This window comes from Ostrea edulis, chromosome 8, assembly GCF_947568905.1.
Source record: "Ostrea edulis chromosome 8, xbOstEdul1.1, whole genome shotgun sequence".
In the NCBI taxonomy this organism is placed as follows: domain Eukaryota; kingdom Metazoa; phylum Mollusca; class Bivalvia; order Ostreida; family Ostreidae; genus Ostrea; species Ostrea edulis.
In genome coordinates this window covers 23,521,133-23,665,311 of record NC_079171.1, presented here as the reverse complement: position 1 = coordinate 23,665,311, position 144,179 = coordinate 23,521,133, and the positions used below count along the sequence as shown (strand labels likewise).

Genomic DNA, 144,179 nt, shown 5'->3' with positions numbered 1-144,179 from the left:
TTTTCTCCATCTTCACAATATGCCAAAAATGTGGAAATGGTTATATTATGTAGTCAGTGTGAAAAACCAAGAGTACTCTATTGTAAAACTGTTGTCAGAGGTACTTCAAGAACACAGTTACAGAGATCTTTGAATGATTTAGAATATTCATGTGGGTCAAGTTTTATTGATGTTGAATGTGAGGACTCTCATATCTTGAAAAAAGTTTTTGTCAGAAAAAATTTGAAGTGCAGTTATACTATTGAAATTCCATATTTTTCTGCAGGATTTGAACCTATTTGTTATTATTGTGGTGATGATGATGGTCTTCAGGCATCTGATGATGATTATCCATTATGTTTGAAATGTAAAAATGAAGGAAAGAAAGTTGTAAAGAGGCGTACACGTACAAAATAAATTGTAAAATCAAACTGGTATACATTTTGTGAAATTAAAAGATTAAATATTGTTTTGTTTACTCATATTTTTTTTAGCATTAACGGTGTAAAAATATAGAACAATTGTTATCAATCAAAAGAACGTGAAATGAATATTTTTAAAGAATAAAAAATAAAATCCACCCACCCGCCCCATTTTTTTTGCAAATCAGGATGAGAATCTAAATATTAATTTTATGTGGCCTAAGAAACAAAATTTGTAAACAAACAGGGGGTCCCCGTTTCCGGGCACATTTTCCAAGTAATTACAGCGTTACCTAAGGAATTTTGACGAGCGGCAGGTCGGGGAGATGTCATACTACAAGTCTCTTCAACTCAAAACCCATCTCATCTCTTTTATTTGACACAATCTTGCGTGCATTGATCGGACAGGGCTTCATCTCTTCCACTGGCAGCCAAAAAGGAGGTCACAGAGTACGAATTTGTTGTACGCGCCGTGTGATTGGTTCGCAAAGACATTGCTTAGTCTCGGGATCATCCGAAGGGTCTCGGGATTATTCGCGGACGAATCACACGACACGTTATAAATTCGAACTCTGTGACCTCCTTTTTGGCTGCCAGTGGAAGAGATGAAGGGGGGGGGGTGGGGGGGGGGGGGGGGGGGTCATTGACCCAAACATAAATACATGGTATACTGTACAACGATATTTGACTATTTCATTCCTTCAGAGAGTTTACTTTAATGGTTACGTTTCCAGTACTATTGCCATTGTGAAACATGCTAAAGTCTGGGTTTTGTAGCTTTATTCCATTGCTGATTTTTATTTATTTTTTCGGATTTACCAAACTCGCCCGTTTTCAACATTTCATGTAATTTGTAAGAGTTGTAGAACTTTGTTTACGTGGCGTCATCCTATGAACGGGAATGTTTACAGATCTGATGCTGCTATTTCTTTGCTTAAGGAATGTTACCTTATACTGAAGTAAGTTTTTTTTTTTTTTTTTACCGTTTCCCATCTGTTTAGCATCTATAAGTCCTTGAAATACGTCGGAAGATAATGGTTCTACTTTTCTCGTTTTATTGCCAAGTCCTCGGGATTTTAGATTTCAGAAATCGTTTTAAAACAGTTTTAGAACTACATCAAAATTGCTGTAAATTAACATTTTATCTCCATTAGGACCGGGGATTTCTGAAAATGCTTCAGTATCACCCTCCATAATCCTCCTACTATTTTCTGTCACCTAGAACGTTGATTGTTTTGAAATGAAGTTAAACACGTGTGTTATTGTTCTAAATAAACAAGTGTTACTTGGGTTACCCCCCTTTGCTTAGATACTCGCTACAATTTAGCGCTGTTTTCAAAAACGTTTTTATTTAATTTTTCTGCTTAAATTAAATTTTGTCGTGGAAGAAAGTATTATATATGAAAAAAATGGTGTCTAACATCATTTTTTCATGTAGTTATGTTAGATTTCAAAAGATTAAAGAAGAAATGGCCATTTGAAATTTGAGGGCGAGACAGCCCCTTGACAACGGGCCGAGACAGAGATATCTCGGCCCTTAGGGCGAGACAGCCCTACCTACTTGCAGCTGTCTCACCCTAGCCAAGATAGGTGTATCAGGGCTGATACACTACTAGGTATATGATATAGACTGGGAATTCATACATTTCAGAGAAATTATTGCCACCAAAAAAAAAAAATTATGAAAAAAAAGGGGGGGGGGGTAGTAATATCCATACTTCAGGTGCCTGTGGTATAAACAGCTTCATAAAGGTGGAATTTAAATGCACGTGTGCATGTCTTTTTTTTTTTTTTTTTTTTTTTTTTTAAATTCTACAATGGCATATGCACACATTATATATTCTTGTAAGTGAATTCATCCTTCACTTAAAAAGTTAAAAAGAAAAAAGATGCAGGAAAAGAAAACACAAATACTAAATCTGTACTAGGCCTTATAGTAGTTTTTTTTTTTGGTTAGGGAGAAACGTCAGAATTAAAAAAAAAATTGGATAGGGCTACATTATTGCAGCTAGGCCTTATAGTAGAGGTCTGCTATGTGAACAACAATCACTGAGCGTAGCGAACGACTTCTGTGGTTTCACTCGCTACACTAGCTTGCGAAGCTCAGTGATTGTTGTTTACATTGTAGACCTTTGGGCCTTACAGATAAAACTGCTGACTCCTGTGGTGCACGTAAGCTTATTAACCTCAGACAAAACAGTTGCTTTAAACAGGTCCAGTCCAAAAACTATTTCTGCCTACATAGATTATTTAATAGCCACCTAGGTATTTAAACCTACTTAAAGTAGCTACTTCTACCTACTTTTACCTGTTTTTCAAAATATAAATAAGTAATGATTAATGCGGATCTTTTAAACACATTCTTCTCAAGAAGTACAACTGTTTAGAATTGATATTAAAACCTTATTTGCTGTAAATTCAAGTTTGTTCGAATGAAAGGTGAAGATAACGATCACTGATCAATCTCGTAAACACGGATCCTTTAAAAATATAGAGGATTCAAAACAGCTAATGTTGCCGGGATTGTTTTTAAGTGATACCTTAAATATAGAGTTCTGGTTTCGCAACACAAGCCCTGTCAGCTAAAACACGTGTATATTCCGTTACACTACAACCCCAATATCATAGGAGAAAGTATCCCCGGAGAATTGACACTGTACAGAGTTTGATCACAACGGGCGTTGGCACGAGAAAGGAATCTTCACTGCTACGGCCCTGAACAGGCGTAGGTCGAAATATGTTGTGCCGTTACCTTATTACATGTATGACGTTTCAGTATGGATGAAACATTCTCAAGTGAGACGTTAAACAAGATACAATCAATCAACTGACTCAGATTTATGATTGTGTGGATATATTCCCTTTTGATTCTTGGATCTTGAAGTTGAAAAAAAAAAACACCGTAAAATGTAGAAGGAAGAGGTTAAAATGTTCTAAAGGTATCATTTTATGTTGATATGAAATAATTATACTCCACGCAACGAAGTTGGTGAGGGTATTATAAATGATGTTTTTGACCCGTCCGTCAGTCCCTTGTCAGCGCAACTCCTTCGAGACCGCTCAACAGAATTTTGTGAAACTGTGTAGTTGATAAGGACATACTGTGTAGATGTGCGTTGTTTTGAGAAATTCTAATTCAATAAGTTTTCTGGGAGTTATGTCCCCTTTTAACATAGAATTTCGAGCCCATATGTCCTGCTCTTGTCAGCACAACTCCTCTGAGACCGCTCAACAGAATTTTGTGAAACTATGTAGTTAATAAGGGCATACTGTATAGATGTACATATTCCTAGGAAATTATTTTTTCTGAGAGTTATGCCCCTTTTGAATTTAGAATTTCGAGCCTGTTCTTGTCCTGCTTTTGCACTAATGGATAACGGTACCATTCATTATATGAGGCATTGCCAAGCAAAGTTGGATCGCGAGGTTTGATTGTGAGCTTGTTCACTTTTTCTTTCATTGAATATACATCATTGGTGAGCACGTGAGACAAGAAACATCAATGATAATAGCATGGACCTAAGGTCAAGTATAAGTCGGTTATTGATATCGAAGAACAATTTCTGGCCGACGAGTAATGCCCCTTTACACCTGCAGTTGCTATATTTAACACGAACTCTTCATGGGATGAGCATATAGAAGTAGTAGGGAATTAAAGTTGATTGGTGTGTTGCGATTGTTTTACGACATGTCGAAATTTTTTTACTCATATTAAGACGTCACCAGTTGTAGGTGAAACACCACAAATTTAGACCTATGTTTGGCACGTAGAGTTGTAACAGTGAGGGTTCTTTAACATATCAACGCCTTTCGCGACATAGTACCTCCGTTGTTAAGGTCATATCTTAAGACCCGTGCCATGCATTTGGCTTACGAGCAACACTACCTATGTTTTTGTCTTGGGTTTGAATGGTACAAGCGGGGCTGGAACTCACGACCTCTAGCTTACGAATTAAAAGCTGGTTCATTTAATTACATTCGTTTTACATTACTTAATTACATTATTAATTTTACAGAATTGCAGCACCGCTATTTTGGTAAAATCGATACCCAAGAGTCCTTGTCTATTGCAGAATCGACTTTCATCACACTACGTTCCACGTAGACAGACTGAGCCATAGAAGTGAATGGGAAAATGTAATTGTTCACGTGACCAATTTGTGGCGTGAGCCGCTTGTCCTTGATAAGCGAGGTGGGGATGAATTTGGTTAGCATGACTATAAAGCGAAACACAATTTTTAATATTTGAAACATTTTATTGCAATTATCACCTAGCTATCCCTTTAGTTTCCCCATCCCAGGTTTAGAAGGCAGTGGCAGGAAGACGTTGTATCCTCTACTAACCGGAAGAGGCGGGACGCCTCCTACACTTCCGGTAGATCCAATCATACTATCAATGGCGGAAGCCGCCGTGGCAGCGGTTAAAGATGCTTGCGTAGGATCTATTACCCCAGGAAAGAGATACGGGTTGTTTAGGTTAACGTTGTCAAAGTTTTGCCCCTTTTGTAGGTTATTGAGGATGTACGCCCCTCCAAGCCCGAGCGCCAACGCTGTTAGTAAATTCGTGTTGGTACTGCTGCTAGTGGTTGAAGCCGCACCTGTGTAATTATGTATCAAAACATTTAAATCGTGGATAAATGTTTTATTCAGGTTTAATGACTGTAAGCTGAGAAAAAAAGGCGTTGCACGTCTCATGTTAATTTCCCTAAAGGTGTTGCATGAAAGATCGAAAAGATTAAGTTATTCAAATATATGATAAAACCAATTGGAACATATGTCTTGATTCAATAATTTTTGAAAATAAGTTTAAAAGACGTGTATTGACAAAATTAGTCAAAATATTTCGAGTTTTAATCAAGTAATAAGCGATAAATTTAACATGAACATGTTCTTCGAGTTTTCCTCTAAAAAACTGTCGCTTTGAAATTTTGTTTCACAGGGGCATTTTTTTGTAGATATATTTACATATTCTATGTCGATGCAATGCGCTTTCTGCTGAGTGCCCATCATCGATTTCGTACTAATTTAATATATCAGTTATCAACCTTTTTACATAACGTAGTCCGGTTTGTCTTGTAAAACTCTTGCAACTTCAATAGGAAAGTTCCCACGTGCTATTTGACTAAAGATTGTACAGTTTAGTTGGGATGTAATTCGTAAACATTGCTCTTTTACCGTGAAATAGCAAACATTATGTGCAGATTGCGACTTTCTTTGTATTTTGATATTCGTGGGATCGAGGTTCCTACAAAATTCCCGAGAATTGAGCTCCCACGAAACTCTGTAATTCTACAGTAACGTGAAATCTGTGTAAGCAAAAAATTCAAATTCTGTGATACTGGAAACTTTTCTGCTCTCTCTCTCTCTCTCTCTCTCTCTCTCTCTCTCTCTCTCTCTCTGTGTGTGTGTGTGTGTGTGTGTGTGTGTGTGTGTGTGTGTGTTCAAAACTTACTCTTGCAAAAAGGTCCCTCATAGGCATCAAAACAGGCACAGGCAGCTTTGGAAGTGGCGCTGTCTACACAGAACCCATTATAAGGTCCCCCACAGAGGTCGTTTTTGGCAGCTTGTGTGGCGCCAGGACTGCAGTCTGAAATTGAGGTCATGAATCAGTCGACCCTACTCTACATACCTGTAGTGATGATGAAATATTATAACTCGTTATGGAGAATGCTTCTAGAGTTTTCGTTCAGTGAATATCAGTGTCGTGTACCTAACGTTAAGATAAGTTTTGATGAGAGAATAATGTATTTTTAAATCGATATGTCAAGGACATGGAAGTTGAGGCGACTGGAACTTAAAACTAACTGGATATTTCAATGAGGAATTAAATTTTTTAAATGGCTATGCTAAATTTACTATTTAATCGGAATATTAGCCTAGTCTATTTGTTCTTCGTGATCTGAAGTAATTAAACTTTTCTGTTTTAAACAGAAAATACATGTAGTACATTAACACATTCATTTAAAAAATACGGACTCTTCAAATTGCTTTGTAAATTAATTTCAGCCAGTTTGAAAACATAATACAAAGAGATTACAACAGAAAGACATATTTAGCGTTACAGGAAAATAAAACATCAAATATAAGCACTTATCTCTCAAGCTTCTCAACGGAACATACAGGCCATTAAAAAAGTAATATACTTAAATTGTGAACTTTTCATATGCACATTGGGGGGTGGGGGGTGGGGGGTGGGGGTGGGGTTATAATGGTACTAAACAAGAACTAAGATGGATTTTGCATTTTCATTACCGTTTTTACTGTGCTGTACTTGCTGTACATAATTATGTAGTTGCTTCCCATTTTTGCACGAATTACGGCCCTAGACATGTAATGGACAAAACTTTCACAGAACTTTTGGTTTTAGAATTGAGCACCGGATTCGCTGTCCAGGGCGTCTTCCACTGTCTTCTGATTTATAAGTTGTTGACATGTTTTGAGTAAGGTCCGGTCTTCTTTGTTTTATTTGGGTTTGAATCAGGATTGGCGCCGGATAACGGATGTGTAGAAACCGTGTTTTTATAGGTGAAAAATAGTTCAGCGGGAGTAGTACTCAATTCCAAAAACTTTCAAGAAATATCGATTCATATCAAACCTAGTGACCTGGAGGCTATTTTTCGTGCACCCCCCCCCCCCCCTTTAATAATGGAAAAGAAAATAGCAATCATGCCTGTGAACACTTTACTTTTATTTTTTAAAATTCATCGGTTTTTTTGGGTTTTTTGCATCATTTCTGTTGGACTTCCCAGTCTTTAAAATAGATGTACTATATTTATCAAGATTCATACGCGCATTGTTCATAACTGCGGCGCATTTATTAGGAAATGACTATCATTGGAAATATGCCTGTCACTGTGGTAAAAAGCGTATTAGAAGAAACTCACCCCCTCCTCCTTTTTCTAATGCAGCGAATACAACACCCACACCTAAAAGTTTTTAAAAAAAATATCAAATTTAAAAAATAAATGTACAATTCTATGTAGATGCAAGGACAATTGGATGTATTTTAAAAAGGACATACATTTTTAAAAAGACAGAAAATGTCTGTTTGTTTAAAATATTTTAAAGAATTAAAATGAGCCCAATTGACCCAATCAAGTCATTTTCTGCATATAATTATAATCTTTAAATTACATCCCCTGAATTTTTGCTTCGAGAACCAAAAAATCAATCTGCTATATCCACTGGCTCCTAGTGTAAATTTCATTTCAAAGTTGATAAATTTCATTCACTTATCTTTTTGTATGATGTTAAAGAGAAATAAGATGATTTGGGGTTAGAGGAAAAAATCACCAAATGAGCTTTACTACCTCTTTGACTGAAAGTTTCAAAATCAGTATTATTTCGTGGAATACTTAAGATTATAGTTTTGCTGACACGTGATTTTGTAGAAACCTTTCCGGTTCTCATTCTCTGTGACTTCTTCTAATACTCCCATGCATCTACACTTTTATTCTTTAATCGTAGGCGATGTTAATCGACAATCAGTAATACTTACTCGAAACAAGTAACAAGAGGGCTACGGTCCTACCCGTGCAACAACTAGCGGCTAACAGTGTCTTCATCTGTAAGTAGAAGTCGTTATTGATAAATCATGAAAGTGGTGAATGAAATCGACAATGTTTGTTTTTTACCCAAACAATCCCAAGAGTTGTTCGAGTTCAATTAAGACAAAATCTAAACTCCAAAATTTGAATGCTTGAAACGAGATTATATTGACCCCCAGTAAGAAACACAAGTTTTAACTAAATGTAACTGATAATCAATTAAATTTCGCTAATTAGCAGATAATTATTTTTCAATTCATATAGTTATAAAAGGAAACTTGCAAGTTAACCATCGGTTAAATTTAACTAACTTGAAAGGAGTTCAGCCAGTTAAAACATACATTCTTAGAGTTATAGTTTACAGAAATGTTCGTCTCATTAAAAACAAGGAAATAAGAAAACCTTCACACTAGATTATAATCCAGTAAACAGAATAGACATTGAAAGCTTCGGAGAAGGATTGGCTGGGTATATATGGGTCTGAGCTTGGTCATCTAAGGGTCACCTAAGGTGACGAACTGTTTCCTATCGAAATCGCCATTGGTCAAACAAGAATTAGGTGCATTTTGGAGGTCACTGCATAAAAAAAAACCCAGGGAAAGCAACGCTGTTTCCATGTACATTTGTATTTAGCCATTAATTCATTGTAAGCTGACTCCTACAATGTAACACAAATAGCTATATTGCTTATGTTACTATTCCCTATTTAAAATCCGTCGGAAACTCGGAATTTAAAGAAATAAATTTTTGAAAGTATTTTTTGCATTTTTAGCATATGTACTAATTCCCATCAGTGTTTCTCAGATAGCACGGAATTTTCCAGAATTTTTGGTTCATATTTTGAAATGTGTACAAGTTTATTTGTGAACTTCTATGACACATTCAGCGACTTGTATCCGAATGACAAACGCTCGTGTACATACATGTATGTATCTAAAGAACCATGCATTGCTTTCGATTACGTTCTGTTCGAGGAAAACCATAGCATGTGGCAGTACTTACTTATGATGTCGATGATATTAAACTCGTGTAGAGATTTTACTCAAATTTTGACTGCTCAAATAAAAGAAAACTCAAACCTTTAGTCTAAACATCAAAGTTCTAAGAGAATGTAATGAAAGAAGAAATCATGATTCGTCATAATTCTTCCTTCGTGCAGGTAAATTAAAGAAATGGAATATTTGTAGCTGAAACCATCGCTTATAGTCGACAGAATATTTCAATATAGTCAAATTTCATATTGAAAGGAAAAGTCTGGATAATGGGTTATGCACAACCATTTCAAATACGTCTTAATAGTTTTTATATGATATCCTATATGAATTAAAAACATAAAAATAGAGCGCATAGAAGCGATCAGTCAGAATTATATGGTCTTGTACATGAACAAAGAAATAAAAAATAAAAGGTAAACTATAAATAAAATCCCTACAAATGACAGACAGACCGAATGACACCGTCAAATTACGTGTAACTACATTTTTTTTCAGCGATGAAGTTTTTCAAGAGAGGTTGCCGTCTGTACTGTTTATTTTGTTTGCCGAGGAATCAACAGAGAAATTCATCTGAAGTACAAATCATCGAACAAGGAGATAGTTCAAGGAGTAACAGAGATATGCCCCTCATCACGAGTGGGTTTGTAAATATGATCTTGGTTAAAATTGTCAAAACCAATCACCCATGTTATCTGCATACTTTAAAAGGAATGCATTTATCAATTGAACATTGTTCCTTGAAAAAGCTCATCTCAAAATCATTAACATATAAAAACAATTGATGAATAAAATGGGTGATAACGTTTCGCCTTGTATTAAACCTGTGTCATAACAAAAATAGTCACTCTAAAATCCACAACTTTCAAAATTATCATACATTGCCTGATATTGATTAACTTCCCTTGTATATCTTCATTGAATATTTTATACCACAACTGAGATATATCACTTGATTAATAAACTTTCTGAAAGTCTATAAAACAACAATACAACCTCTTTTTACTACAAAGGGTGTTGCCACAAGGGAATTTAAAACAAATATTGCATCTGCAGTAGAAAGCCCAGCCATAAAATCAAACTGAGCGTTGATTAATGCACTAATGTTCCCATTCTACAATTCTATTACAATCTTCATATAATTTATGAATTCTGTACTGGCAACGACATATTATTCACGTGTATTGTTATATGTATAAATTGTATCTGTATGTCTACTCACCCTCTACTGTCTTATTTGTATACATTTGTAAATATTTTGTATTTATAACCGATGAGCTGCATAGCTTAAGGAAATAAAGAATCTGAATCTATTATCTAATATACATGTACTTGTTTACATGTAAAAAAAAAAAAATAATAAGCAGAATCAAATAGGAGGTAACTACTAACTTGTATCTTTAATGAAATTTGACTACAAAAAAGTCAGCGAATGAGACCACAGTGTTGTTAGACAATCTAATTATAACCAGACCCTAAGATACGCACACTATGGCTACAATAGCAAAGTATACGGCGCGGATCTTAGAATTCAGACTTTGTTAGAGTTCGCTTGTTAATCACAAACTTAAAAGTGTGACGTCACAGTAAAGCAATTTCATCAATGTATTCAGACTTGGGCTAATTGAAGTGCAATTATTACAAATCCATTTCATTTGTAAAAAAAAAATAAAAATTATATATATAAAAACGTAAGCTAAATGTCACTGTTTGAAATAAGTACAGATGATATACAATGGGACAGCTGGACCTGATGATTTTATAAGTTTTCTCCGTTATGCTAAAGGACAAGGTATGGGCATTCATCAGAAATATGATTAGAGTAAATTTCACATAACTAGACATATAGAAAAAAATCCTCTATGAGTACGCGATGACTTAAAAACTATATCACATTGGAGATATGCACGACCGTCACAGATCATCCTATGGTGTGGGGATACTTTAGTAGTGTCTTTCCACGAGGGTATATACACAAACAGGAAGACAGCTGTACGATATACGAAAGAGGGATACAGTATCCCATATACATGTAGTCCCTGTATCCATACAAAACAAACCACAGAGTGCCCCCACTCCCACCCACCCCCCCCCCCCCCCCATTCCCCTGGCGTGCTTTCCTTCTTCTTTATTTGTAAATCCTAAATATATGCATGTACATCATACAAGTACCTTGTCTGTATAGGCTTTGTAAGCGATAACGTAATAATTGTTATAATACACAAAATGCAGCGATTTGAAATGATGGATGGGCCCATCGATCATAAAAAGCTAAAACTAAGTCATTATTGGTTCATGATTTGAGACGTCATAGGTTGTCAATCATCCGCTGTAACGAGCCATCCATCTTCCGATTCGTGATCTGTTCAGTTTCAGAATGACAGAATGTTATCTTATCGATATATCAATTATGTCCGAGTGGTCAAAGTAAATTTGTAAATTTTGTGAAATTCAATTTCGCTTCCTATGCATTTTTCAGTTCCATATGAGAGAGAGAGAGAGAGAGAGAGAGAGAGAGAGAGAGGAAAGAAAATATCTGCTTTACTACATATGTTTAGGATTTTTTTTTAAATCGCGGTAACAATCTGTAAAGTTTTAAGAATATCTTTGGAGTAAATGCATATATATACTTATATGCAATATGTCTATACTTATATGCAGTCTGTCTATATTAAGTGTGTCCCTTCTTACATTATATAATTACATTGTGTCTGTATTTATACCATGAATCGTAATATTCACTGCATTTTCCTATGTAGTTGAATTGTCCCGTCCTGGCTGCGGAGAGCAAGTATGATGCAAACTTAAAATACCCTAAATCAACATGCTTTTTATGCCCCCGAGATCGACGATTGGGGGGCATATTGTTTTTGCTTTGTCTGTCATTCTGTAATTCTGTCTGAAACTTTAACCTTGCTAATTACGTTTGATCAGTAAGTGCTAGAGCTTTGATATTTCACATGAGTATTCCTTGTGACAAGACCTTTCCGTGGGTACCACAATTGTTAACCTGGTGATGTTGACCTTGGAGTTTGACCTACTTTTAAAAAGATTAACATTGGTCATAACTTCTAAATGGTAAATATTAGAGCTTTCATATTGCACATGAGCATTTCTTGTGACAAGATCATTCTACTGGTACCAAGATATTTGTCCTTGTGACCTTGGCCATCTTCGGAATTGGCCATTATCGGGGGTATTTGTGTTTCACAAACACATCTTGATAAATATTTAATTGTTGACATCATGTACTCCTTTAAATGCGGATTTGATGCATTTATTTCTATGTTTGATTTTCAATTCAAAGAGATGTCAACCTTGGCTTATCCTTCACGCTCCACCAGACTGCGGTCAGTTTGATCTTCAAACTTAAGTTATGAGAAAACCATGCAAAAATGAAAAAAAAATTTTTTACTCATGCCACATTAAGAAATAGGGATATTCTGAACATATTTTAAAGGAGTATTATCACTAGCATCTATGAAGGAAGTATCATAAGTTGATCCCCCCCCCCCCTATTCCTGAAATCCCCAATCTATATTTTTAGCCCTCTGTCAAAAGATAATTTTAATCGAAAATTAGCACTTTTATGGACTCCCGAAATAACAGGTGGATTCTTGTTACATGCAAATATGGAATCCTGGGACCAATATTTTTTCACCGATTCCGTTGATAAAGCACTCGTAAAATTATCCGACATTGAAATGTAGCGTTACTTTTGAAGAAAAAAAATGGGGGGGGGTGTATTGGGGGGGGGGGGGGTATTGATTGTATCATGTTTAACGTCTCTCTCCAGAATTTTTCATTCATATAGAGACGTCATCAAGACCGGTGAAGGGCTTCAAATATAAACCTTTGCTCGGCGCTTGGGGGGTCGGGGTGGCAAAAACAAAACAAAGCAAACTTAACTGAATCGCATTTGTCTGAAAATTCTTGATATGCTTAAAAAAGTAGTTTTGGATTTTGATAGATTGGCCCCCGGGGGTGGAGGGTGGGGGGCTTTATCTATCCTTCAGTACATGAGTTCAACACATCGGTTCAATCTTGTATTTCAACTGTCATTCACTATTACTACAATAAAAAGTCACCAGTCAATATTTCGCTTGTACAGAAAATAACGAACGTTGCCTTTAATGTCTATATAATTCTGGCGTAAACTGATAAACAGCCAGATTACATCTTCATGCTTGTTTGGCGCTGTATCGGGAGCTGACATCCCACACAGAAAACACGTTAAACGCATTGAACTATGAAAATACATATGCATGTACATATGCATGAAACAATCAAGATTTAAGCTTCTTATATAAACCACAGAATTCTTTTAGTTATCCGATCTGTTGAGGAAAAACTATGATTTTGTTGATTCTGTTAATTTCTGCGGTAAGTTGCTTTTATCAAACAAATTTCATCTTTATCCATGAAATACAAGATTAATATTTCAGAAAATAAACAGTACATTTGGATTAAAGATGAAAAAAAAGTTAATGAAAATAATTACGAAAATACAATGAATAGCGATAATTACAATCATGTAATTTTTCTTTCCAATTATAAGGTAACAGGTGTAGTTCACGGGGGTTACGGGACTTACCCATCAGGTACAGTGTATTACGAATAATTCAAAAACATATGTAAATATATTCTACTTCATACATCAGACACGCGCCTCGATGTTAAAGCGCCGTCTTGTCCTTGTAGGTGGGCGGTGCTCAGCAGCCCCAGATCCGGGTCCCTGTAGGGGTTCCTGCTCCAGGTGGTACTTCGATCCCTCGGAATATAAATGCAGGAAGTTTACGTACGGGTGTTGTGGAGGCAACAGGAATAATTACCGGAGTCAGGAGAGCTGTCTCGATACATGCAATGATGGTCTGGTTTAGAATAGAATAAAATAAAAATAGAATAGATGAATAGATTAGGTACTGTAAGTGGTTATAATTTCGCGGTGCTAAACGTTCGCGGTTTTTCATATTGGTCTAATTGCCGTGGTTTTATTTTATTTTTTATTTTTAATTTATTTATTTTTTATTTTCGCGAAATTCAATTACAAATTGATTACTGGTAACTGTTAAAAACGTATTGTGTCACACTTACAAAATGATTACGGTTATTTTAATTTCGCGGGAAAATCCCCGACCGCAAACATAGCGAAATTAAAACCACCGCAATCATTTTCCCATTTACAGTAGTCTGGACTGGACCAAATGAAGCACGATAGGTTGTCTCAGTCTCGGTATTAACAATAGCCACTATTTCCTAAATACTTTGGGGTGTAACTAACTGATATACAGTGTATACTAAAGTGTTATTCATGGAGTATTTTAGAATGTAACCAATTGCTTTTTATATATAAGTTTAGGGTATAGGTAACTGATATGTATTCAATATTTTAGAATGCTAGTTGTGGAGTATTTCAAGGTGTAACCACTGATACATGTATCGATTCAATACTTTAGGATGCCCTGACGGTACTAACCCGGACTCAGTGCGCTGCATTGTGGGAGCTTGTACAATCCAAACCTGTCCAAACTTTCCCAGAGCGACATGCATGTAAGCGAATCTCCTGGTTAATTTTTAGTGCCGTATTTCCTACAGCCCCCCTTACCTTACCACATACAATTACATTTTGTATGAGCAATATTTTCATGTTCCACCTGACGTGTTGATAACCTTACCTATGTCGTCGTTTAGATCTATACATGTATATTTCTATATCTTTAACTGTTCTTTTTTATTAAATTCCTTTATGTTTCAGGACCCAGTTGCACGGAGATTAATCAACTGTAACTGACGGTTAACTAATCATTAACTCCCACAACTGTCAGTTAAATTTTACTTATCTTCGTGTAACCGGGTCCTGGTTTCTGGTCCCTGTAGGGCCGTCAAATAAAATCCTTTTGACACTCATTTCTATCGTGTGTGGGTTTTTTTTTAGTTCCAGGTGCAATTCCTGTTTCTCACAGTTCGTATACAGGGGCTGGGATGTGGCAGAGAAATGTCACAGGAAGTGACGCTGCAGTAACCCGTATGATACAGTACAAAATAAAAAAAAAAAACCAATAATATGTATATGTGATTGTCTTAGTTATTTTTTCTATAACAAGAGAAGCCCACAGCCAATGTCGAAATTTCATACTTTTTCTAAGATAAAGATTTGTTTTCTCTTTTGGAGAAATACAAGGGTTGATCCAAAAGTTCGTGGAATTTCTCTGTAACTTTTTTTTTTATTTTTCAATAAATATAATTCAAGATTATACGTGATGAAATTTAACCTGATTTCAATTTATGTTCGAAATGTTTTCGATGAATTCCGGACAATACCACTTCGACGGTTGCAATAGAAATGAATGTTGTGAAAGAACGGGCCGACTTTATATCTATTCATAGCATTCTGAACATATCCTGTGGCTAGGAGAAAACAAATGCGCGGAATATAGTGTGAAACCAAAATGACGTCATAGTGTCACTTGCTGGAACTGTAAAAGACACTTTTGAGTATCATCAATTTCCTTGATTATTTAAATAGTTCATTTGTGATCCATTGTTGACCATAGCATCATTAGGAAGCTTAAAAAATGATTAGTTATTTAGTTGTGAAAATCGTTGGAACATTTCGACTCAGACCACAGACACTTGTTTCTGTAAATAACGTAAGACCTCTGTATACTAATACATGTAATAACAGATTATTAGTATACAGAGGTCGTACGTTATTCATAGACGCATAAATTGATGACAGGCAGGACAAAAATGTAATCAGCAACTCATATGGCACAATATTTTTAAGGAGGAAAGTACTTCGGTGGATGGTGATTAAATGTCTGGTTAACCAGAGATGGGGGGGGGGGGGGGGGGGGGGGGGCGTCCTTTCCTTGTTGAATGATTGGGGACATTAGTGAACTTAGACCGCCGGTGCAAGGAAATTGCTTCAGAAATTGGGAGGCGACATGAAACGTACGGTAGAACGCACTTTGATATTTGAAGGTTTGAAGGTGAAGAAAATGGGTGCCTTAACTCCTTTTGTGTCTTTACTGGGCAGAGACGGAGAAGGGCGTCCAGTTATAACTTATAAGTGAGTTTTAAGGACAAAGTACAGAATGTGACGCGAAGTTTTCGATATTAGTATGATGAAGTATAAACACAATATTTGACGCTTTCGAAAAATTATATACTGGTATTAAAGGATCACTAGTCTATTCAATGCAGGGGGAAACGGAGCATAATTTATAATATAAAAAAACGTGACGTGTAGGGTAGATGCGCGCAGGCGAGCGAGAAAATCATGGGATATGAGGGGTTCGTTTACAGTACGTGGTAGCACTGAATAAAGATTTTAATTATGCTAATTATGAAATTTAACTCCCCTTCCATTGTTCTGAGTGGTTCTCTCTACCCTGTCTTCTGTCCGACTACCTTTTATCGCTGAATGTGTCCCACCAACAGCCTGCAGGTTGTCCACGCTTTCATGTCGCCACGTCAGACTACGACCTCACGTGAACATGAACATTGTAAAATGTATGGAGTGTTCACTATCCGACTTAGAGAATAAATGATTACATTGGAAAGCCTGATGACTTTTTAATCCGATCGAGTTCAATTGCATAATTTTCATAAAGTGTGTCAATTCTATAGTTCGATATAAAGCACATGTTTTCTATAGAAGTATTTGAATAAAACGACATATATAGCTTTAACGCATAGTCACTTCATTAGGTTCAATATTGTTAACCAAAAAAAGCGAGGATTCTGACAGAAATGAAAGTACAATGTAAATATACATGTATATAATTTTTGAAAATACATCCGAGTATATGAACTGCAGTGCTTCACGCCGGCATACGAGTGAGGCTTTAATGAAGTACACCGGGAGAAGTGTTGCAGTTCATATACCGTCATGTATTTTCAAGAACGAAATTATCTGTTAATTGCCCCTATGCAATCACTATTGTAAATCAGTAGACAATTGCTTTGGGTGATATTTTCTAGATTATATCTTTTAAAGGTTTTTTCTTCTTTTTCAGTTTGATGCTTTAGACAAGTGCTTTTGTGAAAACATTCAATGTGTGGCTTCAAACATCGATAGGAAACGAAAGTGTTTTGTCAATCCTATCTACAAGTAAATACACACCTGTAGTTTTAAACTGATGACAGGGCCTTCACCTCGTCCATTGCATTATCGATTTGAGCAATGGAGTTAATCAGCAAGGTCTGTCTTCTGTACAATTTAGATTGTCTTTACATCAAAACCTTTAAGAGGAAACAGTTCTATTTATACCTAAATATTGCTGGAAGCGGGAAAAGTCTTGAACTATTTTAATTAACTCTGCCAATGCATCTGGGGTCCATTTTTCTAAAATAAAAATCAAAACAAAAAAGTTTTAACCATAAAAAAAGAAGAAAAGAAACATTTTACAATTGATTTTTATAATATGCTGCAATTTCGCAGTTATAAATCTAGTCTAAATTTATAACGAAATCTATAAAATAAGCATCTTTAACTGTAAAATTTGCTTTTTATATTTCAGATAGTACCGATAAATAGAAACGTTTTGATGAATTAATTTTGAAAAATCGACCTAGTCGTAAGACCTACAGGTATAGGACTTGTAACGACCTCTATCATCTTACTTCTTACTGCAAACCCAATATCATATCATCAAGACTGAATTTTTATAGTTTATCTTACACTTATTGCACGCTGATCTGGACCACATTTTCAGAGGGGGGGGGGGGGGGGGGGGTCCCATAGTGTTTGTTATCAATGAGTAGGGTACTAGTGTAACATCTCTTAAAAATCAAAACTTTCACATTTTAGAAATGTAATCATATCTTTAAAAAAATAATTAAAATCGTCAAAATGTGTGTTTTTACAAATTTCAAATTTGTCCGGGGCAGCGTTCCCCGAGATCCGACCTTGTTTGTCATCTGTTTTTAACTTTCTTGCAGGTTGTCCTTATTGTTCATATCTTCTGCGAGTTGGTGATATCAACAACACGTAAGCACAACATATCATACATGAAACTACACCGACAGGTATACACACAACGTTCTCTTACAATGCACGTCAACACCATAGAAATAGAATCCACATCAGTCTAAACACACAACGTTCTCTTACAATGCACGTTAACACAATCAAAATAAATCCACATCAGTGTTGTTTCAATCTTTCTTTCCCGCTGTATATCTTCAGTTTCAATACTAATCCGCAGGATATCGGTAAATGTACGAACTTTCACATAGATTCATCCCAAATAAGGCAAAACGTTTTTCTTCACCGGACTCATTCGTTTTAAAATTTGATGTGATACATAAATGTATATTGTACCAGGTGTAGAACTAAATTCAAATTCAAATTCAAATTCAGTTTTCTTAAACATGTGTAATTCGATTAAAAGCACGTTCAATTTAAAAAGGCTATGTTAGGGGGAAATTGTTCAAAAAATTATTTTCTTTTATCTTTCACATTGTTGTTTTCGGGTGGGGTGGGGTGCCTTTTATTCATTGGATGGGCTCATAAAATCTTATCTTATGATACCAGCCAGAATAAAGTAATAGATTTGAAAGGGTTTCAATTATAATTCAAGTCTTTTTCAGTATGTTATCTTATTCATTTTTTTTTTATTAATTTGTGAAACAACATACTGTCAAAATCTAGGGGAGGGATGACAAAGCCGGGAAAAAAAAAGATGGTTCCAACAGGCGCTTGCTTAATATTTCTATTAAAACTTACTATGCAAAATATTAAGCAAGCGCCCGTTGGTACAAAATACACCGTGTAAAAATACATAATAATGCATTAGTATGAGGTATCAATATGAAATGGTGGATTCTGAGGATGACTTCCTGTTCTCTCTGTAATTTCTGCATCCCTTGTTCATAATAGCCTTTTGATTTTGCAAAGTGTTGACCTCCTCATAACATTATTGCATAATATATTTTCCGTGTTCCGTTCCGTCTTCCGTTCCATTTTCCGTTCCGCGTTTTAGCAGCACCCCAGCCATCATGGTAAGATTTGCTTTGGCGGTCTTCCGTTTTAGGGAGAATTCCTTAAGTATTCAAACTAATAAAAATATTGGAAAGAGATATCTCTTTCTCTTTGAGAGATATCTCTTTTTCAACGATTAAAGAGATATCTCTTATACTTTGAGATATATCTCTCTAGGAATTCTTAGAGAGATATCTCTTTAAGTGAAAGATATATCTCTTTAAGTGAAAGAGATACCTCTCTAAGTATAAGAAATATCTCTCTAAGTGAAAGAAATATCTCTCTAAGTGAAAGAGATATCTCTTAAAGTGAAAGAGATATCTCTCTAAGTCTAAGAGATATCTCTTACAGTAAAAGAGATATATTTTAAGTGTAAGAGATATCTCTAAAAGTAAAAGAGATATCTCTCTAAGTGAAAGAGATATCTCTCTAAGTGAAAGATATATCTCTTATTTAGAGATATATCACTTAAGATTAAGAGATATCTCTCATTTTAAAGAGATATCTCTTTAAAATAAGAGATATCTCTTTGATTTAAAGAGATATCTTATTTTCGAATAAATAGTAAAAGGGCTTGTCATAGCACACGAGTATATCATAAAGCTTTAATGAAGTACGCCAGGAGAAGTGTTGCAGTTCATATACCGTCATGTATTTTCAAGAACGAAATTATCTATTAATTGCCCCCATCCAATCATTATTGTAAATCAGTAGACAATTGCTTTGGGTGATATTTTCTAGATTATATCTCTTAAAGTTTTTTTTCTTCTTTATCAGCTTGATGCTTTAGACAAGTGCTTTTGTGAAAACATTCAATGTGTGGCTTCAAACATCGATAGGAAATGAAAGTGTTTTGTCAATCCTATCTACAAGTAAATACACACCTGTCGTTTTAAACTGATGACAGGGCCTTCACCTCGTCCATTGCATTATCGATTTGAGCAATGGAGTTAGTCAGCAAGGTTTGTCTTCTGTACAATTTAGATTGTCTTTACATCAAAACCTTTAAGAGGAAACAGTTCTATTTATACCTAAATATTGCTGGAAGCGGGAAAAGTCTTGAACTATTATAATTAACTCTGCCAATGCAACTGGGATCCATTTTTCTAAAATAAAAATCAAAACAAAAAAGTTTTAACCATAAAAAAGAAGAAAAGAAACATTTTACAATTCATTTTTATAATATGCTGCAATTTTGCGGTTATAAATCTAGTCTAAATTTATAACGAAATCTATAAAATAAGCATCTTTGACTGTAAAATTTGCTTTTTACATTTCAGATAGTACTGATAAATAGAAACTTTTTGATGAATTAATTTTGAAAAATCGACCTAGTCGTAAGACCTACAGGTATAGGACTTGTAACGACCTCTATCATCTTACTTCTTACTGCAAACCCAATATCATATCATCAAGACTGAATTTTTATAGTTTATCTTACACTTATTGCACGCTGATCTGGACCACATTTTCAGGGGGGGAGGGGGGGGGGGGGTCCCATAGTGTTTGTTATCAATGAGTAGGGTACTAGTGTAAAATCTCTTAAAAATCAAAACTTTCACATTTTACAAATGTAATCATATCTTTAAAACATAATTAAAATCGTCAAAATGTGTGTTTTTACAAATTTCAAATTTGTCCGGGGCAGCGTTCCCCGAGATCCGACCTTGTTTGTCATCTGTTTTTAACTTTTTTGCAGGTTTTCCTAACTGTTCATATCTTCTGCGAGTTGGTGATATCAACAACACGTAAGCACAGCACATCACACCTGAAACTACACCGACCGGTATACACACAGTGTTCTCTTACAATGCACGTCAACACCATAGAAATAGAATCCACATCAGTCTAAACATACAACGTTCTCTAATAATGCACGTCAACATTACACGTAAATCTACATCTATACATAGAATGTTCTCTTACAGCACGTCAACACTACACGTAAATCTACATCTATACATAGAATGTTCTCTTACAGCACGTAAACACTACACGTAAATCTACATCTATACATACAATGTTCTCTTACAGCACGTAAACACTACACGTAAATCTACATCTATACATACAATGTTCTCTAATAATGCACGTCAACACTACACGTAAATATACATCTATATACATACAATGTTCTCTTACAGCACGTCAACACTACACGTAAATCTACATCTATACATAGAATGTTCTCTTACAGCACGTCAACACTACACGTAAATCTACATCTATACATACAATGTTCTCTTACAGCACGTCAACACTACACGTAAATCTACATCTATACATAGAATGTTCTCTTACAGCACGTAAACACTACACGTAAATCTACATCTATACATACAATGTTCTCTAATAATGCACGTCAATACTACACATAAAACTATATCTACACATACATGTACAACGTTATCTAACAATGCACGTCAACACTACACGTAAATCTACATCTATACATACAATGTTCTCTAATAATGCACGTCAATACTACACATAAAACTATATTTATACATACATGTACAACGTTATCTAACAATGCACGTCAACACTACACGTAAATCTACATCTATACATACAATGTTCTCTAATAATGCACGTCAACACTACACGTAAATATACATCTATATACATACAATGTTCTCTTACAGCACGTCAACACTACACGTAAATCTACATACATGTCGTTATATGCGTTCAAAACTACAAGATAAATCTACATTTATGCATGTTCTCTTACAATGCAAATCAACACTACACGTAAATCTACATTTATACATACAACGTTCTCGTATATAATGCACGTCAACACTACACGTACATGTAAGTATACATCTTTATATACATGACTCTCTTATAATGCACGTCAACGCTACACGTAAATCTACATCTATACATACAACGTTCCGTTATAATGCACGTCAACACTACACGTAAATCTTATAATGCACGTAAAAGTTAACCCTGTATGCTTTACATGTATATAAATTTAGATTAAAAGTAAGAAGTAAAGAAAGGGATATAACGGATAGAATATACAAAATTAAAAGTATGACAAACACGAACCCTAGACATAGAGGTGGGATCAGGTGATAAGGAGGAGTAAGGACCTCTTATAAGGTGTCACACTCGCCGTAAGCCCTATAGCTTGATCAGGTAAACGGAGTTATCCGTAGTCAAAATAATATGTAAGAAACAACCAAACAATTAGTAAATGTAAGAAACACACCAGACAGCATTCAACCTATTTGCAAGTTGTATTGGTAAATAAATCAATGTAACGACTATGAATTTGCGAAATGCTAAATTGAAATGAATCTAGACTGTTGAAATCCCTGTAACATCAACTTCTTTGTCACTAAAAGGAGATAATGGAATATTGCTACATCAATATTGGAAGCTGCCGATGGAGAAACTGAAGTCATAAAGTTGAGTAATTATCTACATTCAATAATTTGTGGATTGTGCATGTGCTTATCCAGTATTTCTCCAACAGAAAATTCATTTCGAATCTACCTGAGTATTTGTTGTTATCCATGTCATTTACAATGTAGTCATTGTTTATTGTATTGATCTACCTAATTTTTTTTTGCTATTAAGTTGTCAATGTTGTCATACGGACATGCCTGATAATCATTCTTTCTGCACCTAATTAGTTGTACATCTATATCTGAAAAGTGAAGATAACGGACAGTGATCAATGTCATAAATTCCATAAGCAATATAAAATAGATAGCTGGGCAAACACGGACCCCTGGACACACCAGAGGTGGGATCAGGTGCCTAGGAGGAGTAAGCATCCCCTGTCGACAGGTCACACCCGCCGTGAGCCCTATATCTTGATCAGGTAAACGGAGTTATCCGTAATCAAAAACAGTGTGCCATGAATGGCCTAACAATAGGTATGTTGTATATAGAGTTGGAATAAAAAAGTCGGTCCCAATATAACATTCAGTCCATGTACAAGATAAATGTACAAAGTTCCTTAAATCTCCTCGTGTACAAAGTTCCTTAAATCTCCTCGTGTACAAAGTTCCTTAAATCTCCTTGTGTACAAAGTTCCTTAAATCTCCTCGTGTACAAAGTTCCTTAAATCTCATCCCCGTGTTAATACATACATCGTCTATTGCATCTGGCCCAGTGTTCGAATACTACACAAGGTCATAATCACAGCCGGGCGGGAGAGCATATCAGAGGCAAGTGATGCACACACAGAGCGCGAACATATACTAGTATACCCTCCATATAGCACTATAGTGAAATTCACGTATGTCGCATAAAATGGTTTAGGAACCAACCACTGTCAGGCAAATATAAGTTTAGAGGTTCGATGAAAGTTACAGACTATGCTTTCAAGTTATATTTTATCCCTTTCTATGACATTAAGCCTTTGTTCAATTACAGTATTTGATCATTAAACTTTAAAGCTTCAGTATGCCATCTTCCCAAAGACACCGGACCGTGTGATGGCATATGCCCCCGCTGGTTCTTCACTTCTCACACGAGAACGTGTGCAGAATTTTACTATGGATGCTGTGGCGGAAATGCGAACAACTTTAAAACAGAACAGGAGTGCCTGAATGCCTGCAATAACGGTACGCTCACTTTGTACTTAACAATACAGTAAATTCAATCAAAACAATACATCTTTCATCTTCTCATTATTTTATAGTGAAAAAACTATATCTTAATTCTCATCAGTTTACAAGATAACTTTATTGATTTTGCTTCACGAACAATCTTCAGCTTGGTTGGTTTGTTGCATATTGTTTAACGTCCTGCTCGAGATTTTTAGGTCACATGGGTATTGCATTCGGTTGTCGTCCGTCGTCGTGCGTCGTCCGTCGTGCGTTAACAATTGAACATTTTTAAACTTCTTGATAATTACCAGTCCAATTCTTTTCAAATTTGGTTTGAAGTATTTTTGAGACAAGGGGGCATAAATTGTAAATTGCAGGTCTCCTGCATTCCTGGGGCCTTAGGGGTGGGACAAAAACTGCCCAAAATTGACCAATATTCAAAAATCGTCATCTCAAGAACCGCACACATGTAAGAAAAACTAAATGCATGGTGATGGAGAGCAAGAAGGCCTCTACCTCTACCAAAATTGCAAATTTCATGGTATCCGGGGTAGGGGTTCTTAGCCCAGGGCGGGGCCAAACTTGGTATATAGTGTTTCTGTGTAAAACACTTAATTAAATAAAATCTTCTTTAGTGCTGTTGATACTAAATTGAAACTAAATGGATATAGCAGGTAGTCTTTTACCAAAATTGTAAATTTGTTGATACCCAGGGTCAGGGTTTTGACCCCAGGGTGGGGCCAAACTTAGTATACAGTATTTATGTGTAAGTTTGCTGATACAGTATAAAATCTAAATGTATACTTAGGAATAGCAGAAAAGGATGTACAAAATATGGTGAATTTCAATCAAAACCTAGGGTTATGACTTTAGGTTGAGTCCAAATTAGTCATATCTTTTGATGTTTTAATATTAATACACCTTTTATTTAAAGTTTTTCATCAGTGTATGCACTTTTGAAGGTAGTGAAGTTTTACGAACATATTTTGTTTTATACTGTTGCTGAACATTAGAATTTAGCTCAGATATCCAGAACAGTATTCAGGTGACCGATGAGGCCTGTGGACCTCTTGTTCACTCATATGGAGGCGTCACCATTGCCGATGGAGGCCTGAAAAAATTAGGCCTATGTTAAGCGCTTGTAGTCTTTGACCATGAGGGAATCTTTAATGTGCCACACCTGCTGTGACAAGGGGTGTTAGTTTTTGCGACAAGCAATAGGTACATAGTACCTATTCCAGCTCGTATCTCCACGGGAGCGATCTTTAGGAGGTCGATATATCTACATGTATATTGAGAATGAACCCTCTAAGTGTTATCAGTTTACCTTTATCATAATTGTATTTGGTTAGGCTGTCCTAATGGTCAACACAACTTGTTCTGCAAAGCACCAGCGTGTCAGGTGACATCGTGCCAGAATTATCCCACAGCAAATTGCACGTAAGTCTGTTTATTCGTTCGTATGTTTATTTGGATCGGTAAAGTTGACAAAGTACTAGTAACCAGCTACTAGTAACTGGCTACTTGAAAAGAGAAAAGTTGGCTACTAGTAGCCAGCTACTTGAACCAGTAAAAGTTAATTACTAGTAGCCAGCTACTAAAAGTAAGAAAAGTTAGCTACTCGTAGCCAGTTACTATGAAATGCATGAAGATCTGAATTCAATCCGTATCATTTTCAAAGTAAACACTCAGTTGAAAAAGTTTATTCGTATTTTGCATTGCAACGTTATGTAATTAGGGATAATTGAGCATGAAATTTCATTCGACTCCTCGTCCTCTTTAGAAATAAATCTGATAGATAGTAATGTTCAAACTCATTAACCTTTATCTGGTAGCTGACTATCAGGAATTATAACTTTTATATTTTGTGGTAACTGGCTACGAGTGGCTAACTTTCCAGTCTTACTTTTAGTAGCTGGCTATCAGTAATTATAACTTTTACATTTTGTAGTAGCTGGCTACGAGTAGCTAACTTTTCTTACTTTTAGTAGCTGGCTACTAGTAGTTACTTTCCCTGATTGAAGTAGCTGGCTACTAGAAGCCAACGTTTTCTTTTTGAGTAGCCAGTTACTAGTAGCTGGTTACTAGTAGCCAACTTTACCGATCTTGTTTATTTCCCAATCATTTTCACTCATACAAATCGTGGTTTACTGCATGCAGATAAAAGAGCGGTTATACACTAAACAGTATGTGGACTAGATGCGTATTGGGATATACTATAGTAATAGCGTATGATACAATTTATTCCGTTTAATTAATACTTCTCACAGTTTCTTCTACCACGTACATCGTTGATTCATTTCACACGTGCACAATGTACGTGAAGTACCTAGTCTTTGAATGATCGAATTGATGAAATTCCAATATTTACCCATGATTTGTCTGAATTATACCTTTGCTGTTTTATGGTTTTCATTTATCGATAAAGCCATTGTGACGTGCAGACATGACTTAGGGCTGAAACGATTCACCGAAATATCGATACTGTTCAATATTAACGCTCGATTCAATGTTCGATTCATTTCCTCTATTTTCGATTTGATTGAATATTGTTTAATGTCCCTCTCAAGAATATTTCACTCATATGGAGACGTCACCACTGCCGGTGAAGGGCTGCAAAATTTAGGCCCATGCTCGGAGCTTATGGCCATTGAGGGATCTTTATCGTGCCACACCTGCTGTGACACGGGACCCCGGTTTTTGCGGTCTCATCCGAAGGACCGCCCCATTTAGTCGCCTCTTACGACAAGCAAAGGGGCAATGAGGACCTCCCCACGGGATTTTCGATTTGATACGTTTATTACAAACGTGTTCAGTAAAATGCATCAGCTTTGACCTGTACTTAAAGATTATCTAACATACCTCCATGAGGGACAAAATAAGAGTTCAGTAACGTTCAGATTGTTGTTTGCCTTGAGTCTGACGAAAACGACAATGAACTTGATCGGTTTCAACTACAGAGTGCAGAGCCAACATGCATCTTACCGTTTGGCAGTTTGGAAACATTTTGTTTTTAAAATTATGATTGTAAATGTTAGTAATTAATTTTTCTTCAATGTTATCATTGGTTTCTTCTGTACATTGTATCGTATTGAATCGTTGCATAAGCATTGCAATATGTATCGTATCGTGGAGGGGGGCGTATCGTTTCAGCCCCAAGACATGTGACCTTCGATCTCGAGACTCTTGCTTTCATGGTACGTGTATAAATAATGAAAAAAAAAGTTGTAAGAATATATGAAATATAGTACTTAGTTGTTTGTATTACAGGAGATATGAAAACAATGGAAGCCTTGGTTGATTTCTCTTTACTCCATTTATCATAGCTTTATCACATACATACATGTCGGGGTGATGTTACATGTCTACAATACGATTCTACATATGTAGTTTGTTCAAACAATCCTAAATACGCCCATCTCGTCTGTACCCGTCCACAGTCAATTCATATCATGTTCACATCGGATTGAGTCACTCGAAACCCGTCCGTAGTCTAATTAAACCCGTTCTTGGTTCGTTCTACTTCGTTTTCAATACTTACAAACTCGTCTTTACTAGTTCGCAACTCGTTTTAACTAGTTTTTAACGCGATGACCCCGATCAGAGACAGTTTATCTCGTTCTCATCTTGTTCTCAGGTGTATTTTCAAGAACGTGCTCGTGCAGTGAGTGTGTAATCCCGTCTTCTCTCGCGGGCTATAAAATCCCAGCGTCTTTTTTTGTTGTTGTTGACATTTTTCATTCTTGTTCAAGACTTGGAACTGCGTACTCCTATATTCCATCATGCCTCCATGAGAAAAAAAAACTACCCGTGCGAAATGAGCAACACGAAGATCGACAGGAGCTGCTGCGGCTCTTCTGGAAACCAACAAGATCAGGTTTCAACCAGTTCATCCATCAGGCTCATGGTTTCCTCCTTCTCCCCTCTTGCTCTACCATCTCATGCCCTGCCTCTGACAAAACTTTCATAGTTCTAATGAAAGTTAGGGGTCACAAAGAAATGTGCTTTGTGAGTTTTTCGAGCCAAATAATGAATCTCCATTGTCCCAACATCATACAGACGGCTTGGATTTAATAATAACTAAGAACGATAGACACATCATAACTTTTAAAACTTAAAGGGAAGTTTTCGAACTATTTTAAAACGTGTTGCTAACTCACATTCCGAATTTGATTTGGAACTTGCTATATTTTTTTTTTTTTTTTTTGATTAGATTTCAAGGTGTGTGGACGTGTTTTTGGGGGCTCCTGATTTTGGGGGATTTATAAGTGTAAGGTCAAATTATCTTGCGACATACGTTTTGTGTATGTTAGCTCTTTATAATTGAAGCGATTATAGATACAAATGGGGAAATCTCGTCGTGAGAATCAGGATAAAAAACGCAAAAAAGAAAGTCAAAGTCTTAGCAGTTCGGACAATAGTGACAGTAGTACCTTGGCTGTGAGTAGTGTTCTCAGTGAAGTGAACGATGTGCTCTATGGAAGTTCAACGTTGGCAGCTACACCAATTATCGATACAAACAATCGAAAAAATATTACTTCTACACCGTTACCAACCGCAGCATCGCAGAATCAACAAAATGTCTCTCTGGTGCAATCGCAAACAAATGATACATGTCCACCATGGGCTAAGGAACTTGTCAACGCTTTCCGTACGTTGGAGTCCAAAGTAAACGGTGTGTACAAAAAACTCGAAAAACTTGAAAGTGTTGAAACTAAAGTAGCGAGCATCGGCACAACTATCTCAAATTTTGAATCGGAACTATCCAACATAAAATCCAGTATAAACTCAAGTCTTCAACAAACAAAGGACATGATTACAACTCTCGGTGAAAGGACAGATGGAGTAGAGTACCAATGCAACGAAATGGACGACCGAATAGCACACCTAGAGTCAGAAAATCGAGCACTGAAATGGGAAATCATTGACGTAAAAGCGCGCTCTATGAGGGACAATTTAATCTTCTCAAATATTCCTGAGAGAGTCGACGAAACCCCTAATGTGACTGAGAACATTTTACGAGAATTTCTAGAAAAAGAACTGAAAATGGATACGGCTGATGTGAGCAACATTAAGTTTGACAGAGTACATAGAATGACGGGACGTAACAAACCCCGAGCAATAGTGGCGAAGTTTAACAACTTTAAACAAAGGCAAGACGTCAAATTCAGATCCAGAGAACTGAAAGGTACAAACTTTTATATAAATGAACAATTTCCACCAGAAATCAACGAACAAAGACGACAACTAATTCACATTGCGAAGGAGAAACAACGACAAGGACACAGGACACGTTTAGTGTACAATAAACTGTACATTGATGGCGTTCCATACAAACCACCTACCAACCCACGGATCCAGGAACCGATGAGATAGGAAATTGCGGGGGTCGGACATTCATTGCGTATAGTCGCATGGAATGTAAACAGAAATTTAGAGCAAAAGATATGTGACAGTGATTTTTGCACAGTCATATCTGACTACGATGTAATATTTTTATCAGAATGCTGGATTCAACCTGGAACAGCTCTAAAGTGCGATTGGTTAAACGACGAATTTGAATACAAATGTTTTCCTAGACTGAAGGGTAAAGGCGGTGGCCTTGTGCTGTTATACAGAAAAACACTTCGTAAGTTTGTATCAATTGTTAAATGTGTTGAAGACACACTCATATGGTTAAGAGTAGAACAAAGAGATCATCCCGATATTTATATCTGTTTTGCGTATATACCTCATGATCATAACGTTTACTACACAAAGTATAATTGCGATTTATTTGATTGTATCTTAAATGATATGTCAATTTTTACACAGAACGGCACTGTTGTTGTTGCCGGTGACTTAAACAGTAGAGTTGGTAATTTACCTGATTATATTGTAGAAGACTCTCTTGCTATACCTATTCATGATATGCTGTCAAATGTTTTTGATTATAACACCGATTCGGTCATGCCACATCGAGTATCAGAAGATATGATGGTTAATAGGTTTGGCAGAAAGCTTTTAGAATTATGTAAATCTACTGGTTTAAGACTTTGTAATGGTAGAACACCAGGTGATGAAAATGGTCAGTTAACTTTTTACAATCACTTGGGTACAAGTGTTATAGATTACATTTTAGTAGAAGATGCGTACTTTAACAATGTCACTAAGCTTAACGTCTGTGAGTTTAACGAATGGTCAGATCACGCACCAGTAGAATTTACTTTGAAATGTATGAATGCTAGCTTTTCCAATAATAGTGATGTAATCACGAGTGGTCCAAATACGACACGGAAGTTCAGATGGGACGACGAGCACGTGGAACAAATGGAACGTGACCTCAATGACAAAGTCAGTGATCTGTATAATATTATCGACTTAATACAATCATCTACCCTAACACTGGATCGTGGTATTGAGCAGTTTAATTCTATATTAAATGATGTTTTTCAACCTTGTTCTAGAAATGTAAAATGTTGTAAAAAAAATTCACCAAATAAGAAAAGTTCTACCAACAAGGATAAACCTTGGTTTGACGAAAAATGTAAGCACTTGTACAACACTTATCGTCATTTTATGTACATCTTTAATTCTGAGCGTAGCCCGGAAAACAGATGTAATCTGGTTGAAGCTAAAGGTGAATATAAACGTTATGAACGACAGGTCAGACGTAAGTATTTAAGATCAGAGGGGAACCGACTTAGTCTGTTACGTAGGAATAATCCTAGGCAATTTTACAAAGCGTTTAAGAAGAATTCACGGTCTCCACCTACAGAGTTGTCTTTGAATAATTTTTTTGAGCATTTCAAGTCTGTCTGTAACAATGATGGAGATAACAATAATACAGATGTGGACCGAGCTCAAAGTTGCATTTTCGAGGAGCTAGATGTTCCAATATCATGTGATGAAGTTTGTAATGTATTAAAGAAAACGAAAGCTGCTAAATCACCGGGCATTGATAACTTGTTAAATGAATACTTTTGTAAATTTCGAGTTATTTTTACTCCATTGTTGTCACATCTATTCAATATTATCTTTAATCGTGGCACATTTCCAACATGTTGGTCTGAGGGAATTATTTTCCCATCTTTTAAGAAAGGAAATGCTAACGACACTAATAGCTATAGAGGCATAACTCTGGTGAGTTGTTTGGCAAAAATATTTACTTCTGTTTTAAATGATAGGTTGTTAAAATGGTGTTACGGGAATAATTCTGTGTCAGATGCTCAGTTTGGTTTCAAACCAGGTTTTGGCACTTCAGACGCTATATTTGCATTACAAAGTGTCATTAGTAGAACGTTATCACGCAAAAATAAGTTATTTTGCTGTTTTGTTGATTATGAAAAGGCTTTCGATAATGTCAACCGAAACAAGTTATTTTTTAAATTATCACGCTGTGGCATCACTGGTAAATTACTTACAATCATCAAATCACTATATAGTAACTTAAAATCCTGTGTTAGATTTCAATCCGAATTATCGAACTTCTTCTCATGTACAAACGGATTAATGCAAGGTGAGGGGTTGTCCCCCTTTTTGTTCTCTCTCTATGTGAATGATTTTGAGAATGCATTTATTAATAGCTTATGTGATGGAATTGACTTTAAAGATATATCACTGTTTTTGCTAATGTACGCTGATGATACTGTACTTTTTTCTGAATCAGCCACAGGATTACAAAACATGTTAAATACTTTATCAGTTTATTGTAACGAATGGGACCTAAAAGTTAACATTCAAAAAACAAAAGTTCTTGTCTTTCGTAACGGAGGGAAAATAAATGCCGCCAGCAAATGGTTTTACAATGGTAGCGAACTAGAAGTTGTTGACAGTTTTAATTATCTTGGTCTTACTTTAAATTTTAATGGTAAATTTTTAAAGTCTCAGTGTATTATCGCCGAGCAGGGTAGAAAATGTATGTACCATATTCTTCGAATTTGTGATAATCTGTCACTGAATATTGTAACAAAACTTCATGTATTTGATACTTATGTTTCAAGTGTTTTGAATTATGGTAGTGAAATTTGGGGTTTTAACCCAGGTAACGATGTTGAAAAGGTACATGTGGACTTTTGTAAGCGAATTTTACATGTAAAGAAGTGCACTCCAAATTATATGGTTTACGGGGAACTTGGTCGTGTGCCAATGTATAATTTACGTATGATAAAAATTATCAAATATTGGTTGAAAGTTATCAAAACCGACAATTGTATCCTTCAATCTATATATGATGACATGTTGATTTGCAATCACAAGAACTGTAATTGGCGCTGCCAAGTTAAGCATTTATTATTATCGAAAGGATTTGGTGATGTATGGTTTAACCACTATGTTAATAATGAAGTTTTATTTCTAGAATGTCTCAAACAGCGTTTAACTGACAACTTCATGCAGTCACGAGATGAATTTTTTGTTAATTCACCCAAATGTATTCTGTATAGACACCTTATTGATAATGTTACCATTCAATTTTACTTGACAAAATCTATTCCGGAAAATCTTATTAATCTTTTAGCAAAATTTAGATTGTCTGCTCACCAGCTTAGAATTGAACAAGGTAGATATAATGGCACAGCAAGACAAGATCGATTGTGTGAATTCTGTAATTTGAACGAAGTTGAGGACGAATATCATTTTATTTTAATATGTCCTTTGTACAAAAACCTCAGATCTGCATATATAAAAAAATATTATTGGTCGCATGCTTCTATGTTTAAACTGGTACAATTGATGTCAATTCATAATAGAAAACAAATCTGTAATCTGGGTAAATTTTTAAAAGGTGCTTTACTCTTACGATCTAGCCAAACTATCGTCTAATGTATATGCTGGTTTTTGTTGGTTTCTTTTTTATGTAAACTTGTCTTATAACTCTCTTCATGTATGTCCATCCTCTAATATTCACTCCACTTTTCATACTGTATACATCTTTTTTGTTTATACTTTGTAATTGAATATGTATTATGCTGATGAGCCGTAAGGCTTAAAGCCAATAAACAATACAATACAATACAATTTATTCCAGAGAAGTCTGCAATGGTTGTGTGGCAATTTTCACAGTACATGGGAAGGATGTGACGAACATGTGCAGTGCCTTAGGCTAGTGGTCCTCGAGATTTCTTTCCCAAATAAACAAAAATGAATCCATGAACCATGGTTGTTTATTTCTAATAATATTTCTTTTAAAGCATACATTTTTGTAGACTAATATAATCAAAACGTGCCGCTCAAGGACATTTTGAATCTATATAGCGTGCTTCTGTTTAAAAGAACGACAGGCGAATCTGGGCATAAAAATCGGTCGGACAGACAAAAGGATAGATCAACAATCTTATAATGCTGGGTTTACTTAAATCTAGATACACGACATATATCTCAATCGGCTCACAAAAATACAAAAAAAATGATAGAATTATATGCAAGCTTTCACAAGAGCAGTCCTGTCATTGTCAGAAAAAATGTACAGATATATACACGATAGACATATCGCATGCACCCGAACCACACATATACTATGCTTTAAAGAGGCATTAGCTGTGAACGTGATGATAGATATAGTTTTCTTAATACATATTAATGACTGATTGAAACATTGATTATGTACAAAAAGAAGAGAAACCAAATAAAACTACGTTAGAGAACCACTTTTAGTGTGATTTAAACAGTATCTTATTGTGAATAACATTAGGCAGCAGGCAGCGCCTATATACACCTTCTCCTTAATGTAAACTGTAAAGAAATATATAAGGAAGAATTACAATCGTGCAAGACAATAATTGTTTAATCACCGAAATCAAATATTAATGTGCCTGTTTTGAGGGCAAAAAGTGTTTGAAATCATTAGGCATATAAGAGGGGGCAATTTTCATTGAATTAATTTTTTGGTGACAAAATGACAGCTAACGCCTAAACACTATATACCAAGTTGGCCCCGCCCTGGGTTAGAACCCCACCCCGGGGATCATGAAATTTAAAATTTTGGTAGAGGCTTTCCTGCTCTACATCACCATGCATTTAGTTTGCCATATACATGTGCGGTTCATGAGAAGATTTTTGAAAATTGGTCAATTTTGAGCAGTTTTTCCCCACACCTACGGCCCCAGGGGTGCAGGAATCCTGAAATTTACAATTTATGTCCTTATTTTGAGGCGAAAATAGCTAATATCATCATTATGTCGTCGTTTTGTTATTTTGGGACGAAAAGTCGCTAAGTATCGTTTTATTGTCTTTTCGTCTCCATATAACATAAAGACGATAAATTGTAAAATGGCACAAATCAGCCACCATACCTAGCCCCTAGGCGTAGCCGCTACGATCTTGAACGCAGCCCAGTGCTATGACCCCAGTTTTTCGTTTTGGTTTCATAAATCTCGTTTAATGTAGAAATCGATAATTTACTTCCCCTAAACATGACAATACACATAACTGGGATGCGAATCTCTTTTACGTTGAAAAACAACGTACCACGGTAACGAATTTACGGGGCACCGTTTCAATATGGCAAACTGTAAACTACGACACCGTGACACGAGTGTGGGTCGGCGTCAACAAGCAGGTACGTGTTGGAAGTTTACATATTTATGGTAGGTATTAGTTTGATTTATTGCAAATTTAACAGCTCTACTCGTATTTTAAGGTTTACATAATGCAGATAGATCTTCCGTGCAGTGGAATACTGTGTCGTAAAGGACGTGTGTCTAGATCCTATAAGACAAACATGAACAAAACTGGGGGTAAATCTACTAGGATGTACAAGCTAGTAAATATATGTTCCTCAAGTTTAGACAGTCCGTGCTGTAGTACCACGGTCACTTGTTGATGATGTTAATCCGTGGTTTTATCTACAGGTATCGGCATTTAATCAATAAATCTATATAAAGATATACATCTATATGTACACAGATTTATAAAGAAACAAAAATATTATATATTGACAGAAGCCCCCCCCCCCCCCCCCCTCCCCCTCTATTTATATCTACGGGTGCTTGGAATACACATCTTACCTTGTGCATTCATATGTTATGACCCAGGCACCTGTGTTTATACCTGTTTATTGATTAAAGTTCAGATACCTTGGCTGTGTTTTATCACACCATTGAACCAATTTTATCACGAACCTTTCAGTTTCATATTCATATACTTTTCATTATTATTGATTTAAAACAGAGATGAAGTTAATGATTCTCATTCTCATCACATTGTACATAGTGATTTAATGTTAACCAGGTCCAACACAATCTCTAGGCCCTATATTTAGCTATAGCTTTATTTTTAGCTGTTTAAAATAGCCTGATTAAGCTACAGTACCTGGCCATATAAGTGAGTCATCATTCCAATTTTTGCTATATATTTCATTGAAAAAAGATTTTCTTAAGAGGGTGTCCATTATGATATCAGGCAGAGGTTGGCACATGCTATCTCTCTGATTTTCATGAAACTTTGTGCAAATATCAAAATATCAAATTTTCTATCATCATGATCATGTTTAGTTTGGGTTCGACATGGAAAAATAACTTTGAGATAATTTTGGTGCAAAAAGGTCACGGTTGATTGATTGATTGTTTTGCTGTTTTCCGCCACACTCAACAATTTTTCAGTTATAATATGGTGGTGCCCAGTTTTTTATTGGTGGAAGAGAGAACTCAGATACAATGCACCTGGGAAGAGACCACCGACCTTCGGAAAGTAAACTGGGAAACTTTCTCACTTAACGGCGCGAGCGGGATTCGAACCCGCGCCGACCAGAAGTGAGAAAAAATCACGAAATATTGGAAAAATGGGCTACGTTTGAGCAGCTCTAAATTGTCATAAAACTTAGAAATAGAGAAAAGCAATGTATTAAATATATGTTTGATATACACTATATGCAATAACTAAGAGAGTTTTTATGTGTATATTTATCCAATGAATGAATTTATCAATTGTTAAAGTTGCACATATTTCACATCAATATATTTTACAAGATAATGATCAAAATTTAAAATCTCATAAAACCCGATGCAATGCCTTGAAAGAAATTAATTATGTATATAACCACAAAGTTAAAGAGGTGTATTTCAAGTTACAAAAATAAATTCAGTGAGAAGAGCAAGGTTTGATGGTGAAAAGTTGAACCGAAATCTCTAAATTTTCAATAACTGCAAAAAGGTCTACTACTTCAATGAACATTGTTGATCTAGATATAAATAGAAATAAATATGAAGTAGATATAATTAAAAGACTAAAATTCATGAAAACCCTTGGCTACCTAAGTTTTATCACATTCATGAGGGAATGGATATCATTTAATTTCATAAAGATATGAAAAGTGAAATCATTAAAAATATAGAGATAAAACTGTAAACATGTTCACCCCCTATCTCTCCCCCCCCCCCCCCCCCCCGCTTGTTATTTATGCACCTCCCCCTCCCCATTCTATTTGCCTGTCATCATGCAATTTTATGCATTTTCTCTCTTCATCTGATGCAGCCTTAAAGGGACTGATCCACGATTTTCCCCAAAATTTTGTTTTTCATTTCTAATGATCAAAATCTATTGTCTAATGTGTTTAAAAGATTTCACATAAAAATTAAGCTTATACATCATCACAGAAGCTCATTCTAGAGAGTTTATTATTTGTTTTGTAAACAAAGATTGCGGTATGTTTATGAAATTATCAAAAGAATGTATATAGATCTATGTTTATTATATCTTTTACATTTCAAGCATTCTTTGGGTAAAATGTGTCATCTAAAAGTTAAAATTTGTGACCATGCAAATTTAAGATGCTTGATATTACAAAATTAACATTTCACTGGTTTGTTTGTATACATGAAAAGACTCGAGTCTTTGTTTACATAACATAGATCTAAGGCTAAAATATTGCTTTTTTTCTTGTGTTCAGAATTTCAAAATTTTTGCTGTCGACATTAAATCAGTTATATTTTTAATGTTCAACATCAAAAATTAAAAATATTTTTTTCAAAAATCGTGAACCAGTCCCTTTAAAGTATACTACATTGATTTTAAAGCTAGTTGTCAAAATATTAAAGCACAGGAGTATTGCAGTTTATTATAACCCACACAACGAAGTTGCAGAGAGTGTAATATTTTTTATCCATCCATCAAATCCGTCATTCTCCCTCTTGTCAGGTCAGGACAACTCCTCTGAGACCGCTCACCAAAATTTCGTGAAACTTTGCAGCTGATAAGAACACACTGTAGATGTGCATATTCCCAGGAAATTCTGATTCAATAACTTTTCTGGGAGTTATATTATGCCCCTTTTGAACTTAGAATTTTGATCCTGTCTGTCCTGTTCTTGCAGTAATGCATAGCATTACCATTCATGATGTGAGACATTGTCAAGCAATCAATGTTGAGCATAGGATATGTGAGCTTGCTCACTTTTGCTTTCTTTCATTAAATTATATATTATATGTTTGACCATTTTATGGGCTTTGTGATCTATAACGAGTAAAATGCCCCCTCCCCCCTTCCCCAACTATAGCTATTATTGAGTGTACTTAAGGTAGTGATTGCATGGGTCATTGAACATTAAAGAATCTATGAATTTTTTTGATTTTTACATATTTTATAGTTGACAGTATCTGTAGCTCATTATGAAAGTATCATATAGGGTTTTCACGGAAATTGTGACGCTACGGTTGTCATAGTAACCCCTCTTGTTGACTTTCCGTAATAAATGATACAGGTATTTCAGGTGATGTTTAAAAATGATACAAAAGGGGTAAGGGATACAAATTTTATATCAAATTGAAGTTAAAGCCTTAAATGATATATGATTTGTATTAATATGCCCATTTATTTTCATATGAAGTAGAAGCACTGCTTGGGCTGCTTATGAGCAATTTCGCAATTTTTAGAAGGCAATTTAATTATTCACCAAAGCAGACATATTTTAACCCCCTGAGGAATAAATGACCAATTAATTTTTATTTATTTTTAAATATGTTTTAACAGATGTTAGGAGGATTTTTTCCTGAAAGTATCAATATTGGTTTTCAGGTTTACTATATGGCACTATGATCACTATAGTTACCCCCCCCCCCCCCCCCTCCTTATGTAAATGCTGCAGGTGATAATTACAATAAATATGCATCTTACATGTATTTATTTCAACTCATATTAAAACTATGAAATTGTTTTGATGTTTATTAGTGAATTTATTCTACATAGAATGATAGTACTGTTGCTTTGGAGATGTTTTTATTACTTTCTATTTGAAATAACTTGTATATTCATTCTCTGTAAGCGTATGTTAAAAACACGGGAAATGTAACCCATCCGATGTAAACTGTGCATTGTGACGTCGATACCTGCAACGTCTTTATTTTTTCTCCTTTCAAACGAAGCGATTATCAAACAACAAAACTTTCTTACTTTTTATATTATAAGAAATAACTTAACTAATTGAGAAATTAACAGCAAGTGCTGCTTTTCAGAATACACACTTTTTGATTTCTCTTAAATTAACATCCACATTACATACATGTAGTAGCATTTTAGATTTATGTGCACTAACACAATATAGGCCTACATGTTATGAAATTCATAGCATTATATATTATGATATTAATAGGCTTAGTGGTTTGTGAATTAAATTTACGTGCTGTAAGACTGAAAATTAACAGGGGAAGGGGAGGGATGGGGGGGGGGGGGGGGGGGGGGGGGGGGGGGGTGGTTGGGTTGGGTTACATGTATCATAGAGACTTTGGGCCTTAATGACTATTTTTAAAAAAAAGATAATTAAAACATAAGGGATTTTTTTCATTTGTATTGTATTTTATTCGTATAGTTCTAAACATATTTTCACTTTACCCTGTGTCTGGTTATAACTGACAAGTCTTTGTTTCCATCGTCTGTCATTATTACTGATACATAAGCGCTTGACATATTCCGAAATTGGAAACAAAATAGTCTCTTTTTAGATACTACATGAATAAACCACGTGATGCCTTGCAATCACTATACCTTAAGTAGTCCAGTATTAGCATCATAGTTCAGATACTATATATCTAATCATTATGTATTGTAGTCTACTGCTAGTTATGTCAGTTTAATCCAGATTTAAAAAATCATTAACAACACCATACCCACTAATCAATTCATGCATGGATTTAGATAACTAGTATTTAGAGTTGGTCAGTATTTAAATGGCCAGATATAATTGAATTAGAAATAGTGATTGGACTTGTTAAATGAGCTGACTCTGTGGATATTTATAGTGTGATCTTATATCAAGGTGAAATGGTGTACACAGTGTATACATATATATAGATCAGGTGTATTTGCCAACTGGATTGTGTATATATGTGTCATTTCAACTAGCTGGATATTAAAGGCAAATATGAAATTACACTATTACTGATCTGATCTGTCTCGTACTAGTATTAGTTAATTATCATTGAATTTCTTTCTCTGCCCATGCCACTGTATATCATGTAAGATTGTGTTATCACAACTAAATGTAAATGATCTTTATCTGTTAGGTATTGGGTTCAGCTGTAGTTTATTCAATAGGTGTAATACCCCACCTAATTATATGTGACAAATGTATGAAATGGCAATATACATTACAAGTGTAAGTGATTTTTATGTATATATTGTACAAAAAAAAGTGTGAAATTTCATGTACAGTACAATGTCAATTTCCATTTTGTACCTTCAGTTTTGATTAGAACTTTTGATTACAGAAGCCTAGTGGTTAGGACGATACTTTTCATCTGTGAGGTCTAATGGTTCCATTCTGGGATCTGAACTCTGTCAAACCTAAAACTAATGGTTCCATTCTGGAATCTGAACTCTGTCAAACCTAAGACAGTTAACATAAGGTATAGTGTTATATTTATATTACAAATCGCATTTTCCTCTATGAACCAACCAATTTCAGCGCGCGACACAATCCGTTCACATCGACTATGAACGGATTATGAACTAGCTTAAAGCACGCGACTGAGAGAGCGTAATGATTTGAAAAAAAATAGAACATCTGTTACAAAGATCTCGCAGGTCACACCCTTGGATTAAGATTGTAAACTTACGTGGATTATCATCCCAATCTTGCTGTCTCCTACCTCCAAAATACAGTGCACCTTGCAATGTTGATAAAAGGCAGGACGAGGCGAAACGTGACGTCATGTCTATGTGTTGATGTACGTCACAATAACTACTGTGACAGAGGCTAGGAGTTCGTTTTATGCAACAAAATAGAAGCAATGTAAACAAACGGTGTTTTAGTACATAAATATAAATATAAGAAATGAACATCACTTTTGAGCTGTTCATGGTCAATATGAACGGATTTGGATTTGAGGCAAATTCTCTGAATCGCTAACGCGATTCACAGAATTTGCCTCAAATCCAAATCCGTTCATACTGACCATGAACAGCTCAAAAGTGATGTTCATTTCTTAAAATAGTCACAGGTCTTTATTGGATATGACCTGATAATTAAGGCCAAAATAAAATATGTGTGTTTCCTATTTCACTCCCCCAAAAATTAGGAACAGTAAGTAGGTAAAATCATTTTATTTTATTGAAATAATTCATTCTAAAACTTAGTTTTTGATACACTTTGAATACATGTCTATACACATTACAGTTACTTTTCAAACATTTTGAAGATCAATAGTAGTCGAAATGTAAATCTGAGAAACTAGAACGCGAAAAGAAAAAAAAATTCCAGTTTGAAATTGCAGATTTCTATATAGTCAATAAAATCTTTAGGGTTGGCGGCAAAACAGTAGGTAGTGTCGGAAAACTGGAAACACATAATTATATTTTATTTTTACCTAAATGAGGGGATGGAAGGGGGTTACCCTCCCACCTCCCACCCCTCGATCTTTGATTAGTGATAAATTGCATATGGGTACTGAAGTGTATTGCATGCTAGTTTACTCCCATATGCACTGCAATGGTTATAAGATATATAAATATAACAGGCTTTATGACGCAATATTGCAAATGTATTCTTCATTTTCTGTAAGCGGCCTCCTTGGCCGAGTGGTTAGAGCATCGCGCTCAAAATCACACGGCCCCTCATCTCTGTCGGCGCAGGTTCGAATCCCGCTCTCGCCGGTAAGTGAGAAAGTTTCCCAGTTTACTTTCGGAAGGGCGGTGATCTCTTCCCAGTTACATTGTATCTGGGTTCTCTCTTCCACCAATAAAAACTGGGCGCGCCAGATAACTGAAAAATTGTTGAGTGTGGTGGAAAACATCAATAAATCAATCAATAAATCAATCAGTCATTTTCTGTATTCAATTTGTAAATTGTTTCTTTTGTCTGTCAAAACATAATGGGAACAGCATCGAATGCGTATATCCGGTGCAATCAGTTTGATGCAGATTAGTGGTTAAAAAGGAGAAACGAAAGGAGATATAAAAAAAAGTATGGGAACCTCCCCACTAAACCTCTTTCTCCCCTCTCCCACTCCCCCTTCGTCTCCCACCCCTAACCTCACCCCTCCCTCTCCTTAATGGAGATCCTTTGTCACGGTAGGATTTGGCACAACGAAGAACCTTTACTGCTACAGACTGGAGCATTGCATACTTCAAGAAGCGTGTTAGTATGCTGGTGTGAATTTTAAAAGCGTAGCTGTTCATGCCCTTGTGTATTATCAAAAATCAAATTTATTTCTTGCACGAGTGAGGAATTTTGTATACAGAATCATGTTCTGGTTGAAATGACATTTGCATGGGTTTATAAGAATGAATTAGATTTAACACAACAGAGAAAACTTGCAGATCTGGAACGAAGAGAAAGAATATTTGCAATGATATCTGGATATTGAAAACTCTAGAATTTGATTGGTTTGGAGAAAAAACTGCCATTTTGATAGAAAGTCATCGGTAAAAAAAATTAAAACCTGTTTGCAAGATTCAAATCACTGTCTACAGATGGGTAGTCCTATATATTTACAGTGTATAATATTGTCTGACGTTTTCATACAAAGTGCTAGACCATTCATAGTGAATTTGATCGATCAGGTTGGAGGGTTCATAGCGGGAAATATGACCACTCAAACAGGGAATGCTTACTCCTAGGCACATAATCTCACTTCTAGTGTTTCCAAAAGTCTGCATGTTTGCACATAATCTCTAGTGTTTCCAAAAAGTCTGTGTTTCTCCTCTTCTTGATTTGATATTAATGATAGGATTTATGACTGTGATTGCTGTTTGTAATTTTCACCCATCTCATGCTGCCTGCATAATTAATTTCTGGTATAAATGACAATTGTAATCCTGTATTTCCTCTCAGAGAACATCACCATGGATGCAATGGCCTGATATAAAATCTGAGGAGCTGGAGGATCCAGTGCAATCAATGAAGACTGTGACTCAGGATATCTCTAGGTAAGCAGACTGTATTGATCAATTGTGAGGTAATATGAATAATTTAAGATAGGTTTTGTATTCATATTCTGCTATTAACAAAAACAAATATCAAACACATGGGCTTATTTTAATTAGATTTAGTACAGAATAGAAAAATAAGGAAGTACTGTGAATTTTAAAAGGGATGTATAGGCAGATTATCTAAAACTCCTCTGAAGAACCACAAATGTATAATTTTTATACCTGAACGAAGTTCTGGGGGGTACCGTATATAGAAATCACTCTGTCTGTCCGTCTGTCTGTGCAGATTCGTGTCCGGGCCATAACTTCTTTGTTCTTTGACTTAGGCATACCATATTTGGCACACAGGTAGATCACCATGAGACAATGTGTCGAATACCTTCATGACCTCTATATGACCTTTACCCTTGACCTCAAGGTCAAAATTAAAGGGTTTTTGCAATGGATTCGTGTCCGGGCCATAACTTCTTTGTTCTTTGACATAGGCATATCATATTTTACACATGAGTGTATCACCATGAGACGATGTGTCATGTACTTTCATGACCTCCATATGACCTTGACTTCAAGGTCAAAATTAAAGGTTTTTACAATGGATTTATGTCAGGGCCATGACTTCTTTGTTCTTTGACATAGGCATATCATATTTGACACATGAGTGTATCACCATGACATGATGTGTTGAGTACCTTCATGACCTCTATATGACCTTGAACTTTGACCTCAAGGTCAAAATTGAGGGTTTTGACAGTCATACCATAAGACATGGGTGTATCACCATGAGACTATGTGTCATGTACATTCATGACCTCTTTATGACCTTGACCTTTGATCTCAAGGTCAAAATTATACGTTTATGCCATGGATTTGTGTTCGGACTAAATCTTTCATTTTCTTCTACAAAGGCATACCATATTTTAACACTCAGGAAAGAGGTAATTTACACCTATTAACAACAGCCTTTGGGAGATTGGGGTAAGCGGGGGGTATTCTTAGTGAGCATTGCTCACAGTACATCTTGTTAGTATTGCTATTTTCATACTCTGTGCACAAGTTTGGTAGGTGTGCATTGTCTGTCTTTTTATCTTCTCATCTGCTGGTCCTTCTATTTAATGAATATCTGTATGTCTCAGTGCTTTGTGATGGAGAAATGCACAGTTTGTACTTGGCACAAAGGTTAAAAGACTTTGGTTTTGACGAGAAGTTCTTCTATGACCCCTAGAACAGAGGGATGATTAGAAAGGTATGCATGACTTAAACATCACTTATGACCTGACAGTAATTTGGTCAGGGTGAAGGTCATGAGTTAAATTGTAGAATATTTATGCCCCCTGTAACATTTTACAAGTTATTTAAGTAGAGTTTCCATCCACTGAAAATGTTTTGCTTTGATATCGAAAGACAAAACTGCAATTTGTTGAATTCATTATTGAAAGTTTTGCATGACCATCACATGTACTTCTGCACACTAGGAACTGAGAACCTGCAGTTATATATGTACTGAATATCGCGCCAGTTAAGCCAAGTAAAATTAATTAGTAGATTATCATTCAAACTTCACAAAAAAATGGGGCGGGTGGGAGGATTTTATTTTTTATTTTTTATTTTTCGCCATGGTATTCTTGACCTCGAAAATGCCTTCTATCATTGAGAAAAGGCTTTATAAATCATAATTACATGTGTATTTGGGTTTCTAAAAGGCAAAGTGAAACAAAGTAAGTTTACGATACCGGACCGGACATAAAAATATCCGGAAATCGTAATTTTGAAAAATAAAAAAAATCGGGGTGGGGCGATTTTCGAGGGGCTGGCGGGAATGATTATCTACTAACTAATTTTACTTGGCCTTAAGTGTAGTACTTGAGCTGCATATTGTTCTATATCCTTGTATTCATTAACAATGGATCCCAGATTAATGTAACTCTCACTAAGTTAATGTAACAGGAGGTGACTAACTGCTGCACCACAGAATGGGGTTCTAAAATACAGATAAGGATCATATGGCTATGTGTAGAGGATTAGAAGGTGATTCATGTACCGTAAGCACTGCGTCCTTCATGGTTAGTGGGGAGTTAGTACTGAAGAAGTGTTACGTAAAGTTGTACTAATATTTAAGATAATATGTTGAAGCGGGTGAGATTAATAGACATTTTACACTAAGTTAAACTGAGATTATAAAAATTCCAAACCCTCATTGTTTTCATTTTCATGTTTTACACTAGCTTTATTCGCCAATTACTTGTCAGGCCTTGTCAGTTGTCAGCATGCTAAAGATAATCATAATTTTGCAATTGTGTATCGTAATTTTTCGTTTAGATTCTGTAAACATACATGCATTGGTTTGATTAGAATTGTACTGCATTGTCTAGATACAGCAAATTAGCACGGCTAGAACTTTATGTTAGCTGTTTAGATACAGTAAAATACTCACATTAGCACTGCTAGAACTTTATGTCAGCTGTTTAGATACAGTAAAATACTCACATTAGCACTGCTACATGTAGGACTTTATGTCAACTGTTTAGATGCAGTAAAATACTTACATTAGCACGGCTAGAACTTTATGTTAGCTGTTTAGATACAGTAAAAGATTTACATTAGCACTGCTAATACTTTATGTCAATTGTTTAGATGCCGTAAAATACTTACATTAGCACTGCTAGAACTTTATGTCATTTGTATATATACAGTAAAATACTTACATTAGCACTGCCAGAAGTTTGTGTCAGCTGTTTAGATACAGTAAAATACTCACATCAGCACTGCTAGAACTTTATGTCAGCTGTTTAGATACAGTAAAATACTTACATTAGCACGGCTAGAACTTTATGTTAGCTGTTTAGATACAGTAAAATACTTACATTAGCACTGCTAGAACTTTATGTCAGCTGCTTAGATACAGTAAAATACTTACATTAGCACGGCTAGAACTTTATGTCAGCTTTTTAGACACAGTAAAATACTTACATTAGCACAGCTAGGACTTTATGTCAGCTGTTTAGGGACTGTAAACATACATGCATTGGTTTGATTGGAATCATATTGCAGATGTTTATAGTAACAGTAAGCATACTTATTTTAGCACAGTTAGAATTTTATGCTATAAACACGTTAATATTGACACACTCAGGATGATGTATTTTCTTGCAGTAGATTAGATATCATGAACTTACAGATTGTTTCACTGTAGATATTGTAATCTGTATCATATCAGCACTGTAGGTACTGTAAATTTTACTGTGTTTAGATACTGTAAATTGTACTGTGTTTAGATGCTGTAAATTTTACTGTGTTTAGAGTTTGTGAATTTCACTGTGTTTCGATACTGTAAGGTCTACCATGTTTAGATACTGTAATCATTACTGTGTTTAGGTGCTGTAAATTTTGTTGTATCTAAATACTGTAAATTTTGCTGTTAATTTTCCTGTGTTTTGATACTGTAAGTTTTACTTTGTTCACATACTAATATGAACTGCACTGTATGTGCTTAAATTCTGTAAATTCTACTATGTTTAAATACTGTAAAATTTACTTTGTTCAGATACTGTAAATTATACAATGTTTAGATACTGTAAATTTTTTACTGTGTCTAAATACTGTAAATTTACTGTGTCTGTATACTGTAAATTTGACGATTTAAATACTGTTGTTACTGTGTTTAGATACTGAAAATTTTACTGTGTTTAGATAATGTAAATGCCACCATGTTTAAATACTGTATATTTTACTGTGTTTACATTCTACTATGAACTGTATTGTAAGTGTTTTGATACTGTAAATTTGACTGTGTTTAGATACTGTAAATTTGACTGTGATTAGATACTGTAAATTTTGCTGTGTTGAGATTCTGTAAATTTTCCTCTGTTTAGATACTGTAAATTTTACTGTGGTTAGATACTGTAAATTTTGCTGTGGTTAGATACTGTGAATTCTGCTGTGTTTAGATTCTGCAAATTTTACCGTTTAGATACTACTTCATGTATGAATTGCAATATATGTGTTTGGTTACTGTAAATGATACAGTGTAATTTGGTGTCGTGTTTTTGACCTTGTGACCTTGGGAGTTTGACTCAAATTCCAAACTTTAAGTAAATTCTTAACCTTGCTCATACATGTAACTTATGCATGGTGAGATATAGGGCTTTCATGTTTCATATCTTTTCTTGTGACAAGACTTTTCCTTGTATAACAGTTTGAAGTTTTGGCCTTTTTAGCTCTTCTGAGCCGAAGGCTCAAAGAGCTAATCATATGGCCATGTCTGGCGTGCGGTGTGTGTCAACTTTTTGGAAAAAGGGCTATATCTCAAGATCCACTTGGCCAATTTTTGTCAAATTTGTCACAGGGTATCCTTGGCCCAAGGGCTTTCATTTGTACTGAAACTAGGGTTGTGACCCTTTAACAAGGGGAGATAATTAGGAAAATGCAAACAAAAGTAGTAATTGCTAAAAAATCTTCTTCTCAAGAACCACTGGGCAAACTATCACCAAACTTATGCATAAGGATGAGGATAGGTTGTAGATAAAAAAATTGTTCAAGGCATCATCCTGGGGCAAAGGGTGTGGTCAATGTCACTTCAAAGTTGACCTTAAATTTTGTTTTGTTAAAACTTTGATATTTTGCTTAGTATAAGGACTAGGATCATCAGATTTTGTCAGTTGATGCATCTTAGGACCTAATATCATGTTGTCTCAAAAATAGGTCATGGTGACCGACATCTTGAATTTCGCAGGTAATTATTACTAAATGGATTTTAATGCATATCTTGGACACTTTTGAGCCTATGATCATCAAAAGTTGTCAGTTGATGGATCATGGGACCTTGAACTGTGTCATTGAAAAGTATGTCACCATGACCTACTTTCTGAATTTTATGGCTAATCATTTATGAATACAGTTTAGGTTGTTATTTCAGATACTGGGAGGTTTAAAATCATCAAACCTTGTAAGTTGATGCGTCTAGAGGCCTCGAAACATATTTATATAAAAAATAGGTCACAGTGACCTACTTTTTGAATTTTGCAGACATTCAAATTTCACATTTTTAATTTTAGGTGCATATTTTGGACATTATGATAGCTAGGATCATTAAACTTTGTCAGTTGATGCATCTTGAGTCTTCATAGTTTGTTGACCAAAAAGTAGATCGCCGTGACCTAGTTTTGGAATTTGACGGCTATATTTTAATATTTCAGATTCTATTTGACTTACAATTATCAAACTTTGTCAGTTGATGCATGTTGAGTCTTCAGAGTGTGTTGACTAAAATGTAGCTCACAGTGACCTATTTTTGGATTTTGACGGCTATATTTGAATATTTCAGATACCATTTGACTTACAATCATCAAACTTTGTCAGTTGATGGGTCTTGAGTCTTCAGAGTGTGTCGACCAAAAAGTAAGTCACTGTGACCTACTTTTGGAATTTGACGTTTATATCTGAATATTTCAGATACTATTTGACTTCAATTATCAAACTTTGGCAGTTGATGCATCTTGAGTCTTTGGAGTGTGTCGACCAAAAAGTAGGTCACTGTGGCCTTCTTTTGGGATTTGACGGCTATATTTGAATACTATTTGACTTGTCAGTTGATTCATCTTGAGTCTTCAATGTGTCGACCAAAATTAGGTCACCGTGACCTACTTTTGGACAGTTACATTTAAATTTTCAGGTACTATTTGACTTAACATCATCAAACTTTGTTAATTGTTGAATCCTGGTTAGTGAGGATTTTTGCCTGTTCTACAATGTATCAGAAGAGCGATTCTAGGCCCATGGGCCTCTTGTTTATTGTTCTTTGTTATCTCTTGGTGCACAGTGTTTCATAATTTCATCTTGTTTAAGCTAAATGAGGTAGGTATTGAAAAATATATGATACCCGAATCATGTACAGAAAAGGTTGCATTGTAAATTTGAGGTTATTTATGAGGATTTTGATAAGATGGGTCTATATCCATTTGGTCTGTACAAAAATTTATTCCAGAGAAATGAAGGTCTGCAGTACATTGCTATACTTCAAACTGCATGATTGAACACAAATGTTACGAAATTTAAGATATGTTATGTAAATAGTAAATGACATTTCTGTTTCGTAAATCACAGGCTGTTTTTCTGTATTTGTAGAGAACGTGGAATATCATGGAGGTCACAAGTATATCCCCATATTGAGAAAAAACAGCAACCAGTTACCTTTAAACTCACTATGAATTTTGTAGAGGAATTGATAAAGAGTACGGTACAAAGCATGTGACCATTGAAGAAATGTCCCGAGAAGCTCTTAGTGGAGAATATGAAAATTGGAATTCAGAGGCTGATGATGAGCTTTAACAAAGTGAAAAAAGGTCACCCGAATATCTGCACGTAATTGTTGATTCTTTTAATATAGAAAGAACGCTAACCAGCTTTGCTTGTTATATGTAAGAAACAGTACTGTTTTCTACAAGATTAGGTAGTTCGTATGTAGCAGGGGCCAGGATTTTATGCTGCTTTTATCAATCAGTTGGACTTTGAGGAAATGGTCGAAACGAGGACAAAATACTGCTGGTCTGTGGTGCCAATATGGAGAAAATGTATGTTCGTCTTTCCCGTTTTCTCTCTCGTCTGTATGACGTATTATTTTTTTTCTAACTATTTGATGTCTACGAATGTTTATGACTCCAACGGAAGATTCCGAGGTATGGTTGCTACTGATGTCTATAGATATCAACCGTCAGGTACCGCCAAGTTTTCTACAGACCACGTGACTATTTCAAAAATTACCATGCTATTCAATAGCAGGGAAAGTACTGAGACGTTCCGAAACTCGCACATCATGATCTGCACCGGGAACGGGCGTTTGGGTAACAAAATGTTTGAGTTCGCTTCTCTCCTTGGGATCGCCAAGCGTCACAATTATAAACCGATGATATTACGCGGGAATTCTTTATTGCAAGTGTTTGACATTAACCAGGTGACCAACACACAACCAAAGAACATAAAGGGTGTTGGTGAGCGAGGAGCTGGGGTGTATGACAAGTCTTTAGAGAGCTTGAAACATGACATGAACTATTCGTTGGGAGGGTTCTACCAGAGTTGGAAATATTTCGATTTTATTAGAGACGAAGTGAGAAAATCGTTCAAATTCAGAGCCAGCCACTTTGACAAAGCTCGGCAAACGCAGATATCGCTGAATGTTGGTGACAAACTGACTGTGGGAGTGCACGTGCGTAGAGGCGACATGAACAGTAAGAGAGAACTGTCACGTGGCTATAATGTTGCCACTAAAGAATACTTTACCAAGGCCTTTCAATATTTCAGGGATAGATTCAAACATCTGATGTTTTTAGTTGTTAGTGACGATTTAACATGGTGTAAAAACAACATGAAAGGTGACGATGTGAAATATGTATCCACCGGAAGTGCGGGAAGCGATATGGCGTTCCTTGCGCAGTGTAACCATAGCATCGTTTCCACCGGAAGTTTTGGGTGGTGGGGTGCCTATCTTGCTGGTGGGGAAGTTGTCTATTACCGGAATTTCCCCTCCAACAACAGCTGGTTGTTAAAACAATACAACAGGACTGAATACTACCCCCCGCGGTGGGTCGGCATGGAGTGAGGTGGATTTCATTAACGTCCCCAATTTTCTTATTGATATGTATTGATATATTTTTTTCCATTGTTTTTGAATTATTATATTGAATACAATATTTATTTACTTGTGATTAACCTATACCAGTTTGTTCACTTTAACCAATTCCATACATTACCACCAAGAATACATTCCAGAACCAGTTACCTGTTTACAAATAACGGTAGTATATTTATGACACCTTTCTTATTATATACTTATGTAATTTTTATCTGTTTCTTGCATGGAAATTCTCTCTGAGTCTTCAGTTGTATTCATTCTTACACGGCCACCATCCCTGTTTGGTGATTGCAACACAGAATGGTATACATGTACTATTTTTACAGCTTCAATGTGGAAACTTTATTTATTATTGTAAATCTTAACCGGCTCATTTTATAAGTACATGTATGTGCATTTACAGCGTTTCCCCCAGATTCAAAACAAGAGGCTTCGCTAGTAAGATCCCATCGTGGAAATCCGAGTGTTATATTCGGTAACATGTTCAAAATATGTACAACCAAACTTTCAATACAGGACTGAACTATTAAGTATATATTGAACAAGTTGAATTTCAGTCACGCAAAAGCAATTTCCTCAGACCTACCCAGTTTCTTCTCTTTTTTATTATCACTGAGATTTGTTTCAGAATTTCATTATGGAAACGTGACATTGAAGAATAACCCCTTGATTTACTAGCATTTTAAAGCGAATATTTTATTACATGAGGCATATTTTCTGTGGAAAACTCATTGGTTACAGTTTCTCTTTCAAATTTGATTGTGCTGTTTTCCTTCTATGTTAAGTATACGTATGTAAGATATTGTAATGTGCCATCTGCCATGTGTTATTTCCTAATAACATTGCTTGTGTTAAAAATTATAATTCCGTTGTGTTTTTCCGTTGGACAACTTTCTTCCAGTGCATTTTGCAGGTGATATTTTCTTGGAAAGCATTCCATTTTAACATACTATGTTGCTGATCATCAATTTGTATAATGAAAATATTGGTTTCTTTTAATAAATAAATTTTTATTGATTTTATTTCCACTCATTAGTGTCTATTTTATGTTTTCGTCTGGAAACCATCGCGACATGTTGTAATTGCTTTGTCTGTCGATCTATTTGTCACAGCTACGAGTTTTGTAAGAGTGCTGTTTAATACATGTAATACGGATGTATATGTAATTGCTGTGATAAAATTTAGGAATTCATTTCAAAATTAAGGATTATCTCCCTCATACATAGATCTGATCCTTCGACAAATTTGGCTCCAGTCTTTGGCGCTCTGGTTTTCCTTTTAGCTCTTACAAGTTTATTGCTTTTTTCGGATTTCCAAAATTTCGGCTTGGGCATCGTTGAAGATACATTATTTGTCAAAATGCGCATCTGGTGCATCAAAATGGGTATCGTATAAGAGTTACATGTACGAGATCGGACTTGGTATGTATATACCTTGTGCGATTCATTTAATTATTATAATTCTACCACCAATGAAGATTCCAGTGCAGCCTGGGTCTTCATCATCTCATAGAATAAAGCTTTTTGACGAGGTTGGTTTTCATTTATTGGCATCATGAGATCATTTGACGCATTTCATAATCTATGATGCCATTGCAGGATATCTGCCTGCTCATGTAGGCATTAGGTACATGTAGTGGTTAAGGCGCTCGCTTCTTAACCGGCAGATCCAGGTTCGATTCTGCAACCCGGCGCCGTGCCAGGCAAATCCCGGTGTTCAAACATGATCTTGGAAATGGAGTTCCCGTGAAACGATAGACGTTGGCACGATAAAGGAGTTTCACTATTATGGGTCTGGACGCCATGTATAAGTCAAACTATGTGAGTATATGACATTTTACCTTCTGCTGGTGACATCTCTACATGGGTGAATAATTCTTGAATGAGCCGTAAAACTATACAAAACAAATGAAAGTCTTCTATATTGTAGAACTGTTAGGAAGGTTGTTATTTTCTATTTGTATGAGGATCTTTTAATGTAGATCATGATTGTTTAACGTTGTTTATTAACGGCAGTAAGTTCTAAAACTTCTGTATAGCAGGGAATTAACTCGCGGAGTTAATTTTCGCTATATTCGCTGAAACAAAATTTCCGCGAATTAAACATTCAGTGAATTAATCTTTCATATTGATACGAAATCGGGTTCGGGATATTAAAAGTTGTTAAACAGAGTGGGATTTGTTGCTAAATGAAAAAAAAATCGCGATTTTTTCCGATAGCGCTATTAACCTCCTATACAGGTATTGATTATACAGTCCCTCGTCATCTCAGATATTGACAGGGAGGCATCATTAAGATGTGGGAGGAAACCGGAATACACGAAGACAATAAACATTTATATGCGTGCGGACAAACACAATTCTCTCTGGCGACTGATCGAGCTCTGGTGGAAACACCCCATAAATAATTTTCGATATACTTGCATATATATGTTATCACGCATAGAGAATCGAAATTCAAAAAGTAATTTTGTTTGTGATGTATATCAAGTAAGACTTATAAATATATATTTTTGTCGTTTGAAAAAAATGTACATTAAGATTATTTACTTTCACATATTAAAGCTTTTTCACCGACTAGGCTTTACTTCAGTAAAATCATACCACCATTGTGAAATAGATTATGTTTTGAAAACATGCGCTTTCATACGCGTGCTGATTTGTTGGGGAAAATATCTCAAGTCCTGATACAAGCGGCAGCAAGGCATCCGTCCCATTTTCACTGCTACTCCGTCGACCCAAAAGGACCAAACTGAGACCGCTGTATGGGACGCAAAGAAGAAAGTTCCCTCTACCAAGCCTTGAGTCGCGTAGCGGCGAGCTATTCTTTGGCATCGCGTCCGTCCTGCGGATTCACATCTTCACTTCTACCCTAGCTCATATCCAACTGGATCTAGTTTGACTCATGACAGTGTATTTAATTGAATTTTTAAATAAAATCGATGCCATGCACATAAAATTCTTAGTAATATCAATTGAATGCAGAGATTGTTTTTGAAGGAATGTGAAAATATTCTAGATATCGTCCTAGCAGATTTGCAACTGGATACAGTTGGGAGAAGATGAGACTGCTGGTATCAAAACAGGTACTGCATGTCTTTCATCGAGTTTAAGATTTATTATCATGGTTAATAACGTTATGTATAATATATCAAATTTTTAGCCAAACGATAATGATGAGAGACATATGAAGACCATCGAAAGAATAATCTTAATCGCGCATGGATATAAGGAGGAGGGAGGGGTAGAACTCTGGTTAGATGAATATTTACTTCGATATATTGCATTTAGTTTTCTGCGGAAATAAATAATACGGCGATTCTTGTACTAATATTCTAACAGAATTCCGACGAAAATATTTAGATATTATCTTAATTGAATGAATGAATTCTATATTTGCTCTAAACAACGAACGAGTTACATGTAACATAATTTACATACGCACGTGGTACATTTTTGTGGGAATACTTCATGTAAATAAAACGAAAGATATATTTGAAGACTTCAAGAGAATAATTTGTATCGATACCTGCTACAAATTGTGTCTGTGCTGTTTTGTCTTTTTCGGTAGGCTTTTGATATATTGAAATATACAAATAAGTATCATCTCGTGCAGATGTGTTGGATACCATGGATATTGGTCTTGAACTTTATGTTTACACAACTTTTGTCGCTCTAATGGGTAAATTCTGCAAGCCGATGTTTCGTGTTCTTAGTTTGTGACGTTGAAATTCTTAAGAATAATTCTTATTCATGTACACTTCATAGATTCAGAATTAAAGTTTTTAAGAGGGTGCTGTATATACCCCCACATCCCTAGTTGGAAATCGTGGATGAGTCGAAGCTGAGGCCCTTGAGTTAACTTTAGAAATTCGACAAACAACAAAACCAAAAAATAGCAATCACGTTAGTTTATTACAAGTCAATTGGATCAGGAGACATAATGCGATCCGTGATTGTTCGTTGCCGTCCGTTAACCTTCAATCAATCTATCAATGCTTTATTCTCATAAATATACAGTCATACATTACAGAGAGGAGGTTGGAAAATACAGAATACTGCATATACAACATGTACAGGAATAAATATTTTTATACCACTATGTATAAAGTGGAGAAACATTTATTCGGCAAATGAACATTACTACGAGACCAAATTATAGCCTAATTAAATCATTAAAGCTACGTAAGGTTCAAATTTTCCTTTATAACAAGTAGAAATTTACATAAACTTTTAAGCAGTGCGAAATTTGTTGATGTAAATAGCTTGTGGAATTTTAAGATATTTGGATTCTTTGTTAGATTTTCAGTCAATAAAGCTCATCTGGCATTTGTTAAATTATGTTGTGTACACTCTAAAATGTAATGTATTCGTGTCCTACTTTGTTTTGATTACACGAATAACAGAATGAAATTGAGTTCTAGGAGTATTATTCCTACTTCCACACTCAATGGGTAGTTTAAAATTATTTACATTTAAATTTACATTTATATAAAATCAATGCATATTTTCCAGGCAGAATAGTGAGACAACTCTCGAATATCAGAGTATTTGCAAAATTCTGTAATTTAAACATTTGGGAGAAAGATAAATATTACTCCCCCACTCTTGAATAAATTGATCTATTAATATTCTTTTAACTTCCTGTTTCACCCAATTTGATTATATAGAAATTATATTGTCCATATATATGAGAGTCCACATTCATTTAATATATTTTTGATAAGTTTTAACCATTTCTTCTTTTTTAACTAAAGGACATATCTTAGCGTGTAATTTATCATTGTTACTAGAGAAATGAAGTTTCGCCCAAATCGGTATCATTTTTATCTTAACTATTACTTGAAGAGGGTATCTCCCAAGTTCCCCATATATCATTCTACCTTTGAACATCTCCGACACCGCACGGTAATTGTATTTTAAAAATTTTAATTTAATATAGAACATCTCTACGGGACAAATTGTTAATTCCATGGTCACTGAATTTTGAATAAGACGTTTAAAACACATTATAATCAAATATCATGGGTGTTTTGGATAAGACCTTAAGGTAGCTCACTACACTAAATATTATACTCTTTATGACAATACGTCCCAAGATGGCGATTTAAATGTGTTGTGAAATTATTTTTATCGATCGATTTCTTTGTCGATCATCGAAGTTCTATGGTTAAAGTTTTAGGCTGGTAAACTGCAGATGCCGAGTTCAAATCCGCCAGTCTTTTGTTCATATGTGTTAAAATAATTTTTTTTTGAAAATCATGTTGTTATCCAAATTTGCATATTTACTGCCTTTTTGGCATATATCCATATTATATATCATCCTATATTTTATGATTAAACCAACTAGTGCTGATTTTAGAAATTATTTCAGAGTGTTTGAGCCTCCTTTTGAAACCAGAGGTCCCGTGTCATGGTAGATGTGTGTTTAACTTGTGACAATAAACAACCTTCATTGTTACATAGCAAGACGATTTCTTTATCTTCAAATAACAGACTATTGGCGAAGAAGCAGTGGCTACCCAATAAGTATGTTTAACGGATTAGGCGTTTGTTAAATGGTCTATTAAACACCATATTCTGAACTCCATAACGTTTACAATGAAGGTTGTACATACAAAACGGGTAAATATATGAATACAGTGTATATACATGTTACATGTATCTATAAATTGCTACACAAAAACAACATCGAATTTGATCAATAAAGTACAAAATAACCAAGATAGGAATTTCTCGTTTCGTCGGTAAGCCTATGACCATGCGCGGTGAAAGTGATTTCTAATCAGAGATAGCTACATGTAAAGGTACTGAAGGAAAAACCGAAGAAATTGTAATGAAAAAAAAATTCAATGTTTTGTTGTTGGATATAGAATTTGATTTTTTATATGCTTCGCATTCGTGAAAATATATATATCTTTAAAAAATCCTGTCTCACTCGCGAAATAAATTTCACATCCAACAACACATTGAATAGCCTCCATTTATTTCACATTCTAGCAAAATGTAATCGTTCAATATGATAATGAGGTCTTACGTTATGTCAGTTATATTCAATTTACATTACAAGGGGATAAAGGTTCTTTGCCCCTTGGGAAAAAATGTAGATTATTTCTTTGATCCAGACCGTACTGTTGAAATCGGAAACTATAAACTATATGCAAAAATTAATTCATTGTTTGATATATATGAATTTGTCAGCTGAAGATTCTAAATGTTTTATTATTACATAATTTGCACAGGGAATTAGCTATAGCTGTTACAGTGTAGGCAGAGAACTGTACAATTTATTGCTCTAGTAGTGTATATTTATTTTTGCTACGTAGTTCTTTTCTGTAAGTATTTTGTCATTATAGTCTTTATTTTTATTATTATTATTATCATTATTGATTATCTCTTTTATATAACTAATTGTTTATCATTTGCCATTCACGTTTCTCTTTATGAAAATACATTGTTTCAGGTAATAGTTATAATATATGTACGATGTAGTGATACAATGTATAATACTCCAATAGCTCTCTTATTCCATAATGCTCCCCCACTTTAGCTGTGACATATTACCCCGATGATTTAGTACAATATCAAAGTTTGAATTATGCAATTGATGATGCCCCAAGATGTTCATTAATACCTAAACTTAGAGGCTAGGCATTTTATACTACTGCTTCTCAGTAGATTACTAGGAGCTGACATAGCTTTTGAAATCGGGTTTAACTGCTTTTGTTATATCTCTATTGATGTACATCGAATGACCGGTTTTTTAAAGCGTTTGTTTATGTTGAGCACAAGGTTGTCCATATTTCTTTTTTCTCTTTTCTATCCTGAAAGTCGTGTTTGTAGTTAAGAAAACTACATCCAAAAGGCAAGACTATAAAAAGTAGTACTAGTGATGAAATTCATGAACATATGATAGATATGATGTATTTAGAAGAGAACAATTCCCTATCAATTTTGTGGAGCCCGATCTGACATCCTTTCAGTGAATTAGCTATTCTTGTATTCAATTGTTTCAGATTTACACAACAAAACACAACCTGTTATGCTATTTGAAGAAATCTGAAGGAACGTTTTCAGGTTGGTTTAAGTTGTCATAAGCTGCACAAACCATCTGAAACAGGTTGTACAGAGCTAAAGCGTTCTTTGATGGTCTAGGAAAGGCATCGTCGTGGTAGTTTGACATAGGCAAAATGTATTTCTGGTCAATATTGAGTAACTTTGACAGTTCTTCACACTTTCTTTTCACGATACCATTTTGAAATACTCTTTCCACTTCATCAGTGACACCATCAATCTTATCCACAGCAGTGTATAGAATGAGGAAAGGAATTCCTAGTAAATAAAGCAGTATTATCGATTATGTAAATCACTTCAATCATGTTTCAATTTACAGGAAATTCACTTTAACAATACTAAGGTATATGCTATGAAGGCCACCTGTAGCTGAAAGACACTCACTATGAGCAGCTTGTTTCAATCATGCAGTTCACTTTTTCGTTATATTTTAACTTCTTATATAATGCGTGCAGTGGTCAGTGTTTTAAGCATTGCGTTTTCAACACTTGAATTTGCGTGATCATTTTGTTTGTTTTGTTAAGGGACTGCTGCCACATGTATGTTTAGTATATAGAAAACATGACCTCGTGCATTCGTACATTGGACAAACGAATCCGAATGTTTTTCATTAACCTCTACTTTTATGTCAAATCAGAAATACTAGATATATATATATATATATATATATATATATATATATATATATATATATAGCACAGAAATAGCAATTAACTCTTAAATGAACATAACTGGCCTGTCGTGAGTTCAACCCCTTGTAGGGGCGGAAGTAGGGTATCCCAATAAAGTTAACTTTTCTGTGTTTTATACATATGTAAACGCAAGTTTTACTTCACATGATTCATTGATGATTAGTTCATTGTTTGAGTTTCTCGATTATTTTATAATTTTGTTTGAATATAGTTAAAACAAAGGTTTCCTGATCCAAACAAGTAGTGTGTGCGCCCACCCCTTGCTCCAGTCACTACTCTTACTCTCGTCCCTTAAATGCTCGATTGGGCATACATCTGGCTTGTATGATGTCCATCAATATCTGCCATTTTGAACCGAAAAGTAATGAAAAATCCTAGCAACATTGGACCTCCAGTTATCCTGCTATGTATAACGTAAGTCTACGTTGATGAGTAAGAGGAAGGACGTATTGTCTTAAGTTCTGATCCGATATGTTACTACTGTAGGATTGCCATGGATAACCACAATATGTATTTACACGCCTTGATATATCGCTGCCCTTACTATAACAGACCCTCCCCAGAATATGTCGCTTTCTGTTACACAAGCGTTAGAATATCGCTCACCACGACGCCGATAGACATGCTGTCATCCATATGACGCGTAAAGCATAAAGCTAGTCATGCTAGCGAACAACACACGTCTCCAATGGGCCAAGCGAAACCGAGTATGTGTATGTGCAAGCAACCATTGTATTTGACATTGCTCTGTGTATATGGACGTCACGGTCTCGAATGAACCCCCCACAACCAATTCCTAACCGTTATTGGACTCATCGGTCGACTCAGCGTGCCGTCTTCGTCACCGTACGAAATCGGTTACTTAGGTGCGAGAGACATATGCCTCTATCGTGAAGTCGCAACGTAACGCGCTTGTGTCCGCTCCTTGGACGGTCACCGAATCTCACCGTGGGTCTGATATATTGTTGTATCATTGCTAGGCTACACGAGGATGCGAATGCCCCTGCATTATCAGAGCAATTACCCTACACAGGCAAATGTGCCTCACGTGAATTTCACGTGAAATGCTGTTCACGTGAAATTCACACGAACCTTTCACGTGAAATTCACGTAAATTTCATGTGAATTTCACGTGAAAAGTGATTCACGTGAAATTCACGTTAATATGTCCACATGAATTTCACGTGAATCCCTTTTCACGTGAAATTCACGTTAAAATATTCACATGAATTTCACGTGAACAGCAATTCACATGAAATTCACGTTAAATTGTTCACATGAATTTCACGTAAAAAGCATTATATCACTTTTCACATTAGTTCCTTGCGAAAATTTTAATGTGATTTGATTTTCGCAAGGAAATAATGTGAACGTTGATTCACGTGTATTTCACGTGAAAAGATTCACACGAATTTCATGTGAAATTTCTTCATGTGAAATTCACACGAACAATTTCACACGAATTTCACGTGAAAAGCTATTCACGTTAAAAATTTCACAAGAAAAGCGATTAAAGTGAAATATTCACACTTCTTAATATATTCAAGCGAAAAAATAAATAAAATTAAGGTAAAATATAAAACGATATGGAGATTAGGCAATTCAAAAGTTAGAGTACATTTATAAAATGTAGGCAAACGACCAATAAAGTAGATCCTGCTCACGCCTCCCTCTCCTCGTTTATTTGCGAAATTATTAACTTGCATTGTAGTTCTGTACGCAGTATGATTACATGTACTTTCCACACCTGATTTCTCTCATTTCCCATTATTTTTTCTCTTAAGAATTAAAATATAAATTAAATCTCCCATCATCATGGATATTAATGAAAGCATATTTTCCAACTACTTGAAGAATCACTATATTGATAAAGTTAGAATATGCAACTTCAAAACCACGAAATTTTCTAAACATGGAAAATTACTATTTTACAGTAAAATCAGAAAGAACTATGAATTAAAACTAATAAGACCATTTGAAATTTCCATTTTTGAGAGTAGTACGTTTTAAATAGCTAAGAATATTTGGCCACCCTTTAGAAATTGAAACTGGTGAATATTCAAAACCATGCATTCCAAAAGATTGTTGTTTTGGTCAGTTTTGTAAAACTACTGAAGATGAGTTAAATTTTTTATCTCGCTGCTTTATGATGTTAGTAACAGGCTACTTGTCGGGGTGCACTTGGGTTGTTTACATACATGTGATTTGAGGGTAGTATTGTGCAGGTGGGAAAAAATGCCATGATATTGTTTTCCGCTGTCGGTAGTTTGGCATCAATTTTAATTACCCCCCCCCCCCCTCCTTATTAGATACATCGAGAATAATTACCGGTGTGATACCTTGGAAGCTGGTGTATGCATAAAGTTAGACCTACTGGAAATTGCTGGTACACGCATGTAGAAATGAAAATTTTCTATCAGCCGTATAGCCGTATAGGCCATATTCACTATCCCGAATTTGTAGATCGTCAATCAAAAGGAAAACACAGATTTCTAGCACTCGGAAGAAAGTGAAAAACATAAACAATCCTTAACATTACTGTCCATGTATATTTAGATAACTTTTTAAAAATATCTATAAAGCTTTACACTACAGTCAGATTCCGGTAATATTTACAAGACTGACGTCACACTCGCGTAAGCCGTCTGACGTGTGCAAGACAGCGAATGTGAAAGTACATAGAAACTCTACAGGTAAGATGAGATTGAGCATTGTAATTATAAATGTTCAGTGTAAATTCAAGCCATTAGGCTTAATACATTTATGTGATCTAAAGTTCCTAATGCAACCGCTTATTTCAGACTGATGAGAATTACTTTAGACGGGGTACGTCAACGAATAGGCACGACAGCGAAAATACGGAAGTCACTTCGGGGACGTGTCGCAGAATCGCATAACTCTACACGGTTTGTTAATCTTTCCTTATTCATCAGAGAACATGGTAATCGTAGTTCAGAACATAATTTTTATAATTTAATTGATCTATATATTGATTAGGGGTGCTAATTAAGTAACGTTCTTTATTATATAGCTAATAAATAGTCTAATATAAAATCTGCGTAAAATCTAGAGAATGTTAGCGTTCAATATCCTGAGAATTTATTGAACGCTAACTTTGCATTGCGTAAAGTGTATGCGCCCGAAACATTCCGAGTATGAGCGTTCAATATTGACGTTACCGTAACGACGTAAACAAGCCGAAATGGCAGACGACGGTCCTCCGAATCCGACAGAGCAAAGCTCGTGCATTTTGACAGCCAACTCGTGCCAATATTCACCAATATAAGTTCAATAACCCTATAATATTACCTTCATAGAGGCATCATCGAGATCAGGCACGTTGAAAGGGGGGGGGGGGGGGTGATGTGTAACAATGTCCATCGATTGTTATATATATCGTAATGCCAATAAAATATATATATATATTGGTTGTTCCCCCCTTTAACTATAGTTTTAAATGAGAAGAATGTAAGCTTGAAAGCTCTATCAATGTCAATCGTTTCATTTTAATAGCTGCAGAACTGTAGCTCTCTGAAAAAATATTTTGACATAACAGAGATATGTATCTTGTATTATAATAATTCTATTCTATTCTGTATGATGATATATAAAAGGTTATGTTTCTTTCAAACACAAATTATTGATAATTTTGCAACTTTTTTTTTCTTCGTTTCTGCTACATCTACGTGCAATTTCATTCATAGTACAGTATGTGTACATAAGGCTTAATATGACTCCTTTTGTATATTGAACAGTCCTTCTAATGCATAAATATTTCTTTTTCAGAGATTAAAAGAAAGAAAAAAAGACAATGAAGACAACCATGTAAAAACAAATTCAATCAATTAAATTATCAGCAGATTGAAAGCAGATTTGTACTCCTTTTTGTGTTCATCTGAAACCGAGATTCAGAGTATCAAAATATCCATGTATGATTTAACGTTATAAAGTTTATGTGAAATTCACGTGAATTTTATGTGAAATTCATGTTAAAAATTTCACGTGAAATTCACGTGAATTTTATGTGAATTTCACGTGAAATTCATGTGAATTTCACGTGATTTTTTTTCGTGTGAATTCACATTTGATGCTCTTTTAACGTGAATTTCACATAGAAATTTTCACGTGAAATTCATGTGAATTTCACGTGAAATTCACGTTAGGCACATTTGTCTGTGTACCCATGCAGCGTTTCTCTCGTGGACATTTTTTCGCTAAGGATAGCAAATTTATGAATTAATGTTTTAATGAATATCAATGCATGGTGTTTAGCCTTTCTTTTTTATGTAATAAACATATACCTTGCTGATTTTGATGCGGATGTGTAAATGTGTTGTACAAAATGCAGCATATAAGTAACATCCCAAGAAATTGGTGCTTCGGAATACACTAAATGAGAGTCAGTATTTCTTAATCTTATTTTTTAAAACCAACCGCATTTGGCATTGTCGTACTTTTGAAAGAGTGTGTAAGGGACGTTGAATTTATTTTGTATTCATAGCATTATAAATGCACGTGAAAATGTCTTCCCATTAAAGTTATCTGACCTTTATACAGACACCATCGCGGCTCTGTTTACAAAAAAAGACATCATTCCGTGTCTTCTTTAAATTTTGATTAACTTCAAAGTTTTTAATACGAATGATATGTGTAGATTAGTGGTGATTATTTTAAGTAACAAAGTGCTTTAAACACATAAATAGCTATAAAGGATACATAAAAAAAATTACAACTTAGTTAAAGTATAATGGAAAAGAACAAAATTTTCTTGTGCATGTTCACTTGAAGAAATAGTAAACCCTTTGCTGTAAAGATTAACCTAACACCCAATGCTCCGTAAGCAATAAAAAAAAAACGTCAAGCGTTTCCCACGTCACAATGCTTTACGCGTGTTTCCTTTAAAATAGTCAGAAAGCCTGAAAATCTAGCGACCGATTTGATGCTTTGCATAAAAAAATCTTGTTTAGATAATTATAAATGCAACCAAGAGTATGTTTTCGTAAACTCTGTAAAGAGAATTTCCCACTTCTAATGCAATGCAATAGCAAAAATAAAATTGGTTTGAAAAGAAATATGCCAATATGTGAAAAACATGGAATATACAGCATTCGTGATTTTCATCCGTTACAGTCAAAGTATTTTAGGTCGCGATGCAATGGGCAGATGGTAACACAGTGTTGTTTGAGAAGATATATCGCTGCACGGGGCATGTAGTTTGCTTCCACCCATTGCAATGTGACGTCAAATGCTTTGACTTTAACTGATGGAAATAACGAATGCTGTAAAGTTGATTTCTTACCACTTCATGTTCTGCGGTCTTATCGATTGATCGGATAGACGTAATTTTAGTCTAGGCCTTGTATCAATCGATTGGACTTGTGAACTACGTATAGCATGCTGTTGACTTTGATATTACAAATTAAGTTGAAATCGTAAGACTAGTGCATTATTACCCGACTGCGCTAGCAATGAATAGTTACTTCAGATGATTATTTTAACGATTGTTTTCTAACTTAGTTCGTCCATCTCCAAATTTGATTGAAACTATACATTTTACCAGCCTTTGTTATGTAATATTTGCGCGCTTTTAAACAAAGAAATAACTTTGGAAAGCCTTAAAGTTTCTAATTCTTACACTTCCCAAAATATTCCCTGCTCGTAAATGTGGAGCTTGTACCAATGTGTAATGTGTGATTTGTAATAAAACTGAGTATTTCTTATCTATAACATTAACTGATCCATTTAGATCCTGCAGGTGAGTTTTAGTTACTTCTGTAAAACAGAGATTGCACGATCCAAAGAATTTACTCTCTTAGTTAATTTTGAATTTGAATTTTGCACTAGCTTTCCAAGTCCGTTCTAGGTGCGCTATGCTGCCGTGTAACGAACCCATATAATGGACTCAGCTGCAGGTCGTGCGTTTGGAGTACGTCGGTACCGTGTCTAACTTACCAAGCGGGTCAAGTAGCTCCTGAATATCAGCAACCTGTTGTTCACAGTTGATCGTTTTGTCACATCTTAACACAAAGACAACAACGTGCATCATGTCGTTTTTAGTGGGATTATCACGATAAATATCTTTGTCTTCTTTCATCTCCAATGCTGATTTAATCTATAAAAACAAAAACATATATCAAAATAGATGTAAGATAAAACTAACTCCCGAATAAATAGATGAATCAAATACCATTTACATAATCGTCGGATACCCACGGGTGATCTCCTCATATACTCATCACACGTGAGTTTCACCGAAATATCATCGTATGCAATTGATAAATGCGGTTCATTTGATTGGCTGCTGCACAGAGTCGCGATATTAACATATTTTACGACATTTCGGCGAGTTTGCCCACGGGTGATGAGTAAAAAACGAGATAACCCGTGGGTATCCGACGATGCATTTAAATGTACTTTCACTTATATTGTACGTTAGGTAACACTGTTTCGATATAGACCCTGAAGCGTACTACTACACCACTTGCACGGAACGGTATGAAACGGTTCTTGTACGGAACGGTGAGCGGTTTGAACAAGAAATAGTTTCAATATAATGGCAGTATTCTAGATGTTAAAAAAAGATTGAGAAAGAAACGATTCGTTTTAAAATGATTGTTCATGTACGACGTGGTCTATTTCAGTTTTACTTATTAGATTGATGTATTATGGACACGTTGGATTAAAAACAATTGAATTTTTTTTATTTCAGAAATAAAAGAAAAATAAGGAAAAATCGTACCATCACGGAATATTGATCGATTAAATTGTATTGATTCGTTGCTCTATTAAATTCATTGACACTGAATATGAAATGATCGCGTCTGTTTGCTATTTTTGTACATTCATTCTGAGTGTCGTTAAAATACATTTGCAATTTGTATATTCCAGGCCTCTTCCCAAAGACAGATGTTAAATAAACCTATAAATTTTATATGTATGTGTGTTGTGAACGGTATGCACGAAACGATAGGCATGACCTGAATGCTTCGATTTTTTCGGCATTATTTGTTTCATCCTGGGGTTAGTTTAAACATGGAATAGTTTAATGATTTATAATCACATTGGAATAAAAAGAAATGCTTATTTTTGTTACTTTGGATTTAAAGGGAAATGATGCATATACTGTATTGTCATGGAATATTCATTATTCAACTTTATTCATTGCTCTATTAAATTCAGTGAGAATGTCGCGTCTCTTACGCTATTTTTGTACATGCAATATGAGTGCAATTTGTATATTCCATGCTTCTTCTCAAAGACATGCTGAATAAACCTTTACATTTTGACAGACATGTATAACAACAGATACAATAATTTAAAAAAATGTCGTCAGGTATTAAAAACTGGAACATATTATCGGGTCGGTGATCGAGGGGGGGGGGGGGTGCATCTAGACAGCATATTAGCCAGTCGATAAGATCCTTTTACTTTGGATAAGAAGGGAAAATACAAAACAAAAAGAAACAATCAAAATATGACTGAAATATTGAAATCAAGCATATAAATGAATAAATAAAACAAATAATGACTAACTAAGGTATATTTCAACAGATATGCGAGCGGATCTAACATCCACTTTTAATCATATTCCTGCATTTGCCTCAATTTTAACCCTATAGAAAACTGCATTCATTTTTGAGCGGACCTAACATCCAATTTCAATTAGATTGTTGCATTTACCTCACCTTTAAACCTATAGAAAACTGCATTCATTTTAGAGAGACAAAAGATATAAACACCTCTTTTGTCATATTTCAATTGCCCCCGCCCATTTTCACACCTTCCTTATGAATGTCAATTTCAAATACCCGGATTAGCTCAAGCTCGTCACCTCTATTATGTTAAAAAAAACACTTTGGAATTTGCAGAGAATATACATTCAAGTTATACACAGGTCGGTCGGTCTTTCCATTATGCGAACATTTCCGATAAACAATTGTGATGAAAATATTTTTTTTATTTAAAGAGAGAAACTTGATCTTATAGGTGTAACAAATAAATTATTACTATATAGAAAGAAAAAAAACTACCGAAGGCAGATTAATACAAGTTTCTGCAATTGCTAGAAACTACCAAGGGTGATAAAATGGTATCGGAGTTTGCTCTGGCTGATGGTTTTATAATACATTTGTCCCCCCCCCCCCCCCCGTGATTATTTGCAGATATCCACTGTTGAAAATCTGCAGTTAGATATATTTTGAAATTATTGCTCAAATCCCCAACAATGTTTACCTGTCCTACATCCCATTCGAAAATTACTTGCACGGTCTGCACGTTTCTAAGAGCGTGGTTTGAACGATCTGCACGTTTCTATGGGCGTGGGTTTATCATGCACAGAACGATTCTTGCAGGACACGATTTGCACGGAACGCTGAATGGTTTGCACGGAAAGCTGAACGGTCTGTACGGAACGGTGAACTGTTTGCACAGAACGAAACGAAACGTTTTGGAGGTGTAGTAGCACGCTTCAGGGTCTGTATTTTGTAAAGCAATGTTGATGAAAGGTCTCCGAACAGGTTACGCAGTTGTGTTAAGTAGGATAAACAACCATAGACGTAGTGAAATCGAGAACAGTATTTCAGTGGAAATTTTTATATTCTACAACCTGAACGAACGATAAACGGGGAAATACGGTCGCTGTTTTCATTAACATTATTGTTGCATTAACGAACTTTCTGTTGTATTACATAGTTCCGACCCGTCAATCCAAGGCGTTTCAGCAGACAATCAGATCTATGTATAAAAACGCATCGAACAGTCGCCATTTTATCGAAACAAACTTGTATGAAGTCTGCTAAGGCACATGAAGTCGAACGAAACATGGCATTGCGATGTATTTCGGGAACTTGCAAAATTAAAAACCTCGGGGTGTCGTTCCGATGATGAAATGTGTATGTACGGAAACCCTGTTTATGCAAATGAGTCCACCGTGAAAAGTCACAATACGTGTAGATTAGGAGCGATATCAACATCGCAATATAATATGAATATTACTTTAGCATGTGTGTTATAAAAAGAAGAAATTAAAACTATTTCAATATCAAAGAAAATTAATTTAACTTATTTGACAGAAACTTTTACACGATTGTGTTTTATCGTTTGACAGCGGTGGTAAATAACGAAAAAATATTCTGACATTTCCAACCGCAAAAGGAATGTAGATATGTTCGTAATGACCTTCATCATGACGTATTTTTCATTGAGACGTCATGTAATGTGCCAGTGCGGTAAAGTACATTTTTACAGCACTGGTATTTATGGGGAAAGTCTTAACTCAGCCGCGTATAGGATGGTGTTAAAGCTCATTTTGTTCTCTACACCCAAGACAAACTTGGACAAGTGCCTCCATTGTATCAAAGAATGCGAGCCCCGTACGATCAGCGGCTCACGGTGGGTGTGACTGGTCGATTGTGAACGCTTACTCCTCCTAGACACCTGATCCCTCCTCTGGTATATTCAAGGGTCCGTGTTTGCCCAACTCTTAATATTATGTTACGTATAAATCACTGTTCGTTATATTCACCTTTTCATGTACCTACATGTAGGTTTGATATCCTGGTTTTCTCTCACTTCAAATTGATGTTCACATATACTAGGTACAGATTCAGAGGCTTGGTCTCGAGTAATTTCTAATAGAATATGAAACTCTCCAATTCATTCATTTCTGGATTGCCGTGTACGTTTAAAGATTCAGTAATTGCAAATTGTAACGTTGCATAGATAAGTATGTGTAACTCACTATTGATTTTGGCTTAGTATTCCCTTTAATGATAAATTTCATTTCTTCTAAACCTATGCCTCTGTGTTCAAGCATTCCTGGGCAATCAAATAGTCGTATCAAGAGAAGGTTGTTTTCTTTATCAAATGAGCAAATAGGACGTAGCTGAAATGATAAAAATTTGGGCAATGAAGTATATTCTAAGTGAATATTCATGACACAAAGGTAATTTAGATATTTGAGTGAACTTTTAGGCACAAATTAAAATCTAACATCAGATCCAAAGTTTGTTACACGATGTATATTTTCTACTAACCATTGTTCTTACAATCCTTTCTGAACTTCGACCAGTTTGTGCGACACCAATCTTAACCATCTTAGAATTTCCTACAACTGTTAAACATGTATTACAATAAGATGATTTCCCTGTCCCTGTTGGTCCCAACAAGAGTATATTAAAATACTTGACATCACGTGGTGGACAATGGCACTTCAATTTTCTCATATATGTTTTTGCAGCCTGATGAAATGGAATATTAAAAATAATAAATTATACTTATCAGAGGGCTATCTTTCTTTCAAAAGTATCATTTTTTGTTTCTAATTCAGGAAATTTTACCTCTGAAGTCAATGCGTTATCCTTTGCATCAATCTCACGCCATGTTGCACTCAGGTCCTCGTGGTGAATGTCCGGAGATTCCACTGATATATATATATATATATATATATATATATATATAAAGCACTATCATCCAAGAACACTCAACATTGAAAGTGGTGGATCTAATACTAGATACGAGGTCAAATAAATAAGGATATAACGTCTGCATATTAACATCATCGAGTGTCAATAGAAAAAGTTTGTTCTAATCGAGCGTCAAAACTGAACTGAAATAATCAGTCCTAGGCTGGATCAATCAAAACAAAAGAAACAAGTTAACTAATCAGTATTCTTAAGCGGTATGTTAACTCGTTCTAATGATGGCTTATAATGAGTATTTCGTAAATGTACCTGCAGGTGCAAAGTTATATAACTAGCGTTGAACTGTGATGAAAAATAAGATATAAAATTATAAAATATTGTGAAAAGATTAAATCGAAAAAATAGATGAATCCAATCTGGCATTGGAGTATAGTAAAAATAAATAATTAAGAGGAGTAAGTAAAGTATAATAAATAATAACAAATAAAGAATAAATAAAAATGACTGGTAATGAGGATGCCACGACAAGTAGACGGCAAACAAGAAAGTGTAAAACAAACAAAACAACATTGAGTAATAACTAGGGAAAGCTAGACCACATTCATTCTGGTGAAGTCATTGGCTTCGGTCCTACAAAACAGAGTACTTTAGAGTACGCTGGTAAAATTTCATGATTTAATGCAATTTAACTGCTGTTCGTAGGTGTTCTTACTTTAGTTTAACTTAATAAATATATGTATGGAATATATTGTTTTTGTTTTCATTATTTTTAGGAATTATTTTGAATTACAGTTTACCGTTTAATTTCGATCAAATTTAACTACATATTTACATAAATTACCAGCGCATTGCATTTGATTTTCCAAGATATTTAAAGTATTAAGTCTTTTTTTTTTGTCAATTGAACAGTGAATTCCATGAAAATAAATAATTCAGTGGTATTTCGATTTACATAAAAATGAAATGATTACATCTATGAAGATGAGTTATTTGATTGTCGCTGTTGTTTGAAATCAACACTGGGTGTATTTTTTTAAAAGGCCAGCAAAATTCAATTGATTTAAATCAATACTTGGCAAGTGAAGAAAGAAAGAAAATATAAAATAAATCGATGAATTGAAAAGGGAGGTTTAAAAAGGCATACCCCCCAAAAACAACCAAAGGGGGGAGGGGGCAAGGAAATCAAAGATCATGAATTCCGAATAACTATCAAGCATACGTAAAATGTATTACTAATGTAATATGTCACATTGCTCTAAATAAAGTAGTAATAATCGGGATCGGGATGCCCTAAATCTTCAATAAAATGAATGTTGTTTTCTGGTCAAAATATCGTTAAAAAAACAAATACTTTTGATAAATTTAATAATCATTTTTATTTAAAAGGTATACATACAAATAAACAATCGAATTGCATTAAATCATAAAACTTTACCAGCGTACTCTAACGTACTTTGTTTAGTCGTACCCCATTGACTTTGCTCATGTCATCGGGACGGAATGACCCCAGTCTATGCATCCAGAATTTCTCCTTCTTATTTCTTTCCACATCGATCCGGTGAGTATTATGGCCAATGACCACTACATTTGTGTCCTGCGATATTGAAATGCTCAGCAACGGGTTCTTTGACCCTTTTGGTTTTAATGGTAGATCGGTGGTTATTGATCCTTCTACGTACATGCCTGTCCCCAGTTTCACCTACATATTGTTGGTCACATACCTTACAGTTTATTATATAAATGTAGTTGTCTGTGCAAACGGATGTATCCCCAAGAACTCAGTATCATCGGCCGGTGACTGTCTGTGCTCATGCTGTGTTTGCACACCAGACATCTGCCATCAGAACATGTTTTAAAGCCTCCATTGGGCAAACGATTCTCCAATTTGGTTCACAACATCTTGTCCTTCAGATTTCTCAGACGTCTGAAGGCAGTCATGTGAGGTTCTTTGAAGACTTCTGCCATTCTTGGGTTAAAGAGATGAATGGGAATATGCTTCTTCATAATTTTGTTTAGGTCTTTCAAGACAGGTACGCGTGGTACGTAGTACCCATTGGGACTCTATCACCTACTGATTTGCCATTATATTGTAGCAGGGATTTCCAGTCGTGTTTTCTCATCTCAATAATAGCTGCTTGCACTTTTGAGGCTCCATAACCTCTCTTGCACAGATGAATTTTTGGATGGCTACTCTGTTCATGACAAAGTGTAATCTCAACGAGGTTCATGGAGGCTGGATATTTGGACTGACACCTCTTCTGAATCTCAGACTAGTGTCACACAAATTCAAGTGATTTGGGAAATATTCCCTTAACGCCGGCCACTTGTTGCGATTAAAATGGGTTAAACTGAATGGCTTGTCCGCTTCAACTTTTCGCCTTAAACATACTATTAACTCCTGATCACAATAAAACATGCATTATTTACCTTTACATGGTGTAAATCCCACAGTAAATAAAGTTGGTTATTTTTTAAGCCGTTGCAAATAGCCACTATTTACCTTCTCAACACTGAAGAGTTACAACAGTTTAGGACACTGTCATAAAAATTACACAGTTTTATTTTTATTACTTTTAATTTTTGTGCTTGAATGCTTTGCATAAGTACAAACTGTCATGAAATATGTCATTGTTTGTAATTTTTTTGTCAAAATATCTCATTGCATTTATTCCCGGAGATTGAGCCGTGTCACTTTTAAATTTGTCCGGTTGTTCGTCAACAAATTCATATGAGCGTGTGATATCTAGCAGGTTTTTAAGTGATAACTCTTTTTTCTTTTAACAAGCGTTTTCGTAGTTTTTATGATTTGTACTTCTCCAATACTTATCTGCAGTTTTAAATCAACAAGTTAATACGAATTTTCGCAGTCTTGTAACAAAACCGTCAATCTTCTCCGTCTCAACTTGAGCCGTTGTTCTAAAAATATGTACTTAAAATGCTACATTGCGTTTTGGTTGAAAATATTCATCAAGTTTTTCCCTTGCCCCTTCGAGGTCATCCGTAGTGTTGTTCACTGTGCTCAAAGATATTGAACATCTGTCTAACCAAATGAATGGATAAATCGCGTTTTCGTTCTTTTTCTGTTACTCCAGAAGCGTTTTTAAAAACCAAATAAGTTTTTCCACTTGTCTCATCTTTGGGAAACACTCGTTTCATCGCCATGTGTATCGAATGGTCCGATCTGTGACAGTTGTAGAGCTTTAGCCATGTTTGTAGTTCTCTTAATTTTCTTCATTTTAGGCATTTACACACCAAACACAATCATTGTTTGTTATCCTCGTCGTCAATGTAATGTACTGTCCCTATTCCTATAGGTAACAATATGTATAAAGATGCGTGCTCTGGGCACCAGAAAAAACACGTCAGATCAGTTCAAACTTTAATCTACGTCAGACAGCATTTGACCCAATGGTAGGTTGTATTATACCAGAATATCAGTGTTGCATCAAAGACTTTCGACATTCCACTGTATGTGGATGTGAGATAAGTATGTTAATAGTCTATAATTTGTTTCGTTCTCCAGAATGTTTGGGAGATGGGTTTTTTGAATTGATTGTTATACATAATGTAGTTACTTTAAATTTGATCGTAAAATATATGGTGCATTTTTTAACTTAAGAATAAAAACATAGTCTATCCCTATGATTTAGAATCACAGAGTGTTTATGTACTACATCCTTTACTTTAGTTCGTTATTTTTACACTTTTAATACCCCCTCTATTTACTCACGACCTCTGAGGTTCAGATTTACTAAACTTAGAAAATAGTTCTGATATCATAATATCCATATTATCATTCAGAAAACAGGTAAAACGTAGGAAGTGTTGCAATTTGACCTGTCATGAGGGAATATTTACCCAATCATGAATCCTACTTTTCGTTTTTCCAGAAGTCAATATTTCCCTACTCTTGGTTTTTACCTACTCTGGATTTTGTATTGTTTATGAAATTCTTGAGATTGATCATTTAAGTTACCTTCAACAATTTTATTGCATGCTGTATATGGATACAAAATCCAAATAATGTGATTATTAAAGTGATTTTGTCAGAATTATCAGTTTATAGTTTTCTGGGTATGATTGTTTGTTTGATGTGTTTCTCCATATTCAACAACTTTTCAGTTATCTGTTGGCGCCCAATTTTTATTGATGGACGGGAGAACCCAGAAACAATGTACCTCCACCGACCTTCCGAAAGTAAACTGGGAAACTTTCTCTTTTACATGTACCGGGACGAGCCCACATTACATGGCGCGAGTGGGATTCGAACTCGCTCAAAGGTTAGAGGCAGTGTGATTTTGAGCGCGATGCTCTAACCACTTCTGGGTAGAAATAAGGTATTTACTAAAGTAAGTAGATCTTACTAGTGATTTTTGTGTTTTCTTCTAAAATTAAAGATGATGAATCTTCATCTGCGCTACCTATATAGAAAAAAAAAAGAAACGAGAAATTGTTTGTAAAGATGATTTAATAGATAACATAAAACTAACCCTATCATACAAACATTTAATGAGATTAACGTCTTCACTAATGATTATATGTGATCTAGTTTTATATAATTTTCTATTCACATTTCAGTGAAAAGCAGCACATTAAAATATCGACACTTTAGTTGGAATTCAACAAACTCAATGTGGAATCTACACATGTATCTCTTTACTAGTTTTATTTTTCTTCAATCTCTCTCAAAACACTTTGAAGATCAAGATCAAAACAACCCGTTATGTAGTTGCAGACATCTGTGGGCAATACGATGCACATAAATGCCACTGCAGAGAACATTGTCAAAAACACGACAAGAATATACTATGCACATGTAGTACACCTTCACGTAATACTGGGACTTTCTTTGGTAGAAAAATTAAATGGACCTCTCGGTACAAAATGATCTTTATGATATATATGGGAAATAACTCTTTAATATCATTCATAGTTTGGTATTACTCACGTATATTTTCCAGAAATTTTATCATGTGCAAACAACAGTTGTGTAGCCAAATCGTAATAGGATTATCTTTGCAATCAGGAGAAAATAATCCGATCGTGGTGGCGAGTTAAACTTACAATGTTCAATATAAGTAGTGATTGTTCCGTCACCAAGTGCCTAAAAGGAGTCGCTGCTGTTTTAAATATGACCATAACAGTAGCGGCTTCGTGTTACAATACATAATGATTATTAACTTTCTCTTTTATGACCTTAAATGGTACTTTTAATTCAAAACATGTGGCATTTAACGTAAAGCTGCAATCAATCGTTTAGTGTCACGTACATGTGTATTTCTTCTATAGTTTGGTATTACTAATTTATTTTCTTAAAAGATTTACCTTCCAAAAGGTTGTCCATTTCTATGGATTAAACAATAAAAAAACAAACAATACTAATTCAAATGTCTCCGATAAAACCAAATCATGCCAATTGTAAGACTCCATTCACCTTGTGTATATGTATCTCGTTGGATGTAGCTATTTGACATGGGATGCTTACTCCTCCCAATAACCTGAACCCGCCTCTGATATGTAATGGGGCCAATGTTGCCCTATATTTAATTTTGTATTCTGTATAGGAATTATGAGATTGATCAATGGCGTTATTTTTACATTTTAATTGGGTTTTTTTTTTCCCGTTAATTTGGTCTTTTTGATAAATAGATACAGAGAAAGAGGAGTCTAATATTTTTTATTTGAAGAGAGAGCAATTCGTAGTCAAAATTAGTTTTGCAAATCATCAGGCAAAGAACGGTCAAACAATTGATATAGAAGACATCAGACAATATTCAGACTTATGGCAAGCTGTATTTGTAAATTAGATCGCATTATAAAGATCGTAGAAGTTGTGAAATGATGATTTTAAACGAGATTTTGAAACCCCTGTAACATCTAGCTTTTCGTCTTTCTAACTAGCCATGATTTAGTTTAGTTAATTTTGCACAATATGGAACAATGAAGTAAATATTTAATGTACTGTGGGATGATCATTGTTCGTGGGGGATTGATGTTCGTGGATATCGTGGGAAACTCTTACCCACGATTTTACGTGTTCTGGAACATGTTTAGAAACAAAATAGAGTTATCTCTCCTATTAACATCGTGTCGCTAACCCACGAAACTACGTCTCAACGAACTAGCAAATTTGTTCTTACCCACAGACATTGGCCCCCATGAATTAAAATGATTCCACGATAGTTTATTATTATTCCCAGGATTTATGAACATTTAATTTTGTCATTAATCTATAAAAAAAATACGAACTTTTTTATTTCTTTTAGAACCTTTTTATTTTTCATTCCTTGTGATCATGTTTTTTAAATCGAAAATAAATAAGATTCATTGAAACACCAATGATCTATTAAAGAAAATGTATTTGAATGTACAGGCGCACGTTAATATTGATACGTAACCTTTGACATTATTCCTCTCCTTGGTTCTTTTTTGTATTCTTTGTAATTCACAATAAACGAGTGCAGATAGAGACAGAATCATGGTCATGACGAGAATGAATATTGCTATAGGTAAAACCCATGATTCTATATTCGTATCCACGGTGATGCTTTCCTCTGTTATGTTATTGGGAGTGCTGTTGGATGAAACTTGTCTGGAAAAGAAGAGAATTAAAAAACGATATGTCTTCATATTTATTTATTTCATTTCATGTACTTGTTTTCTTTCATATTTCTGGGTTTTTTAAAAATATAAGCTCCACATCCCCGACTACAATATGGTTAGTTAAAAGATTGTGTTACTTCACACTCACGGAATTTTCTTACGGATCCTTACGTATTCCACAAATTCGTAAAAGTACACGGATTGTTATGATTTAGACACTTTAAAGAGCTGTTTAAGAACGTTTTAAGAGTATTTACGGGCCATTTACGGTTTATTACGAGTTCTTGAGATGCATTTACGGCACACATTTACGATTTGTTCCAAGCGAACACGGATAAATACGAACAATTTACGATATTTTACGAGCTTTATAGGGATTGTTACGAGTATATTGTGGAAATTTACGATTTACCTTAGCTTTTACGTGTGGATCACGACCTGTTAACGTGTTGATAACGTGCTGTTACGAATAGTTAGGAGTTAATTACGATTGTTTACGTTTTTGACTCAAAAGTGTTCGCAATTGGCTTTGTATCATCTTTCGACAACTGACATTACTTGTAACAGCAGGTATGTATATTGTATGCAAGATGTGTAATTTCTTTGATGTCTTGATAACAACAGAAAGAAACTGTCAGATTTTGCGTCTTTTATACCTTTCCTTAATCGTAAAGTTTAAGTATGTACTCGTAAACTAATCGTGTCTATACGTAAAGTGCTCGTCGTGACTCTGAACAATCCTTAAAGCGATTGTAACCCGACGTGAATGAAATCGTAAATATCACTTAGGTATTCGTAATAACCCGTAGACAACTCGTAAACTAACCGTAACATATCGTCAACTCACCGCAAAGATTCGTAAAAAAAAAATTTTACGAGTGTTTTACGGATTCTTACGAGCAGTTTAGGTGTTCTTGTGACCAGTTTACGATATTTACGGATTGTTACAAGTTATTTACCGATTACTTACGGAAAATGATATCCGTGGACAATCGTGAATTATTTTTTTTTACATATCAAAAAATTTGCCCCTACTTTCACGGATATTTACGAGTGTGTGCGATTTGTGACGAGTTATTAACCGATACCGACGAGTGATTTACGATTGCTTGTGATTGACTACGAGTCGGAGATCCGTAAGGACTCGTAAGAAAAATCCGTGAGTGTGAAGGTGGTAAAAGCGGCGCATGAGTTTATTGAGAAATTAACGGGATTTGAAAATGAAAGGTGAAGATAAGGAACAGTGATCAATCTCATAACTCCTATAAGCAATGCAAAATAGATAATTGGGCAAACACGGACCCCTGAACACACCAGAGGTGGAATCAGGTGCCTAAGAGAAGTAAGCATTTTTTGTCGACCAGTCATATATATCCTGATCAGTAAACGGAATTATCCGTAGTCAAAATCAGTGTGTCAAGAACGACATAACAATCGGTATGAAACTCGTCAGACAGCATTTGACCCAATGATAGTTTGTATAAGGAACTAGATATTTATAACGATCATAGAATTTGCAAAATGCTGACTTCAATAGAGACTGTTGAAATCCCTGTACCATCAACATGTTTATCAGTAGCTTACCTGTATTTAAAAACTGACCATACACAGAACGAGCTCTTGGGTATCGAATCAGTTGAGAGATATAAACACAATATGCAGGTTATAATGAAATATTGCTAAATAAATATGCGAAGTTGACGACGGAGAAGCTGAGGTGTAAAATGTTACAACTGAAATTTCATTTCGTGGTTTTTGGTGATCGAGTCTTCCAACAGTCTGTTGGAATTCCCATGAGCACGAATTGTGGTCATTTATTAGCTGACCTGTTTTTATATTCATATGAAGCAGAATATATTCAGAAACTTCTACGTGAGAAAAAAAAAAAACTATTACTGTGGCCTTCATTTCGACATTTAGAGATATCGACGACGTTTTATCTATTAACAACAATGGCTTTCATTTATATGTCGAGGTCGAAATAAAAGACACCATAGAGTCGTCCACTTCTGCTTCATACTTAGATATTCTAATGGAAGTATATATTAACGGCAAATCAACAACTTAACTTTATGATAAACGGGATTATTTCAGCCTCTCCATCGTCTCAACTGAACCGCTACACAAGAACTTGTTCTGCTTATGGTCAGTTTTTAAATCGAAGCAGGCTACTGAGAAATAAGTTGATGGTGCAAGGGTTTCAACAGTCTCGTTTATAGTCAGTATTTTACAAATTATATGATCGTTACAACGATCTAGATTGCCAATATAATATAACATTGGGTCAAATGCTGTATGACGTGTTTCATGCCGATTGTTAGGCCGTTCTTGGTACCCTGATTATGACTACGTATAAGTATAACTCCGTTTGCCTGATCAAGATATAGGACTAACGGCTGGTGTGACTGGTTGACAAGGGATGTTTACGCCTCCAAGGCAACTGATCCCACCTCTGGTATATCTGAGGGCCCATGTTTGCTCAAGTCCCTATTTTGTATGGCTTATAGGAGTTATGAGATTGATCACTGTTCGTCACATTCACCTTTTCATTTATTTATAGCCTGTGTTAGATGAAGTAAAGCTAACCAATATGAATGTCTTAAATTATCACTATAAGTGTTTTGAATCCGCCCTAGACTTAGAACCCGTGGATTACGACATTATCCCTTTTTGATTATTCCAAAATATGTCTCAAGTTTTTGTACAGTATCAGCAAAATTAAACAGGTTTCTCAAATAATAAAGGCAATGGTCACCCTGATCGTTCTGGGCCCCACTCTGGTACCAAATCCTCTCTCCCCAGGTTGGGATACTGAAAATTATAATTTTGATAAATGTATACATGCTCCTTCAGACTACATATCTAGTGTTAATTTAGTATCAATAGCATCAAAGAAGGTTTTATTGTTTAACAAATATTAATTATTGTAAAAATTTATCCTGACCGTGCGTTAATATTTCTGATACCTATTAATCAGAAATGCAATATAATTCCTCATTACTTTCTCACTTTTATATTGTGTCTCAGATTGAAAAACCGTACAATTTCACATAAGACACAAACTACACCACAGCTTTACTTAATACAATAATTACTCTATTACCCATTTAACGACTGTACACCAACAGAAATTGTTTTAATATATTCCACAGGACGTTCAACTATCAAACAAAAAAATCATAATTTCATTAATTTCTTTAGAAAAAAAAATTACTTCCTAGAGGACCTAGAGGACCAATAGTTTTTATATTGTCTCTAAAAACAGCAATTTTAGCATAATGCCGCTATGAACAATCACCGACATTACGTAAGAGATGAATGGGCGTGACCTACTTCAAATTGGTCAATACAACATCAAAGACCCCGACAGATATCATGCTTATTTCTTGTTAGGCGTTTTACTAATAGAAACATCGAAATGAAAGTTAAATATCTTCGATAAATGACGATAACTTTATAGAAAATCAGCGACTTCGGTTGCATGTTTCTCATGACAGAGGAGCGGGATCAGCGTGTCAACAATACACAAGCATATGTGTAGTTACATGTGGATGTATACATGTACCTTCATTGCATATACAGTGTATAATATAACTGATTTTCATATCGAATAACTCATCAACAATGCTGATAAACTGTCTTTTTCCCTTAGTTGGAGTACAAATTCATGAAATGTTGACAAACGACCAATAATATAGATCCGTTCCCGCCCATTTAAATTTGTGAAAATGCGAATGAATACAACAGCAATGTTGACCTTTTCCCACAATTCATATCTGTTTTCTGAAATAATGAAGTACAAATCTATGAAATGTTGACAAACGACCAATAATATTGATCTTGTTTAGGAAACAAAACATAGATTTGTTATTCCTTTAGAGGTGAAGACTATGTTTCATATCGAAGGGATAAGAATTGATATTTCATAAATTCTTACTAAACTAGCTTATTTCAAATTGTAGACAGTGAATTGCAACAGGTTTTATGTCGCATTAACATACATGTATCTGACGAATGGAATCTAATATTAAACACAGAGTGATTTTGCAAGTAGTAGTGATTAAAGGGAGGCGTCATTGATGCTGAACGCTGGCATAAGATGATGACTTACGTCACTTCCATAAAGTAGATATGTTGGTGATAACACTCGATTTCTTTAGAATATAATTTCATACACAGAAATCAACAACATACTAGGACTATCAGTTCTATTGCATTTTCTAAAAGAGTTAATACAGTCATGATTGTGACGTCAGAACACTATACAGTGTTGATATAAGGCATTTCTAAAAAATGCAGAAATATTCTAAACAGTTCAGTGTATAATTTTTAATTGCCTCTAAATTCCTGCACATTAAAGGAGACATTCATGCAAAATGTATTTGTTAAATACCATGAAGTAAAAATATTAACAGTTTAGTTTTGGCGTAAACAGTTTTATGAAATAGTTTTCCTTGGCTTTGCGTAATTTTTCATTTTAAAATGGAAAAATATAAAAACTGCCTTCACCGCACGAATTAAAATGTCCGCTACACGGTGTGTTTCTTATTTTAGGATCTCTGATTTGTTGATTATGTACACACGAACACGGTCAGCCAATATGGTTCCTGTTTGTCCTATACAGTTTTCTGCACATTTAGGATACGTCATACAATAAAGTAGATTTTAAGATTTACTTGTTAAGTTTATATAAATATATATATATATATATATATATATATATATATATATATATATATATAAAGCATGGATAAAGCAATGAGCTCTTAATAAAAATCGTAAACTGCCCTAAGTGAAAAAATATTTAACAAAAAGCACAGAATATTTCACTTTATTTGGATACCCACTTTCGCCCCTACCCGATCTCACGACCTTCGGACCAAATCTCATAGCAGCAAGCAAGCAGCGCACTAGACCGCTCGACCATCTAGGCAAGTCTGTATATATGCCTTTACATGTGCACATATATGGTGTGTATGCATGTGGATATGTATATGCATGTGTTTTAGGGTGTCAATATTACTAGGATAGCCTAGTTGAATACTCTGAGGCTTTAGTCGAGCAATACTCAAGTACTCGGTAACAACAATAAACAACGAACTAACAGAGTACAAGTGTACCGAAGTCATCATCAGTGTCATCTTAGCCCACACAGATAGCCAGGTGTGCGGGGTAAAAGACTTACGATAACGATTGTTTATCTGAATAGCTGTTTAGATATGTGTTCACTTGAGTTAAAGACATCGTATTGATTGTACATAGCTATAACGACGTGATACAATGTTACGACAGGCAGGCTTGGGTTTATCTAACATTCAAGTATGCTAGCATGTAACGTACATCAACATGCAATATAAAGAAGAAATTCATTTTAATTTATTACACGTATTTGTGTTTATTAATTTTTATTTCATTTTATTAAATTTTATGCGAAATAGCTATAGGGCATGTTTTTTCTGATGAAATTAAGGGGGTGCGTCGTACAATTTTTCCAAGGGAATAAACACAACATTGAAAGTGCGCGTTCACACGAGGGAGCGTTATACACTAGACCCATACTTAATCTCTCAATTAGGGCTTTGTTCCAACTGAATCCCCGACTCGTAACAGAGAAGTAGATAAACGGTGATTTTTATTTTGATAATGACATTTTGTATAAGCAACAGCTAAAATGCACTAAGGCGTAAAAAGAAACAGGCAAACACACGCACGCACGCACGCACGCACGCACGCACGCACGCACGCACGCACGCACGCACGCACACACACACACACACACACACACACACACACACACACACACACACACACACACACACACATACATACATACATATATATATATATATACGGTATTTCCAATGTATGGACACAATCTAATATGTACATTATGTTTGTTGTCCCTCTATAGCATGCAAGTAATGTTCATTTCATCGTATCTTTATCACGAGATGTTTTTAAGTATGTCCAAACAGTGGATTTCGGAGGCATGTTTACATACCGACACCCATACTCAAATGATTTATTTGCACATGAACGAATTGAAACCGACTTTACTTTGCCCATGCATGATTTATACTTCCAAAAATACTGAAGCGTTTAGAATTAATGAACATTATTAAAAAAGCTATTTTAACGAGTACCCGACTATGAAATATTTAGTTAAAGATCGGCATGACTGAGCAAAAATCGAGTGTTCAACTACTTGTTAATATCCCTGATGTGTATAGGTTTGTATATGTATATGTGATGCACTAATTTGATAGGAAATGTGATAGTTGAAATAAACATTACAAATGCAAAAAGAAAGTGAAAACCCTTGCACAATAATGGAAAATGTGACTTGTTATTTTTATTGATCTAGTAGGAGTTGTAAAACAATATTTAATCCCAAAGTCAATCATTTATTCATTTAACTCCAACTCCTTGAAAAAAAGTAATGATCTTCTTTTTGAAATATATTTGGAATTCAAAACAATTAAAAGACTGCTAGTTACTCACGATTATGAAAGGGGGATAACAATTGTTAATGAAACATAATTTGATAACGCTGCTTAAATGCATAGTAAACCCCAATGAGTAAGTAATTGGAATTAACACCATAAATTCACTTTATTATGACCTTTTTTAAATTAATTTGGAATTCAAAAACAAAATGAAAGGAATTTAAAATGGTCCTGATATATATTTTATCTATGGCGTTAATTTCAATTAAGATGTCCATCCACGACTTACTTATTTGGGTTAACCTAACATTCAAGCGGCGTTTTCAAAATTAATTATCTTTTATCAATAGTTGTTCTCATTTGGAATTAGAAAAAAAACACAACACGTGTGCAGAAGGTCGGGGTTCGAATCTTGGCCGCGACAAACCTAAATCGTTAAAACAGCTAGTGGCAGTTCTATGGCCAAATACTCGGCATCAGGGCTCATATTCACAAAATATCTTACGACTAAGATGAAAAAAATAATTCTATCTGATAATCAAATACCGATCACAAGGTCATAAGTATGTATTCAACTTTTATAAACCATGGATGTACTTTGCATATTGATTAAGAAAGTCTACAAGAAATGAAAAATAAGGAAATTACAGTGTTTGTAAATTTTGATCTTAGTCGTAAGATATTTTGTGAATAGGTGCCCAGGTGTGGATGTCACGGGTCCTCGGATATGACCTTGTAAACAGATGTTCTGTATCACAGTAGATATAGCATGCTAAAGAACCCGGACTGCTCAATGGTCATAAGCGCCGAAAATAAGCCTAAATTTGAAGCCCTTCACCGGTCTTGGTGACTTCTCCATATGAGTAAAAAATTCTCGAGAGGGACGTTATACAAGATATAATTAATCAATCAATCAAAATAGAAAAAATAGCTCCAGAGGATTATCAAGAAGGGGGTTGTAGCGTATTGCATTTTACCTGTAACTCATTAAATGAAATCGATAGCTTATTCAGCGTTAACTCTTTGAATTTTTTAATTCCCTATCAACCCTTCAACACTTCTATAATTGAGTAACTCATTTCCAGTTTCCCCAGGTTCAACAGAAATATGCAATTCAATACAAGTTAATTCGGACGCTTTCGATCTGACTTTATTATGATATAATCATGCTGTATATGCATGTGTTTGTTACATAATGCATAATGGTGAGAAGAGAAAAAACAAGCACAGGTTTATTTTCTATACTTTTTCGATTATTTCATTATTACTGAATACATTTTGGTGCATTTTCTGTCCTATCACAGACGACGTTTGTGTGGATAGCGTTAAAACAATGGCACCCTACGCCGTTTCCTGATCCAAATCAGTAGTGTGTCTACCCACCCCCTGGCTTTCAATAGCTGCTCTCATTCTTCTTAACAATGACCCCATCAAAATATTCACCGTCCTTTGAGGAATATCATTCCACTCCCGAGTAAGGGATTGTGTTGAGCGACGTTATAAAGGACGTTGACGCGTTTTCTAACCCTCTTGTCCAGCTCGTCCCATAAATGCCCAATTGGTCACACATATTGACTGTATGTTGGCCAAACAAGAATTTGGACGTTGTTTTGAGTCACAAAAAGACGACAAACCCTAGCAACATGGGACCCCGAAGGTTACGTGGATGGATAAAAGGAAGGATGTATGCTTTGAAGACCTGATACCAAAACCTATTCCTAATCATTATTGGACACACTGGCTGACCGTGAATGAGAGGACAACTTGGTGTGTCATCTTCGTTGCCGTCTGAAATTGGTTACAAAGGTGCGTGACGTATATCCTTCTGGGACGGGGACCTTATCTTCCTTTGGCTCCGAGACGCCCAACTAAACGGGATATTGTCGTCTCGTATACACCATATTGCTGTGCTACGTGACGTTGCGAATGTCCTTGCATTATCAGAGCAGTGTCCCTATCCCTATTGATCGCATTATTTCACTCTACAATTCCGTTAAAAAGAAATGTGTATATGAACTGTACTGATCCATGTTCGAATTGTAATGATATACCAGCACATATGGTACAGGAGTACCCCGGATTCTTGAAATAGCTGATGAAAGCATGCAGCGTCAGGTAGGTTCACGGTCAACTAAATATTATCTGAAGAGCATTTTCGCAGTGCATGGAGGTACATGTAGCTCAGTCTCAGATTTCCGTCCAACTGTCTAAAATTATATTTCAAAAACCGAATTTGCGTTTCTTCTTGTCGCTAGAATACTTAAAAAAATGTTGTATCTCAAGCGAAAAAGATATTGCATTGCTCAAGAGAAGTAACTAACTTTTGATGAATAAAAACAAGGACTTAGTGATTAAATTCGAATTAAATTGAATTGGAATCTTGGATTCAATTCAGGATTATGGCTACTAGAATTGATATACCATGTGTCCTTTAAATTGTAACAGGAGGGAACTTGCAAATGTTTTACAAAGATGGGAAAATTTGATGCACAGATTTAAGTATGATATGGAAGCATGTGGATTTCAGCACTAAAACTAAACATGCCTTGGGGAGCCCTGGAGTTCGGAATATATATATAAATCACACAAGTGGGGACTTTGATGACATTATTAACGAACCGAATACTTATTTCGCGCCAAGAACCTTTCGAAAATACATGTGTCGTCGGGCAACACAAAATGAAAGGAAACGGTCTCAAATTTTGTATCGAGATTGTAAAAAGCTAACGAAATCTGGTTATGCAAATCGATTGTTCTAAGAAGAAAATTGCTCCGAGAAAATATTTTACATCGATCAAGGTATTAGAATTAGCATGCGCGGTTGATATGGCTGACACCTAAGCAGAGAATATCGAAGAAGATCCGTTAATCCTGAAAGAAGGTAAAAAGCCAACCAAAAACTTACAATAAACACACTGCGATAAGCCTAAACCTCAATATAGCAAGTGAGGAATGAAATAAACATAGAAGGAGTAGGGAAAAGTGATCAACAGATGTCAAAAATTTCTGGAAATAAATGACTGTAGAATCGCATGCGCTAAAAAGAGCAAGTATTGTGGAAAAGAAGGCCATCTGCAAAAATATGCAATACTAAATAACTTACTTTTGTTGGTGTGGACGATGAGTCAACATCTCAGGAATTTTCTTTCAACGTAACAAGGACATATATTTCCTCGACGGAGCAAGTGAACAACAAAATTTCAAACGTCATTATTGACAGGGGTCAGTGTTAACATTCTAGTCTTTCCAAAATTATTCTCGGAAAAAGAAAAGAGTAACACAATCTAATTCTGAAATATTTGCATAGGAGGTTTAAAAGTGGATGTAATACATGTATACAACCTACAAACAACAACATAGTTTTATGTTATTCCCGCGCAATTTGGATAACTTATCGGCAAGACAATATTGCTGATAAGTTGAAAATGATTATAATTAACCCTCTGCTTCATCAATCAATTATACAGGAAACATGCAAAATAGTTCAGAAATATTTGAGAGTTTTACATATGTTATTTGAAGAAGCCACAACTAATCCATGCTTGGATTTTTCAATACCTGAATATAGACTGAACTCTCTGATTATAAATGTTGCCAATCACAGGTTCTTTAAACCACCGCGGGGAATGCATGATATTTCTTCCGAATTATATCGCAAGTTCCAGTCCCTTAGCCTCAAATTTATAATCAAAAGGAATGGATACTGCCAACATAAGCAACATTCTTTGCCATAAAAAAGGTTCGGTCTTGTTTTGCAACATATTTTAAGTTCAACTTTACACCCTGTATATCCTACAAATATACGTCTACTATTGTATCCAAACTGTTTCATTATAAACAGTCTTTGCAGAGCCTATAGCTAGATATAGACCAATTTATTCTTAATCCATCTACGTGTACTTGTTTTTCGTCTTCTTCCAATTAAAATCCAGCTGGAATGGCATTACTGGTTGTGTTGATATATTTGAAAATGAGGACCTCAAATCAACCAGATTTAATAAAATAATTAGAAACGTTATATAAGTAATATGTTTTGGTTCCAACTGCAAAAGCTTGTAACAGCAATGTCTTTGTTTGTAATGCTCATTGTATCTTAAACGAACGTGACATTAATTCCAGTTTTGGTAATCGTACGTGTACTCCAAAAGATGAAATTCGTCAAAACCATGCTTCAGTTTATCTTATAATTACCGTACCTATACTGTATTACTAAACTTCATAAAAAGCCTTACAAAGATAAATTACTGGATACAGTAAAACCAATTCCCTGCCTTTGCTCCTCACGAAAATGTTAAAAAAATTAAATAACAAACTTCAAACGTACGATCCCACTACATATGCCAGAAGTAGTGTGAATGAAATGTGGATTCAAAAAATTCTAAAGAACTGGTATTAAATTTGAAATTGCAAAACTTTTCTCAAATCAACAACAATAAAACTTTTGACTTTTCAACATTTTACACGACCATTCATTACGATAAATAAAAGATTAGATTTTTTGACATCATAGACAGTTGCTTCTTCAACAAAAATGGAACGGGGGAATATCCGTATCTAATAATCAATCATCCAAAAGTTACATTGTTAAACACCACTCTGATTTCACGAACAATTATTCTGAAGTTGAAATAAAAAAATATTCTGGAGTTCCTCAATGACATGTTCGTGCTCTTTTGTGATCAGGTCTTCCAAAAGTCTCCATGGCCATGAGGAGTGCTTCTTTGTTAGCCAACCTGTTTTGTATATGCTTAAGGAGTATAATTTATTCAAAAACATCTACGTGAGAAGAAAAATCTTGTGTGGCCTTCAATTCGACGTCGATATATCGACGACGTTTTATCAATTGATAATAATGATTTTCATTCATATGTCGATTCGATATATCATTATGCATCATTCCCTTGAATGTCTAAAATATATTCTTCTACATGAATTCCGTGGCATTGGTATCCCTGTTCAGATGAACTATATCCTGAATTACATTTCAGAGTATTCATATAAATTGAATTACAAATTTATTTCTTATGTTCATAACTACATAACATTTTCTTGGCGCTTTTGATACATGTTAATTTTGCACCATTTCTCTTTTCCTTTCTTTAAACGGGCTGGATTGATCTGAATTTATGTATGTATGTATCTATGTACATGTATGTATGTATGAGTGTGAATGCAGGTGGAAGGTTTTGTAAATGTATGTGAGCATGCGTAGAACATTTTGATCTATATAGAATCATTTCATAGCAAAATTCAACAAAACTCGCAGTGAATATTATTGAAGCAAACATCATTTTAAAAATGTCACATCTTCAAATAGCACTGTTATCAATCATATTTTTGTACTTGGCCTTGTATTTCGGAGAGGGTCTTCATTGGCTATGTCTGTTGACCGATCCTTTTCAGTTTTTTCAATAAACTATATCTAGATTAAAGAAACAAGCAGTGCCCAGAGCGGTAGCACTGAAGAAAGGCAATGAAGAATGCAGTAAAATTCAGATCCTGTAGCAAATCTGGAAATAACTAAATACCCGGAACATGGAATAAAAAGCAACATATTCAATCGTATTACAATATCCAGCAGAAGGATTGATAGTGTTGAAAAAGAACCGAAATGTAACACACCATAATATAGAATACAGAACACTAGATATCCCACATGAGATGCAACAAGAGGTCTTTAAAACAAAAGCATAACTACGAGAAAAGGTACCATGGCTAAAAATGGATGCAGAGGTAAAAACAAAGTATTATAATGTCACTCTTGCCAGCTAAATCAAGTCATTGAACATCCGTAAAATAGGAGAACTGTCATATGCAAAATGGAAAATATTCATGCAGACAAACTGTTATTGATAGATCACTAATCCTTTTGCACCACACAGTCTGTCAGAGGAAACTGTCATATATAACGGGATACAATTAATATCGGATGAACAGGACAACACCATACTAGCCACAAAGGAATGGAGAAGTCGATTGATAAAATTATTTTTTTTTAAATGCAAACATTGCAAAAATAAAAAGAAATAATTGAAAATTTTAGATATCCAGATAGTTCCCTGGTTTATCCATAGGAGTCAGAAATCTAGAGAAAACAATGAAGACCATACCAGCAACTGAACTCCCAAGTACCCCCTTTTTAGAAAGAAAAAATCGGATCAACACTCTGGGCACTCCATTTCAGTATGGGTGTAGCGGCAATGTACAGTCCCTGAAACGTTCTACTTTACAATTGTTCGTTCTTTGACCAGTCGTTTTATGTGCATTCGCAATGCGTTCTCCATGCATTCACCATGAGTTCATCGTTCGCCCTTCATTCTCTCCCCGTTCACCGTTCACAAAGCGTTCATCGTTCGAGTACCGTGCGTTCATTCAGTCTTTTGTCTTTATATTGTCATTAGTCAACTCGATCCACATCCACATCATATTCACACAGAAGTTTACTTCATTGCATAGAGAGTTTTTAATGCATTATTTGAAGTACCAAAGCTAACCAATGAGTTGATTTTTCAACATCAAAACTGAAGGTTATAAAACTTGTACTCGTACTCAAACGTGAATGTTATAAAAATTTTAAGAAATCATTTTCACACTCAAATGGAGAACTTTTTTTCTTTCAAGTATATCTCGAAGCTTGCTCAAAGTTGTACTCAAAACAAACATGACTGAGTTTGATTATGCGTACGGTAGAAGTGTTATAACCTCCAGGCCAGAACACAGACTGAATTATAAGATTATGGATGTTGCCCATCAAACGCCCGGTCTTAAACGAAAAAATTACAGATCATTTGGATACGCCTTTAGCAGCTGATGAAGGTCGATTACGAATCATTACTGATGTGGTTCATGGTGTCACATATAAATCAAATTTTGTGATACTTTGTGTCTCTACATGAGTGACAAATTCTCGAATGGGGTGTAAGTAGCATACATACCAACATACACAAATTACCTCAGGGGAGGACAAGATGGTTCAGCCAAATAGCATTTGGATTCTGTATTGATTCGCGAACACAGAGGAACTAAAATATTCAACCAGATAACATCTTTTTTATTGATATACAAACAAAAAGGAAGTAGGAAGCATTTACAGTAAGATTATACATCAAACATTTTTAATTGATGAAGAAATCAAATCAGAATAAATGACAACTTCTAGGTAGATACCATTGGGATTCATCATCATTGGACGGAATATGAAATCATATTACATGCATATATTATCTATCTAAAACAACTCAACAAAGACACAAAAATATCCAAATAATCTACATATATGCGAATTCTAAGTTGCGTAATCTCTACTCACATTTGTACATTTCTTCAGAAGTATAATGTGTGTCGGGACAGCCATTCTCAAAACGGTGGCAATCTCGAGCATCCAAAGTGTCCCCATCAAGAATCATACAAATTCCTTAAACAGTGATAAAATTCTTAGAATTAATAATCAATTAAAGATTTTAACTAATGTCAGTATTTTATACCACGTTCTTTGTTACATATATTTGCGAGAGAGCATGAAGATAAAACACAGCAAAAGGTATAATATGAAAGGCGTTGTAGAGTACATACCATGTTCAATCAATCCACTTGTTTTTGGATAACAAAACTCGACAAGGTGTGTGAAATTTGAGAATGGTACACAATGATGTTCATTCTTAGTCTTGTCGTAACCAGAGGAACATTTAAGTCTCTTGGAGGCTTCTTCCACTTCAGTTTCATTTTCAGGGCAAACCTTTACCATTGAAATTTGCAATGTGGAACTCAATATCTGCATACGTAATAAAACAGCAATTAATTTGGTTCTGTATGAATGAAACTCGTCTCCAAAAGGTGTCATGTCAATCGTAATGTGGGATAATATCTTCTAACATTTTATATATGTCTGCCTTAGGCCAACATTAAACAAAACCCTAGCCCTGAATATGTCCGTGTGATTCTTACACTTACTTTGTCGACGTCATTTAAATCCAATGATAAAGGAATGACAAGGTTAAGGAGGCTTCAGTTTATAAGAGTTTGGCATACTGCTTTTCCAACCAATATATATGATTCATCAATATACAAATGCAGGAATTGATGGTTATTGGCTACTAAAGCGATCTAAGGATATCAATGTTACCTGAGTTAATTTGTCCATACATTTTATTTTAGTTTTATTTGTGGGTCTCATCCTTCATATTGTATGACTATAGAACCTATTTAGTTGTTGCCTCCTTGAGGAAGCTAAATTAGGTAACTGTGATCCCCTTCAGGAAATTCATGGCTATATGCACTGACATTTTGTTTGGGTCATATCTTATGCACAAGTGGTCTAGTATCAGCAAAGTTGATCAAGTGATGCATCTTAGAGAGATACGGTGTTTCACAAACAACAAGTAGATTACTGTGACCTCATATTAGAATTGTATAACTATATATTAATATCAGAACAATGCATTGAAACGTAAAGGCAGTTGCATATTGGGGAGAATGTGTGCTAACTTTCTTCAATTTTTAATTTTATAACACTACATAAGCAATGATTTTCAAAACTTGGTATACACCATTTGATATTTATGTTATATACAAACTGAATATTGACTGAAATATTGATGAAACTTATCAAAATTATATGGAAACCTATTGAAACTATACGAATAGAAATATTTTCTGTGAACCTAAACTTTGCAAAAGCTTCAGGTTTGGCAACTGTTCGTTGTAAAAACTACAAGGATACCTAGACAACGCCCACACACTGCACAAACCTCGAGGAAACTACTAAGAAAGCATACAGATAACCCAAATTTCTATTTAGTTTTCTTAGTGTTTCAGCCTTGCAGAAACTGTATTTTTCATCCACTGATTTTACTTCGATAAGCGTTTGTACCTTTCAAATAATTCCCACATGACAGATCGAAGATTAACTTCTTTTGATGGCTTGCTCTCACCAAAAGAAAATACGCATGTTTAGCGCAACGGTTGTTTAAAGAACAATAGTGTAATTTCATTTCGAACCAGTCAATTTAGTTTGTCATGTTGATTACTTGAATACAAGTGTAAATGACACTACCAGATGAAAAATGTACTGATGATTGCTGATAGTTACTGTTATTGTGCTGTTAGTGCTGATATGGTTTGATAATTACTTACATTTATACTATTTGTTCTGATAATTTATCTTGGGAGATGAGAATTGCTGATATATACAGTGGATGGTAGTGTAGGTTTTGATATTCATTAATAAGTGCTGAGGAAAGCACTGTCGGTACTGAGAAGTGCTGATAAATGATGTAGCTATCGATGGCCCTGTAAGAGGTGAGAAAATGTGCAACAGGCAAAGTAACACATGTTAAAGGCGGAAAAATGATCCTCGGTTGTTGCAAGAGCCTGTGATTGGCAACATCCATCATCGTATAGTTCAGTTTATATTCTAGGGTTGGAAAACCCAAGCATAGAATAGCTTTGGTTTCTTCAAATAACGTATTCAAAGCTCTGAATGGAACAGAGTAAAGTTTTGTGCGAATTTGATGTGGATCTAATTGTCACAGTCTGTTCGAATTCCCATAGGCACGAATTGTGCTCCTTCGTAAGCTGACCTGTTTCTATATTAATATGAAGCAGAATTTATTCAAAAACTTATACGCGATAAAGAAGAAATTTCTTGCTGAGACCTTCAATTCGACATTTATATATATCGATGACGTTTTGTCTATCAGCAATGATAAATTCCATTCATATGTCGATTTGATATATCTCTGTGAGCTCGAAATAAAAGACACCACAGAGTCGTCCACTTCTGCTTCATACTTAGATATTTTATTAAAAGTAGACATTAACGACAACGGACAACTCAACAGTATGACAAACAGGGTGATTTCAGCTTCTCCATCTTGAACTTACCATATTTATGTAGTAATATTCCATTATCACTTGCATAATTATAGTGTTAATATATCTCAACTGATTCGATACGCGAGAGCTTGTTCTGCGTATATTCAGTTTTAAATCGAGGCAAGCTACTGACAAACAATTTGATAGTACATGGGTTCCAACAGTTTCAATTGAAGTCAGCATTTCGCAAATTACATGGTCGTTATATCGATCTAGTTCGTCAATACAACCTATCATTGGGTCAAATACTGTCTGGCATGTTTTATACCGATTGTTAGGCCGTTCTTGGCACACTGATTTTGACTACAGATAATTCCGTTTACCTGATCAGGATATGGGGCTTACGGCGGGTGTGACTGGTCGATAGGGAATACTTACACCTCCTAGGCACCTGGTCCCACCTCTTGTGTGTCCATGGGTCCGTATTTACCTAACCATCTATTTTGTATTGCTTATAGGAGTTATGAGATTGATCACTGTTCGTTATCTTCACCATTCTTTTTACGTAAAGCTAAAGTGAAATAAACGTAACATCATGCATGCTAGAATATGTAGGTCTTTATGTGAACAATGTCAATGACTGTTTCCGTGAACTAGAAATAAAGGGCACGACAGAGTCCTCAACATCTACTTCCGTACTTAGATATTTTATTGAAAATAAATATTAATGACAAACTATCAACTCAACTCCATTACAAACGGGATGATTTCAGTTTCTCCTTTCTAAAATATCTATGTAGCAATATTCCATTATCATGTGTATTATTATAGTGTGTACATTTCTCAATGGATTCAATATACAAAAGCTTCCTCTGCGTATGATCAGCTTTCAAATCGAGTCATCCTATTGACAAATTGGTGGTGCAGGGGTTCCAACGGTCTCAGCATTTTGCAACTTTTTGTGTTCGTTATAACGATCTGGATGGCCAATACAACCTATCATTGGGTCAGGTGCTGCCTGATGTGATTCATACCGATTGTGAGGCCGTTCTTGGCTCACTGATTTTGACTATGAATAACTCTGACCTGATCAGGATATTGGACTCATGGTGGGTGTGACCGTTTGGCAGGGGGTGCTTACTGCTCCAATTCACCTTATCCAACTTCTCTTATATCCAGGGGTTCATGTTTGCTCAACTCTCTCTTTAGTATTTCTTATAGGAGTTATGATATTGATCACTGTTCGTTATCTTTGCCTCTCATATATCAAATTGACATATGAATGAAAATGATTATTGCTAATGCATAAATTATGGTTGGTATTTTTTTCTTCTGATGTGGAAGCTTCCAAAAGCTTTTGAATAAATTGTGCTTTATAGGAATATAAAAACGGTGTTGATTTGGATCACTGACCTCTAAATATGAATATCTTACATCTTCGTTGAAAAAGTAGCTATCTACGATATCAAAAAGTCTAAACTTTGATTTATATTATAAATCAGTACAAAATGGGAGGTACTGATTACCGTCTGACAGTAAGTATGTGTTTTTCATGAGCTCTTTTCAAATTTCATATTTTAGCAAGTATTTTTTTTTTCGATCTCATCCGATGGACCGCCCCATTTCGTCGCTTCTTACCACATGCAGGGGGTACTCAGAACTTATTCTAACCAGGATCCCCACGAGATTGGGACATACATGCTATGCTTCATGGTGATATTATTTAGATAAATATAGTGAAACAACTGATTAATGAAAATGAATACGGAATACCAACTTACGCAGTGGAGGAGAAAAATCCATAAGGAAGCTAATTTAAGAATAAATATAGTACACAGTTGTTCCCTCGGATGTTTCATGTCTCCAAGGTGGATAATTACATTGTATAAACTACTCCCCTTTTCACAGAAAATAGTGCTCTGAATATAATATCATACTATTGATACGGATGTGTGATTTATACTTTAGTGATAATATATGAGCTATGATTCAGATGTTTGAAAAGGCGGATTATTATTCATTAAGGGGTGTGGTTTTTACAAGCCAAGGATATGAAGCATGATTGTCTAATTAGATTCAATTAAGCTAAAATTTCCGGTTTTTCGCACATATCTAAGGGACTCTGTGTTTGTATTATATATCTAATTAATTTACCATCTCAAATATGACAAGGAGTGATATTAAGTATCTTAATATGCTATCAATTTTCAGATATCACGCTTAAGGATCTCAGCTACTTATACCTTTTGATTCCAGGTAATCTGAAATTTCAAGTTTTTTATTAATATCTTAGTGGACTCTGTGTTTGTAATAGATATCTGACTAATTTACAACTATCCGTGTGAAATGGAGTGGTATTAGGTATCTTGATATGCCATCAATATTCAGATATCACTCTTAAAGAAATTAGCTACTGATACCTTTTGATTCCTGTTATCTGAAATTTCAAGTTTTTCATAAATATCTTAACCGCTTCTCTACCGTACCGGTCAATATGACCGGTGGCGCGTAAAAACAGGACGACACAAAAGGAGTGTCTCTAAATCTTTGAAACTACGGCTATAAGATATATGATCTATATATCATATTTTCGGAACTTTTCTCTATTTTTGAACAAAGCAAAAATCAATAAAGTAAAGCCATTAATCCATGATGCAGAAAGGATGAGAAACAGTAAAATTTGAAAAAAATATTGACAAACTGTAACATTTGGTGGCGAGTGTTTGGCACAATCCATTTACAATTAAAATCTACCCCTTCGGCCAACCCGGGGAATCACTAAGCACCCAGGGATTACCTCCCTTTGACACTGGCGCAAATCGCCCACACAGGTAAATGTGATGGGAACAGACCTCTTGGTACCCCCTTTCAAGGGTGAATGCCAAATACAATGAGGAATTGCAGTTCTGACTCGAGTCCTAACTATATCCTGTCTCCCCTGGTTAACACCTTTGTTAAGACCCCCAGGGGTAAACCCAAAACTTGTCCTTGGTACAGCAAGGATCAGGCCGGTCCCTCAGGTACCACTGAGGTGGCCCCAAATCCTCCCCAGTGCTGAGGATATATTATCCAGTTTTGAGCCAGACATAAGATAAATCCTCATTTTTGGTAATCCCAGAATTCCGTCAAATGGGTTTGTCTACACAAGCCCACCCGCCACCAAGCGTTATCAGCTATAACCATGATAATTAGTTTGATAATAAGCTAATTTGAAATTCCAACTTTTAGGAGAAGAAATCTAGTTTAAGCCATGAGGGAGAGGTAACAAATCTATGTTTTATCGGGGTAAACCTTGATGCCCTGCTTAGACAACAGAAAGGTTCCCAGTCTCCCTTGTGGATTGTTGAGGAATACAGAGTTACCCAACTCATTAACCTTTTCTCTACCGTACCGGTCAATTTGACCGGTGGCGCTTAAAACAAGGCAACGCAAAAGGAGTCCCTCTACAGCTTTGAAACTACGGTCATAAGATATGTGATCTATATATCATATTTTTGGAAATTTTCTCTATTTTTTAACAATGTAAAAATCAGTTCAGTAAATAAAGCAATTAAATTAATACAATAATTCAAAGTGAAAGATTTCTTCGTCTAAATATGACGCAACACTTTGTCGCAAGGCCATTTCCACCCTCGATACGATTTCTTTTACTTTCCGTATTAATGCACTATTTTTTAAAAATATTTTTGAAAAACATATATTCCCTGCTTTTAGAACATATAAAAATAATTTTTAATGCCTGGCAAAGTTATTAGAAAATAGCAATTATTTGCACATGTACGCTTTATTAGGATTTTATTTCTTAATGTTTAAACAGATCTGCGTTTTACCTACATTCATATATGGAAATAGGGAAAAGTAAATACAGCCTGTAAATGTAAAGGAACTTTTCTTTTTGATGGGCCCTTATTCGTGTTATAATTCTTGGTTGTTTTTATATTACGATAAAATGAAATTGGGACATGCTACGCGGTTTTCTTTAAAATTAGCGACAAAACGTCGTCGCTGAAAGCGATCGACGCGTTTCACACAATAAAGTAGGGAAAACTATTTGTATGGCCCTCTATTTGTAATTGAATACTTTTTCATATACTAAAACAATATACACATATGCATGAAATAATCAGTCAGGTATTCTCTGCTTGTTTAATGTTGCAATATTTATACTATTTAGTGGAACATAATGACAAAACGTCATATTATTAGAAAATTATGAATATGTATATAAAGTACGAAATTTCCATTTTATGACCTTTGACCTTAATTCTCTTCATTATATTTTTTGTTAAAAACTGTCTTAAATGATTAAGATCTAGTCAAAGATTATATTTTTCAAATAATGTGACATTTACTAATCATCATGCAATGTAATTATGCTAAACTGTGTCGAATGGATGTAGAAAGGTAAATTATGGTCAAAATTATACCATGAGTGTTGTTACTTAGCAACCAAAAATATTTGTTTGTCATTAAAATTGATTAATTTAATTGTGATGTTTTTGTAGTATTTTAAAAGACACATCAGCTCATACATTTAGAATTTCCTATTTTTGACTTGAATATTGTGAGAGGGGTCGTAATATATATATTCCAGAGAAAAAAAGACTGCAAAATTGTGCACTTAAATGACCTTTGACCCCGTATAACTCTTTGGGGTCAAGGGATAACATGACAAACTTTATTAAAAAAAAGTTCCCTGTCCAATTCTTAACAAAATTCTATGTCACATGCCTACCTAAAATGGTGATACATGCAGATGTAACTCAATTAAAAATATTGTCATTTAGTCTTTGAAAACCTCTAAAATGTGCCGGTAGAGAAAGGGTTAAGATGGGTTTCATCGTACCCGAACAGCTGTTTGTCGGCAAATGTGATTGAAGGGTATCGATTTACCAGTTTTAAAAAGCTGTTTGACCTTGCGGTAACATTCTTGTGGACGGCCTCGACCTTAGATGCATCTTTGGCAATGTGCCAATGCAAACGTGGTAGCATGTTAGACCATATGATTGTCAAGTTGGGGGCTAACAATTTGCATCTTAAGAACGAACATTTGATGCAATGGAAAAGTTCCAATGCAGGAACAATTCCTATATCATTGGAACCCTGATGTACAACCAGGTAGTCTGGGGGAGGATATGTTTTTAACTTTTGTTCAAACAAGGAGTCAAAGTCCTCCCATTTCATTCACAGTATGCTGCCGTTGCTCAGTTGCAAGTTCAGGTGCTTCCCTCCTGGACGTTTGATGGCACTGCGTGCAGCCCAGTAGATAATTGAAGAACCAAACACCCAAATGATTTTCTTTCTACTTGAGGTTTGTTAGTACATATGAAGTAAGCAAATACTAGTAAATAATTGGAATTAGAGAAATCTAATATATGTGGTGTAAGCGCTCGACTTCCACCTTCCCCACTGCTTGATTGTTTGCTCTGGAATGCCCCTCATTGCTGCCTCAGTGGCAGCTCCAATACGAAAAGAATGGGGTTTAAAACGTGCAGTGCTAATGTGAAAAAGACTCAAAGATTTAGACAAGAGAGCAGCAAACTGATAACGCGTGAGGGGATTACCGTCAAAATGCACTAGCAGCTGACTATTGGATGGTAATGTGGTGTTTCTGACTGATACATGTAAATACTGGCCAAGTGAGGATACATGACAGGTAGCATCCAATGTTTCTGAAAGAAACAAAGTACATGACTTACCTGACTGGTCAGTTTTGGATAGTCGAATTGTAAATTTAATTAAGCGACGGCCATTCTATCTAACAATGTCGATGTCACTACGTCGCAATGGTCTTAAGTCAGAACTCTTAAGTCATGTAGTTGTTAATTCGCCTACGCGCAGGAATCCAAATAACGTCAAGCTAAATGCAGCCTGAAATAGGCTAGTTTCGTAGCTTGATGTACAAATGTTGCCCAGTGCCTGCATGATCCTGACAAGGATGTTATATGTAATTGGAGCTCGAGTATCTTGAGTCTGTTTGAGCCTGTTTGCTCCCTCCAAAATTTTAGTGACCAAGAAGGATTTGGTATTGTCCGCCAGACCTTGAATTTTGAACATGTAAGACAAACCACACATATATGTTCTCATACAAGAGGGTGACTGACCTTTAAGAGACAATTATACTAAAAATTGCACAATGTGATCTAGTGGGGCTGGCCAAACAACTGGTAATTGGAATTGATACCTGAACTGACTGAAGCTTTCACACGCTGTATTATAGGTCTGCCAAGTTTCGTCAGCCATAGATGCCTGCAGTAGTCTGCTAGCCTCTTCCCTTAAACCTTTCATATTTCTGGGGGTGGGGTGGGGTAGGCACTGGATCTGCCCGAGGTGCTAATGCCCGAAATCGAGACCACTGACAACCCGAAATTGAATCTGCTATGGCATTTAATTTTGTATCTATATACTCGGCTCTGAATATGATATTAAATATTAAGGTTTGAAGCACAAATCGCCTCATCAAAACCATGACATCTGGATATTTGAAGGTTTGTTTATTCATGATATAAACTACTGCTTGGTTATCAATCCTTTTGCTTGCTAGTAATGGCCCCAAAACTGATAGAACAGCAGCCACCGGGAACATTTCCAAGAACGTCAAATCCTGAAGCCTACCTAGCACAGACCATTGGTGTGGTCATCTGCCAAAAGCCCATTTGCCCTAAAATGAAATACCAAAACCACCTGACTGACCCCCAGCACTATCTGTGTAAAAATTAATAGTTTCATTAGCAACCCCAAATCTATCAGGAAATATAGTACTCCATTGTACTGACTAAGGAATTGTAACCACATCTATAAATCTAACTTCATGGCAGTAGATACCCTAATTTTGAAATTAGGCCTCCTAATTCCAATAGTAGCATCTATCAGCCTCCTAATGTGTAAAAGTGTAAAAGGGGTAACTGGCTATACACAGTGAAATATATTGTTAGAATGTTAGTGTTCTAGCGCTTGCAATGGTAGATTGCACTGTATGCTTCCTAGGAGGCTGAAAAAGTTCTAGATTGATATAAGATCTGCCGGGGTAATGATGTACATTGATTATTGTAAAGCGCTTTGAGCAACATACGCTGGAAAAGGCGCTCTATAAAACCAATCATTATTATTAAGCATTATTATTATTAATGAAAGCTCGACCTGCGACTACGACCTGACAAGCAAAGTTTAATGACCCAATAATAGATTGAAGGTCACATAGGGTAATTTTCTTAGCGCCAATGCAGTCCTGTATTATCTTAACCAACTCTAGCTTGAGGCAATCGCATCTGCATGGACAAGGTGTCGAATTCAACACCTAGAAAATCTAAACAAGCAGTTGGCTCAACTGCCTTTTATGGAGCGATAGGGACACCAAGCCGGTCACTAACTTGGTGAAATACCTGTAACGTGTGTCTACATTTGTTGTCTTGAGATGTTCCCCCAAATAAAAATTCGTCAAGGTAATGTATTATGTTATGGTTACCAGATGTCTTAGCCAGTAGCCAGTGCAAAAACGTGCTAAATTTGTTAAATAGAGCACAAGAAAGTTTCTAACCAAATGGCAAGCATTTCTCATAATAATATTGACCATTACATTTAATGCCAAGTAGATCGAAGTCACCTGGGTTGATGGGCAGTAAACGGAAAGCACTTTTCAGGTCAGCTTTAGCTAAAAAAAAAAAAAAAAAAAAAAGCCCCCGGCCTAAATTTTGGATCATAAGAACTACTTCATCTACGTTACTATATTTGACAGTACAAATATCTGGGTCAATAAAGTAATTGACGGACTCGAATTGTGGATATGATAGATGATGAATCAAACGTTTGTCACCATCTTTTTGGGGCACAAGTCCGACTGGTGAAACTCTTAAAGTAGGAAAAGGAATGGCCTCAAAAGGGCCTGTCATTCTACCCAAGCTAACTTCCTTTTCTAACTTTTGTTTTACAATCATAGGTGCTAAGCGTGCCGACTTCAAATTTCTGGCTTCCCTATGTGTCCTTGGGCCTGCATAATGCAGGGGAAAACCAAATTTAAAATCATGCATGATCTGAATTCTATCTGGTATAACAGGGTATGATGAAAGTGCATTACATAACTCAAGATATTTGATGGGGTATGCCCCAAGCTGTACAAATTTGGATGAATTCCACTACTGGGGACAATTTGCTTGAGGGTGTGGTCCGCCACAGGCCGTGCATCGGTGTCGAAACTTACATGGGTTGAAAGAACAGAAACCTCTGTTGAAGGCATAGCATATACCCATTGGCTTTGAAATTTTGTTGGGGACTTGGCTATATTTGGCCCCTTGTCCCCCGCCCTGGGTGTTATGTCCCTGTGTGATTTGTTGTTTTTGTCTAAAATTGACACGAAAGGGAAAATTATTCCCATTGTTGACCGAATCCCTGTCAGTAACCCAAATTGACTGCTCAAGCTGTGAGGCTGATATGTATATGACCCATAAAACTGAATCCACAACCCCCCATGATGAGGATTGGTACCGCTCTTTTTAAGGCGATATTGCTCGTCATACTTGGACCAACCAGCATGGCCCACTCTGCTAGCTGCGACCCGAATGTTGTGCATATATTCCAACAGTTCCTGACCCCCGTCTGAGAACTCTAAATAAATAGACATGTAAATAATAAAAGCTGTTGTCCAAGTACCGTAGTATATTTGCCTATGTAAATAAAAACATGACAAGAGCCATGTTTACATAACAAATAAAAAAGCTATGTGTCCCCCATGTATATCGACAACTGGCATTCAAATTTCTAATGACCAATTAAAATACTTTAGTTAAGCATTCTAAACATTAAAAATGGAAAAATAAAACTGGAATAATTTCAGCTTATATCAAGTTCATACCCCTTTAAAGCGCTGATAAAATATTTCTACTTTAGCCATCACTATGAAAAGTTCACAACTCATACATAATCGCCTAAATTTAAAAATGTGATTGTTATGTAATACAGTTTTTTAACACACACTACAATAATCATGTTGTAAGAACTTTATTTGAACTTAATGGTACACACTTCATATTAAAAAGCAGTTTTAAAAACGTCTACCTCGTAATTCATAAATCAACCCACAAAAATGTTTTGAAAAATACTAAAAGTAATATTTGTCACGATTCTTGAGTAAATTATGTATATATTTGGCATATTGCATAATATTATTAATCATCAAATTTTGGTGAAGTTTTTGAAATACAAAAGTAATGAATATATAGTGAAATTTTAAAGTGAAGAAATGGGTTTTATCCTTGAGTGTAATATTAAGTATGTCCAACGATTGATTGTTTGCTGTTTTCCACCCCACTCAACAATTTTATGTCCAACGAGATCTCCTTTCGATACTAAACAAGTACATTAAACTATCATATACCTGTAGCATAGTTTTTGAAAGTGGAAGGAAAACAGAGAAAAATAAACTGCCTTCATATTTGTATGAATATCATTGATTAGCCAGAAAAGTAGTTCTGCCCAAATAGAAAATGGTAAAAGCGGACGTTTATCCTTCCTGTAGTAATTAAATCCATAGGTTCAAACTCAATGAAATAACTCAAATAATATTTAATAAATACAACATAACTTAACAGCTATTTATCGACTAGACATAAATATTATAATAATATAAGAGACACGCACCTTGCATTTTCACAACCAAGCGTCTATAGCAACAGACGACACCAATGGAATGTCAGAAAGGATTAGTGATGGAATGTTAAAGTTTGTAAGATCGAAACGAGAGTACAAGCGAAAAAAAGAAACATACGGCAGTTTTGGAATATATTGAATGATATCATAATGATGTACCATTATCGCTCGATATCGAAACTGGGCGTAACTGTCAGAATACATTGACAACGGAATATGGCGATTGGACACCAATTCCATGCTGTCTTACAGAAATACAGATATCCAATTCTTTCACTATCTTTTATCCGAATAAGGACTGTATATTGGGCTTTCATGCAATATGCAAAATAGGACATGAGCTCGCTGAAACATTGAAGTTGGTGCAATGCACAGAATGATAATGCATGTCATCAATGAACTACATGTATGTCATGATTTTGTACATTTATATAAAATTTCAAAGTATATACACCCAAAGCGAATTTAGCGAGTTTGTATGCTAGATGTATAAATTACCAACTTATTGCAAGGAGGTGCTGTGGTTTATTTCACATGTTGATTTTAAAAGTACTTTTAGAGATTGGGGGTGTATGAATAAACTGTTACTGTGTCGAATTACATTTGAAAAGTAAAATAATGAATGATACTTAAAACAAAACATTAGCTTAGAATTTTACAGTCTGCGTGCTGATCACTTCTCGTTGATCGGGGAGGGGGTATAGTAATATATATTTTAAAATGAAATTCCTTTGTTGAATTTTTCAATTATTTATATGTCGTGAAATGTCGTTTGTTAGTTTTTCTTTCAAATTGAATTAGATATTTTTTTTATACAATACTGCATAAAGCAGCTAGCTTGCAAATTATGAACTTCGTACATAAATATATCCTTAAATGTGATTATATAATGCCAGATATGAATTTGCGGCATTGATTATTATTCTATTTGTTGTATATTTCATTTACCTCTTGTTGATAAACATCTTCATAAAATTGACATTTCTTCACTACATTTTTTCTTTATTTTGAAAGTGTACTATAATGAAAACTAACGGATTTAATCCTTGTCTGACTGAGGTATCCGATATTGGGTTTGTGACCTTTATGAAATTAATTCTACAAGTCAAAATGATTTTTTTCAAAGATTTACAAACAAACGCATTTTAATATGATAAAAATTTCGTAATTTTCAAAAACAAAATTGAACTATAAGAAACATTTTCGTTATCTGTTTGATACTACTCAAATCTTAAAATAACAAACTTTATACGTCATAATAATGATATACGTAGTGGTGGTTTGGAAACCGTCCCTCCACAACGTTGCCACATGATTGGATATCGATACACCACACATTATTATTTATGATACCATCGCATAGCGGTCAGTTGTTATAATGACTCGAGAAAACATAATAAACAGAGTGAATATCGATATACGGTAAAGGAAATCATGCACTGTACGCTAAAAACAAACATCATAAACTAATAATCTAATTCACTAGGACATTCGCTTGCGACATTCTGAGAAATAGTCTTCAAATAACACATATATCTTTTTCATCAGAAAATAATCGTCTTTAACTTTCACTAATTTGTATACAAAAAACTTTTAAACTTTTCATTCGACCAAGGCCTCACATAAGGCATAAGAGTACGTACATTTCCATAAGTTGAACAAACAAGTAAAAAAGAAAAACATACATACAAGAGTTTACAAGTGTTGAAAGATCATATAGATGGAAGAGCATATGGGGTGAAGATAAGAGGGGGCATCATAAAAAGGGAAGATCACGTACGGTTTGTATTTCATTGCATAAAAATGGCATTACAACCTTGCATAAATTACTTAATCCAATGAACACATGTTTATCCTGATTATTCTTAAGATCAAAAACATTAATAATATTAATGCATAGGGTAAAAATTTACATCTTTCTTTTTTCAAATAATCATAATTGAACAAATAATGAAACGCATCACCCATTTCTTCTAAATTACATGTACATATTCTGACTATAAAATTAAAAAGGTGAAGATAAAGAACTGCGATCAATCTCATAACTCCTATCAAAGATATAAAATTAAGAATATTGAGGGCATGAACTCCTGGACCATGCTAAACAAATGGAGATTCTATGAGTACCATATCTATATTTGCAAATTGAATGCATGAGATTATTAATATATGAAATACTTCTCAAAACTAAATTTGATAAAACCTGTATGATTCAAACACTTTGGTAAATTGTGTGTTGGATTTTTCCATTAAGCAATTAAGTGTTCTGTAACGTGTTTCGTCCCAGTTTTCGATAAGTGGGATAGATCAGTTGTAATTAGAATATCTTAAACACAATTCAACCATTTAGAATGAAAAACATCAGCAACATCCAGATGATGCCGTAAAATCTTCGTTTCTTGTTTGCTTGTTATTTTACGTTCTCAAAACCCAATCATCCCTGCTTTTATAAAGATTGGCATGATACTGTTACAAGTTTTCCATTCACAATACAATTTCAGGTGCACTTTTTACCCCTTCATAATAAACAATATACTTACAAAATTCTAAATGTAATGATTTAATAAAATCATTATTCTCATAAACCCAAACTTCAGATCAACACAATAAAATGGGTGAGATTGCATCAAACAATAACAAGTCAATATCAATAAGTAGTTCTCTTGAATTACACTGTAAATAAAACATGATTTTTCTAGCTTGCTGAAGAAATCGGAATTTACAGGCTTTTAATAAACCCTTTCTAGAAAAGATAACACCAAAATATGAAAAGTCATCCACAACAGTGAGGGGTTCATTTCTGTACAGAAATTGACTTCCACGAGCTTTACATTTTGATACGTTTCTAAAGAGTTTTAAAAATTGAAATATTTACATTGGGTTTTTCTCTTTGGAACGTATAGATCAAGTTTTTAAAATAGTATTCGAAAACATCACAATAATTGTTTATCAAAATGTGAAACGGATGGTTCAATTTTAAAATGAAACAGATTTAAAAAAAAAAAAAAAAAAAGCAAGCACTTTCCTGCATATTTCAAGAATATCCGTGATGACTCCTTTCTTAATTATGCATACGTTTGCAGCTTCTGTTTTTTTCCCCATTTTTTGGTTGTGTATTTTGGCGTTGTGGGGATGTGTATCTCCATTTTCTAGTATGTCGTTTTCTTTTGCTAGAATATTTATCCTGGGGCATTGCGTCTTCATGGTGATTGTCTACAAGAATGAATATAATTCTTTACTAAAAAAAAAACGCAATTACCTGCAACATTTCATCTGTAAAATGTTATCATTACAAGTCCTGGAGCTGAGCACGAGATTTTGTTATTTGAGTAAGTTACATTTTACTACATGTTCTTCAGAAGTATTCCTCGTGCCAAAACATTCGCCTTATCGAATCTCGTTTGTATAAATACATCGATCTCAGGAATCATAATTTGAACAACCTTGAATCCGCAATATGTAAAATCAGGTTGCATATTGTTGGCATATCTTATTTAGATGCACGAATTCATAAAAAAAAAATGCATGTATTTTCGAAAACATTACACTCAAAACCATACAGTCGTTGCTTCGCATTTACCCCCTCTCCGTCGTCAGTATCAGTACTCTATGTAAATAATCTTTTTTTAGATTCGTGAAAAGTGAAGATTAAGAACTGTGAACAATCTCATAACTCCTATAGGGAATACAAAATAAAGAGTTGGGAAAATACGGACCATTGGTGATACCAGAGGTGGGATCAGATGCCTAGGAGAAAGCATCCCTTGTTGACCAGGTCACATTCGCCGTGAACCCTATGTCTTGATCAAGTAAACGGAGTAATCCGTAGTCAAAATCAATGTGCCAGGAACGGCTTATCAATCGGTATGAAACACGCCAGACAGCATTTGACACAGTATTAGGCTGTATTGGCAAACTACATCATTATAGCGACCATAGGATTTGCGAAATGCTGACTTTAAAGGGGAAGGCAACCCAAAACAATTTACACGATAAATGATGGGATTAATTATATGATAAAAATTCGTCTTACTATTATGTTGATATACGACCTAGAAAAACTTCAGTACTAATATGAGAGCGTAAAAAAATAAATTCACGCCATCTATAGAAGCTACCATGTTGTAGAGCTCTTTTGTATTGAAGACTGCAAAATGAATAATTTTGACGTCACACCGTCTGTTCCGGATTTGATGAGTTCTAAGATCATGAAAGATATGCATGTGGTAGATTTTTTTAAAGGAATGAATGGGTTGTTATCTCCCTATCAAGCTGTTAATTGCTCTAATGCGAATGGTAGATGTGAAAAAAAAGGTTTTCTTTCAAAATTCTTGACTTAACCAAGTCATCTGAAAAGAAAAGACTGTGTAGACTGTGAATCCATCATTTGCGTACTGACAAGTTAAGGTTCGGGATATTTGTATGAAGAAACGTGTCCGGTCTGCCTGGTCTATGACGTGAATGAATGTCTTCTTTTTTCAATTCCTTCTTGAGGAAGAATGGGCTCAAATCTCTAAACTACGGCTCAAAACTTAATTGTTTGTGACTTGTAATGTTTACAGTGCTGTTGATGATGTAAACCGGAACCGGTGGTGTGACATCATAAATTAAATTTCAATTGTCGATCTCTTAGCGGCGGGTAATTCAAAATACATGATAATTGTTAAAGACTGTCACTTAAAATATCTGTAAGTATTATTTTATTCCTCAAAGCGACAATGTGGTTACGGTTGCCTTTCCCTGTAAACGAGACTGCTGAAACCCCTGTAACACCAACTTGTTTGTCAGTAGCCTGCCTTAATTTAAAAACTCATCATACGCAGAACAAACTGTTGTGTATCAAATCAGTTGAGAAATAAAAACGTCACATGCAGAAGATAATGGAATGTTGCTACATCAACAAGGGAAGATGACGATTGAAAAGCTAAAATCATCCAGTTTGTATTAAAGTTGAATTGTTAGTTTGCCGCCAATATCCATTTTTGATCATTTATACAAGTACTAAGCTGATGTGAATGACTCTGTGGTATCTTTTATCTCGAGTTCACAAAAATATATTGAATCGACATATGAATGAAAGCAATTATCGTTAATAGATGAAACGTCGTCGATATATCTAAATGTCAAATTCAGGGCCACAGCAAAATATTTTCTTATGTAGAAGTGTTTAGATAAACTCTGCTTTATAACAATATAGAACCAGACCAGCCAACAAATGAGCATAATCCGTGCCCATGGGAATTCCATCAGACTGTTGGAAAACCTGATCACCATAGACTACAAGATATTGTCAATGAAAAACTCCAGCATTTCTTTTATTTCAACTTCAGAGTACTTGTGCATTGAATCAATCTAAGTTCCCGGTGTTATTACATGTATGGTGATTAATCAAAACCCTTAGGTCAATCACGCGGTGTAAGGTAAGGTTTGCGACATTTTGACATGTAGCAAACAAAGTCATGTTGCATATCAGTATGTTCAGTAGGCATTTATCTTTTAGAAATTGACTTCTTAAAAAAAATCTTCGTGTCATTGTTTGATTAGATGCGCTTCATTTTGTGATGTTTTACATTTTCAGGATCTTTGTACAAAAAAGAATACTAGTGGTATAAAACTTTTAAGAGGCAAGTTTATGGGGTAAAAAGCTTTTTTAATTTTTTACAAAAAGGGTATCATCTATCAGCTTATAGTAATTGGTAAAGAAATGTGTATTTTATCACACAAAAAATAACACTTTTTATTTCTTGATCAAAATTTATAGTTGTTGCCGTGACAACAAAAAATGCATATTGAGCCGCTTTACAAAATCTACGTCAGAGGATTATCACTTTAAACATAATATTTGGACAATAAAAATTTACGAAAACATATAAAACTATTACCTATAGGAATTTGTTTCCATAGTAACATATTAAAAAGAATTATTTCATTTATACGATTTGTCACTTTGTTTTATAATTGTAAAAATTTTAAAAGCCCTTTAAGGGTGCATTGATCATTTTCATGAACAAAATACAATTCCAGCCCATAAATGATAAATTATATCTATTAGTGAAGTATTGTAGCATCACATTTATTAGAAATTTTAAAAGATTCTGGGTTTTTCGTTTCTTTGGTTTTTTTCCCCTAGATTGAATTCAATGAATGCGCCTCGCGTAAACTGTTATTGTGGGATTCCGGTATAATTTATTGCATCAACAGTCGAGTTTTTAAAAATCAAGAATGATGATCTAAATTATCTGTAAACAATATTCGATCTTTTATGAAACATATTTCAGGCGGTATACATATATTTCAATATTAAATCAGGTTCATAATTCAATTTTACCGATAAACGATACGCGGTTGAGTTAAGGCTTTCCCCATAAAATCTTTAATACCAGTGCTGTACATAAATATACTTTACCGCACTGACATATTGCACGACGTCACAATGAAAAATACGTCATGATGAAGGTCATGACGTACATATCTACAGTCCTTTTGTGGTTGGAAATGTCAAAATATTGTTTCGTTATTTACCACCGGTCAAACAGTAAACTGCAATCGCGTAAAAGTTTTTGTCAAATGGGTTATATTAATTCTCTTTGATATTGAAAAAGTTTCAATTTCTTCTTTATATAGCATACATGCTAAAGTAATATCCATATTATATTGTGATCTTAATATCGCCCCTAATCTACACGTATAGTTACTTTCACAATGGACTCATTTGCATAAACAGGGTTTCCGTACATAAAAATTTCATCAATGGCACGACACCCCGAGGTTTTTAAGTGAAAGATGTTTGATTTATGTGACAAGTGAACTTCGGTGCCAAAGGAAAGTTAGGGGAGCAAGTTCTGGCTTCAACAGAAAATATGTTACTTCGTATGTGCAAAAATCGCCGCATCTTGCATATTCAATGCAAAAATTAGACATGTTACAAGTCACAATAAACTTGCTCTCAGCACTTTTCAAATTAAGAAATTAATATGTTTACAAGTTATATTAACTTCAACTTGCATTGATATATGGATATCGTGCCAATTCAACGATTTATACATACACGATGTAGAGACTGTCGGTATGGTGAAAAATGTATAAGAGGTCAATACGCACTTAATGATATATACATATTATTTTTGTATAAAAGGGTTGTGTTTACAGAATTTGTCACAAATTGATCTGTTTATTAATGCTTTTTCCTGACATATGTATATGGCCCTACTTAACACAACTGCGTAGATTAATTGAATTGACAGAATTAGTTAGCGGTATGTAAATAATTTTTAACTAGATAAAAATATGTAGATACTTGTACTTTATACATAATTTTAAAATACATAAACAATACGATATGTCTAGATATTTGTGAACAATAATCATTGTGTGGTAATCCATGATAATCGTCGGAGTTCTTTAAAATTAACACTACATTACGCCGCCTAGAAAAATATCTATCTTCTAGGGGACACGCCTGTAAGTCGGACATAGAATTTTGGACCAAAAATTGACTCCCAAAAATCCGACTTATCGGAGAGTATATACGGTAGTTGAACGAATGTAACCTTCGTGACAAAATAAAGTCCGGTAAATGTCGGATGTAGAAAGGGGGAATTATCAAAGTTAGTAAAAATGGCATTTAACAAATCACTTTTTATGTCGATATAATCCATGCCGTTCCTTAAACAAAATTAAAATGTTCCTTAGACAAAATTAAGAATGTTTTAAGATATACTAGAGAAGACCCCTCTTTTATTCTTACGCGATCATATCAGTCGCGTTCTCTACATTTCAAAGTTAATGCGATAAATCGCTCCACCGGCGCAAGTAGATTCCATAGCATTGAAATTTAAAGTGTATGTAATTAGAGAGGTAAAGCATGGTCAGGTTCATTTTTTTAAAACAATGCTTGGGAATGTCATGACAAATCCTATCTTCGTTAATTTAGAACATTCTCAAATGTGAGGATACTATTCACAAACAATGATCGATTATACATATAACGTTCAGCATCAAAATAAATCCTACTTTTCCCAGCAAGATTTGCAGAGATTACATGCGATCATATCATGGTTTCACACAAAACATCAGCAAGCGGTAACAATCATCATCTTTTACTAGAGTCATACCGTTATTTACAAATAACTGATTTTCTCCATGCATTCCAAATGCCGATGCCCATTAGTGGTGATTTCAAGGTCACAACATTAAATGGAAATTACCGTTACGCATACAATATATAAACAAATTATAGACTTTTATAAAAAATAAAATAATTTATAAATGATCATTTGAGAAACATTACTTTTATTTTGTTATAGATATTTACACACACGACGTTTGACACTTGACAGCGGTAGTAGATAACAAGTAAATATTATGACATTTCCCCATTATACACCTATGTCGTGGCGCATTTTTTCATTGTGACGTCATAAAGCGCGAAGTGCACCGAAGTATATCAAGAGTTATCTCCCAATTGTTGCAAACCTTACCTTGAGATGAATAAAATTTTAAATACTAGTATTTACAACCACAATTTGATCACAATTTATACACACATGTACAAGAAGTAGAAGACACTTTGAAGCTTTACAAATTACAAGCTTTTTCCCTTACCGAAATATCCATTGCAGTGAATGATATTTCTTTAATTCCATGTGTTCTCTCATGTGGGTTATGTAAAAATATATCAACATCAATTTATTCCCGTGATATAATAGGCTTCGTACATTGTAAGAGCCGATTAAATGGGCAATACATCAGATGAGACTGCAAACACCGATGCCCTGTTTCACAGTAGATGTGGCACGATAAAGATTTTTCAGGCACAAAGGCTGCAACCGTCGATCGTATGCATCCCTTTACTGGTAATACTGATGTGTCCATGCGAGTGAAAGATTTTAGAGCGGGACATTAAACAATAGACAACCACCCAACCAACCATAGATTTATTTTTGTATATACGTGTCAAAAATAACTTTTGTAATATACATCACCAAAAGATCACTATATATAAATCCACGTGCTTTTACAAGTACATTTACTTATCAGAATGCAACATGCATGTAGTCGATATATATGTATGAATTTACATACACTATATACATGTACTTACCGCAATGAAATATGCACTTATCCGATATTTCGATGCGAAATACACCGAATTGCTTCAAGCAATTGAAATTACATCGTTTGAGAGTGGAGATAAAGCGATTCGTCACGTCCAGGTGAAGAAGAACACATCCCTCGGAGATACCGCGGATTCTTACATCTTTCCGTTTTGCGTTGACCAAATGCGCTATATTCCTTGCTACATTTTCGATATCATTTAAAGTGCATTCACTTCTGTCCTTGGCAAGTTTGACATATACTGTAGTTACACCTATAATTATAAGAAACACTGCGTCGAATCACGAAAGAGTGAACAAATTGTTTACAACATGCAATTTCTGTTTGGTTTTAACTCCGAATAACTTATCATTCAATACCAACCTTTTCTATTGGTATGTTTCCTATAAAATGATAAGGGTTCTTTGCTTCTTTTGGCAAAATGTTTGCATTCCTGAGCTAGTTTATGTTCATCTATCAATTCAAGGTAACCTTGAAGAATGCAAAGATTTAAATTCAGATCAAACATTCTGTGCATGAAGAGCAGTAATTGTTCTCCATCAGTAATTTCATCAAGTTCCCTCGCCAACATCCTGTCACTATTGCCGATGACATCATCTAAAGATATAAAGAGCATATTCCTAGACACATAAATGTAAGGCATGGTATACTTTTAGAATTAAGAAGCAAACACCTATTTCGATGTTTGTAATGAACAAGTTATAACGTATGTATTATTTGTAAGTAAATTTTATAGATTTTAATACTTTAAAGATTTTATTTACAAACTATGTCATGTAAACAATTCGTATAGTACGCACAAAATAGTCTGAACAGTGCTCCATGTTATCAGCACGATATATATCAAACAATGTTACGATTAACACCATGAGAATATCATCAGAAACATTATATCGAAAATTACATCGTTTCAGAGTATTCTGTCGGAAGCATTCGTAAAAAGTACAAAAATAAAAAAAATACCCCAAAAATGACCGTCCTAATCAAATAATTTTTGGCACAGTTCTATTGATTTTGACATCCATTTGTCTATTAATTTCTGACCAAGCTATCAACAAAAATAGGCACGGATCATAGACATAAACAAAATAATCTGGGGAACTTAGACTTAGAGGGTCCGCGTTTGCCCTACTCTCTATTTTGCATTAGTTATAAGAGTTATGACATTGATCACTGTTCTTTATCTTCACCTTTCACTAATGATATGATGAAACGAATTACATGTAAATGACACTTGACAGTGATTAGAAGTGTGCTTAAGGTGATATAATAAATGTTACATGTAAATGCACATTTGTTGAATTGTAATTTAGGTCAGCATGAAAGTCTGAATTGAAATTTGAATTGGAGAGAGAGAGATATATAGTAAATGAAATTTGATGACGGATTTGACCAAGATAAGCAAGGAGTACCGACGATCTATTATAACCTGAATCCCCAATGGAATTTTGAAATGTGACAAACTCCAACGTCAAAGTTACAAATGCAAGGTGAAGATAACGAACAGTGATAAATCTCATAACTCCTACAAGCAATACAAAATAGATAGTTGGGCAAACACGGACCCCTGGACACACCAGAGGTGGGATTAGGTGCCTAGGAGGAGTAAGCATCCCCTGTTGACCGGTCACACCCGCCATGAGCCCCATATCCTGATCAGGTAAACGGAGTTATCCGCAGTCAAAATAAGTGTGCCAAGAACGGCTTAACAATCGGTATGAAACAGGTCAGACAGTATTTGACCCAATGGGAGGTCGTATTGACGAACTAGATCGTTATAACGACCATAGAATTTGCGAAATGCTGACTTCAATCGAGACTGTTGAAATCCCTGTACCATCAACTTGTTTGTCAGTAGCTTACCTCGATTTAAAAACTGACTATACCCAGAACAAGCTCTTGCATATCGAATTAGTTGAGATATATAAACACCAATATGAGTTAAACTCCAAGGTCAAAGATCATGTTCTTGTCATAAGAAAGCAGTAAATGAAAGTTATGCCTTAAACAGTTCAGGAGATATCAAGCAGGGCTAGGTTTTGGACAGACAGACAAAACAAAAACACCTTACACGACTTTAGTCGCAGGGGGCATAGAAATTAGGATTTCATTGTGTAAATAGTACTAATTCTTTTAAGCAATGCAATTTTCTACATGCACCATGCTAAGGTAGGTTTAAAGAATAAATTAGAAACTAGTACATTGGATTTTAATTACATATTTGAGGTATTACTCGTCACTGGTTTACTTAGCATTACCTCAGACCTGCAATTCAACAAATGATTTTTGAATGTTAAGATATTTCTCAACACTCGGAAAGGCACAAAAACAGTTTAATGATTACCTACTTTTCAAATTGAAAATAAGTCTCTTGATATTCGTATCAGCAATTCCAGTTGCCACACGATAAATTAAATCTTTCAAGTGAGCTGCTTTTAGAACATTCATCTCCTTATATACAGGTATCAATCCTAAAATGAAAAAAAAATGACATAACAGTTCCACAGTTTTTACTTGATCACTTTATTCATATAGCATCGCTCTACATCACACATAATGTAAAAGTTGAATTGCCTACCATATATTTAAGGTATTCAATGTATGATGACCACATTTCATATCTAATAAAGGGATGGTGGAATATTTGTAATCATAGTATCATTTTGAAGGGTTCATCAAATGAAAATAATCCACCATAGGAATTTTCAAAACTTTGTTCACTGCTTGATTTATTTCACCTAGAATTTAACATTGAAGTATACGGGAAAAGCATGTTTTATTACAATATTTTAAAAACAAATTATATTTCCACACTAATCTCTTGGTAGAAAGTTACATACACTTTCTTTTTATGAAAATACGAAATAAAATTAATCATTGACCACACACATTTTTAGAAAATTAGATTTTTCTTATTTTTACAAAGGGCAGATAACTCTTCCAAAAAAGTCTTAGTGCAAAAAGGTCAGCTTCTCATCGTTTACCAGTTATGTGAATTTCATCTACTTCACTTTCATCATTATTTAACAATAATTTTTTATGTTGATCTAAATCCTTCAAAATTGTTCATTATGCTTTCATTATACATGGAATACCTTAAATGATATCGGTTTCACTCTGATGGGGAATAATGAATATTACCCGATATCGACCTCAATCTTACAACCAAATCTAAGAGAATATCTTTGAAAGGGGGAAAAACAAAGATAATTCGGACTCTAGAAAAACATTGCCATGCACTGTATTCTTTTAATACACTGACCTCCATTGGACGTACATGTACATGTAGCAGCACCGTCGCCTTCTCCCCCGGCATTAAGCATGGGGATGCTGCTGTTAGGATCTGTGGAAGACACTACAAACAAGCATTGAATTTAAATCTGGTGTGAATTATCCCAATTCATAACTTCATATATTTTCAAAACTGATATTCATTTCTTAAAGGGAAAACATTTTATCTTTCATTACTTTATCAATGATATTTGTTTTAGCTTTGTGTATCTCTCTTTGTATATCATATCAATATCATAATGTAAATGTGGAGAAAAGGGAACTATCTTGCATCATAGTAATACATTGAAAGTGTAAGTTATTCCCTTTACTTAACATTTACATTAGCATTTTTCTATGATATACAGAGAGAGAGAGAGAGAGAGAGAGAGAGAGAGAGAGAGAGAGAGAGCTCGTTAAAGCAAATAACAAGGATAAACTACTGATAATACTGATGAAATAAATATAAACTGCGATGCTTCACGCCAGTATGAAAGGTAAACATAACGAACAATGATCAATCTCTTAACTCTTACAAACTCCCTTTTCGTGAAGCGCGTTAGCATGAAAAGTATTCTGGCGTGAACGTGAAGCGTTGCTCTTCATACACTCACGTGTTTTCAAAATTAAAATCTAATTTTTGTATATTTCAGTTTAATTTCTAACGAATTTACTGCTAGAAAATTTATCAAGATTCACGCGCACATTGTTCACATTTATATCGCATTCATGAGGAAATGGCTATCATTACATTTAGTAAAAATACTGAAGGAAAACACGTTGGAAGTATTGGTCGCGGTAACGCAGTGGTAAAGCGTTCGTTTCGTAACCGGGAGGTCGCAAGTTTGAACTCCGCCAAGACTAGTAACTCTTCCTTTGCCAAAACACTCGGCATTTCGAAGTGAGGATCACATCTCTTTCGGATATGAACATAAAAACGAAGTTTTCATGTCGCGGCAGGCGTTGAAACTTTAAGGAACCCTCACTGCTATAAACGTAAGCGCTAAACATAGGTCTAAATTTGTGATACTTCGTCTACAACTGGTGACCTCACAATATGAGTGAATGGGAACGAAACACAAACAACTACAAACACATTGAAAGTTAGAAAATATTTATCAATATATGATAACTAGATGTACTGCACATGAATTTCAGCCTTAGGCATTGAATATATTCAGGTTTTCTTTCTTTCAATTTTCATGTATAAAAAAATACCTTACATCGACATTGTTTTCAACTGATGTAAATCCACTCAACTGTCTTATAATGTTTTCATGATTTCATTTTTTTAAAACAAGTAATCAGATTAAACCATTTATTGCTAATATTGGTCAAATATGCACCAATGACTTATATTCTATATACACAATGAGTACGCATTACATTAGATCAGTAATTTATGCCCAAATTGGGACATTCCGTGGGGATCCGGGTGAGAATAGGTCCTCAGTACCCCTTTGCTTGTCGAAAGAGGCGACTAAATGGGGGCGGTCCTTCCAATGAGACCGCAAAAACCGAGGTCCCGTGTCGCAGCAGGTGTGGCACGATAAAGATCCCTCCCTATTCAATGGCCGTAAGCGCAGAGCATAGGCTTAAATTTTGCAGCCCTTCACTGACATAAGTGACGTCTCCATACGAGTGAAATATTCTCGAGAGGGACGTAAAACAATATGCAACCAATCAGCCATATAGGGAAAAGATGTATATCGTAAGCTTTTGTCTAGTCATAGGGAAATCATTTGAAAAGATAACAAGCAAAGCTTTTGCAAGAGCGCTATTTGGAAAATTGATCAAGTGTCATGCTAGTGTTAATTATTTTTCAACATTCGTTATGTAACTTCAAAATCGTAAACTCGAAAGTGAATGCAAAGATATTTAGTGTCATATGTATTGTTTGTGATATCAATTTGTTTGATTTGGAAGGAGAAAAGCATGCAGGGGGTTTAACAATCTCGCTTAAAGTAAGACTTTGTTATAATGATCCTGTTTATTAATAAAACCAATTGTTAGGCTGTTCTTGGTACACTAATTTTGATTACGGGTCACTCCATTTACTTGATCAAAACATGGTGCTCATGGCGGACTGGTGGACAGGGGATACGTACATTGTACTTTTCTTAGGCACCTGATTTTACTTCTGATAAATCTCATGGCTCCTAAAATAAAATACAAAATACAGAGTTGAGCAAACATATATAAAATATCAATATCTCTGAATAGAAATATCTATAACAAGAGGGCCAAGGGCCACATCGCTCACCTGAGTCACCTTGATCCATATCTAAAGATTTTCCATACATATTTGCATGTAAAACGTTGGTCCCTATTGTGGCCCCAACCTACCCCCCGGATACCATGATTTTTAGGAACTTGAATCTGTAATATGTCAGACAGCTTTACTATAGGTCTAATGGTTCTTAAGAAGAATGTTTTTAAGATTTTCTTTATATATTAGTATGTACAATTTTGATCCTCCATTGCAGCCCCATCCTACACCTAGAGGCCATGATTTGAAGAAACTTGAATATGCACTATATCAAGAAGCTTTCATACAAATGTAAACGTTACTAGCCCAATGATTCTTCAGAGGATTTTACTGATTTTTCTAAATATTTGTATGTAAAACTTTGATCCCCTATTGTGGTCCCATCCTTCCCTCGGTGGCCATGATTTTAACAGACCTAATGTTGCACTATATCAGAAAGCTTTCATGCAAATTTCTACTTCCCTGGTCCAGTGGTTTTTGGGAAGAAGATTTTTAATGATTTTTCCCAAATATTTGTATGTAAAACTTTGATCCCCTATGTTGGCCCCATCCTAACCCTGGGGGTCATTATGTTAACAAACTTGAATCTGCAATATGCCAGGAAACTTTCATGGAAATCTTAGCTCTTCCAATGGTTCTGTAGAATAAGTGTAAGATTTTCAAAGATTTTTTCTAATGTATTCCCATGTAAAACTTTGATCCCCTATTGTGGCCCAACCTAACACCAGGGGCCATGTTTCAACAAACTTGAATCTGAATTATGTCAAGAATCTTTCATGTAAATTTCAGCTCCTCTGACCCAGGAGTTCTTTAAAAAGATTTTTAAATGACTACACCTTATTTTTGCATTTGTGTGATTATCACCCCTTTGAAGGAGCCCTGCAATTTGAAAGCCCTTTACCCAAGGATGCTTTCTGCCATATTTGGTTGAAATTTACTTAGTGGTTCTGGGGAAGAAGATAAAATTGTGAAAAGTTTACAACTACGACGACGACGACGACAGTGGACAAATTTTGATCAGAAAAGCTCACTTGAACCGTCGCTTGAGGTGAGCTAAAAATTTGCGTCGTTTATATAATTTGATTAGTTTTCAACGAATAAATCTTATCTATTAGAATCCTACTAATATATATTTGATGTGTCGTAACTGAAGTATTTCGGGTATGATAGGCTGGACTTTGCAAGTGCCCCATAATTTATCCTTAATTCTTAATCGCAACTCAATTTTATGCGTTAACATCTGTAAAAACAAAACAGTCAATGGTTCTGACGGTCACCATGACATCAGATTTATCATGAATTCAGTTTTTAATTTATGGTGTATGATCGATTCAGTCTCACTCCAGCAGTTAAACTTTTCACCTGATGGTAACAAATTTGCCAATGCTACTACAAGACTAAAATTATGCGTCGGGTTATGTGCTACAAATGAATTATTAAGATTCGTTGATATTGAACGTTGAAAATCATGATTCTTCTTTTCTTTTTTAGCTTCATTCTCACTTCTAAGTTTCTAATGGGAAATGCGTAATTGACATTCCTCTAACCTAAGAAATGATAGTACTGACCACTATTTTTGGTGATAATTGACTAAGAAATCTTCGAAAAACAGCTGAATTGTTCACACTCAATGTAAGACATTTCCTTAACCACTGGTTCTTGGGAGCCTTATGTGCCCTGCTTTTGATTTTGTATTTTTACAGGATTTATTAGATTGACTATGAAAAGATAGCAGTCGCAATACGTCACTTGAATGACAAAGGTCAGTTAGAAATGATCATCAATCCTACTCTACCCACCTTTAAAAAAACACATGATTAAAAACAGTCACTTAAAAGTTATATACAAAAACACAAACCTGTGACATTCTCCCTTTTACGAAAAAAGCCCACTGTTCCACCTATTACAATTGCAGACAACACGACCAGTAGCACGATGAGTCTACAATGAACAATGATCATTGATGACACTAACAAGACAATAAAATACTACCAACTGTATTATTTTATGAATGTAATCGTATGTGTGTATACCTAGACATATGTAAACATTTCGGAAACATTGAAGACCAATGAGTATCACAATTTGTTCGAATTTAAAATTACATACACTGACATTAAGTCAATATTAATTGCAAATCAAGCTTTCCCATTTCAACATATACGATGCAAAACTTACCTGTAGAACAGGTCTTGCATCGTAGCTATGCAAAACCGTGCTATTATATTACATATTTTATACTATCATATAGTGGGTTATATATCTGATATTGAACGGTACAAATACATGTATACATGCATATTAAGTTTTAAAAAATGACACTTACAAGGTTATGACGCTGTCAGAGTCAAAATCAGATTTGTTCACATGTGGTCCAGTCACGCTACATAAAGAACAATACAATGTAAAAGTTAATTGAGATTATGTCTCTGTTTCGGGACGAACTGTCCCTTCCTCAGGACAAACATAAAGATTTTCAAAAGATTGCTAAATATATACAAGAAGAAGAAAAAATAGCACTGAATCTACACTAAATCTGTAAACGTATTTACACTTCAAATTGCACGTTGAATGTTTTCTGGTGAGCAAATCAGGACACGTCCTATTTGTTTAATGCGTTGGTTCACGATGCGCAAATTACTAATGATACATATATAGGTTTAACGGCGGATGTGATCGGTCAACAGGGGATGCTTACTCCTCCTAGGCACCACTGGTGTCCAGGGGTTCGTATTTGCCCAACTATTTATTTTGCATTGCTTATAGGAGTTACAAGATTGATCACTGTTCGTTATCTTCACCTTGCATGTTGAGGATCAGCCCATTGGTCGAAGAGGCAGTCAGCATGGCACCAATGTTGTGGTTAACTTTCCCCATATAGAATTTCCCCAGGGAACACCGAAATGGACCCAGCATAGAATTTTTCCCAAGGGAGAATTAACCTGGACCCCTCTTTTCGTATTAGGAAAAGGCACCCCAGCATAGAACTTCCCCCTCCTTCTATTTTAGGTATCCATCCGTTTCCTGTTGCATTACTAGAATGTAAAACCGTCAATTTTGATTTCTTTTCAACAATTAGGTATTTGTCGACTATGGTTAGGCATACTTACCACATTGTTATTTTTTGTATTTCATTACTGGTATAGATATCCAATTGTTATTTAATTGTGGGTAAAAGAAGTGTCTTATATTTACCAGTAGGACGATTCATTTTACTAATAAGTAATTGTGGGTATACGGTTGTAACTTATGCATTCTTATTCTTATTGCGGTAATAGTATTCTTTAATTGTATAACCACCTTTGAAAAAGAGGGGGCATATTGTTTTGCATATGTCGGTAGGTATATTTGTAGACATGTTTTGTCCGCTCAATATTTTGAGAACCCTTAAAACTTAAAATGCCCCCATTGATTTTGAGGCCTCATGGTCAAGGTTCAATCCACTCTAGACACAGGGAGATACTGTCCGTTCAATATATTTTCAAAGAAGCCTTTACTTGACAGACATCAAATTTGGTACACTGGTACATCGTAAAGAGTAGATAAACCTTGGTTTTGAGTTCACATGGTTAAAGGTCAAGGGTCAAACTGGAAACGGGAAGATATTGTCCGCTCAATACATTGAGAACCCTTTGCTTGACATACATCAAACATGGTACATAGGTACATCTTAAAAAGGGGATGGTCCCTATTGATTTTGATGTTACATGGTCAAAGGTCAGGGGTCAATCTACTCTGAACATAGAAAGATACTGTCTGCTCAATATCTTGAGAACCAAGTCCTTGACAGACATCACACTTGACACACTGGTACATCATAAGGATAAAAATGAAGCCTATTGATTCTGTGTTCATAAGGTCAGGGGTCAAACTGGACATAGTAATACATGTATATTGTATATATTGAGAATGATTTGAGACTAAACTTGATACATTGGTACATCATAAGAGTAGATGATCCCTATAAATGTTGAGGTCGCATGGTCAATGGTCAAGGGTTAATACACTCTGAACATAGAAATACATGTCTAATATTGGGTGGTAGACATACTCTATTTTTTGACCTCTCCTCCCCTTCTTTGTTTTGAAGCTAATGGTTATTTATCATCTGAAAGGCATCGGATATATATCCCAAATAAGATAAATTAAGATTTTTTTTCTTTCAAAAGACTTTGTTTTTCTTTGATCACACAACAATGTAAGTTAATATAATTACATGCATAAATTGTACGGATATTTTGGATAGATTTCGGTTCTCTTTTTTAACAATTTCACAACAATTTAATATAGATATTAGTGTATAGTGTATAAATTTTCAAAATGCACATATAAGAATATTTTCCATGGAATAAATATGTATTTTAGCCATAGTAAAGCCTGTGCAAATGTTTTGCTGTTTTCTAAATCATAATTTTCTGAGTAGCATATATCATTGAATGGTTGTAAGAAGCTTTTTAGGGAGGGGTGACTCATTCTATTGTAAGACTCTTACTTTTAACTTATATTGTACATATACCATGGGTCTTTCAAAAAACGTTTATGAATAATATATATAAATATTATATGGTACATTGAAGGTTTGAACGAGATTTCTATTTGTTTAAACGAAACTCATCAGATTCTGTGTTATCGAATGGTGCACAAAATGCGTTAAATTAGGTACAATCCAGAAACAAGAGGAGGGGAATTATCTCCTAGGCCGTTTTTCCCTCCAAGAAAAACCCGGCTTTTTTCTCAAAGGGGAAATTCTATACGACGGGGATCTATGCTACAACACCAGTATCCGTAGTAAGATATCATAAAGAAGAAGCAGTATCTTAGCTAATATCCCGATTGATTGCCAAGGGTAAAAATATAATAGCAGTTTACAATAAACTGTCTGTACAGATCCATGAAGAAACTTTCTTTATTTTTCCTCGACTCCCGGAGCATGGTTTTTCTTTAATAAAAGTAATTAATGAAATGGAATGTAAGATTTATCCATCTTTGTACATATTTTTCTATTAGAGTTATTTGCTCTTGTCTTGGAACTCTTTGGGAGTTATTATTATGCACGTTGCTCCAACGTAACATTGTGATCCCGCCACACGCTAGTATACATTTTTTGGCTACAGTCATCGTCTCCCTGTCCTTGCAAAATGTAAGTTGTTTTCCTACATTTACATATATATTATAGAATGCATAAGTGTAGTTTTCATGGTGTTATTCGTGCCCATGCTTATTTCATCCTGCAAATTGTTACCCTGGCTAGTCTATGTAAGACGCCATATTTTCCCGTGTTTACATTCGAAGTTGTAAATTCTCGAGTGTTTTTCTTTACATTTGCATACAGTGAAATTATACGGCAATACAATAATACTTCATTCTTATTACATTTATTTCTTATTGTTTAAATAACGAATATATAACCTCCTAATTATGAATTGCTATCTAGGACAAAGTGCAGCATTATTTACAATTTTCATTATACCTAGTAGTGTTTATTTTTGTAATTATGATTATTCATTTACTGATATTTTGTTTTCTGGAACTATGAATTGATTTGTTATATATTGTATTCCAGCTCTTTACCATACGCACACATTCACACGTTCTGAATAAATGGACTCGTCTATATAAGATTGTATCTGGTTATACTTACTGGCTTCCAGTAATACTATTCAATTTTCTTCCTTCCCCATCACCATATTTGATGCGACATTAGTATATAAACAGTCATGACAGCTTGACATTCAATTTACAATCAGCATCATATTTAAAAACGACTTGTACATATATGAATTGAACCTTGTCATTAAGATGATGCTCACAAAAACTAAATATATAATTGTAAGACTTACTCTCTAGCATCGATAACCAGCGTAGTTGTATTTTCAGTTGAAGACATAGTAACTCTGAAATAAAGTAAATTATGAATAATGTTAGTGTAATTCTTATCTGGTCTGTTTCAAAGTTTAGGACTTCACTATTTATGGGATGTCACAGAAATGTAGATGAAGTTTTCAAACTGTGCGTAAAGTTACATTCAACAGTAGATGCGCATTAACTGTCGAAAACATTCTATTTACCATACAAGTGATACAAAAACATGGCCATAACTATTAAATGCAGGGAGGTAATTGACTGACAGTTTATAAACATTGTATTGGTGACAAACTGAAGAATATAACGAGGATAGGAAAGGAAAGGATTGTTTTATAGTTTAAAAAATCGAAGAGTGAGATCAACATATATGCATATATAAATTGCACTGTATATATGTACATGCAAAAATGATATATGTACAGTTAAAGATATCGAACATTGATCAATCTCATAAATCCCATAAGCAATACAAAATAGATAGTTGGACAAACACGGACCCCTGGATATACAAGAGGCGGGATATGGTGCCTAGGAGGAGTAAGCATCCCTGTTTCTATTTCACATTTGCTGATTTAATGTTGTCTACATTGACGGCATCTATTCCTTCGTTTTAATTTACGGAATTTACGTGTGATTCTGAAGGACTATCATGAATATTCATTTTAAGATGATATTACATCACGAGTTCCCAATGATATAAACAATGTTGAGTAGGTCCTGGTTTTCAATATGGTATCAATTGGAAGCTTTATTATGGTATGAATGTCTGTATCATTCTAACAAAATGGTTAAAATATAATATTGAGGGAGTCACCAAGATTACAGTTTCCCTAGAACAAGTCTATTTTCTCCAGCTTTGCTAAGGGAAATAGGCTTGCTCTCGGAGAACCGCACTCTTGCCGACTCCCTCAATGATATAATCTAGCTGGAGAAACGAATGGCAGATATGAGACAGCAAAAAAGCATGGAAACTGGGTAAAATAACGAGTACAGTAAAACACGGTTAAAGGAGCCACCAGTGGTAGAAAAAACAGTTTGTTATAACCAAACTTCCTTATATACAATAACATTTTTTCCATGTTCTTCTTACGTGGAACTCGCCGTAAAATGGCTGAAATACTGTCAAAACGGAGTAAAGCCATAATCAATTCATCAATTAATCTTATGTGAATATAAATATCACTTTATAATAAACGTGAATTCGATATAAGAGTATTTTACTGTATTCCAAGCATTCAAGCACATCATTTTATCATAAATGCTATAGCATAACAGGTAGCCTTTATATTGATAGTCGTGCACCGTGATCCATGTAGAGGGTAATGTTATGATAGCATAAAATAATATAACGTTACATAATATAGGTTGATAATTTCCCCCACCTGATGTCCAGCTTCTGAATATTTATGGTCGTTGTATCGAAAAATGAATAACATGAGCTACTTCACTTTCACATTTAACAGAAGCAAAATGGCTGCCGATTAAAATTCAAGTCAGAAGCTCGCAAAATCCAAAGAAGAGTACTCACAAATATGAAAAAGAAATCGGAATTTAAAAATATCTAACGTGCAGCAAGACAATAGGTGAATATTTTCAATGAATATTTAATTTCTAAGGGGTTGTATGGCTTAAGCTTACAGAAACATTATTGTATGGTTTGAAAGGTTGTAAAATGTTCCTTGAAGTTTTCAGACACTTCAACGTCTGGTTTAAAATTCTGTAAAAGGTAAGTTGAAGTCTTAAATAATAATGACGAATTGTACGAAGAAACAACACTTCATCCACCTGATGTTCATATAATAATAGGATCATATTTCAGGGAAAGAAACACTTTGTTTTACAAGTAGGCTAACACAAATCATTAATGTAAACGAATATGCTGTAAAACATTAGTATCCATCAGTATTTTAAAATTATACCATTTTGGTTCACCTGAGCTGAAAGATCAAGTGAGCATTTATGATCACCTTCTGTCTAGCCGTTCATCTGTCCGTCTGTCTGTAAACTTTTCACATTTTCATCTTTTCTAAAACCAATGGGCCAATGTCAAGATCAAAGTTGGTACAAATCATCCATAGATTAAGAGAATTCAAGATTGTTCAATTGAAGGTTAATACCTCCTTCAAATGGGAAAAAGTCACAAAAATGCAAAAATAGGGTGGGGCCATTTAAAATTTATCTACTGGGCCAGAAAAGTTCAAATTTACATGAAAGCTTCCTTACATAGTGCAGATTCACGTTGTTAAAATCATTGCTCCAGGGTTAGGGTGGGCCCACAATAAAAGATTAAAGTTTTACCACTGTTCCTAAACAATTACATGAAGGGTTCTTGATATATAGAGTTCAAAATAAAACTATATAATTAATATTGATAGTTAAAAGGTTTTATGGTATTTGATAATAAAAACAGTCTAAAAGCTAATTTATAGAAATGAGTTTAAATCGGTTTTTATTTTTAAATTCAAGATATGTTGACGTCTTGATGTCATCTGGAAGGTCATTCCATAGTTGTGCTACAGCCCAACTGAGTTCTAATTTTTGGCACCACAAGTCGCGACTTCGATTCTGACTGTAATGCTAGATTTGGCTTGTATTCATTTAAAAGATTTACAATGCATGACGGCGCAGATACGTTGATGGACCAATATGTATTGGTCTAGATTTTGATTGTGTTCATTTGATGAGAAACAGCAAATAATACAGTGAGATGTGTTATTAATGCTAATCAAGGTATTGCGCGTACTTCCGGGATTTAAACTTCTTAAAAAATCAAGGAAAACAATAAATAGTGTACATGTATGTATCATTGTAATTTCCCGGGGGTATTTAGTAAGTAAATGTAAACTTTTCTGGCCCAGTGTTTCTTGAGAAGATTTTAAAAAATCTTCAAATATATTTTTATGTCAAACTTTGATCCCCTATTGTGGTCCCAACCTACCCACATACGGGGGTGGGGTGTTTGGAAACTTGAATATGTACTATGTCTGGAAGCTTTTTCGTAAATGTAAACTTATTTGGCCTTATGATTCTTCAGAACTTGATTTTCCTATATATTTGTATATAAAATGTTCAACCCCTATTGTTTTTCCATCCTACCCTTGGGGCCATGAGTTTTACAATTAACTTGAATTTGCACTATTTACAGAAAGCTTTCACGTAAGTATCAACTGTTTTGTCCCAGTGGTTCTTGGGACGAAGATTTTTAAAGAGTTTTCCTATATACTCACATGCAAGACTTTTATCCTCTATTGTGGCCTCACTTTACCCCCGGTAACTACATGTATGATTTGAACAAATTTGAATCTGTACTATGTCACTAAGCTTTCATTAATGCAAATGTATTTTTTTCTGTATATTCGCAGTGGTTCTTGAGAAGATTATTAAATGACCCCACCCTATATATTTATATGTGAAACGTTGACCTTCTATTGTGACTCTCCATCTTACCCCCTGGAACCATGATTAAAACAAACTTGAATCCGCAGTATACCAGGAAGCTACCAGGTGAATATCCACTCTTGAGAAGGAGACTTTTAAAGATTTCCCCTATATATTCGCATGTAAAACTTTTATCCTACCCCTGGGGGTCAAGCTTTTACAAACTTGAATATCCACTATATCAAACAGCTTACATGTAAATTTCAGCTTTTCTGGTGCAGTGGTTCTTGAGAAGATTATTAAATGATCCCATCCTATTGTTGCATTTTTATGATTATCTCGCTTTTGAAGGAGAAATGTCCCCTCATTAGAACTGATTTGAATACCCTTCACCCAAGAAGGATTTGTATAAAATTCGGTTGAATTTGGCTTATTAGTTCTGGAGAAAATGATTTTCCTTTATATCAGCATGTAAAATTTTGATCCCCTATTGTAGCCCTACCCTTCCCCGCGGGGGCATTATCTGAATCAACTTATACCTACGTTATACCAGGAAATTCTCAGATAAATATGCACTCTTACGTTAAAATGGTTCTTAAGGGGATATGATTGTGACGTTTTTGAAGTCACTGCGCAACTCGAACTAACGTACGTAGGTCATGATTGTCGTGACATATATTGATTATGACTTTGACTAAAGTAATATTTTCGAAATACAAAAGCATAAATCATAACAGTTGGGGCCTTATTTTGATTAAATAATTTTGTATGAATGCCGTTATGACGTGTTTTTAGGAAATATGAGGTAACGACATAAGCGCGTGATTTTTGACGCCATATTTACGTTGTCTACGTTGACAGCAAATAGAGTTTAACAGATGTCGTGGTACCACATGTTATTATATATTTCTAGACCTGTGTATTCTGTTCAAAATAGACTCAAAATAGAAATGAAAGACGGAGTCGCAATACGTCGAACAGAATCTCTGCACAATTTTAAAAGTACATTTAGCCAAATTAAACGACAATAAACTTGGGGCTAAAAAATTCTGCAAAATTTTTATCATGCCAGAGTAATAATAGATATTTTGTATTATATTCCGAGATTTCGTAGATAATAAAAATAATTGGAAAATATATTTACCCGAGGACAAAACAATTTGTCGGCACATAGGTACATGTGGTACCGCTCACGTGTATACCTCTACCGTTACATGTATATACTGTGTCTGCGTCTTGTGAATTATTTAATGCAATTCATTGGTTCATCTATGATACATGTAAGTAGAGATATACAAAGCAGGCTATGTATTATTTAGCACTGATTTCTGGATATGCATGGCGGAATTTAATTACCGATGGATTTACTCATCAGAGAAAATGAAGTCCAAATGAGGTGTGCATGCATGCATTTTTTGCAAAAATAATTAAAATATATGTAAGTTTAATTGCTTATTTGAATCAAAATTATATATTGTTAAATGTTTGGATTTGAAATTAGATCAGTCGGTACGTGTCGAAACACCTAGATGTCATAAAACGGAGAAAATGCGGCATAGGCGAAATCAAACTTCCTTTATCATCCTGTAGCTGCTCTCATCAAATAATGATTGTATACTTAAAACATAACATAGTAAATGTATTTTACCCATCTAATTTTCATTTGCAGATCGGGGGGGGGGGAGGCTTGACTTAAAGGAGTGTTCTTGACTGCCTCTCTTCTACTTTGAAACGGGCATATAAGTTACGCACATTCCATATTCAAATAGACCCAATCCCATTCCCTCCCCAGATTACGTAGAAAGAAAACCAAATATTTGATTATAATTCTTGTAAATATTTTTAAGATAATAAAGTAGGGGATCTAGAGGACATGAAGCACTAACACCCCACCCCACCCCACCCCACCCACCCACATCCCCCTAGAAATCTGATCTCACTTCTGGTAAGTCCAGGGATCCGGTTTGTCCAACTCTTTATTTTGTATTCCTTATAGGAGCTATGAGATTGTTCACTGTTCGTTTTCTTCAATTTTCATTAATAGTTTTATGAAAATGTTTTGTTACACCTGCTCCCTTTTCAAAAAATTCATAGGTTTCATCAGAATATAAATTGAAACTTTAGAATAGTTAGAATCAATAGCAATCAAATAATTTACACATATATCTAAAACAATATTTCCAGTTTAGAGAGGTACATAATGTAGATCTGCGATACGTAATTTCTTTACGTGAGTATCTAGTTGAATCATTAATGATCTAATTAGTATGTGTCCAACATCCGTTGATTCATGTCAATTTTATTGTATTTTTCACAGTTTACACTTTTACTATAATGAATTACATGATCTGATTCAATTACAACTAATGACACAAGACTATCTTAGATTATTAATTACTAATGCGCAATTACGGTATCAATATCAGATGTCAGATTGCTACTTGTTTGAATTATTTTTTTTTCAAAGCAAAATAAGGCTGTGTTCAAAACAATTCGAGCCAAACATTTCATTATTGTGGTTAAAGATTCACTAAAGTGTTTTAGTGAGATCAGAACATTTAGGTTGGTAGGTGAAATTATTTTAATATGCTTTTAAGTGGTTTTATGTTGTTTGGTTTGGTACCTTTATGCATTCTTTATATGAAATTTCAAAAATTCTATATACATTCATACAGAATATGATTTTTTTTTGGGGGGGGGGGGTGTTTATATGAGCAATTTAGACTCAAAATGCAAAATTTTAAAAAAGACAGAGGAAATTCAGACTGTTTTCTTTCCAAATTCAAATCGCTTTCATACCAACTAAAATATTTTCACAAATTAACCACTTTTAAGAACATTAGATTTAAACGTTGTGTTTGATGTTTTAAAAAAAGGGTGTTTTAGAGAAAGGAAAAAAGTCAGTCCGATTTATTTGTAACAATTTTCAATGACCTCAAATGACCTTCGGTTCATCATATCTTTTTATCCAATTCATTGACATGCCAATATTTTTAGTTTGTCCTGTAGCTATGGATGCCATCTTTAAATCATAGTAAAATAATTAAAATCTAATTACATTCAGTAAATGTTTTAGACCATTTTCCTAGAAAACTCTATCCTCAAAAAGATATTTTTTAGAGGCGCTGAGGAAATTCGGACTGAATTTTGGGCAATTTGTTTTTGCGTTACGTGGATAATATTTTCACATCATAGTGTCTGCACATAGACTGTTTGTATGGTGACCATTAAATATGACCATATTACAACCTATTTGTTTGTTGTACATATTTTTGGATTTACTAGTGCTAAATTTTGGCCTTTTGTGTTTTTTCAACATTGTTAGGTTCAGGGGTTGTTTCCATGGAAACGAACTCATTTACATATATAAAAATTGTCATTTTTCAAACAGGAGACACCTCTTTCTATGATAAAATGATTTTCAGAAAAATCTAATTACTTTCATTTCAGCATCATATCCCCTTAATGTACCAATTTTGATGCACCAGATGCGTATTTCGACAAATAATGTCTCTTCAGTGATGCTCAACCGAAATGTTTGAAATCCGAAATAACTATAAAGTTTTAGAGCTAAATATAGCCAAAAACAGCGTGCCAAAAAAGTGGAGCCAAATTCGTCCAAGGATAAGAGCTATGCATGAGGGAGATAATCCTTAAAGAATTTAAAGATTTGCCTAGACATTTGCATGTTAAAAATTGATTCCCTATTGTGGCCCCATCCTAGCCCCGGGGGTCATGATTTTAACAAACTTGAATCTTCACTATGTCTAGAAGCTAACATGTCTCACATTTTCTAGCTCAGTCGTTCTTGAGAATAATTTTAAATACCCCCCCCCCATTCTGCATTTTTGTGAGTATTTCCCATTTGAGGGAGCCATGGTCCTTCAATTGAACACACCCAAGGTTGATTTGTACCAAGTTTGGTTAAAATTGGCCCAGTGGTTCTGGAGAAGACGTCGAAAGTATGAAAAGTTTACAGACAGACGACGGACAACAGGCGATCAGAAAACTCACTTTACCTTTCTGCTCCGGTGAGCTGATAAATGGAGGATCTGAATGAGCCCACACTGATGTACACACGAGTGCTCAGTAGCCCTGCGCTTAGCATGTATGCGTTTCAAGAAGGAGTAAAATGAAATACATGTATTAGATTATTTCATATTTCTTAACTTACCATATCACGATCTTATTTTATGTTATTTCATATATGATATTTCAAAACGGTTTCATAAAGGTACAAAGCAAGTAAGTTCAACATTGACTATATTCGTTTAGGACCAGTAGTCGTACATCCGGATGTAGCAGTAAACAGCTTCAATATTATATAAGGTGTATTATATGAATCATAGCGATTTAACTCTTCAGAGTACATGTATATATGTTCAAAGCCTTTTTAGATTATCTCTTAAGATACTGAATCACGGACTTTGACCTCCCTCTCTAAAGCATACATGTCTTAGGTTGATGTAATGCAACATTTTAGGCGCATACATTTTAATTTCACTGTACGTTTCACAGTTTCTTTCATAGTCTAAGAAAACCATGCCCCCTTTGTACTAAAATGTTTATTACATTAACTATGTCAATTTAAAGTTGAAATCCATTTGGAGACCCACCAGTAAAATTTATTAAATATGCTTTACTGTAAATAATTATTCTTAATAAAAAATCACATTTCTTTTTACACATGTTTTGTGGGCCTTTTTTCGAAAGTGGTGAAAACATTTAAAACCAATGCTTACTTATTATTGAGGTAGGATAAACTACAGAAAAGCATACTAAACTCGCATATTCAGTTTTAATGAAATAAAGATGTCTTGTCTTCTTTTTTTCATGTTCGGTAGAAATTTCTTTTAACAGTCAAATCACTTATTTGAAGGGAACGGGGGTGACACCGATGTGCACATTCATTGCTAGAAGTTGAGTGTAAATTTCCACACATGATTCTAGATTCGGTGAACACGTCAGTCCAAATATCAAGCCGAATCAAATATCCACTGAGATTAGGTTTATTGATTAGATAAAAACTAGATGTTGTCATAATACAAGCAATGCCCACATACAACTGTTCGTCTTCAAATATTCTCTCCGTCTTACTTGTATAAGTATAAAAGAAGTCATGAAGTCACAATAGCTACCATATAGCATAATATCATCATTGTTGACATATATATTCCTGCTGCACATATCAAGATGTATTTATTGCATTCATTATGATGGGCACGTGTCCTGTGGTCATAATTTTTTGTAAATATTGAAATCTTTTAAAATGGTTGAGATCCCAATCTTTAAAGCAGATATAGTGTTGCTGCCCTTGACACTATGCGTTAAGCACCCACCATTTTATCCATCCCCTTCACCCCTCAGGGAGGTGGGGGGAAATCTGAGAACTTGCTGCACATCTACAGGACACCACCAATCATTTCCCACACGATGCATACAATGTTAGAGGAGTTCTGGTAACCATGTTTTTTTCTATTTAACAAATCATCTCGATTCTCAGCCCCCAATTACACCAAGACGTGAAAACGAAATTTACGTAATCTTATGGCGCATCGAAAAGACACCACCAACCATCTTCCAATAGATAATTTGGCTAGTGTGTAAGTTGTAAGAGGAGTTTTGGGAACCAGGTCTTCGTGGAAAACGTCGTTTTTGATACTCATTTGCTCCCAGGCTGAAAATGAAAATACTTAAATATCGTTGCACATCTACAAGACACCATCAATCATCTTCCAAAAGATGAATCGACTATTCTGTAAAGTGTTTGAGGAATTCTGGAAAACTAGGTTTGTTTTGAATAATAACATGTTTTGACCCCCATTTTCCCCAGGGTTAGATGGAAAATGTGGAACTTTTGTTGTATATCTACAAGGATCTATCTATCATATTTCAAAACATTAATTGGTAACTGTTAAAATGAAAGATTAGTTTAAGAAGACAATGTGACAGACAGACGGACGGACAGATGGACCATGGTAACAATAATATACCCGGACTTTCGTTAGAAAATGTGGGTATAATAAGAGGTAATATCGAAGCTTTCATAATTCCTCCATCCGTGTAATTATGAAATAGCCTAAGTATTTGACTTTGCATTGTTCTCATACAATAGGAATATCAATTCTGAGTTTGGGGATGATACATTAATACTCTTAGAAAAATAGCATTGGTCCATATCATTATAAGTGTATTTTTCAACCACTCACATGGAAACGTTGTCTTTCGTTGGACAAGCAATGTCGTTAAGATAACATTTGGAGACTTCATTCAGATTCAGACAAGAAGGATCTGAAATAGGAATAAAACATTAGCATACACGACGATGTGAAAAATGCCCCCAGTCTTTAAATAGTTAATCAAATTCTAAAATATGACAAAGACGAATTATGATCTACGTAAATTATTTTGCCTCGGATTAGACTTGCTCTGTCATCGGAGAAATTTTTTAACAAGATTGACGACTGTTGTTACTTATGCAAGGTGAAAATAACGAACAGTGATCAATCTCATAACTCCTATAAGCAATACAAAATAGATAGTTGGGCAAACACGAACCCCTGTACACACCAGAGGGGGGATCAGGTGCCTAGGAGGAGTAAGCATCCCCTGTCGACCGGTCACACCCGCCGTGAGCCCTATATCCTGATCAGGTAAACGGAGTTATCCGCAGTTAAAATCAGTGTGCCAGGAACGGCTTAACAATCGGTATGAAACACGTCAGACAGCATTTGACCCAATGCGAGGTTGTATTGACGAACTAGATCGTTATAAGGTTTGTCTACAGAAATTTGTTTGATTTTTCAAGTTCGTAGAAGGCGATGGACTGTAACAACCTGAAACATTTTCTGCAGACAGTCAGTAACAAACCTAATAAAATTTTGTTGTTAGTTTTTTTAGAACCAATATGTTTAATTATAAAGAAACACAATTCAAAAGATGTTTCAGACGCCATGTTGTCGTCTAAGTTTTAATTGCTACTTGCCGTCTAAAACAAATAGTTGACAATCATGTGACACTTTTTATCCAAAGACAAAACGTCAATTTATTCCAAATTCTTTACAAGACGAATATCAAACTTTAAACGGAAAGATGGTGTCCAAATTTATCTTTTCGCAAACAATCTTCAATTAGTCTTTAGTACATTATAACATACGTTTTTTATGCTTATTATACAGCATGCCTTGTGTTAAAGTTAACCGAGATATTACCTACATTTGTACACTTCTTTAGAGTGATAGAACTCATCTGGACATCCTGTTGTAAAATGTCTGCATTGTCTGTAACTGACAGCTTTGTTCCGACCATTAGTGTTAGCATACTTGTACACCGGACAATTACCTGGCAATAATGATAGTTTGATATTGGTAAAATACTGTTTAGTTTTTACCTGGCACTTTTTCATCTATTTTCTTATAATCATAACTTACGCCCCTCAAATTTTTTCACTCATATTCAGACGTCATCAACTGATGATGAAGTGACAAAAATCTATAAACATTTGCATAGTACTCATGGCCGTAGTGGTGGTGTTTGTTTAGTAGGTTTAGTAAGCTAAGTTGCTCACCATTTGTCTGTCGTTTGTCTGTCCGCCTGCTTGTACATTTTTGATATTCTAATGTCCTTTAGAACTACTGGGCCAATTTCAATCAAACTTAGATAAAGGGGATTGCAATTTGTACAAATAAAGGGCTGTACTTCCTTTAAAGGGGGTATCATCAAGAAAAGAGAAGAGCCACAAGGCCAGAAAAGTTAACATTTACATGAACGTTTCCTGACATAGAACAAATTAAAGTTTACTCAAATCAAAACAATGATCAAGAGCGCAATAACATATCAATATCTGTACTATAAAACAACTTAGAGACCCGTCCAGCCATATTGAGGCAATACAAGCCGCGCGTAAAACCCCACGAATTGTGTATACCCATATGCTATTTTTCTAGGGCATTTCTTATATAAAACAAGAGAACCTCTGATTTTGAATGTCTCATCTGAATGAATCTCCTTAACAATAAAAGCAAATGCTAACACTCCGGAAGCTAGCCCCCATCCCTGCATATTCCTCAACTTGATAACTAGGCGAGATTATCCTTTGACTTTGAAATAAAATGCTTATTAAAATAAGACTTGGTCGATTTGCTATTGAAAGTGAGTACAACATACGCTTAGTCCTACCAGCGTGGAATTTGACATGTTCCTCCTAAAAGTCATGGCTCTTTACATTTCTAAACTTTCATTAATCTAATAGAGACTATTCTAGTGGTTACATGGCCACAAGAACGTGCAACGGAATGAAGTTATTAAGCTTCTATACGTAAAAAGGTAAAAATCAAGAACAGTGATCAACTTCATAAATCCTATAAAGAAAACGTAATTCAGAATAGGACCAACACGGTTGTTGTCACATTTAGTCGCCTCTGACAACCAGCTAGGAGTACTAATGACCTATTCTAACCTGACTCCCCACAAGAAATATGTGAAAGAAAATGAGTATTGTCACTAGATAAAAGGTAATGGGAGAGTAATATGGGTGTTTCTGTTTTATGTGTATGTCATTTTAAAGTCTCGACTTCCAAATGCAAACCAGTATATTCATCTGTTTTATATTTCATGTCGTCCAAAGATATTGATTGACATTATGTATTGTTAAAATAGGATTTAATTTGCAGGTCTCATTATCACTAATCTATAAAATACATGTCATACTTTAAACTGGTGAGATAAGAATGATTATCCCGTCTTTTTTCATTTTTTGTTTGTTTAAGTCTATCTTACTGACTAACAGGATATTGAATTCCGACGTGACACAACAACACAACAAAATACATGTGTTATCTAACCAAATAATGCACAGAAAAAGGGGAATAGAAAAGGAATTGACCGCAAAAATCAAATAAAGAGTTCATCATATGATCCATTGTTTAAACTATGTAATGAATGATACCAGCATCTACTGGGCCTGAAATTCCACAATATTCCACACTTTCATTCAAATAACTGCTTGGAAGACAATGATAGACATGAGATTGTTGTTGACTGGAACCCCCTTGCAGAGGATGGTGACATTCTAGTTCTTCAGACCGGCGTTCCCATTTTGTGATATCACCTGGCTCTGGGCACTTCGATACCCTATTCACAAACTTTGGAAGTTTTGCATCATTTTGTAGGAACTAAAATAAAGCAAATACTTATTTGATATTACACTTCCAGTAATACTAACTATTTCATACATAATATATAACAATGAAGTACTTTTATATCTTACCATAAAGCTAACGAACATTGCTGATAAAACTGCATATCCACGCACCATTCTTGCTGTTTCAAAGTAGCCAAGTCTATAAAAGTAATCATAAAGGTGTTGTGTAACGGTGTATTCTGTGAAATATTCAAGGACTTATAGTACTGAATTATTTTAGGTTATATCAATTTGTCCACCAATTTCTCTGAATATATTTATATAAATTATATGCAAAGACAGAAGTGAGCTTTTCTGATATGTCGGCTTGTCTGACTATGTATCTTGCTGTCCTTCTCTTTGTCATATATATTTTATTTCTCCATCCTCTGCTTGAGAAGCACAAGGCAACGCTCAACCAAGGTTATTACCATATATTATCCCAATGGCCTACAAAACCTTTACCTTGTCAGTTGAAGGAACGAAGGGGGAGGTCGTGCTTATCGATGCAGTCCTAAGCAGTATAAACAAACACGGCATATCAAATAAAGCGTATGGTACCAAATTCTTCATTATCCTGAGGTTTAACAAGTTGTATCAAATATCGGATAAAAGAAGAAAAAAAACTTAGTTTCTTCAATTTTATAGAAGACACTTTGAAGTCTGCATTTCATCAAATTGAAGGATGGGGAAAGGGGATAAGATATATTTCATATATATTATATATATATATATATATATATATATATATATATGTGTGTGTGTGTGTGTGTGTGTGTGTGTGTGTGTGTGTGTGTGTGTGTGTGTGTGTGTGTATCTATTTCTGTTACGATACGATACACTTGATACTCAGAATTTCCAAAGTAATCTGTAGTTAAAACAAATCAACACACACCTGGAAATAAAAACATGATAAAAATATGTGATGATGCATGTGTAAATATAATGAGACATGTAGTATCGTGGTTATTCTTTAAAGAAAGGGGGCAGCAAGAGAGGAAGTTAACTTCAAAGTTGTCTAAAAATTCTTGACATGCTCTTATCCTTGGACGAATTTGGCTCCACTTTTTTGGCACGCTGTTTTTGGCTATATTTAGCTCCAAAACTTCATAGTTATTTCGGATTTCAAACATTTCGGTTGAGCATCACTGAAGAGACATTATTTGTCGAAATACGCATCTGGTGCATCAAAATTAGTACCGTATAAGTTTTACAACATGCAACACAAACAAGTATAACGAATCCCAAATCTCTAAATCGTTGGAGGGACGGGGTGGGGGTGGGGGTGGGGGCAAGGATTGATCCTTCAATTCAATTCAACGGTTAGATTTTACAATTCCACTACAATTCATTACTATTGTTTAAAAAAGGGGAACCAATCTATAGATGAAACTTTTCTCGTAAATATAACCATATGTACTTTAGTTTGTCCATGTTATAAAAATTCTTGTAGACATAATTGATTCATGTTAGAACAAATGGATTTTAAAATACAAGTTTGATACTTATGGTGTATGAAACATGATGATGATCATGAACTCATGATTATTATATTTATACAAATCATTTCTATTTCTATAAATATATTCACATTCAATGAGATAAGCCAAAACGGAATGTAATTGAAATGCAATTGAGAAGAACAAATGAAAAAATCTTAAATATTCATTACACTCTATTTTTGCCAAATGCACACAAAATCAAAGGATTAGAACATGTAAGAATGTGATCAAACGTTTAATGTCTAGCTTCGATTTTATTTGGGGGGGGATCCTTAGTAAATTCAAAGTGGATTTAATAATTTCTAGTTTCAATACTGTATTTCATTTATTAGAAGGTTTTCCAAAGGTTAATTTGAAACACGATGATTTATCCATAAATTCTGTATGAAATATGTTAAAGTTATGGCAATTTGAAATTTGAATTACTTTCATTCAAGGGGAAAATGGTATAAAAAGTATACAATTTTAATGGGTCATATTATTTGACCTTTCATCAATACATATATGATTGGTTTTTAATCATATATACACTTTTTCCTTATACATTGTACATCAGCAATTACCATCAACAAATATACCACTTTTATTCTATATTGCAAATATCAGATTCAGAACAACAACCCCAGTTGAATGTTATGAATTTCAACTATTTGCTGTTAACTCGCACTCTCTTAATATTCAATAGATTACTGAAGAAAATGTCATTTCTGTTTATCCCAGTGGGGATGAATGGGTTAAATGTGTGATAGAAGATTTCACATGAAATGTACAATTACTCTTCCATTTGAAGAATTTGTTAACAATTAACAATTTGTTAAATTTGTTATTGTTAATATTGTCATTGTTATTAATTAAATTTGTTATTGTTAATAATATAATTTGATATTGTTAACGAGTGATTGTTAAGGGTGGTTTTTGAAGGGAGCATACGGATTTAAATATGAATTGAAATGATACTGCCTAAAATACCTTCACATTGATATTTTGTATCATTTTTAAATAACAGGGAAAAAAGGTATTTTTCCAAAAGGACCAACCTTTTCATTTCGAGAAGATCGTTGTGATCATTGAACAACGCCGTTATATTTAATTCACGATTCATTTCAAATTTCATCCAAACTGCAAAATGGCTGTAAATTATCCCTATTTTAAATGAAATACAGAAAAATAGAATTACAAGAGAGATTGACAAAGTCACAAGCACACACACACACACACACACACACACACACACACACACACACACACACACACACACAGAGAGAGAGAGAGAGAGAGAGAGAGAGAGAGAGAGAGAGAGAGAGAGAGAGAGATCTGCATTACTTTTTATCACGATATTCCGCATACGTGTTTGTTTTCAAATGACTAGTGGGTATGTATACGTGTTGGATTTTTTTTTTAATAATACAATCTGAATTTGACATAGATAATGTGGGGTCAATATCGTCGTGATGTCACGATGGTCTGCTGGAAATACAGAACCGGAACACATGGTTTCTTTTCTTTTCTTTAGTTTAACGCCCACATTTTCAAAGATCATATCTGAATGTTTTAAAGTACGATATAACATGCCATTTTTAAGTGTCGAATTACCGATCGACAAGTTATCTCGTCAACTCGTCAGACCTGAGATATTTGCACTTCATTTAAACTGCATTTGGAGTTGTTCAAGAAATCATGTAAAGTCGTAAAAGCAAAGAAAAATATCAATAAACTTCATTGTCGTTAATTCGCATCCAATGTAAACAAGACATTCAGGACCGGTGTTGTAGCATAGACTCCTCTCCCCCGCGTATAAAGTTCGCCCTGGGAAAACGGGCCCGGGTTACACCCCATCTCCGGAGAGGGGGAGGGGGTCCCAATACATGCATAGTAGTTCCAACAAAAAACAAAGTAAAAAATAGGATAGAGCTTCTCCCTCTTGTTTCTGGATTATACGTATTTTAGAACATCAATCATTCGATATGAACACAAATTACGCGTCATATATACATGTATGTATATTCATTTATGTAAGGAAGAAGTTTCATATTTGCATATATTATGTGTAGACTTTATTCTGAAACATCCATGGCATAATTGGTTTTGAATTCTGTATACACATTTTGCTTATACATTGTACATTAGCGTTTGCCATCAACAAATATAGCATTTTTAAGGGGAACTTTTTTTTAAAAATGTTGTATTACACATATCAGAATCAGGGGAATAACCCCAATTGAATGTTACGAATTTCACCGATTTACTGTTAAATCTTTAAACGATTACTAAAGAAAATGTCATTTCTGCTGATCCCGGTGGAGATGAATGGGTTGTATGTGTGATAGAAGATTTCACATGAAATGTACAATTACTTTTCCATGGAGAAAACATGAGGTCTCCATATGAGCGAAAAATCTTCAAGAGGGACATAAAACAAGATATAATCAATTAATCGATCCAGAAAACATCCTGGAATCAAACTTTAACATCTTTGTTACACAAGTGAATGTTAACGATGGTTTTGGAAGGGAGCATATGGATTTAAATATGAATTGATATGATAGTGCTAAAATACCTTCAATTTAATATGTTGTATCACTTTTACGTAACAGGGAAGGGGATATTTGTCCAGAAGGACCGATCTTTTCATTTCGTGAAGATTGCTGTGATCATTGAAAGAAGTCGTTATATTACATTCACGATTCATTTCAAATTTGACCCAAACTGCCGAATGGCTGTACATTTTCCCTATTTCAAATGAAATACAGAAAAATAGAATTACAAGAGAGAATGGCAGAGTCATGAGCACACACACGCACACACAGAGTGAGAAAGTGAGAGGGGAGGGGGAGACGGAAAGAGAGAAATCTGCATTACATTGCGAAATATGTCTATACCTATGGGTTCAGGGGAATTATATCAGTTGCATGTAAATACTATACTTTTTATCACGATTTTCCGCATACGTGTTTCTTTTCAAATGACTAGTGGGTATATATACGTATTAGCAGTCAGAACATGTTCCTTGCTACCAACGGAGAATCCTAGTTTGTTGGAACCCAATCCTTTTTAATACATCTTACATCTTCTACTTTTCAAACAAAACAAAAAATCTCCGTTTTCATCGTCACTCGAGTGACATTCAAGCAGGAGAACATCCGACCCCGCAGACCTATATGTCATTGTGATAAAGAAATAATGGCACGCATAACATTTTTTGTACATCAAAAGCAGAATGTATAAATTTAACGGTTTGTCTAGAGAAATTTTATTAGTTTTTTTTTTTAAATGATACAATCTGAATTTGACATAAATAATGTGGGGTTAATATCGCCGTGATTGCACGATGGTCTGCTGAAAAATAATGGAACACATGGTTTATTTTATTTTATTTAACGCCCACGTTTTCAATTATCATATCTGAATGTTTTAAAGTACGATGTAACATGCCATTTTTGAGTATCGAATTACCGGTCGACAAGTTATCTCGTCAGCTGATATTTGCACTTTATTTAAACCGTATTTGTAGTTGTTTAAAAATCATGTGAAGTAGTAAAAGCAAAGAAAAATATCAATAAACTTCATTGTCGTTAATTCGCATCCAATTTAAACAAAACATTCAGGTACCGGGGTTGTAGCATAGACTCCTCTCCCCCGCGTATAAAGTTCCCCCTGGGAAAATGGGCCCGGGTTAAACCCCAGCTCCGGAAAGTCTGAGGGGGTCCCAATACATGCATAGTAGTTCCAACAAAAAACAAAGTATAGATAGGATAGAGCTTCTCCCTCTTGTTTCTGGATTATACGTATTTTAGAGCATCAATCATTCGATATGAAAACAAATTACGCGTCATATATACTTGTATGTATATTCATTTATGTAAGGAATAAGTTTCATACTTGCATATATTATGTGTAGACTTTATTCTGAAACATCCATGGCATAATTGGTTTTGAATTCTGTATACACATTTTGCTTTTGATGTTAACTTGCACTCTCTTTATATTCAAACAATTACTAAAGAAAATGTCATTTCTGCTGATCCCGGTGGGGTTGAATGGGTTGTATGTGTGATACAAGATTTCACATAAAATGTACAATTACTCTTCCATGGAGAAAACATGAGGTCTCCATATGAGCGAAAAATTCTGAAGAGGGACATTAAACAAGATATAATCAATCAATCCAGAAAACATCCTGGAATGAAGCTTTAACATCTTTGTTACATTAATGATTGTTAACGATGGTTTTTGAAGGGAGCTAAATGATGAAATGATGACGCTAAAATACCTTCAATTCAATTTTTTGTGTCACTTTTACATAACAGAAAGAGGTATTTGTCCATGTATTTTCATTTCGTGAAGATTGTTGTAGCCGTCATATTTAATTCACGATTCATTTCAAATTTCACCCGAACTGCCGAATGGCTGTACATTTTCCCTATTTCAAATGAAATATAGAAAATAGAATCACAAGAAAATTTGGCAGAGTCACAAGCACAGAGAGAGAGAGAGAGAGAGAGAGAGAGAGAGAGAGAGAGAGAGAGAGAGAGAGAAAGAAAATCTGCATTACATTGCAAAATATTTACATACTAATGCGTTCAAGGGAAGTATATTAATCGGATGTATATCTAATACTTTTTATCATGATTTTACGCATACGCTTTTGCTTTCAAATGACTAGTGGGTATGTATACGAGTTAGTAGTCAAAAGATGCCCCTTGCTACCAACGGAGAATCTTAGTTTGCTGGAGTGCGTTCCATTACATGTTTTAGTTTATAAACTCTGAATTAAAACAATATCTTTTTTTCATCGTCACTCGAGTGACATTCAAGCAGGAGAACATCCGACCCCACTGACCTGTGTGTCATTGTGATAAAGACATAATGGCACGCATAGCATTTTCTGTACATCAAAATCAGAATGTCTATCAAGGCTAGAGATGTATGAGTGTAAGGAACGATAACTCTGGGTAGAGATTGTCCTTGATCTTAGAGAAAATAAATGTTTAAAATATGATGTTGATATTTACCTTAATTCTAATCGCCGATGTTTTATGAGGAATATACCATTTGCCGAAATATACATGTAGCTCCGTACAGATATAATTGCAAGCAAATACCTTGAGGGTAAATCAAAATCGATATGTCCTAGAAATTAACCTGTCTACGGGATGAGATTAAAATTCCGATATAAAGACTCTAAATTCAAGTAGTTAGGAGAGGGAACGTTAAATATTTATAATTTCTGTAGTCTGACATCGGTTACGTGATTTTTTTTTCTCAGCGAATTAATCTTTTGATGTACATTCAATCAAAGTGATATTTTTAAAAAGACAAACCTTTTGTTCTCATGTCAACATGAATATAGTCTAAAATGTTAAAAGATTCACCATTCATCATATTTAGTTTAATTGAGTGTTGTGGAAGTGTATTGATTAAATGTATTCTTTTCATTATTATTTGGGTTTTTTTTCTTTAATATAGAACGTTCGATTTTCGCTGCAACTTACAAAAACGAAAGAAAAACTAGATATTATATATTTTTGTTTAACGATTCTACCATGTAATTTTTTTAACATACCTGTAAGAACATCCACCTTCAAGCAGAACATTGAAAGTAATACACGTTATACATCATAGAAAGACACATAAACCCCTAGTGTACGTACGGAAGCCCTGAAGTGAACTCATTGGGAGAAGAGCCATGAATTTTCCAAAACGTCACCGCCTATAGACGTAAATGGTGAAGGTCAGAAATGAAGTAGAAAATCTTCGCTAACATTTTTTTCTTCTTTCCTTTATGTACCGTATGGCGGGTTCTTTCAACGGGTGATATATTTGGCTCAAGTTATCTTAGCGGTTAGATAGCTTTCCGCCAAAATTTCTCTCGCCAAATATGCATATATTGCGACTTCAGTGTTTGCAAAAGAGATAACTTTTCCTTGTCCGCCAAAATTTATTACGGTAAATTTATTAGCATAATTATACTATTCACCAGGAAATCGCCCGATTTTAAACCCGCAGAAAACTCCCGCTATACAATGTGTGATGTGTGTAATGGGGGTTATTTAGATATCATAGTACAATTCGCAACATAAAGAAAGAAATTTATAGATTATCCAATAGTAAAAAGAAATGGAGTTGACAATAATGTCTGATAAAAATCTGATGAATCGATGTATGATTTAAAAAAACTGGACCCCTTGCGAAAGCTTTCTTGAATCAATACAATTACTTGCAAAATAACTCACTTTACAATTAAAATGAATATATATGATACTAATACCAACGACTCAAAAAACGTCCTGCTATAAATCAAAATACATTTATAGAAGACAGGAGAGTTTAATTAATGACATATATGATTTCCAAAATGAAGTGATAAAATGACATTTCAAGGCTTTCGTACCTGTCGTAATAAACCGAAAGTATAAAAATTGATGGGATTTCCCAATCTCTACTGTACCGGTACAAATTTGGGGATTTCCACCTCAAAATGACAAACATCCTCACTTATTGTTCTTATTCGACCAGTCTCAAACGAACATAAAATATTTACAACCTGATTCAAAATTATAACAACACTTTTTATGGGTACTTGCTCCAAGACTTGCACATTTATTCATGATAAGTACATATATCACGCGATCTGCCTCACTGCCTTCAGGAATAATATTTACAATGACATATACATCTCTCTCTCTCTCTCTCTCTCTCTCTCTCTCTCTCTCTCTATATATATATATATATATATATATATACACACACACACATATATATATATATATAATAATAAAAGTCAAGAAACACAAAACTCGAATAACATTTCACTGTTAGCGCTTTCGGCTTTAGTGCCTCTTCAGACAGTTATAAAAATGTTATTCGAGTTTTTGTGTTTCTTGACTTTTATTATTGGATATATATATATATATATATATATATATATATATATATATATATATATATATACAAAGCACTAAAATGACCAACGACACGAACAACGAGATTGTCAAATTTTAGGGTCCCTTCTTCAGGACAAACGAAAAGAATTACATAATGTGGTTAATATCAACAGAGCATAATAACAAAAACTACATATAAATACATCTAGCACTACAGCTACACTAATCTACAAACGTATTTACAACGCAGACTACATGTTTTTGGTCTTTAGGCTTGCCAATCAAAGTTAAAAGTGGAGCGAATTAGGACATGCCTTATTCGTCCAAAGAGCTGATCCAAAATGTCCGAAAAGAAAAACAATAAACTTAATTAATCTCAAGTGGAACAAGTTAACCCAATTACGTTGACAAATAGTAAAGCTAACTCGTTCCCAGAGAGATTCTATTTTAACCATGCATAATTTATAAAAGATAATAATAAGTAAAAAATACAAAAAAATAAATAAAAATAAATGAAAATAAGCTATGTAAAAGAAGTAAGAAATGAACAAAGTTTGAGAGAAAGATAATGTAAACAACAAGTTTGAATAAGTTAACAAAATGGACCAACTCCAAACAAAAACAAAGAATAAGCAGCCCAGGAAATTTATCACTGATATAAATGTAAGCTTACAAGCATTAAAAGTGTCCATCTTTTTAAAAATTTGTGATTGACAATATATTGGAAACTTACAGGAGTTGATGCTTATAATTGAATTCATTACAAATTTAAAAATATATATATATATTAGTTTGAACTGTGCATGTAGAAAATATTGACTTTCTATGTCAGAATAACGGGAAAAAGTAAATTGTCAAAAAAGTGGGGAAAGCAGCGCAGCCTTCCTGTCCACCTCACAACCCTCTGTATACGTGCTTGAAAGATCATATCAATTTGTGTTGAAAGAAAGGTGTATATCTGCATTTCAGTAAATTCCAAAGGAGCTCGAATTTATGAATCCCCTATTAATTATTTTACATGTAAGATTCGTTCCCGAATTTAGAATCATGCTTTCAATCAGAGCAGAAATGAATTCATTTTGAAGTACATCGAGTTTGAACGCAAATGTTGGGCCCCTTCTTTTAATTTTCATCAGACTCATTATAACCCCCTCCCCAAAATATGCAGCTTTGTTTTTATTGATATCTAAATCGGTATAGATTAATCCGGATATAAATTATATAATGTTTTTTCGTGATCATATAGATATTGATACTAATAATGAAAAAAGAGAATGTTTCTACTCTTAACTTTTGCATATCCTACCAATGCATTACAGTATATTGACACTATCATATTGACATTGTATTATATCAAATAAAACGTCAACTCGAATTTACCGATATCTTATCGAATACCTATGAATTTGAAGTTTCGACGCACAGCGGTATGGCCATTGATCTACGAAATGAAAATATTTATGAATAAATTACACTCAAGCCTGAAAGCAATCGTTATGGCATATTACAAAAAACGTTAAAATACACATATGCTATAGTCCTGCAATGCATGTATGCGATTTTTCTGAATACATGTATTTATGTATTTGTGAATGAAGTTCCTACGCGTAAAAATATCTTGGTCTTTATGCATTTTGTTTTGTGATTTTGGTTTACCATTTACACTGCGTGAATGAAGGAAAACTTGGTAAAGGGTGTAATTCTACACCATACAATCAGTATACATGCATGTGTTGCAAAGCAAAATGTACATGCAATAACCAGACATGTATCGTCATTTTTCATGGGGGCGGGAGTACAACAGGAAGGGAAAAAAAAAGGAAAAATGGATTCTTCAAGATTTCTTGCCATTCAAAATAATAATTTAAAAGATGAACGAAAACAGCAATAAAATAAAACAAAATCCCCAAAGAAACCAAGATGTTTTGTCCGATGTTCAAAGTCCTAATGTGGGGGTGAAGGGTTAACGAGACTTCTACTTTGACTGCCTCAATAATTTTCCCCTACACTTCATTTTCTTCAATCGTAGGGGGTGGGATGGGGTGGTGAGAGTCTTCTACTATGAGTGCCTCATAATATCTTCATTTTCTCAATTGGTGGTGGTGTGTGTCTTCTACTATTATATCAGAACTTTTAAGCTGGGGTCAAGTGGGGGAGGGGGTTGTCACCCAATATATATTTTATTTGCATTACAAAATAACAAATAATGGATATTGTTATTAAAGGTGGGGGATAGCCACTCTTGTCCCCTCACCTTGATTTTATGTGCTTGATAACGACACATAATATGATAAACTCAGTTATTACATTTTGCAGTAGTACAATTAATTTGCGTCGAGTTTAACGCAGAATGTAATAACGCAAAATGGCATGGATATATAAAAGATATATTGAATGCCAAATTAGCATAAAATAAAGTAATTGAAAATAACATTATTTAAGGTCGATCGATCCTCATGTGATGTCATAGGTTTTTGCAAAACCTTTATTTAATTAAATTTTGCACATGATAGAAATATATCTTTCAGAGGAATTTTGTTCACTGAATAAAATAAAAA

The 144,179-nt window shown here is 34.8% G+C and overlaps 4 protein-coding genes and 3 long non-coding RNA genes across 16 annotated transcripts; 4 read left to right on the top strand and 3 right to left on the bottom strand.

The window, feature by feature from the left end:
* Positions 1 to 13,417: 13,417 nt before the first annotated feature.
* Positions 13,418 to 14,981, top strand: LOC130049481 (uncharacterized). The gene is made up of 3 exons (XR_008797998.1): positions 13,418 to 13,541; positions 13,642 to 14,490; positions 14,876 to 14,981. It is a non-coding gene; the product is annotated as an uncharacterized LOC130049481 (long non-coding RNA).
* A 4,832-nt stretch (positions 14,982 to 19,813) lies between these two features.
* LOC125662287 (tabkunin 2-like) lies at positions 19,814 to 32,635 on the top strand. Its single transcript, XM_048894451.2, has 5 exons — positions 19,814 to 19,890; positions 20,628 to 20,676; positions 23,350 to 23,517; positions 24,855 to 24,942; positions 32,510 to 32,635. Exons 1-5 carry the CDS (start codon positions 19,873 to 19,875, stop codon positions 32,586 to 32,588), a joined length of 402 nt encoding a protein of 133 aa, XP_048750408.2. The 5' UTR covers positions 19,814 to 19,872; the 3' UTR covers positions 32,589 to 32,635.
* Positions 32,636 to 33,841: 1,206 nt separating this feature from the next.
* LOC125660723 (galactoside alpha-(1,2)-fucosyltransferase 1-like) lies at positions 33,842 to 50,497 on the top strand. 8 transcript variants are annotated; one of them, XM_048892537.2, is made up of 4 exons: positions 33,866 to 34,067; positions 41,744 to 41,838; positions 47,162 to 47,235; positions 47,962 to 50,497. In XM_048892537.2, the coding sequence occupies exon 4, from the start codon at positions 48,353 to 48,355 to the stop codon at positions 49,430 to 49,432; it is 1,080 nt and encodes a 359-aa protein (XP_048748494.1). In that variant the 5' UTR covers positions 33,866 to 34,067; positions 41,744 to 41,838; positions 47,162 to 47,235; positions 47,962 to 48,352; the 3' UTR covers positions 49,433 to 50,497. The 8 variants fall into 8 exon arrangements, 4 of the variants coding, with proteins under 4 accessions (XP_048748494.1, XP_048748491.1, XP_056003183.1 ...); XM_056147208.1 differs by lacking the exon at positions 33,866 to 34,067 and adding an exon at positions 39,106 to 39,317; XR_008797997.1 differs by lacking the exons at positions 47,162 to 47,235; positions 47,962 to 50,497 and adding an exon at positions 43,786 to 44,153 and having other exon boundaries at positions 33,842 to 34,039.
* Positions 50,498 to 56,378: 5,881 nt separating this feature from the next.
* Positions 56,379 to 67,646, bottom strand: LOC130049479 (interferon-induced protein 44-like). The gene is made up of 5 exons (XM_056147207.1): positions 67,568 to 67,646; positions 67,265 to 67,468; positions 66,970 to 67,113; positions 63,183 to 63,342; positions 56,379 to 56,796 (listed from the first exon to the last, which is right to left on the bottom strand). The coding sequence occupies exons 2-5, from the start codon at positions 67,451 to 67,453 to the stop codon at positions 56,510 to 56,512; spliced, it is 780 nt and encodes a 259-aa protein (XP_056003182.1). The 5' UTR covers positions 67,454 to 67,468; positions 67,568 to 67,646; the 3' UTR covers positions 56,379 to 56,509.
* LOC130049480 (uncharacterized) lies at positions 59,874 to 61,097 on the top strand. Its single transcript, XR_008797993.1, has 3 exons — positions 59,874 to 59,923; positions 60,032 to 60,136; positions 61,017 to 61,097. It is a non-coding gene; the product is annotated as an uncharacterized LOC130049480 (long non-coding RNA).
* Positions 67,647 to 87,738: 20,092 nt separating the features above from the next.
* LOC130049478 (uncharacterized) lies at positions 87,739 to 88,441 on the bottom strand. The gene is made up of 2 exons (XR_008797992.1): positions 88,273 to 88,441; positions 87,739 to 88,114 (listed from the first exon to the last, which is right to left on the bottom strand). It is a non-coding gene; the product is annotated as an uncharacterized LOC130049478 (long non-coding RNA).
* A 9,092-nt stretch (positions 88,442 to 97,533) lies between these two features.
* On the bottom strand, positions 97,534 to 140,402 carry LOC130049477 (uncharacterized). Of its 3 annotated transcripts, XM_056147203.1 has the most exons (15): positions 140,301 to 140,402; positions 133,323 to 133,395; positions 133,002 to 133,227; positions 131,270 to 131,395; positions 130,264 to 130,345; positions 129,594 to 129,731; positions 120,652 to 120,705; positions 117,138 to 117,194; positions 116,670 to 116,752; positions 114,651 to 114,701; positions 112,535 to 112,627; positions 111,621 to 111,743; positions 109,636 to 109,869; positions 109,259 to 109,525; positions 97,534 to 103,368 (listed from the first exon to the last, which is right to left on the bottom strand). In XM_056147203.1, the coding sequence occupies exons 2-15, from the start codon at positions 133,368 to 133,370 to the stop codon at positions 103,217 to 103,219; spliced, it is 1,734 nt and encodes a 577-aa protein (XP_056003178.1). In that variant the 5' UTR covers positions 133,371 to 133,395; positions 140,301 to 140,402; the 3' UTR covers positions 97,534 to 103,216. The 3 variants fall into 3 exon arrangements, with proteins under 3 accessions (XP_056003178.1, XP_056003179.1, XP_056003180.1); XM_056147204.1 differs by lacking the exon at positions 129,594 to 129,731 and having other exon boundaries at positions 140,301 to 140,385; XM_056147205.1 differs by lacking the exons at positions 97,534 to 103,368; positions 129,594 to 129,731 and having other exon boundaries at positions 109,077 to 109,525; positions 140,301 to 140,385.
* Positions 140,403 to 144,179: the final 3,777 nt, after the last annotated feature.

What these genes read in the sequence shown, in the direction of transcription:
- LOC125662287 (XM_048894451.2), top strand. An exon ending in CCTGAATGCCTGCAATAACG is followed by an intron (nt 23,518 to 24,854) that starts GTACGCTCACTT and finishes GTATTTGGTTAG; the next exon opens with GCTGTCCTAATGGTCAACAC. An exon ending in TATCCCACAGCAAATTGCAC is followed by an intron (nt 24,943 to 32,509) that starts GTAAGTCTGTTT and finishes AATTTATTCCAG; the next exon opens with AGAAGTCTGCAATGGTTGTG.
- LOC125660723 (XM_048892534.2), top strand. Translation starts at nt 48,353, where the DNA reads ATGGTCGAAACGAGGACAAAATACTGCTGGTCTGTGGTGCCAATATGG.
- LOC130049479 (XM_056147207.1), bottom strand. Translation starts at nt 67,453, where the DNA reads ATGAGAAAATTGAAGTGCCATTGTCCACCACGTGATGTCAAGTATTTT. An exon ending in AAAGGATTGTAAGAACAATG is followed by an intron (nt 67,114 to 67,264) that starts GTTAGTAGAAAA and finishes TTATCATTTCAG; the next exon opens with CTACGTCCTATTTGCTCATT. An exon ending in ATACTAAGCCAAAATCAATA is followed by an intron (nt 63,343 to 66,969) that starts GTGAGTTACACA and finishes TTGTTTTTATAG; the next exon opens with ATTAAATCAGCATTGGAGAT.
- LOC130049477 (XM_056147203.1), bottom strand. Translation starts at nt 133,370, where the DNA reads ATGGTGCGTGGATATGCAGTTTTATCAGCAATGTTCGTTAGCTTTATG. An exon ending in TTCAGGCCCAGTAGATGCTG is followed by an intron (nt 131,396 to 133,001) that starts GTATCATTCATT and finishes CATTATTGCCAG; the next exon opens with GTAATTGTCCGGTGTACAAG. An exon ending in GAAACATACCAATAGAAAAG is followed by an intron (nt 109,526 to 109,635) that starts GTTGGTATTGAA and finishes TTATAATTATAG; the next exon opens with GTGTAACTACAGTATATGTC.